Here is a 144,179-nt window from a genome sequence, read left to right as displayed (position 1 = left end):
GGGACACGGGTTCGTGCCCTGGTCCGGGAAGATCCCACATGCCGTGGAGCGGCTGGGCCCGTGAGCCATGGCCACTGAGCCTGGGAGTCCGGAGCCTGTGCTCCACAATGGGAGAGGCCACAGCAGTGAGAGGCCCGCGTACCTCAAAAAAAATAAAAATAAAAAATAAAAAAGGAAAGAAACAAATGTTCTAACAGAGGTCAAAGATAACTGAAAACACACAAGGTGGATAGATAAAGACCAAGAAAAAAAAATTATGCTAGAATCAAAATATTCTGACAGGCATTTATCTCAGAGTAATGGAAATTTATATGCACACAAAAACCTGTACACAAATGTTCATGGTAGCTTTATTTGTAATAGCCAAAAACTGGAATCAGTCCAGACGTCCTCCAACCGGTGAATGGTTACACAGACTGTGGTACGTCCATGACATAGGACACTACTCAGCCATAAAAGGGATGAACTATAGATACAGGAAACAATTTGGATAAATCTCCAGGTAAATTATGCTGAGTGAAAAAAGCTAATCTCAAAAGGTTACACACCTTAGGATTCCATTTATGTAACATTACTATTATTAATTTTTTTTGGTAACGTTCTTGAAGTGACAAGAAATACAGAAATAGAGAACAGATTAGTAGTTGTCAGGAAGTGGTAGGAAGGGAGGGGGAAAGCAGGCAGGAAGTGAGTACAATTACAAAAGAACAACACATGGGACCCTTGTGGTGATGGGACAGTCTTGTCTCTTGACTGTGGTGGTGAATACATGAATCTACACATGTGATAAAATTGCTTAGGACTAAATACATGCACTTGAGCGTACACACACACACACGCACAAGTGCATGTAAAGCTGGTGGAATCTGAATAAGGTCTATGGATCGTATCCATGTCAGTTTCCTGGCTGTGATAGTTTTATAGTTAGCAAAGATGTTGTCACTGGGGGAAATGAGGCAACAGGTATATGAGCTCTCTCTGTATTAGTTCTTATAACTGCAGGTGAAACTCAATTCTCCCACAATGAAAAGTTTTCCAAGAGTCTTCCAAAATGACCCATTTGTAGACCCCAATGAAGATTCCTTAAGTCAGCTAGGTTTAATCATTAAAAGCAGTAATATGACTGGCCCACAGGTTACTTGAGAAACAAAATTGGTAATAATCTTAGATACAATGTGCAGGCCTCCTTTCATTTCAAAATCAAGTAGTAATCTCTGGCCTGTATTCATATTAGACCATGATATTTAAAAAATCAAAATCTCACTAGATAATATTGTTTATATTATCTCAGCTTAAAAAACTGTTGGTAGATATTTCTCTCTTAGTGGCAGGTAGGATGACAGATGTTAAAAATTTGCATATTTATATGTAGTATTTTCTAAATTTTTAATCATCATAAACCATTAACCTCATTAAAAGTTATCCTATGCAAATTACAAACCATTTTATAGTATGTTAAAATTAGACTGTGAAAATGGAAAACTCCATAAGCTCAGGGGTGGAAATGTTGCAAAAGTGGCCCTTGAACAAACCCCCAGGGTTTGGTGAATTCTGACTTGAATCATCTGGCTTTGAAACACACAGAGCAAACAGGATCAGCAGGAATGACAGTCAACATTTTTGTATAAAAGCAGGGAATATTTTCCTAGTGGGGTGGGAGCTCCTGACTTGTACACTGAGTCAGCACCCTCAGTTCTCAGTACAGTAAAGCTGAACCTGTGCCCAAGTTCATGTCCCTGAAATGGCCATCCCAGCAGCAACATCCCTAGGACATTAGTCTTATTATTCAAGGGGCTAAAACACAATTTAGCTGCTAAAGCAGAATCAAAGAGATATAAGAATAATTCACAACTCATGTGTAACCCAGAGGATCTAGCTTTTTCAAATCGAACATAATCAAGCACAGAGTAGAAGGAAGGTCTATTAGAAGAGAGAGTCTCAAAATTAGACTTTGAAGTTATTTCCAAATGATATTTTGTATTTATTAAATGTAAGCATCTAAAATCTACCACAACTTTTAGAAACCAGTCTGGCATTTTGTTCTTCCAAGATACCCAGACCCTCAAAAAATGGAAGTGACCTGGGCCTTTCTCAGATTTTCAGAGGCTCTGGTAGTAGATTTTACTTGGAAATGAAAAAGTGCTCTTGCCTAGGGAGCAACTGTGGATTCAATTCAGATAAACCTAATATAGAATTTATTTTAGTGCAGGACAAGGAAGGGAAGGGGAGGACTAGAATATGGGTTTTTGAGTGCCTCAGTTTCTGCATTTCCTCCTGAAAGTAGCCTAAGATTCTTGGGAATGAAGACATTCCAGATTAAAACTACATAATCTTAGAGGTGGAAAGGGACTTAGAGATCATCACCTTGTCCAATTTCCACTCCCACTGTGAGAGAACAAGGCCAGAAAGAGCTCTCAGGCGTAGCCAGTTTCTAATCAGCCTGTTAAGATTGCTTTTGCAAAGGAAGATTTAGCGGACTGCAGAGGTTCATGTCTGGCACTGGTAAACATGATTAGAGGTGTAGTGATGTCCAGATGAAATTCAGTCTTCCAGCTTCCCACATAATCACATGGCCTAGTTTAATCTGTTTTCCAGTGGCCTATATCCAACTATAGTAGCCCTGGGCAGTGAATTCAATATTAAGCAGTAGAAAGATGGTAAAAGCAAAGGAATCTGGGTATGAGTGAAAGCGGGTAGATTAGTGGAAGACAATAATATAAGTGACATGTTTGAACTTTCCTGGCTTCTTGAGGCTTTCACATTTTTGAAGAGTAGAATATGTATTTTGGTTTCATTACCTACATAGTCCTATAAACTGCTCCTAGTTAGGACTAAAAATCTCTTTATGCATATTTCTGTAAGGTCAAACCAAAATGTAGTGATCGTGTAGTCTTATGGTTCCTGAAGAATATATACTTATTCTTTTATTCATAATAAAGATTAGATTTCAGTTTAGAAAGTTTATGACAAAATGAGGAATGATTCAAATCAATAGGATTATTTATTTATTTATTTATTTATTTATTTTTTGGCCACACAGTGCAGCTTACGGGATATTAGTTCCCCAACCAGGGATTGCACTGGGCCCACAGCAGTGAAAGCACTGAGTCCTAACCCCTGGACCTCCAGGGAATTCCTAGAATTATCTTATTAACTCACAAATTTTTTTTTTTTTTTTTTTTAGCTCCCAAATCATACTATTAAAAGCTTTGTTTTACAGTGATTACTTGTGGGGACTGGATAAGGAAGACCAGGGAGGAAAACATTCTTTTGGTTTTATATATGTCTATTTTGAATTTTTAAAAAAATATATAGATAAACATTACTTTTAAAAAATAAAAGTAAAGATAAAAAGCTAAGGGGCTTCCCTGGTGGCACAGTGGTTGGGAGTCCGCCTGCCGATGCAGGGGACACGGGTTTGTTCCCCGGTCTGGGAGGATCCCACATGCCGCGGAGCGGCTGGGCCCGTGAGCCATGGCCGCTGAGCCTGCGCATCCGGAGCCTGTGCTCCGCAGCGGGAGAGGCCACAATGGTGAGAGGCCCGCGTAATGCAAAACAAACAAACAAACCAACAAAAGCTAATAAAAAACTATGGAGACTAGGGGGAGAGAGGGAAGAATGAATGGTTGGAGCACAGGGTATTTTTAGGGCAATGAAACTATTGTGTGTGCTACTGTAATGGTGGATACATGTCAGTATATATTTGTTAAAACCCATATAATGTACAACACGGAGTGAACCCTCATGTAAACTACAGCCTTTAGTTAATAATAATGTATCAGTGTTGACCCATCAGTTGTAACAAATGTATCTCACTAAAGCAAGGTTGTTGATTTGGGAAAGGGGGGGCAGAGGGGTGAGAGGAAGTATATGGGAATTCTCTGTACTTTCTGCTTATTTTTCTGTAAACCTAAAACTGCGCCAAAAAATAAAGTCTATTAATTTTTTTTTGGCCGTGTTGTGCAGCATGGGGAATCTCTGTTCCTTGACCAGGGATGGAACTCGCACCCACTGCAGTAGAAGCGTGGAGTCTTAACCACTGGACCACCAGGGAAGTCCCATAAAGTCTATTAATTTTTAAAAAGCTTCTCTCTCAAAACAGTTCTTGTCAAATGTTAATAATAGTACCTACCTTAAAGAATTGTTGCAATAATTAAATGAGCCATGAGTCTGTCACGTCGTAAACACTCGAATGTCAGTCATTAGTACTGTTAGTATTTATAATAACATTGTTTTTAATGAAAGTCATCCATAGTTAGTGGCATTAAGTATTTTATACTTAACATTTTTTTTCATAATCTTGTATATTTAATTAATCCCATGTCTTGATCTTGACATTGCTTTGAGTTTTACCACAGGTTGTAAAATATATGAATTCCTGAGCACCAAGGTTATTAAAACACTTACATAATATCCACCAGCACTGACTGTGACACCTACAACCAGATAATAGATCATATTTGATCCAGATGATCCAGGGAATTTGTTAGATGACATCCAGCGAAGAGATGCTAGGAAAACAAGTTTAAACACAGTTAGCTCCACCACGGGCAAAACTATTTTAAATGATTACATCCAAAAAAATTTTTTACCCCTCAGTGAACCTAGAATCTATTAACATCAACTGATTTTAGCTTAAAGGAATACAGTATTACAAGGTAGGGTAATAATTCCACTTGACATTTTCTTAATCTAATTTGATAATTACTTATGAAACCTGTCATCCTGATGCTTCACATTATGCTTTTCTTGGAAGGAATGCAGACGTGGGTAAGGAGAAATGACAAAGCTTTAAACAATTTTAATGTCAAACGAGATGCATGTGAGCAAAAGAAATCCATTTATTGTATATTCTACACCACAGGATTCAATGGAAAAGATTATTTTTACAAAAAATGAATTAAATACATTTGTGCTTAAAATTTATGTTAAATAAAACATTTATGTTGAAACCCAACACATTTCTATAAATCTGTAATGCAAATGTAGACATAGAAAGAAACTTTAATTCTTCTAATATAAAACCTTTAAAGATGGGCAGATAGAAGCTTTTTAAAAATTTTTTTAAATTTATTTTTTAACATCTTTATTGGAGTATAATTGCTTTACAATGGTGTGTTGGTTTCTGCTTTATAACAAAGTGATTCAGCTATACATATACATATATCCCCATATCTCTTCCCTCTTGTGTCTCCCTCCCATCCTCCCTATCCCACCCATCTAGGTGGTCACAAAGCACTGAGCTGATCTCCCTGTGCTATGCGGCTGCTTCCTACTAGCTATCTATTTTACATTTAGTAGTATATATAAGTCCATGCCACTCTCTACTTTGTCCCAGCTTACCCTTCCCCCTCCCCGTGTCCTCAAGTCCATTCTCTATGTCTGCATCTTTATTCCTGTCTTGCCCCTAGGTTCTTCAGAATCCTTTTTTTTTTTTTTTTAGATTCCATATATATGTGTTAGCATATGGTATTTGTTTTTCTCTTTCTGACTTACTTCACTCTGTATGACAGTCTCCAGGTCCATCCACCTCACTACAAATAACTCAATTTTGCTTCTTTTTATGGCTGAGTAATATTCCATTGTATATATGTGCCACATCTTCTTTATCCATTCATGTGTCTACGGACACTTAGGTTGCTTCCATGTCCTGGCTATTGTAAATAGAGCTGCAGTGAACATTGTGGTACATGACTCTTTTTGAATTATGGCTTTCTCAGGGTATATGCTCAGTAGTGGGATTGCTGGGTCGTATGGTAGTTCTATTTTTAGTGTTTTAAGGAACCTCCATACTGTTCTCCATAGTGGCTGTATCAATTTACATTCCCACCAGATATAAGCTCTTTTAAGACAAATGTTGCCATAAGGTCATATCTAAAATAGAAGGGCAATTTTGTACAAACTAATAGAAACAGAGTAAGGTACTGTATTATTCTATTTAAATATATTAACTCTATAGTGCTAGAATTTGTATATACCATATGTTATGGAATTGAAATTTTTATAATAGACTCAAAGCTAGAAGAAGCTTAAAGTTCATATAGCTCAAATTCTCTATTTTAAAGATAAAGAGGGACTTCCCTGGTGGCGCAGTGGTTAAGAGTCCACCTGCCAATGCAGGGGACACAGGTTTGATCTCTGCTCTGGGAAGATCCCACATGCCTAGGAGCAACTAAGCCCGTGTGCCACAACTACTGAGCCTGCGCTCTAGAGCCCGTGAGCCACAACTACTGGACCTTCATGCCACAACTACTGAAGGCTGCGCACCTAGAGCCTGTGTCCGCAACAAGAGAAGCCACTGCAACGAGAAGCCCACGCACCGCAACACAGAGTAGCCCCCTGCTCACTGCAACTAGAGAAAGCCCGCACGCAGCAACGAAGACCCAACGCAGCCAAACATAAATAATAAATAAATAAATAAATTTATATTTTAAAAAAAGATTTTAACTGTAGGGACTTCCCTCGTGGTCCAGTGGTTAAGGCTCCGAGCTTCCAATGCAGGGGGTGCAGGTTTGGTCCCTGGCTGGGGAACTAGGATCCCACATGCCAGAGGTGCAGCCAAAAAATAAAAATAAATAAATAAAACAAAATAATCTTTAAAAAAAAGAGTATAACTGTAAACACAATACACAAGGTCCCTAGCCTCAAAAAAGAGGGAAAAGATGTACAGGCGAATAATTGTAGACAAATAACTGCAATGCAGTATGACAAATGCTGTAATAGATTAAAGCAGAAGCAACAATAGCATGAAAACGCAGTGAAAGAACTCAGCTAGCTGGCTCAAGGTAACTGCCACAATTGAAAAGACGTGACCTGAGCTTTGAAGGAAAGTAGGAGTTTGTCAGATAAACAAGGGGAGGGAAAATTGCATTGGAGGAAGAAGGCAGAGCATGTGCAAAAGCATGAGACTTGTATGACTAGGAAAACTCAATGTATTTTGATGTGGCCTGACACAGAGAATAAGGGTGTAGGGACCTGGAAGAAGTTATGATTTGCAGAAAGCAAATCTCAAGACATTTGCACAAACTACAAATCTCTGTAGTAGCAAAATTGGGAAGATTTTGTATATATGTTCTTAGTTTGGATATAAATGATCATCTCTTAGAAAAAACCAATTTTTCCCTACAAATGTGCCCTGAGAGGCTATGGTAAGAGGTTATGTCTTTGACTTCTAGTGGAGCTTTTGTTGGTTTAAAAATACAGCTGTTATTAAATAGGGAATATATAGCTTTCATAGTTGGCAACCAGGCATAAATATCAAAAAGTTGTTTTAGGGCTTCCCTGGTGGCGCAGTGGTTGAGAGTCCGCCTGCCGATGCAGGGGACACGGGTTCGTGCCCCGGTCCGGGAATATCCCACATGCCGTAGAGCGGCTGGGCCTGTGAGCCATGGCCACTGAACCTGCGCGTCCAGAGCCTGTGCTCCGCAACGGGAGAGGCCACAACAGTGAGAGGCCCGCGTACCGCAAAAAAAAAAAAAAAAAAAAAAAAAAAAAAAAAAGTTTTTTTAAATAGGAAGAAATAAGAAAATTACAGAGGTTTAAGTAAAGACAAATACAATTATGGCAGAGTTATTTAAAAGAGCAATGAAATGGGAAATAAATATTTGGTAAAGATTAGACAAATTTTAGCATATTCATAAATGTGAAACAGATATTTTAATTTTTGCAGAAGACTGTCTACACGAGAAAATATTTACACTATATTAAGTGAAAAGTTATAGCAAAATAATCTTTACAGGACTATCCCAGATTATGTACATTGTGGAAGCAATGTACATAAGAAAAAAAAAATGCAGGAAGTGGGGAAAAAAGGTCTGGAACACCACGTACACTAAAAAGTAGATAAATAGTGGAATTCACTAAGTGGTAGGATTACAGGCGACTTCTATTTTGTCTTTCTGAGTTTTTTCGGTGATCTACTGTAAACCTAATTTATTTATTCATTAAAATTTTACATTTTTAAAAGCAAAAACCGGAGAACAAAATTTGATGAAGCATGGTTAAAATTTTATCCTTCAATAAACTGAAACAATTTCATTTTTCATCCAAGTTGGAAGTACCAATACAAGGTTAATGTCCATGACCGAAGCCAAATTTCCAGTCAATAACAGTTCTGAAAATACATAAATGAATCAATACTACAAAAAAGTAATTAGATGAAAATGAGGAAAAGACCAGTACTGCTACAACCAGTATTGCTAACTACCTGTTTAGAATTTTCAAACTTCTTTTCTTTTGCCCTAAGTTGGGGAGGAAATTATTTGAAATATGTGCAGCTACCAAAAAAGGATGTGTATGCTTGTTCGTGAGGACGGCAAGGGTTGCGTTCAGAGAGCTCGAAAGGCCACGGTCAGGGCCTTTTCCATCTCCCCACCCCCAATCACAACAGCCCTGTTATCTTCTGAACTCTCAAAGGAATGGCTTCCCCCTATTTCACCAGCGAAAAGTCTGCTCTTACTCGGCATAAAGATCAAGGAAAACGAAGACTCCTTATTTCTGTTACTGGAGGCAACTTCTTCTCAGTAGCATTTTAAGAGAAAAATAAAGCTAGTTACACATACCTTCCTTCCCTCCCACCATCACCATCACCACCGCAGGCCTAATCAAAGTGGAAACAAATTGGCCATGGAATTTTCCGCGGGAGTCGTTCTCTTTCTCCCCGACTCCAATGCAAGCCTTAGCAAGTGGGGCAAAGTTATGAGAGCTAAGAACTTTCAACGAGGTTGTCTAAGAGCTGGCGCCCCAGTCAGGGACGGAAAAGAGAAGGAAGATGCGCGACGACTAGGAAAGAGCCGGCTGGGGCAGAACTGCCCGCGAGCGCAAACCTGGGCGCAGGGCCGCCGGCGGCTGGCAGGGAAAATGCTCTCCTGCTCACACTTCAGCACCTACGATGGCCCAGGTCCTAGGCTAGGCGCTTTCGTGTGTATCAATTTTTATTTAATAAGCTTCCAGCTCGCACTGCCACTTCCCCTTCAGGAAATTCGCTCCCTTTCCCCGTGCTTTAGAAAATCTACAGGTGATGGATACAGGGGGGACGCAGCCCAACAGCTGGAGGGCTCCAGATCTCTCTGTAGCCCCTAAGGAAAGCATTTCGAAGCCCCTTCCTCACCGGGGATGCCACGGCCCAGGCTCGTGGCTGCCGAGTCCTGGACAGGTCTTGAGTCTATTTACTCAAGAGCATTTACCCAACTTCTACGGGGCCGGCACTGCCTTCCGCGCACCCTGCCGGGCCCGAGGACAGGGTCCATCTTCCCACCCATTCCTCTGCTTCCTCGTGAAGTTGGAGAGCGCTTTGGGTCCTGTATTAAGACAAGGAGTAAGCTTTGCCGACTTTCACCAGGCACTTTTCTAAGCGCTGTTAACTACATATTAACTCATTAAAACTCATTAGTGTCCCCATTTTGCAGATGAGGAAACTGAAGTGAAATCACTTGCCCAAGATCAAGATTCGAACCCAGGAAATCTAGTCCGGATCCAGAAGCCGCGCTGGAAAGGCACCCTACTTCCAAAGTCTCCAAGAATTTCGAGGTGATTTCCCGGCCACCCTCCCCCCTCTTCCCCGCCCCCCACCATCCCCATCCCTATCCCCAATCTCAGGCTTCTGCTGCCGGGGTTGGCTTTGGCCCACGAAGGGCAGGCGGGAAGCGGGGCGCCCGCGCGATCTGTGCGCGAGGCACCTGTCCTCCTCAGGCTTGGACGCCGGGAGAGGCCCCCCGGGCCAGCGCCTGCGACTCACCGTCCTTCCGGAGCGGCGCGGGGCCTGGGGGCGCCCGCAGAGGCAGCGCCAGGGTCTTGGAGACCGCCCTGCGGAGGTACATCGCGCCCGGCTCCCTGCACTCCGCTGCCGCTGTAGCCCCGCGGTGCTGCGGGGCGCGGGGAGCCCTGGCGAGCCCCGCCCCGGGGAGGGGCGCTGACCCCTGCCCGCCCCGCCCCGGCCCCGCGGCCCCGTGGGGGACGTGCACAGGGGTTGGTCGTGCGCACCGTCCTCCCGCAACCCAATCTGCAGGCTCTGTCGCCTTCGCCTGGGCCCGAGAAGCTGATGGTGGCATCTCGGGAAAGGGATGGAGAACCGAGAAGTCGCCGTCATCTGCCTGCCCTGTACTGTTCCAGTCAGTGGGACTCCTCAGAGCAGGCTGGAAACGGCTCGGGACTCGCGTCCGGAATACGCCACAGACAGGATTTATCATGCCGTGTGCAAGCTGAACCCGCTTTCTCTCACGCGCTCCGCTAGCTTTCCTAGGAGTGGAAAGGGTAGCTGGAAGTTCCCTGGAGATGGAGAAGAAGGGGCAGCCTCAGCCTCCCATGAGTGCTCTGGGTGATGTTCAGAATCCCAAGAAAACTCCTGGCTAATGGCTGAATTTCTAGGCAATTCACGATTACAATGACTTTTAAATATAAACTCCAAAAATGCTGCATATTCCTCTATGGGATGTGAAGCTAGTATTTCCAAATCAACTAAAAACACTGAATTATTAGTTTCTCCCTCCAGATTTCAATCACTTGCCTCATTGTGGTGACAAGAATCTGTCATGGTTTGAATATGGACACCAATAATTTACGCTTATAACATTTTCTAAGTGATTCATCTTTGGAAGGCACCATTTCCTACTATTATAACCCCTTAAGTATGTTTGGCACTTGACAGTTTATAAAGCACTTTCACATAATTTTCTCCTTTAATTTTTATTTCATCCCTCTGAGGAAGGCGGCAATTACTCGGTTTAGCAAACGACCAGGTGGTGGGGAGGAATTTTCAGGGACCGATGGTTATGATTTTTTTTTTTAAAGGACATGAACATAGTCCTTCAAGTTCCAAGTTCTCCTGGCATGTTACAGGCAAACTGTTTGCTCATTTGCTAGGTGAATAACTAAACACTCCTCAGAGGTTCTCGTTCTGAACCCAATTCTAATAATATTTAATATATTCTCATTTAAGGAGTACAAGCCAATGATCAGAACTAGGTTTTTGATGCTCAGTCACTAGCTATTCCTAATGATTAAACCTTAAGAGGAAATAGGTAATCTGTGTTAATGAGAGGTCAGATTTAGACTTCCAAGCCCCAAAGAAGGGGCTAGACCCAGACCCTCCACCAAGAAGTTAGGTAGTCCTGAAAGTAACAAAATGCAGATTAGTACACTTGCTACCTTTGCCCAGCATCAAGTACACGTCCTAGAATGAACTGCTAGCAGCTAGTACAGACTGACAAAACAAATCAAATCTGTGGGGAGAGCTCCTAACCACTTCCAATTTGGTGCAGCCCAATTTAAAATTAAAAGAGAAAACAAATCTATTTACCACTACAGCTCATTCTTTTTTGGTCTACTTAGGGCTGAATTTTGACTTAGTTGCCAGGGAGAGGAAATAGTCAAAGGCAGTAAATGCATTTTAATGAGTATCCACAGGAGTAAAATGTGGATAACTCCTTTATTCATTGTGTTGTTGTCAGTTGTAAAGCACATTAGGTATAAAACACACTCAGCTAGTTGGAGAAGGCAGTGCTAGACTCTGACTTCCAGCCTAAGCCGAAGCTTCAGGCTCCCTTACAATGTTCTGATGCCTCTCAGTGTGCACATGATAGGATCCATTATAGTCCACCATCTCATCATATGGTAAGGTCCAGCGGGGAGTTTATCATGTCCTCTAGGTTGGATGTGGCCATCCCAGCTGGCAAAGGCAAGAACTGTGAGATAAATAGTGCCACTTCTCCAGATCCCTTTTCATCTTAGCTAAAAGCTCGTGCCTCTTGGATCAAAGGGAATTTGCCACCTACTCTACTGCTCCTGTAGGATATGTGGCTTTCCATTTTGATGTCAAACTCTTCCCACATTTTGATGAAACACTTCCCAAGAAAGGACATGCCTGTGGGGTGTCAAATTCACTCTGTAGCAAGCTGTTTCTCCAGAACCCTGAGAGAATTTTAACAGTAGGTCTTCGCTATACAAGACTCTGTTAAGGCTGAGATAGTAGTTTCCCAGCTTTAGTCACATTGTTTATAATGCTGCCCTTGAGCACATCCTTGACATTTTTCTTGGTCTTGTTGGGAAAACAAGAACTTAGGGTTAGAGTTAATTTGGTTTATCTAAGATGATCTCCACCTAACTGTGATTGTTGACAAAGACAATATTAGTTTTGAAAACATATTGTAAGAGAGGGAGCTCACAAAGCTCCCTAACCACTGGCAATATTAGTCATACTTACTCAAGGCTTAAGTTCCATATAATTAAAGGCAATTTTCCAAGACTGAGTGATTTCCTAGGCTCCACAGAAAGCTAGAAACAGCTTTGTTTTTTTTAAAATACTAAATCCCTAAGCTATAACCTGTACTTTCAACAGATCAATACGGATATAAAGTGAAACAATTTAGAAGAGTATCTAGGAAGACAAATTGGAAAGCAATTTGAGAAAGTGCTGACAAGCACGCTTTTTTTTTTTAACATCTTTATTGGAGTATAATTGCTTTACAATGGTGTGTTAGTTTCTGCTGTATAACAAAGTGAATCAGCTATACGTATACATATGTTCCCATATCTCTTCCCTCTTGCGTCTCCCTCCCACCCTCCCTATCCCACCCCTCTAGGTGGTCACAAAGCACTGAGCTGATCTCCCTGTGCTACGTGGCTGCTTCCCACTAGCTATCTATTTTACATTTCGTATGCATGCTTTTGATGGCCTAAAATATTTCGATAAAATGAAGGAGAAAGGTCAATCAAGATGGTAGATTCTTAAACTATTCTTGGAGGTTCCTCAGTACTCTTCCCATCTATTCACTTTCTCTTCTGTAGTAAAATAAACATAACGTTCCCTACCCCTTCCATATTATTTTCCTAAGGCTACCATAACAAATTAATACAGACTTGGATGGCTTACAACAACAAACTTTATATTCTCTCACAGCTCTGGAGGTTAGAAGTCTGAAGTCAAGGTGTGAAACATGTAGGTGAGAACCCTTCCAACTTCTGACGTTTACTGGTAATCCTTGCTTTCCACATGCATCACTCCAGTCCCTGCCTCCATCATTCCTGTCTTCTCCCTGTGTGTCTGTGTCTTTTCTCCTTAGAAACATACCAGTCACATTGGTCTAAGGGCCCACTCTACTCCAGTATACTCACTTTAACTAATTATATCTGCAAATACCCTATTTCCAAATAAGGTTACATTCTGAGATAATGGGGGCTGGGACTTCAACATATCTTTTGGGGGACCAAAATTTAACCCATAACAACTTCTTATACTTAAAACTGAGCTCCTATAGCTTGTTTTTTTTTCCTACGGCAACTTAAGAAAATAATTTAATGACTATCTCACAGATACTGAATCTGAAAAGGTCTGATTTTGATCTAATAAAAAACTTGACAGCATTTGACATATGGTTTTGTCTGTATCTTCTTTTTTATGGAAATTCTTTTACATTATTGCTAAAGGAACCATCATTTGACCAAGATCTTCTTAGGAGTTGTGTACCAGAACAATTCTTGTTCAGTCCAGCTAAAACATCTCAGTTTAAGACACTACTGACTGTAGCCTTCTCTTTACAACGTGGGCTGGGGAAGAGACGGTCTGTGTGCAAAGGAAATAAAGCACATAACGCAGGAAGCAGAGCCAAGAGCAAAAGTCTGGGTAACATTTGAATTCCAGGCCCCAATTATTCCTGGGCTCAGGTGCATGCCTGTTATAGCAGTCTGTGAGTCACTCTGTATCCTCATAACCTTTTTTTTTAGTTTAATATAATTTGAGTTAGGTTTCAATATTCAGCTTAGAAAGCACCTTTCACCAGTGCCCCCATGTGGCACAACCCTAGGAGGTGTCACTCAGCGTAACCTGCATCTGTTCTGTCCGATACGGCAGCCCCCAGCCCCATGTGGCTATTTAATGAAAAGGAAATAAAACTAAAAAAAATGCAGTCACATTAATCACATTCCAAATGCTCAACAGCCACATGGGAGTAGTGGCTACTACACTGGCTAGCACAGGCAGAACATTTCCATCATTGCAGAAAGTTCTTTTGGACAGCCCTAGTCTTCATGAATGGCTCCCCCTGGAGTTACAGAGGCACAATCAAGATGCAAGTCCACACAGGGCAGCTTTATTTTCAAGGCCTGACATACAGTAAATCTTGCTTGTTAAAGCTGTATTTTATTTCCAACTAAGGTTATCAGTTTCCAGAATTTCAAATGTCTTAAGAGTTTTCTGTTCCCTTTAGGGATGTGAATTTTAAGTGTCTCTTTTAGGGTAAAGTTCCTTGAACTGGGAGTTGATACCTGACTTCTTGGTCCATTACCATGTGACAGTATTAGTTTCCTACTGCTGCTATAACAAACTTAGTGGTTTAAAACAACACAAATTTATTATCTTACATTTTTGTAGGTGAGAAATCCAACATGGGTCTCACTGGGCTAAAGTTAAGGTGTCAGCAAGGCTGTGTTCCTTTCTGGAGGCTCCAGCATAGAATTTCTTTGACTTCTCTGTCCCTTGGCTCTTGGCCCTCTTTCATCTTCAAAGCTAGCAATGGCCGGCTGAATCTTTCTCATATCACACCACTCTGACACATACTGGTGCCTCCCTCTTCCACTTCTAAGGACCCTTGTGATTACATCAGGCCCAACCAGATAATCTAGGATAATCTCTCCATCTCAATGTCAGCTGATTAGTACATTTAATTCCATCTGCAACCTTAATTCCTCTTTGCCTAACCTAACCTAACATATATACAAATTCTGGGGAATAGAACATGGTCATCTTTAAGAGTCCGTCAGTCTACTTTCCAGTGATATTGGGCAAATGACTCTTTACCTCTGGTTTCTGCATTTATAAAATTATGGAATTGGTCTATATGACCCCCTAAGGTCCTTTCCAGTTCTACCACCTAGGACTCTGAATTGACAAAAGTTAATAGTTACTGTTTTATCTGGTCTTTCACTGAATTTGGATTAAATACTTATTCTGAGATAATGTAACTCTGAGTTTATGTTCAGAAGTGACTTCCAAAGGTATTGGGCCATGAATCTCCCAGAGTAAGTGTTGGCCAGAGCCCAAAACACTAACAAAGCCATTTATAAGGCAATGAAACTTTCTATTTAACATCAAAATGGAGATACAAATAATACACTTTTAAATGTATAGTATTAATACATTAAGTGTTTAAACTATATGTTAATGAAGTGGCATATAAATAGGTGTTAACTGATTCACAAGAAAGGGTTTTAATGAGGGATAAATGAAGTGTTTTTTGTCTCTGTTAGCTCTCACCAACTCCTTTTTTTGAATAGTCTGTTATTCACTGGATGAAAGTCATATTAGCAAAAAGAGCCAACTGTTGCCATACCAGTGTTAAAAACAGTCACCCAAATGAAAATCATTCAAACTCAAGGAAATGGAGTCAGAAGAAACTCTGGTAAGAAGAAAATAGTATTTGGGTTCTTCTGTATTTTAAATAATAGAGTAGTAGTAGTTCTATCATCCTGATCACTAAATAAATCTTCTGATTAGAAATCAGAAGTTGACAGAAGGACTAAATCCTCAGAAGTGATTTTTTTTTTAATCTATATCCTTAAAAAGTTTTCTTACCAATGTGTTCTTAATTACCACTGACCCTATTATCAGATGGTACTTTCCACATTAAAATACTTCTAGTAATTTACGTTAGAATTGACATTTTATACATTGTCACAATGTACATAATCTGAAGAATACAGAAGTATTTTTTTAATTTAATTATGTGAAACACAAATGCTGACTTGACATATGTTCACATGTAACTCTCTCAGTTTACAGCTCAACAGATTGGTGAATCCAGAGGAACTGCTATAAACACTATATACCTATAATGAAAAAAAAAGAAAACTGTAGCATTAACCAGCAGAAGTAATATTAAAATTAGACCATTCTGAACAATGCACCTTAAAGCATCAGGGGAAGTCTAAAAAAACTAATCCACAAAGAATATCAACTCCTCATTTTATCTAAATTTTAGCAAAAAAAAAAATTTTTTTTTTTAAATCTTAACTACAGGAGTAGCAAAAGCATCTGGTTTTGATTTAAAAACCTATTTCATTTTTATCTCTTGATTGACTGAAGTAGTGAAATGGGCAAGGTGATAATAATAGAACAAAATGTACATTTGTGATTACTATTTTATTCTCCAGAACATATAAGTTATCTACTTTAATCAACCTAATCCAAGAAAGCTGAGATTTATAAGGATGATTTTCCATTTTACAAAAGGCTTAATATAGGATTCTTTAAAAATATTTTCAGAAATATGGCACACATATACATATAAAATAAACTCACTCTCTTAAATCACAGACCATGCAGTGTATTCTATCTTATTCACAGCTAGGTTTTATCAGGAATTGTCCAACTGGGTGTTAGTTGTAATGACAATCATAATAAAATTGTCATGCAGTAAGAAATTTAACAACTGAATGCCCTGTTCTCATGGAATTTTACACTCAAGTGTGGTATATGACAAACAGGTATTAAGAAATACATACACAAACAATGATAACTTGTCCTAAGTGCTATGAAGGCACTGTGTACAGCACTATTAGATTTAAGAAAATATGATTTTGGTTTCATTCTTAAGCACAACTTCCTTTGAACACAGTCAAAGTGTAATGATTAAAAATTATTATGCTAAGAGATCCTTGAGCCAAGGTATTGAAAATTCATAAATTTGTCACAGACAGGAATATAGGTGCTAAAAAGTATAAATCTAATGAAAAAAGTCAAAACACATTATTTAAAAAGAGGTCAAATTAACTTGCATAGTCTATTCAATCCTAGAAAATCACATACTTACTGTATTGGTATTTCAAAAGTTTATTCCAACCCATTTCTTCTTTTATACTCTAAAACATCTTCATTATGTTGTTTGATGAGCTAGAAGTAGGTAACAGTTAAAATTAGAAATGTAATCTTCCTGGCAACTTAAAGAGGAGAAGGAGCAGATCAACTAATGATATTTATATTTTGCAAGAGAAATAAGGATAGATTAAAAGAATTACAACTATTCTAGTTAGAAATAAAAGGCTAAGGGATACAAAAGTCCAAAAGCTATGAATGATATGTACTTGTTCACCACAATCTGACATACTATAAATTTGAGAAGGCAACCCTTAAAAGTTTAAATCCAACTTCTGCAAATAAATTACTTCACTCAGTGGGTAATTAATGGAATGGAGAGCCTTACCACAGAGGGGCTAAAGCAATAGGACAGAGCAGAACCTGGTTATTAGATGGGGTGGATGTGTACTATACTTCTCACCTCAGAAGTATGATATTGTGAGTGAACGACCAACCCACATCCCCCAACTATAATATGTTTCAATTAGATGTCATGGAGGACAGCCACTTTCTCAGAACCACTGTCTGACAGAATATGCAACTAGAACGATGGCTGATATAGGGTGACATGTTTTGCAAAGATCCAATATCAATCAGAGCGCTCAGCAACAAGTTTCTTTTTAGGAAAACTTTAAGAACGTATGAAGTTACATTATAACAAACGTTATTTTGAAAGGATTAGTTACTAAGTTGTAAGTAACTTTCAACATCTCTTCCTCCTTTCCATGTCAAAGAGCTGAACCACTTTAATGAAAAAAAATCCCAAATAAGAGATCTAAGAGTTGGAGGTGGGCGGCAGTGGAGGAAATTCCAAAACAAAACATTTAAATACTAATGTAGCACAGATACTTTTAAAAAATGTATCTATGGAGAGGCAGTATTTCACAGTGGTCTACAGTGTAGCTCTGAAGTCAGGGAGAACTTGGTTTGGCAAATTAATTTCTCCAAGTGTTTCCTACATCCGTAAAAGGTCAACAATAATAGTACTACCACATAGTGTTGTTGAAAAAATTAAACAAGTTTTTACAGGTAAAGCATTTGGCATACTGTAAACAAAGACAAAAAAAAGAAAGAAAGAAAAAGGCTGCTACACACTAGGTACAATTTCCAACAATGTATTTATACAAACATTGTTAAAATCTTATATCTTGTAAGTTCAATGGGATTTAATTTGTATAGCTTGTTCATTTACGATCTGTCCCTATGGCATCTGAAAAAAGTGCCTTCATAAAATCCCAACCTGCCTCCATCTTTATTAAGAAATAAACTAAAGAATAATTAATATGTAGTAAAACTGCCATTCGCGACAAAACCAGGTGAAGGATCAATGACAGAAATTTCAGCCTCATTATACTTTCTCGATGCCTCTGAAACCTTAATATTTTTTAGTCCTTGGGATTTCCCTCCTGGAGAAATAGATTATTAGCACTTACATAAATAACCTATGGAATGGAAGATTTGCTGCGCACCATTCAACCTCACACCGATACTTGTCCTCTCCAGCGTGCTGGAGTAGCACGATTTAAGGGAGTATATACTTACATAGATCCACAAGAAAACGGAGGTGCCCAAGGTCAGTCCAACCTTCAGCCAGTCAGGTCTGCCTTGTGGCGGTTCCCGAATGTAGAACTTTGACCGCGCTGAAGCTGAAAGGGGACAGAAAGGTCTCTAAATCTATAACTTACCGCCCTGTAGGAATAAACCTGACATTTACATGCGTATTGTCGCTTTTAATTCCCCCTTCTACTTTCTCATTTAAACAGCCACAGAAAGAGAGGTTCAGAGAGGCCTAGTAACTCGCCCTGGGCCACCAGCAGGGGCAGACGAGTGGCGCCTTCAAAGCCTCGTACACGGGCTTTGGCGACCCCTCCGACGTCTCGGGGATGGGCGGATAGAAGCGCCCCCGGGAGGGTCTCCTTCTCCCGCGTCTGCAGGAGGAGGGACTCAAAGTCCATTCGCCGAGACCCCGAGGGGTCGGACGGCACTGGGAGGAGGGTGGGCGGCGGCTGATGGGGATCCGAGAGTCGCGGGTGGAGGCAGGCGTGGGCTCCGGGAGGCGGGCCGGCGAAGGTCACGGCCGGACAAGCCCGGGGCGCAGCCGCCTCCTGCCCCCGCGGGGCTGGGTTCGCCCTGGGAGCCGCAGGCTGGAAGGTCGGGGCGGCCTGCTCGAGGAGGGACACTTACAGCCGCTCGGGAGCCTGGCCGGGGCCAGCAGTTTGTAGAAAGGACGCAGCAAGGCGGACGGCGCCATCTTGCCGGTTGGGCTCCGCCTCCTCCAGCCCCGCCACTCCCGGGGGTCGGCATCCGGCCGAGCGCCCCCTGGCGGGCGGAGGCGCGGAACAGCGGGCTCTGCGGCCGTGCCGCGTGGGGGCGCTAACCCCAAGAATTGGAGTTACCGCCTGGTACTCTAGCTCTTCTGGTCTCAGCCCTCAGTCTGCACAGTGGGATTACGAAGGAGATGATTACAAGGGGGAAAATAAAAGGTAGTTTAGCCGCGTCTCTGTCCTCAGAGAGTTTATTTCAGACCCCCACCCCAGGGACACTTACAGAGAGAGTTACCAAAATCTTCCTGCGTAAGTCGGGAAACTGCAAGTGAAGGGGGTTGAATAGTAGCATTTTGATCGAATTCGGTGTTTCAGGCACTGTGCCTTAATGCATCATTTGATTTACATGCACTATCATTTCACTTTCACAACGGCCGCAGGACACGCCGTGATTATCATTCTCAATTTATAGATGAAGCTCAAAAGACAAACTCTTCCTCCAAGGTGACGTATTATATATACCTCATATTTGAAACGACCTCTTAACAGTTCCCAAAGTCTGTTTATACGCACTAGCACAGTAAAGCCCCACAACCCTGTGAGGAAAAGAGAATCCTAGTATTTCAGAAGTACCCCGACCAGTTCAAGACCACACAGCTGGGGAAGTTGGGACTCGGACTTAGCCCACCCAACAGGTTTAGACAGTCCCCTGAGGCCATAAGCTGCAGAGCAGGCTCAAAGTGCCAAGTTGAAAGCGCCATTCTTGCTCACCTCTTTTTAGCTATATGATTTTTAGGCAAATTACTTAACCTCTCCATGCCTCAGTTTTATATCTGGAACAAAACACCTACGCTATAGGGTCGTTGGGAAGCTTAGAGCGTGTCTGGTAGTTGTAAACAACTTGCTTTTGGCTATCTCTTTGATACCTATTGTACTGACCAATAGGTTTTATCTTTCACATTTGAACCAGATTTTTTGTGCATTTAATTCTCGATTCAAACTGATGTCTAAAGGCCATGTTAAAATATGTGTATTTTTACATATTTTAATTAGGTTTAATCTTTTAAGCCTAATGTCATTTGGGTTCATTTTAAGGGCAAAATAACTGTTAGCAAATCTCTTTTTCTTTCTATACTTTCCTTAGCAATGATATTGAAAAAAATTGTTAACCAAAAATTATTGACCAAAAAAGTAAAATAATCGTTCTATGTTTTGTGGCTCATTTTTACATACAACTGATGGCTACATAGATTGCTAAACTGTTAGTTACTTTATAGTTTGTAACCTAGTTTGAGCCTCCTGGACTCATGCTCAAGTAAACAAACCATGCAACTAACATGCTGAGTCAGTTGTTGGTTCTCAACTTCTTGGCTTCTTGTCCACTCAGCAACCTGTCAGTAGTATATCCTTTCTACCCCATCCCTTGGAAGCTTGTCCTGACACAGGTTTTGCTAGAATCCAACAAGTTGGAACAGAAGCCACATTTAGTGAGAACATACAAAACCATTAGGCAAATTACTAAATCTCACTACTGTCATTGGAAAAGGCTGTTTTGTTCTTTTGCCCCCTGTATCCTTTTACCAGTGTATATTTTGGGAAAGTGATGAAGTATAAGCACATTTCTCTCATCATGTTAGAGCTGATGGAACCCTACACTTGGAGTAGGCAGCTGTACATGAAACTCCATCTTGAAAAGAATCCTGATGAAGCAATTTCAGCCAGGAGCTAATAGCTGTGATATTTTGGTAGAAGTTGCTACGTGACATTCATTTAAGCATCCCCAGAAACTGAATGCTAACACCTTATTTATGACCCAGGCAAAGAGTTCCCCTTTCTAGTTAGCAGCTAGAAAATCAAATTTTTATTTTTTAATTTTTATTTTATTTTTACATATACATGTATCTATTCTTTTTCAAATTATTTTCCCATTTAGGTTGTAACAGAATATTTAGATGAGTTCCCTGTGCTATACAGTAGGTCCTTGTTGGTTATCTATTTTATTTTATTTATTTATTTTTTAAAAAATAAATTTTATTTTATTTATTTATTTTTGGCTGCGCTGGATCTTCCTTGCTGCGCGCGGGCTTTCTCTAGCTGCGGCGAGCGGGGGCTACTCTTCATTGTGGTGCGCGGGCTTCTCATTGCGGTGGCTTCTCTTGTTGCAGAGCACGGACTCCAGGCATGCAGGCTTCAGTAGTTGTGGTTCACGGGCTTAGTTGCTCCGCGGCATGTGAGATCTTCCCCGATCAGGGCTCAAACCCGTATTCCCTGCATAGGCAGGCAGATTCTTAACCACTGTGCCACCAGGGAAGCCCTGGTTATCTATTTTAAATATAGCAGTGTGTACATGTCAATCCCAAATTTCCAGTCTATCCCTCCCCCTCCCCCTTCCTCCCTGGTAACCGTAGTTAAGTTCGTTCTCTAAATCTGTGAGTCTGTTTCTGTTTTGTAAATAAGTTCATTTGTATAATTTTTTTAATATTCCACATATAAGGCATATCATATGATATTTGTCTTTCTCTGTCTGACTTATTTCAGTTAGTATGATAATCTCCATGTCCATCCATGTTGCTGGAAAATCAAATTTTTAGTCCCAGATTTTTCCACTGGGAAACCTCTTACTCAACTCACATCTCCCGGGGAAGGGTTAAAGTAAAGCCAGAGTTGAAAACAGTATAAAAGGTAAAAGTGCTTCCTACATGTTTACTGATTTATGAAGCATGAGAACACTATACATCAAATTCAAATCTGCAGAGGGATAGCTGTATCTGCAAGTTTTTATTTAAAAAAAAAGCAATCACAAAACGTTAACATTTTGTAAATCTGGGTGGCAAATACATAGATTTCTTTTATGTTTGTTTCTAGAAAATGTAAATATGTAAAGATATAGAAGTGTCAATAGAGAACCTCTTACATATATGAAGATGGAGGAATTTCACTCTATGTACCCCTTTTGTAGAATTAAAGTTTGCAACGTTATTTCTTTATTTATGGTGAATTTATCACAAAAGTGATATGCAAACACATGTTGTAAGATGAATGAAATAACTACCACCACCACCATCATCATCATCACACCTAGCCTTGGATATGTTAACTCCCTGCATAGCTGTCATTCAAAGCATAAGCCACTAAATGGGATCGCTATTTGTCAAATAGTGGTGATCTATCAGAGTAGACATTTTATTGAGTTCAGGCTATCAAATCACTGACTGTGTGGTCCAGCTATTTGTAGGTGCATTTTAACTAGGATGTTTGTAACTCACATAAATGTTGAATCAGACTAGTATTCACTGAGTCTTAAAGATTGTTATTTATTTGTCATTAGCCAAAAGGAACATATTTGCCAAACTATATTGCTAGCTCATCTATTCAGTTACTCAGCTTCTGGTAGAAACTACAGTTTGTTTCAAAGACCAGAAATTTTCTTCCCCCAAGGTGAAAACAGAATATTATTTACAGGAGAAATTTAGAAAAACATAGCAAATAATATTGCCAGAAGGACTTTTGGATATGAAGCTAGAGATTTGGAAACCCAAGTTAGTAGCTAAGCCAAAATTATCACCTTAAGTTAGACAATTTTTCTACTTTTTAATAGTTCAGATAGTTGAAAGACCTGTTGGGGGTGGTGAAGTTTGAAGGTTACCACTAAATAACAGCCGTTTTTATGAATTCTAAATTTGTTCTTAGTTTTTTTTTTTAAAGCTAAAGTTAAAAAACTGGCCGTATTTCGAAACTCAAAAATGGTTTCTTGTACATACAATTTTTTTAAATTAATTTATTTTTGCCGTGTTGGGTCTTCGTTTCTGTGCGAGGGCCCTCTCCAGCTGTGGCACCAGGGAAGCCCCATACAATTTTCTTAATGAAACTCAAAGAGACATCACAGAATTTGAAGAAATTCCAGGATCTGACTTCTAAAATCTTACTTATGCCCCAGGCAAAATGAGAGGGCATGCAAGATAGCAGCTAGAAAATCCAAGTATTAGTCGCAGATTTTTCCACTGGGAAACATCTTACTCAACTCACACCTTCCATGGAGGATTAAAGAGCAAGCTGACCCATGGACCCATGGACCCATGGACGCTGAACCTGCGCGTCCATGTGGTTGAGAGTCCGCCTGCCGATGCAGGGGACACGGGTTCGTCCCCCGGTCCGGGAAGATCGCACATGCCGCGGAGCGGCTGGGCCCGTGAGCCATGGCCGCTGAGCCTGCGCGTCCGGAGCCTGTGCTCCGCAACGGGAGAGGCCACAACAGTGAGAGGTCTGCGTACCGGAAAAAAAAAAAAAAGAGCAAGCCGAAAACAGTAAAACATCTGTGTAACTATGATTAAAAAATCAAAGCTACTGCATATATTGTATAATGATTCATGATGCACAGAATGCTACTACTGATGGAATTCAGGATCTGGAGAGAGATAATCAAAAACAATCAAGGATAAAAATGGCTCATACGATGTGAAAATTTGTAGTCATCAACAGAATGCCACGTTTAAAATAGTTTTACTGTCGAGTTTTAGTGAATGGCTTGAAACGACTCTATTAGGTATCAGTCTGACCTTGCTTACTGCAGTAGTTCTCTAGTATCCTTGCCAGATACTCTTCGGCTTCCTAAGATTTAAGGATTTCTAGTGACGGGGAGTCACAATATTAAACACTAGCTTGAAGCCAGTTCCAGGGGAGTCAGTGACCTTGAATTCTTCACAACCCAAGGTGATTCATACAGTCCTCAACACTGCATTGGATGAACTCGGCGCTGAAATAAAAACACACACTTTAACCTTCAGATGTTTCTTTGGCAGTTCAAACATGGTACTTCGGATCTGGCTGACTACCTTTCCAGGGTCCTCTTAAAGTAATAAAAGTAAATCACTGATGCCCCAGCCAGGCCCATTTACTTGGTTAACTCTTTCACGCTTTTCAGACTCCGGTAAGCCCCATCCTCTCTGGATCTATTTACAAGACCCCACTGGGGTGAAACTTTCATTTCCCCTCCGCCTCTGCTGCTTAATTAGGCACTTGGTCCACGATCAAACACACCGCTTTTTGGACACCGGGATTTTAGCACTTTAGGCTCAAACTATGATTATACAGACTGGAAGAGTCTACCCAATGAATGAAAAGCCAATCTAGCAAGAAGTAGTGGAATCGCTACTTTTGATGCGGAGGGGGTCGGAACCGCAGTTAGCCACTCTTCCCTCGCTTCCCCGGCGCCTCGGAGACAAGAAACCGAAAGGATGGGCGGGGCTTGCCGCGACCCTCACGGCCTGCGCGGACCTGGGCGGGCCTCCAGGTTTCCCAGCAAGCTCCAGGACAGAGGAGGTGGGGAAAGGAGGTCATCGCGCCTGCGTGTTAGGAGGTGTGACCCGGGTGGGAAAGCTCTCCACGTCCGCCATTTTGGCTGCCTCTGTCGGTCTGTTCAGTTACCACGTGAACCGCCGACGGAGACCCGTTGGGGGCGGGGGGAGGCGGCGGCAGTGTTAAGTGAGAAGGGAAAAAAGACTACGAGGGGAAGGGGGTGTCTGGGTTGGGCGACGCGGTGACACCCGAGGCCCGGTGGCGGCGGTGGATCGGGGCAATCAAGGCTGAAGCAGCCAGGGAACGACGGCGGCGGCGGCGGCGGCGGCGGTCGGACAAACAGACTGACCGAGCCCGGCGGTGGCGGGAGCAGCGGGAGGAGCCGGAACGATGCCGGCCGTGAGCCTCCCGCCCAAGGAGAACGCGCTCTTCAAGCGGATCTTGGTAAGTGGGAGGCTCCGGACCAGCAGTGAGGAGGATTTAGCCGGTACACGGGCCTGTCACCCCTAACCTCGGTCCAGGGGCACCCGGCCACCGCCGCCCGGGACCCCGCCTTCGTGCTCCTAGTCAGGCCGAATGCACTGCCTTGTCCCCTCTCGGGGTTCCCACTTGGGCCCGCGCGCCAGGGGCCACGGGCTTCCTCCTCCCGTCCCCACGCTCCGGAGGCCGTGGTTCCGGAGTAGGCCCCGTTCTCCTGGCTTCGAAGCGGCCGGTTTTCATTCGCCCTGAGCGAAGGGGGAAGAGGCCTGGCCTTCAGCGGGGAAGCGGGCGACACGGGCAGGAGCGGTGGCCCGGGTGGTTTGGGAAGCCTGCCGGCAGGCCGGGGTGACACCCTTGGAAGGAACAGGTGGTGCGGATGCGGCACAGCTCATTCATTGCCCAAGCGCGGCTCTTCCTCCATCGTCCGTCCCTCCCTCTTCCTCTCCTCTTGGGAGTCACCTGTCCCCGCCCGGCTCGGGGTCACTGAATGACCTGGGAAGAGGGAAGGAAGAAAGGAGTTCAGAAGAGGAGAGGAAGGCTTCTAAACGGCAGCTTCGATGGAGTCAGTAGGAATGCTGGCATCTGCAGCTTCTCGGCCTCTTTACCTCCTTTCAGGAGTAGGGGAGAGACATTTATTTCTTAGCTTCCGAGCGGGAAACATCACCCTCCTTGGGAGGTGGGGCCCATTGCGAGGGGGCGGTCCAGTAGGAAGTGGAAAGTTAAGAGCTTTCAGCGGAGAAGTTCTGGACACAGATTTTCTTGTAGACCGAAGTGTATTAACACTGACGCAAGAAACGAGCAGCAGAGAAAAGAGAATATAAGGACTTGTGAAATGGATCTTTTTGACGCTAGCTCAGGCTCGATAATTCCCTGCATTTCACGTTTGCCGTTTGCATTTTTTTTAAAATAACCGTAAATGCGATGATGTTTGGAGGGACTGTTTACCCTGTAACATCTGCCTTGTAGCTTTGGTGCTATAATTAATACTTTGTAGTTTGTAGCACGTTTTTTGTTTGGCATCTAGTGTGTGGGTTGCCGCTTTCGTGCACTTTATGAAAGGATTAACTGCATTTGCCAGACTTAAGACTTCAAATTTGGAGTGTGTGTACGCAAGTGTTAGTTCTTTCCTCTTGTAATTTAAATGTATTTTATTTGTTTGAAAAGTATAACAGCTCTGAGGATCCGTGTTTTCTAGAGAGAGGAAAGTAACCCATGTTGAACTAACTTTGATTTTACAAAAATATCCATATGCCTACAGATTTAGTCAGTTCTTGTGGAAACATACATAGGAAAGTCGCATCCAATACGGTGTTAACTCTTAGTTACCTTGAAGTCCTTATTGCCATTTTTTTTGGTTTCAAGACTAACTGGAGTGTAGGTAGGACTATAGCACCTTTTTACCACAGCAATTTATTTACTTTTACAACTTTTAAAGGAGTAGTTGTTCTCTGCATTATGATAGCCATTAGCCACATGTGGCTCGTGTACACTTGAAATATGGCTAGTGTGATTGAGGAATTGAATTCTTAATTTTAATTAATTTAATTTAGTCTCAAGCTGTCTCAAGATTAAGGAACACCTTGAGATTAAGGCTAACAGCTAGTGTAAGGGTCAGGAATGCAACTTTTTTTCGGTTGCGTTCGGTCTTCATTGCTGCGCGCAGGCTTTCTCTAGTTGCGGCGCGTGGGCTTCCCATTGCGGTGGCTTCTCTTGTTGCGGAGCACAGGCTTTGGGCGTGCGGGGTTCAGTAGTTGTGGCACGAGGGCTCAGTAGTTGTGGCTCGCGGGCTCTATAGCGCAGACTCAGTAGTTGTGGCGCATGGGCTTAGTTGCTCCGCGGCATGTGGGATCTTCCCGGACCAGGGCTTGAACCTGTGTCCCCTGCATTGGCAGACGGGTTCTTAACCACTGCACCAGCAGGGAAGTCCTGAAACTTTTTTTTTTTTATGGCACTTACACCACACCTGCCTAGTTCTTTGTTAGGTAAAAGGAGTTGTAGTAATTGTTAGGTGGCTACACATATTGTAGGTACCTACAAATATTGTAGGTAAATTATTTCATGTTATTTATTGCTTTTGGAAAAAGTGCTGTTTCTACAGTTAATGATACTTAGGTTGGACTTAGTTGCAGATGAAATTAAAATTAGGAATTGTTAACAAGTAGATTTCCACATGTGCATAGGAAGGTCAGCTGACTTTAGTTTCTATGTGACAGTAATAGTTTTGCAACCGAGTGAGGACAGCGACCTTGAAATTGGTCTTAATGTACTTTTACCTGTACTGCATGTGTTTAGAATATAACAAAGAAAAAATAAAAAATGGAAACAAAGTTTTACCTGCTCTGAAATCCCCTTTCTTCTGTATACAGTAGGTAATCAAATGTTTGAACTAGAATAAATTTGTTTAAAAGTGAATTAGAGGGACTTTCCTAGAAGTCCAGTGGTTGAGACTTCCAGTGCAGGGGGTGTGGGTTTGATCCCTGGTCAGGGGTGCTAGGATCCCACAGGCCTCACGGCCAGGAAGCAAAGGCATAAAGCAGAGGCAGTGTTGTAGCACATTCAATAAAGACTTAAAAAAAAAAGGTCCACATCAAAAAAATCTTAATAAAAAAAGAAGTGAATTAGAAAATGAAATGCAATTTTGCTATAATGTAAATACACTACATTCTTATGAAACTCACAAAATACTTTTTAAAAAGGTCTGTAAAGAATCTTATGAGAAGAAAAATCTGATAATGTGGCAAATTCACTGTTTGTTTTCTTTTAGATTTCTATCCTAAATCCTTTCTGGAGTGGATATAGTATGAATGAACACAGAAGTATATGTTTTTATATAAATTGACAAAGGATATATATTTTTAAATGCTTTATTGTGTTAGAAACCTGAAATGTTTAAGACATGATTCTTTTGGGTTAAAAGTAGATTAAAAGACTTGTTTGTGCTGATTATTTCTAGAATAGAGTATTCTGGTAAAAAAAAAAAGAACGACTACAGTTTAGTTTTCACTTGTAATAGACAACATGATATGTGCAGAGAAGCAGACAAAAGCTAATAGGGAACTGAATTTAACGTTTGATTATGCGAGTATTTCAAAGCCTTGCAGTCTTGGCCATTATTGGGGATTACACAGACTAAGTTATTTGATGGTATAGAGTTGCCATCCCAAGTATTACTTTGAAGACTGGTTAAAGCAGTTTCCACAGAGGCAGACATGGTGCCCTGTATGATTGGTGGACAGGAGAGCTACTGGCCAACCAGCTTTAACAGAAGGGATCTCTTTGTTTAGTGTGCATTCTAATTTCCTTTAGTATTTCTGCTTCTGATAATGCATTTCTTAGAGAGCATTGATTCAAATATATTTTCTTTGTTCAAAAAAGTGCTTTTGGACATAAAAAGCTAGGTTATAGAAGGGATCATATGCAAAGGACTGTTTGTTCAGAATTTTCTCCCCCAGATAACTGCATGGTTCATTTCTTCTCTTATTTCTTTCAGAATTCTGCTCAGATGTCCTCTAAATGTTATATTGAGGTCTTCCTTGATCAGAAGTCCTCTTCAGCGCAACCTTCTTATTTTCTTCCTTGCTTTATTTTTCTCATCACTTATCATCATCTGACATATGTATACAAGTAATTTAGCACATGTCTACCATAATTAAAACGTAGGTTTTATGAGGATAGGGATTTTGTTCTGTTAATTGCTATACCCCCATTAGTTAGAATAACGTACCATAATACGTATTCAAGAAATATTTTTGCATAAAATCAGTGTTAAGACAGTGAGTATAGGGCAGGAGAGAGAAATTGTAATCTTTGGATTTTGTGCTTGCATAAAGACTTTTGGAGAAGGGAGTTAGTTAAGCTGGGCCTTGGCATTGTAGAATACATTGTTATGAGGTAATTGTAGGGTATCAGGCAGAACCTGTATTACCCGGTGAGACCTTGGAAGTTTCATTTATTAATGAATCATGGTATTAGGTTTGTTTACATGGCCTTTTTCCCATGACAAAAGCATAAAAGGAAATATTTACTGTTTCTTTTTTGGTTGTGTTAGCATTGGAGGAGATATGGTATCTGGATTAAATGAGGCTGTTTGTCATGAGGAGCCTGTTGTATCAGGTAGTAAAGCTCAGTCATCTGTAGTTTCATACAGCTCTAAAACTGATTCTGACACAAAGTCAGGGGTGAGGACCAGCGTATATGATATTACGAGACAGGAATATATCATGTTAGAAGGGAGAACATTTGTAATTTAGAGTTGCTTTGTGAGTGTTTTTTAGAAAATTTAAAAATCAAATTGAATTCTTGGAATTTGGGAAAGGTATGCTGGGAAGCTGGTGTGGCAGAGCAAGCCACTTAACTAATCAGTGACCGTAGCCAACCCTCAGCATCCACATCTAAATACAACTTTGCTCTCTATTTGTAGGCAGTAGCCCTATTGAAGAGAGAAACACTTAAGATTCTTAGTGAAAAATGGTTTTAGAAATAATGTCAGTTGCCAGTGCTGATGGTAAAGAAGAACAAGTGAAGAGATTTAAAAGAGTGATGGTTGTTAGTATATATATTAGGATGTGGAGGGGAGGCAATTTTTGCTGTGACTGTATTTTTTTTCCTTAATTAATTTATTTTATTTATTTATTTTTGGCTGCGTTGGGTCTTCATTGCTGCGCGGGGGCTTTCTCTAGTTGCGACGAGCAGGAGCTACTCTTCATTGTGGTGCGTGGGCTTCTCTTGTTGCAGAGCACGGGCTCTAGGTGCGCAGGCTTCAGTAGTAGTGGCACGCAGGCTCAGTAGTTGTGGCTTGCAGCCTCTAGAGCGCAGGCTCGGTAGTTGTGGCCCACAGGCTTAGTTGCTCCATGGCATGTGGGATCTTCCCAGACCAGGGATCGAAACCGTGTCCCCTGCATGGGCAGGTGGATTCTTAACCACTGCATCACCAGGGAAGTCCTGTGACTATATTCCTGACTTATGGGAATTTCCCTGGAATGTCAGCTGTACATTTACATTTAAGCTGTTTTATGATGCACACTGTACAAACTTGTATTGAAGTTGTAACTTTAAAAAAAACTAGTTTAACTTGTTGCATGTGGTTTTTCCCCTTTAGGTAAGATATGAATTGTATTTTCACTACTTAATTTGGAACTAAAATAATTCCATAACATTTTAATTTAATAAAAGCAATCTTTTTGTCTATTTAAAAGTGAAATATAAATTGCAATATAGAAATAAATGATGGAGAGTTTAATGTTTTTGTTACCTGATATTCTCTATTCCACTGAGATTTTCTTTGGTAAGTATAATAGGAACACATTTTCAGTTGAGATCATTTGAAATTTCTACTAAAACCTACTGGAGAAATTATAATCTTATCTGAAACCAGTGATTTTTTTTTTTTTGCGGTATGCGGGCCTCTCACTGTTGTGGCCTCTCCCGTTGCGGAGCACAGGCTCCGGATGCGCAGGCTGGCCTAGCCGCTCCGTGGCATGTGGGATCTTCCCGGACCGGGGCACGAACCCGTGTCCCCTGCATCGGCAGGCGGACTCTCAACCACTGCGCCACCAGGGAAGCCCTCAGTGATAATTTTAATCTTAAAGATTGTTTGTTTTTATTATAGAGTAGATTATATGAGCATTCCTCTGTGTAATCTGTAAGAGTTGTTTTATCTGATTGTGTATAAAAGGAGAGATGAAAGTTTGCTTTTAAGAATATAGTCCTAAGGGACTTCCCTGGTGGCGCAGCGGTTAAGAGTCCGCCTGCCCATGCAGGGGACACGGTTTCGATCCCTGGTCTGGGAAGATCCCACATGCCGCGGAGCACATGCCTGTGAGCCACACTACTGAGCCTGCGCTCTAGAGCCCGCGAGTCACAACTACTGAGCCCACGTGCCACAACTACTGAAGCCCACGCTCCTAGAGCCCGTGCTCTGCAACAAGAGAAGCCACCACAATGAGAAGCCCGCGCACCACAAAGAAGAGTGGCCCCTGCTCACCACAACTAGAGAAAGCCTGAGCGCAGCCAAAAAAAAAAAGTATTCCCATGTGTTTAAAAAAAAAAGAATAAAGACCTAGGGGGAAAAAAAACCCCTCCAGGCTGGTTGTGTACTTCCACACATGGTGGTGGTTCTAATTTAAAAAAAGAAAAATTTCCCCTTATGTTAATGGCTTTCATTTAATTTGGTACCCTTTTTTTCCGAGAGATCTCATTGAAGATTACAAGATCACCTTTGGTTATCGGTGCTTGGGAACTGAGTCAGAAACTTTAAGAAGAGGGAAATGAAGTAAATTGGCATTTATTGATCATCTATTTTGAGCCATATTCTATGCCAGGCTTTTTTTCCACATTAGCTGATATAAACCTTGCATTACTCCTTTGAGGAAATTGTAATAAGTATAGGCAATACTTATGATTACATTGTCTAAAGTATATTTCTAATTGCTTTGTATACAGTCAGTTGTGCTATATCAGAACATACGGGTTCCTAAAAGTCAGTGCACTATGCAAAATCAGGTAATAAAACCCACAGGGCTTGTGGGAAAAATGGAGTCGGCACAACACTTAAAAACTTCATTGATGCCAAATTAGGAACCAAGGTAAGAACCTAATAGAAATGATAGCACAGTTTTACATATGTAAAATGGCTAACCAATATGGAAATACTATAATGTAAATACTGCCTTTTACCTTTGAAAAGACCTGAAGTTTTGCTTGTAGAGGTAGGTGTCAGAAGGATTGCAGCTGGTGAGTTACTATGAAGTGATGGAAGGAAAGTTATCTTAAATCTGAGAGAAAGTTGTAACACGTCATAACCCACAAGGTGAACTGAGGGAGTTTAGATGTTTGAGGCGTGTGTCTGTGTTGTGCGTGCCTATGCAGCTCGTTTCAGCTGGGTGCAGTTTTCTGTGTTCATCTAGTATTCCTGGTGGACAAATCCCACGGAAGCAAACTTGAAATTTGAAATTTAGTATGCTCAAAATGTCAAATTATCGGGCTTCCCTGGTGGCGCAGTGGTTGAGAGTCCGCCTGCCGATGCAGGGGACGCGGGTTCGTACCCCGGTCCGGGAAGATCGCACATGCCGCGGAGCGGCTAGGCCCGTGACCCATGGACGCTGAACCTGCGCGTCCGGAGCCTGTGCTCCGCAACGGGAGAGGCCACAACAGTGAGAGGCCCGCGTACCGCAAAAAAAAAAAAAAAAAAGTCAAATTATCAATCGTGTGGGAGCAAATATGTGTTTTCAAAACTAGCATTGTAGGGAACTGGCCATACCTGAACTTACTTAGAGGTCACACAGCCTGGGTCTGGGTAGCCCTTCCCTCGCTCTGAAGTGTGTCTGTTATTATTATTTTCTTAAATTTTGGTTGCACCAGGTCTTAGTTACAGCAGGTGGGCTCCTTAGTTGCAGCTCCAGGGCTCCTTAGTTGTGGCATGTGGACTCCTTAGTTGTGGCATGCATGTGGGATCTAGTTCCCTGACCAGGGATCCAGCCTGGGCCCCCTGCATTGGGAGTGCGGAGTCTTATCCACTGCGCCACCAGGGAAGTCCCCTGAAGTGTGTCTATTCTTGCATCTAGTATCTGAGATAGTGTCACATTCTTTGGCAACTTAGTTGCCGCTGCCATTAAGGAGACTTAAACTTCTTCCAACATTTTCTTTGTTAGAAGAAGCTTTGTACCCAGAGTATCAAAAGTTTCAGCCTAATTCGTTCTAAAGATTTTTGTGGGATGGCTAAGTTACACTTTTAAAGCAGGAAATAAAATATACGTTTCTTCAATTTGTATTTTGAAACAAGTTTGATGCTCAATGGGGGAAGCCTGGTGTGGAAAGAAAAATAGATGATGGTTTTTAATCCTGACTTTGCTTTACTTTATCTTTCATGTTTTTTAAACCTTAGTTTGTAAATTTGAATAAAGAGAGAAACAGTACTTTTCTGATCTACCTCACTGGTCAGGTAGTGAGATATGTATAAAAGTCCTTGGTAAATGGTAAAGCATATATATTAGTAAACATCTATTATAGGTGTAGTCTGTTAAGGATGTTAGCTTTTTCATTGAATTGATCTCATCTTGGCTTTATGTTATGCTTTGTATTCTGTTTAATATTATTATTTTGCTTTTGTATAGTTTTTGGTATTTAAGAAGGTTTATATTTTTGTTTTAATCAGTTTTATGTTTTATAAACTTTTATGTTTATACCTTTAAAAATTCCTGGGAATTCCCCAGAGGTCCAGTGGTTAGGATTCAGTGCTTTTACTGCCGTGGGCCTGGGTTTGATCCCTGGTCAGGGAACTAAGATGCTTCAAGCCACGGGGCGCGGCCAAAAAAAATTCCTTTAGTCCTCTTTTTTTCTTACTTAGGGTGTGGAGGGGAGGGAATTTTATGCTGTGATTGTGAATTTTATGCTATTTTATTTGTCACCTATAAAATAAATCCATTTTCTTTTTCTCCCCCCATTTAAAAAAATTATGGTGAAATATGCATAATATAAAATTTACCGGGCCTCCCTGGTGGCGCAGTGGTTGAGAGTCCGCCTGCCGATGCAGGGGATACGGGTTCGTGCCCCGGTCTGGGAGGATCCCATATGCCGCGGAGCGGCTGGGCCCGTGAGCCGTGGCTGCTGAGCCTGTGCGTCCGGAGCCTGTGCTCCGCAACGGGAGAGGCCACAACAGTGAGAGGCCCGCGTACCACAAAAAAAAAAAAAAAAAAAAAAAAAAAAAAAAAAAAAAAATTTACCATCTTAGTCATTTTTTAAGTGTACAGTTCAGTGGCATTAATAAGCACATTCACATCATTGTGCAACCATCAACCCCATCCATCTCCAGAACTTTTTCATCTTCCCAAACTGAAACTCTGCACCCATTAAACAACTCCCCCATCACCACCCCTCCCCCAGCCCCTGGCACCCACCATCTGCTTTCTGTCTCTGTGGGTTTGGCTCCTCTAGGAACTGCATGGGAGTGGGATCATACAGCATGTGTCTTTATGTGATGGGCTTATTTCACTCAGCACAGTATCCTCAAGGTTCATCCATGTTGTAGCAGGTGTCAGAATTTCCTTCTTTTTTAAGGCTGAATAAAGTTCTGTTGTATTTATATACCACTTTTTGTTTATCTATTCATCTGTCAATGGACACTTGGGTTACCTCCACATTTTAGCCATTGGGAATAATGCTGCTATGAACGTGGGTGTACGAATCTCTCTTCAAGACCCTGCTTTCAGTGCCTTTGGGTATATACCAAGAAGCAGATTGCTGGGTCATATGGTAATTCTTGAGGCATACCATACCGTTTTCCATAGTGGTTCCCAAAAATGCACAAGGGTTCCAGTTTCTCTACATTCTTGCCAACACTACTGTTTTCTGTTTTTGTTTTTGTTTCATAATAGCCATACTAGTGACCATGAAGTAGTATCTCATCGCAATTTTGATTTTCGTTTTCCTAATGATTAGTGATGTTGAGTGTCTTTTCATGTGCTTATTGGCCATCTGTATGCTGTTTTTGGAGAAATGTCTAATTAAGTCCTAGCCCATTTTTTAATTGGGTTGTTTGTTGTTGAGTTGTAAGATTTCTCTCTATTTACGGGCTATCGATGCCTTATCAGATATATGACTTGCAGCTATTTTCTTCCACCTGTGTGTAGTCTCCCCCCCACCCCGCCAGGCCTGTTTGTTCGTTTGTTTATTTATTTATTTACTGCACCGCACTGCATGCAGTATCCTGGTTCCCCAGCCAGGGATCGAACCCATGCTCTGTGCATTGGGAGCGTGGAGTCTTAACCACTGGACCACCAGGGAAGTCCCTGTGTGTCATCTTTTGATGCACAAAATTTTTAAATTTTCATGAAGTCTACTTTTTCTTTTTTTTCTTTTGTTTTCTGTGCCTTTGGAGTCACATCTAAGAAATCACTGCCAAATTCAATGTCATGAAGCTTTTTTTTTTGGCTTTGTTGGGTCTTCGTTGCTGTGCGCAGGCTTCTCACGGCGGTGGCTTCTCTTGTTGCAGAGCACGGGCTCAAGGCACGCAGGCTTCAGTAGTTATGGGTTACGGGCTCTAGAGCGCAGGCTCAGTAGTTGTGACTCACAGGCTTAGTTGGTCTGTAGCATGTGGGATCTTCCTGGATCAGGGATCAAACCCGTGTCCCCTGCATTGGCAGGTGGTAAATCCATTTTCTTATGTGTGAGGCAGTGAATGAGCTTATTCTACTTAGGTTTTTTTCTAGTCTCTTTTCCTCTGACTTTTTAAAGTTATTTTTACTTTGTGAGAGCATGCCATTTTATGTACTATTCTACCCTCATCAATACCTTTGTTTTAGATTTAATTCTACAATTAAATATAGTTAATATTAAACAGCAGACCTTTTTCTGAAGTTTTCCCAGTCATCTCTTGGTTGGATGAAGCTTATTGTCTAGTATAGATTCCTCAACAGTGCTTGTGGAAATCTCTTAAGGTCTTAGATGTTAAAAGTGTTTTCCTAGTGTCTTGATGTTTGAAGGGCAGCTTGGCTGGGTTTAAAATCCTTGATTCACATCTTCTTACATTTCTTGAAAATAATTGCCCCCCTGTTTTGCTTATATGTTGCTGATGCCAACCTGATTTTCTTTGTTGATGACTTGGTCTTTCTTTTCGAAGACTTGAATTTTTCTTATCTGTAAAAATTGAATTGTTTTACTGAGGTATGTCTCTGTGTTGACTATTCTGGATAAATTTTCCCTTGTGGTTTCAGATTGTAGATTGATGTTTTCTTTTGAGTCAAGAATTATAGTTTTGAATATTAGTTCTGGTCAGTTGTTTCATTCTTCAGTGATCTTTGCTTATTGGATCTTTGCATCTCTTTTATATTACGTTTCCTTTGATTCTTTTCTCTGTTACTCATTTGCTTGAGAAGTCTTATTTTCTGTCTTTTTAGATCATACATCTTGTAATTTAGTCTTCATTTCTGTGATGGATTTTGTTTTTTTCTGTTTCTTAAGTTCAGTTTGTTCCTATTTTAAAACTTGTTTGCTCTTTAAAATTTTGAATATTTGATTTGAGGTGTTCTTTTATATCTTCATTTGTTACTTATTTCTAATTTGTGATGGAGTGTTAAATCTTTCCTCTGTGTTATCGCTTTGGTTTTGGTGTGTTTTCATCTGCCTCAATTTTTCACTTTAAAAATTCTATGTAAGTAACTTGGTATGAACGCTGGGTTCTTTTTTCTGTTCAGGTTATTTGTGATGGGTTTTACTGCACCAGCAATATAAACAATTTTATTTTGGGGTGAGGCTGGATGGTTTCTTCAGTCTCTTAGTTCAAGAGTACTCTCTTTGCTGCTACAGTCAAATACAGTTTTAAAAATAAGTCCCCCTCCCACATTGTTCTGTATTGGTTTAATAAGGCCTTGATCTTCAGTGCTACCCTCTCCATCAAACCTTCAAGTGATACTTTCTCCTTCTAAGGTGTCTCCTTCTCCTCCAAAGCTATGCCTTACTAAAACTGCCACCTTTGGTCTTACAGACTTTCTGAGCCTCTACATTTTGACTCCCCAGTAGCCATTGCTCTCATCCATCATGTCTCTCAGTACTTCCTTTTGACCTCTGGCTTGCGTGAACTTGGGTGAATCCTGAATGTTACCCATTCACTCACCACGAGGACCCTGCTGTATTCTTTTGGACAGTTCCCATTGGAACATGGGACTTCTGGTCTTCAGTGTTTATGCAATTACATGTAAATTGGAGTTTTTAGTTGTCTTATCTCTTTGTAATGCTCTGGGTGGTTTTATTTGCTTCCTTTCTTGGCCTGTATGGTTTTTTTTTTTTTAATTAACTTATTTATTTATTTAGGCTAAGTTGGATCTTTCTTGCTGCACGTGGGCTTTCTCTAGTTGAGGAGAGCGGGGACTACTCTTCGTTGCGGTGCGCGGGCTTCTCATTGCAGTGGCTTCTTGTTGCAGAACATGGGCTCTAGGCGCGCGGGCTCAGTAGTTGTGGCACACGGGCTTAGTCGCTCCACGGCATGTGGGATCTTCCCGGACCAGGGCTTAAACCCGTGTCCCCTGCATTGGCAGGTGGATCCTTAACCACTGCACCACCAGGGAAGCCCCAACCTGTTTTTATGAGGATTTGTGTAATGTTTAGAAATTAGGGGGCAGCCATTATCCTGTAAATAATTCATTTCTGGTTTTATGTGTTATGCTTGAAAATAATAGTGCTTGCTTTAAGATAATTTGCAGTTCAGGTTTTATATAATTGAGTAATTGGTTATACTTTTGTTGCTGTGTCCCCATGACCACTCCATTGTTTTCTTTAAACTCTTTGGGATTATTTATCATTGAAATAATTATGAGGTTCTATTAAATAGCTGACTCTCAATCATATGTACATACCTTGAGTTTTATTGAATTTTGTCCTATCCCTAAGCAATCAGAGTTCATAGCAGAGTTCTACTCATATTAAGCAGGAATCCTGAATTTTCCTTCAATTTTCTTCTCTCAAGTGACATAATTTAATGCTGGGGGGAAAAAAAAGAAAGGTAAGAGAAGTCTGGCACGTTTTATAATGCATTAACAGGATTTTAGTATCCAGAAAGCAGATGGTGATTGTCACATTCAATTCTGTGGCTAGTAAGACCTCATCTGTAATTTTAACTTCTGGACCCAAAACTAGGAGAGATAAAGACCAACAACTCTGTAATGCTGACACACCACAAAAATATTGGTGTAAAATTATCACAGACCTTTCTTGTCTTTTGTTATGAGACTATGTACTTGTTACTTTAAATTTTTGAAGTGCCTTTGTTTTGTGAAATACTGACAGATTTTTAAAAGAGTGTTTATTTAGAAAAATTAAAATTAAGCAACCCCCTTTTTTTTCTTTCTTTCTTTTTTTTTTTGCAGTACGTGGGCCTCTCACTGCTGTGGCCCCTCCCGTTGCGGAGCACAGGCTCCCGATGCGCAGGCTCAGCGGCCATGGCTCACGGGCCCAGCTGCTCCGCGGCATGTGGGATCTTCCCGGACCGGGGCATGAACCCGTGTCCCCCTCATCGGCAGGCGGACTCTCAACCACTGCGCCACCAGGGAGGCCCAAGCAACCCCATTTTTAAAATAAATTTACTTATTTATTTTTTGGCTGCGTTGGGTCTTTGTTGCTGCACGCTGGCTTTCTCTAGTTGCAGCAAGCTGGAGCTACTCTTTGTTGTGGTGTGAGGGCTTCTCATTGCGGTGGCTTCTATTGTTGTGGAGCATGGGCTCTAGGCGTGCGGGCTCAGTAGTTGTGGCGCACAGGCTTAGTTGCTCCGCGGCATGTGGGATCTTCCTGGACCAGGGATTGAACTCCTGTCCCCTGCATTGGCAGGTGGCTTCTTAACCACTGCGCCACCAGGGAAGTCCCCAACCCCATTTAAATTGTCTAATTTTTTTGAAATTTTACTAGTTTTATAAAATATACAAGTATGGGAACAACACTGTATCGACTTCAGAGGGTGGCACAAAAGGTCAAAGGACTTAAAACTTTCATATAAGGAACAGCTAAAATTACAAAGATGTTTAGCTTGAATAAGAGAAAACTGAAGTCTTAAGAGCTAGAATCACTAAACAGAAATTAGAAGGTGATAGAGTTTGGCTCAGTATAGCTAAAAACATTTCAGTAGAGCGAGCTGGCACCAACAAGAGCTGTGTGGCCACTTGCACCAGATGACGTTTACTATAGAATTAAGACAGACTTATTTTTTAAAATAGTATGAAACTAGGAGGGGGAAAAATCATTCTTAAGATTTGTTTTCATGGTTGTAATAGTTTGCCAGAAATTGTATGATATAAAAGGCTAACATATTGTCTGCAAATGGAAGCTCCAACTAAAAGAATTAAAGGAAAGGGAGGATAAAGGTAGTTTTTCAGCGTTCCTATGTTTTCTTTTCAAAAAACATTAAAAAAATTTAAAGTATAATTACCTACAGTGAAATGCACAGTTTTTGGTTTTGTTTTTTTTTTTTTGCGGTACGCAGGCCTCTCACTGTTGTGGCCTCTCCCGTTGCGGAGCACAGGCTCCAGACGCGCAGCCTCAGCGGCCATGGCTCACAGGCCCAGCCGCTCCGTGGCATGTGGGATCTTCCCAGACCGGGGCACGAACCCGTGTCCCCTGCGTCGGCAGGCGGACTCAACCACTGTGCCACCAGAGAAGCCCAATGCACAGGTTTTGAGTGTACTGTTCTATTAGTTGTCTTGAGCATACTGTTCTTTTAATTTTGACAAGTCATAAACCAGTACAGCCTATGCCCCTTTCAAGAACATTTAAGCCATCTCAGAATAGACACCTTGTTCCTCTTGATTGTATATTTTAATTCAGTTTATGCTTTCAGATTTCTCTATAATCAGTCAAACTGTGTTGGGTCTAAATATTTTAAGCCGTAACTGATACCGTAGTGCTTTATTTAAACATTTTATTGAGTGCTTACTCAGGTTCTTTATATACATTTGTATTTAAATCTCACCTTAACCCTGCAAGGTTGTTAATGTCCACATTTTGCAGGTGACACAGTTGAGGCTCTAATAAGTTTAATTAAGCCAGTGATGCAAACCTGTCTAAGTGTTTTCTAAGATTTGAACTGTAGGCTCTAGAGCAGCGTTGTCCAATAGAATTTCTTGTGATGATGGGAATGTTCTGCATCTGAATTTCCATATGTTAGCCATTAGTCACATGTGGCTGTTGAACACCTGAGATGTGGGTAGTGTGACTGAGGAGCTTTACTGAAGAATTTTAAATTTTATTTAATATTAGCTATTTAAAACGTTAAATAGCTATAGCTCTGAGTCTAAAGACTGAAGTTGCTCTTTCTCCATACCTGTCTGCTCTACAGAAGTAGGACTACTAAAAGTAGTTCCAGTACACTGGCACTACTAAGTGCTAGCCAGGCTCCTAGTAAGTTAATAAATGTTTCCTGAGTTGACTTTAGCATAGCTAAGGCTCATTTTCTTTTTAACTTTTTAATTGTGAAAATTTCAAACATATGAAAACAAAGATAATAATATAATGAACCTATCTCCTTGGTTTGACAATTACCAACTTTCAGTGCATTCTTTTTCATCTATGACTCCTACCCCCTGGATTATTTTGTCAAATCCCAGGCATCGTTTCAAAATGGCTGACTTTTAAAGCTAAGTTTGGCTTTTATCATTTAGCTTGATTGGAGGCTGCATTCCTTTTAATCAGTTTTGATGGATAAAATGTTTTTTGCATTAGCTGAAGGAAAACAATAGAAAGGTATATTTAATACTAAAGAAAATTATGTAACGTTAATGCCAAATCTAAATTGTATGTATTGGGACTTCCCTGGTGGTCCAGTGGTTAAGTCTCCATTTCCACTGCAGGGGACACGTGTCCAATCCCTGGTCAGGGAATTGATATCCTGCATGTCACCCGGTGTGGCCAAAACAAAACAACCCCACCCCCCATAAATTGTATGTATTATATTTGAATTTTATATGTCACTATCTTCTATTGATGTAAATAGCCTAGTTTCTTTATTTGCCATGTCACAGTTCTACTATCAGTTCTGTTTTTAAAATCTTTGTAGTACTGTTGAATCTGTCCTGCTTATGTGCCATCCAATAGCTGACCTGGGGCCTGGACAATGTATCTGTTAGTTCAGTTCTCAAAGTCTGGTGTGCTGTGAATAAGACTGCATGTTTATGAACCCTGGAATTCATAAACAACTTATGGGGTTGCTTTCTCCAGTTCTGCCTCCTCTGTGATCTTCCTGATATTTTGTTTCCCTGGGCCTCTTCTCATCCTCTGTCTAGAAAGCTGGGGTTCTAGTTATTTCGCTGTGCTGTGTACTTTTGTGGTCATGCCCATATTTGGTTAGAGGTTTATCAGTTTTATTGATCTTCTCAAAGAACCAGATTTTGGTTTTACTGATTTCCTTTATTTTTCTCTTTTCTATTTCATTGTTTCTGTTCTTTTTTCTTTTGTTTCTTCTGCTTATGTTGAGTTTAATTTGCTCTTATTTTTCTACTTTCTTAAGGTGGAAGCTGATATGATAATTGGAGACCTTTTAGAATACAGGCTTTTTTCTGACTACTTTTATAATTTTCTCTTTTGTCCTTATTTTTTAGCATTTGGATTGTGATGTGCCTCGTTTTTTGTTTGCTTTTTGTTTTGTTGTTTTCTTTTTTTTAGTTGATCCTGCTTGGAGTTTGTTGAGATTCTTGGTTCTTTGGGTTTAATAGTTTCCATTTCTCTATTGATATTTCCTATTTGTTTTCTGATTATTTCATGTTTTCCTTTCAATCTTTTAAAATTATTTAATAGTTACTTTTTTTTTTTTTTTAATTTATTTTATTTATTTATTTGGCTGCGTTGGGTCTTTCTTCGTTTCTGTGTGAGGGCTTTCTCTAGTTGTGGAGAGCGGGGGCCACTCTTCATTGCGCTGCGCGGGCCTCTCACTGTCACGGCCTCTCCTGTTGCGGAGCACAGGCTCCAGACGCGCAGGCTCAGTAGTTGTGGCTCACGGGCCCAGTCGCTCTGCGAGCATGTGGGATCTTCCCAGACCAGGGCTCGAACCTGTGTCCTCTGCATTGGCAGGCAGATTCTCAACCACTGCGCCACCAGGGAAGCCCCTAATAGTTACTGTTTTAAAGTCTGTCTGCTACTTCTATCATTTTCTGAATCTGTTTTTGTGAATTAATTTTTTTCTGTAGGTCATGGGTCACAATTTCCTGTTTCTTCACATTTCTAATAATTTTTGTTTTTCTGTCATGTGTATTATAGACACTAGGATATTGAGTATCTGGATCTTGTTGTCCTTTGTAATAGAGTTTTGTTTTGGCAGATGGTTAATTTGCTTGTGCATCAGCTTGTTCTTGTTTTTAAGCTTTAATAAAAGTGGCTCTAGATTATTCTTATTCCCAAGGTGTGGCATTTCTGTGTCTCTGATGAATCCTGGAGTGTTTAATGAAGTCTCTAACTGGATGTTTGGAACTCAGATGTCTCCCAGCCATGTATAAGCATCCATAGTTGTTCAGCTAATGCTACTTGGTAGTTGTTCTTGGCCAACTTGAGTAGAATTCTGCAGTGTACCTGATCAATTTAATACTTGACCAAAACTCTTGTACAAATTTCTGAAATTTCATCTCTGAACAGTTCTTTCTAATACCCTGCTCCATAAATTTCAGCTCTTCAGGCATTTTCTATCTCAGATATCTGCTTAGGTCAGTAAGACTGACATGTTCTACTCGTGTTCCTCCTCTCTATTATGCAGTCTGGAAAATGCCTATAGGCAAAAAAAAAAAAAAAAAAAAAAGATTTTCTCGGGATTTACCTTGTTTCCCTTCTGAGAGCACAGTCCTGTGTTGGCTCTTGTCCAATGGCTGAAAATAATTATTTCATATTTACTTAACCAGTTTTATGCTTGGCAGGAGCATGAGCTGGTGTCAGTTATTCCTAGACATTTTAGAAGCAGGAGTCTCAGTGTATGGTGCCAGCATTTAGCACACAGGATTTGAACAGTTCATTCTGTTTGAATTATATCCTGTTTTGCTTTACTGTTTCTGTAGCACACTGTTAATATTTTAAAATTTAGCTGCTAATGAAAGCTAACAGTCTACAATATTCTAATATTTTTGAAACTATTATGTTTAATCTTGAATTAACATATGTTCATGTTACAGGCAAGGTGACAAACAGAATACTATGGCATTCATTCCATACCAAGGGAACCCCTTATTTATAATTCTGAAATTTCAAGAACTCCCGAAATACAAGAATTTCAGAGATGGGATTGTAGACATGTATTTTTATTTAATTTTATGATTCTCCTGTGGAGAACTTAACATGTCTGCCCACAACGTTGTTTTATAAAGCCTGTTTTAAATGAATTGATGTGAAACCTTTGCTCAAAGTATACTGTATGTAGTATTTGCATCTCTCAACCTAAATAAAAGTAAATTCTCTAAAAATTTACTTTAAGTCTACAGGTTTGATTAAAGCAGCATTAAGTATCTTATGGTTTTAAAAAAAAGAATCTTATCATGGTAGCTTTAGTCCCATGATTCTGTAGAATGAACTTTAGTGATAGTGTTACATGGGATTTTTAAAAACGAGCACATTATTTTTTTCATTTTGTACATTTACGCCTTTTGAATGGTTCAAAAAAGGACTCCTTATGATTTTATCTTCTGTTATACTTTAAGACTGCTTTGATAAGATTCCATTTTGATTAGACAAACCTGTGTTAAAGCCGAATTATACATAGATCTGGCCTTATATGTTTGGAGGAAAGAAATTGTTGAATATGATACACTACTTCCTATTTTTCTTGTAAACCCTGTATGCTACTAGAGTTTATCTTTGGGCAACAGCAAAAGTTTCAAGGAAATTTTTGGGGGGTAAAGTAAATTGAATGTTTGCTGTTACTCTTTCCATTAAACTGTGAGAATACTACTCTCATTTGTTATGAGTGACCTGTTGTAGGAGTAGTGCTTTTAGGAAAAAAAGACATTGAGGTCTGTTTCCTTAAATGCACACTGAATGGTATGCCATTCTCAATTATTTTTATGGGTCACCTTCACAGAAGATAATTGGGTTAGTGGCATTGAGTATAATTTCAGTATGGGCAGCCGCCAAATTTCATTAATTGGGAGCATAATCATTAGGAACTGAAACTTAATTACTTTTCTGAAGTTTGATAAAATAAAAAACTAAGTGCTATAGTATTATTATCTCATTCAAAGAAAGTGGAGTTCGGTTTTTCATTTTCCTTTGGTAAAGTTAGTTATTTGGGGGAATTAACAAATTGGTTAATCTGTGTGTGTTCATTTTTGTCACCTTATTTTTGGCATTTTTATTGCCTATTTGATTATAGTACTGAGTAAGCAAAGGAACAAAAGGTGAGATAAAAGTTGAATTTGTTGGTTAGAAGATCTGTTAAAAGATGAAAACTCTTGGCTTTAATAATATTTATGTTAATAAAATGTAATAAAATTTCTGTATGTGATGGAAAGAGCTCTTAACTGGGACTCAGAAGACTTAGACTGTTAGGCCCGCCAACACTAACTAGGAATTTTGCTACTAACTAGGTTTGTAATCTCTGGCAACAGATGCACGAGGACCCCATGCAGATATTTGGATGTCTTTCTCTGAATAGTTCCATCACTTTCAGTACCTCAGCCTCCTTGAACTTCAATCTTTGTTTCTTCAACTCTGTGGACTGTTGTGCTCTGCTTCGGATCCTTCTCCCTGTGCTATAATCTGTAAAACAGTGATATTACCAAGTGTATCATGTCCCCCCAACCCATGGTTCACAATCCTGCACTGCCTGTTGTCCAGTGTCTAGCAACAGTTATTTTATACATTTTGTCTACTTTTGTTGTTTATGTTAGAAGGACAAGTTCAGCCTCACTCCATCATGGCTAAAACTGGAAGTTCCCTTACTACGTTTTTACAGAAATAAATTTTTAGAAAGCAAATTGAGGGTTTTAAGAACAGTGTACTTAGGGGGCTTCCCTGGTGGCACAGTTGTTAAGAATCCACCTGCCAAAGCAGGGGACACGGGTTCAAGTCCTGATCTGGGAAGATCCCACATGCTGCAGAGCAACTAAGCCTGTGCCCCACAACTACTGAGCCTGCACTCTAGAGCCCGCGAGCCACAACTACTGAAGCCTGCATGCCACAACTACTGAAGCCTGCGTGCCTAGAGCCTGTGCTCTGCAACAAGAGAAGCGACTGCAATGAGAAGCCTGCGCACCACAAGCTCACTGTAACTAGAGAGAGCCCACGTGCAGCAACGGAGACCCAATGCAGCCAAAAATAATAAATAAATAAATTTATTTAAAAAAAAAAAGAATAGGGTACTTAAACTGTTCTTTGTATGTATGTAGTTCCTGGAAAACAGTGACAAGTTAGGAGTGTCACTTTTAATTAGCCTAGTCTTTACATCATATTAACAAATTAAGGAATAAAAACCATATCATCATCTCAGTAGATGCAGAAAAAGCTTTTGACAGAACTCAACACCCATTTATGATAAAAACTCTCCAGAAACTGGGCATAGAGGGAACCTACCTCAACATAATGAAGGCCATATAGGACAAACGGCAAACATCATACTCGGTGGTGAAAAACTGAAAGCATTTCCACTAATATCAGGAACAAGACAAGGGTGTCCACTCTCACCACTCTTATTCAACATAGTTTTGGAAATCCTAGCCACAGCAATCAGAGAAGAAAAAGAAATAAAAGAAATACAAATTGGAAGAAAAGAAGTAAAACTGTCACTGTTTGCAGATGCCATGATGCTATATATAGAAAATCCTAAAGATGCCAGCAGAAAATTCCTAAAACCAACCAATGAATTTGGTAAGGTTGCAGGATACAAAATTAATGCACAGAAATCTCTTGCATTCCTGTACACTAACAATGAAAAATCAGAAAGAGAAATTAAGGAAACAATCCCATTTACCATAGCAACAGAAATAATAAAATACCTAGGAATAAACCTACCTAAGGAGGTGAAAGATTTATACTTACAAAACTATACAACACTGATGAAAGAAATCAAAGATGACATAAACAGAGAAATATACCATGTTCTTGGATTGGAAGAATCAATATTATGAAAATGACTATACCAACCAAAGCACTCTACAGATTCAATGCAATCCCTACCAAACTACCAATGGCATCCTTCACAGAATTAGAACAAAAAATTTTACAATTCATATGGAAACACAAAAGATCCCGAATAGCCAAAGCAATCTTGAGAAAGAAAAATGGAACTGGAGGAATCGGGCTCCCCGACTTCAAACTATACTACAAAACTACAGTAATCAAGACAGTGTGGTACTGGCACAAAAACAAATATAGATCAGTGGTACAGGATAGAAAGCCCAGAGATAAACCCACACACATATGGTCACATAATTTATGACAGAGGAGGCAAGAACATACAGTGGAGAAAAGACAGCCTCTTCAATAAGTGGTGCTGGGAAAACTGGACAGCTACATGTAAAAGAATGAAATTAGAACACTCCCTAACACCATACACAAAAATAAACTCCAAATGAATTAAAGAGCTAAATGTAAGACCAGACATTATAAAACTCTTAGAGGAAAACATAGGAAAAACACTCTTTGACATAAACCACAGCAAGATCTTTTGTGACCCACCTCCTAGAGTAATGGAAATAAAAACAAAAATAAACAGATGGGACCTAATTAAACTTAAAAGCTTTTGCACAGCAAAGGAAACCATAAACAAGACGAAAAGCAACCCTCAGAATGGGAGAAAGTGTTTGCAAATGAAACAACAGACAAAGGATTAATCTCCAAAATATAAAAACAGCTCATGGAGCTCAATATCAAAACAACAATTCAATTAAAAAATGGGCAGAAGACCTAAGTAGACATTTCACCAAAGAAGACATACAGATGGCGAAGACATACAGATGGCCAAGAGGCACATGACAAGATGCTCAAAATCACTAATTATTAGAGAAGTGCAAATCAAAACTACAATAAGGTATCACCTCACACCAGTCAGAAGGGCCATTATCAAAAAATCTAGAAACAATAAATGCTGGAAAGGGTGTGGTGAAAAGGGAACCCTCCTGCATTGTTGGTGGGAATGTAAATTGATAGAACCACTATGGAGAACAGTATGGAGGCTCCCTAAAAAATTAAAAATAGAACTACCATATGACCCAGCAATCCCACTACTGGGCATATACCCTGAGAAAACCGTAATTCAAAAAGAGACATGGAGCTTCCCTGGTGGCGCAGTGGTTGAGAGTCCGCCTGCCGATGCAGGGGACACGGGTTCGTCCCCTGGTCTGGGAAGATCCCACATGCCGTGGAGCGGCTAGGCCCAAGAGCCATGGCCGCTGAGTCTGCGCGTCCGGAGCCTGTGCTTCGCAACGGGAGAGGCCACAACAGTGAGAGGCCCGCGTACCACAAAAAAAAAAAGAGAGAGAGAGACATGTACCAAAATGTTCGTTGCAGCTCTATTTACAATAGCCAGGAGATGGAAGCAGCATAAGTGTCCATCATCGGATGAATGGATAAAGAAGATGTGGCCCGTATATACAATGGAATATTACTCAGCCATAAAAAGAAATGAAATTGAGTTATTTGTAGTGAGGTGGATGGACCTGGAGTCTGTCGTACAGAATGAAGTAAGTCAGAAAGAGAAAAATACCGTATGCTAACACATATATATGGAATCTAAGAAAAAGAATGTCATGAAGAACCTAGGGGTAAGACGGGAATAAAGACACAGACCTACTAGAGAATGGACTTGAGGATATGGGGAGGGGAAGGGTAAGCTGGGACAAAGTGAGAGAGTGGCATGGACATATATGCACTACCAAACATTAAAATAGATAGCTCGTGGGAAGCAGCCACATAGCACAGGGAGATCAGCTGGGTGCTTTGTGACCACCTTAGAGGCGTGGGATAGGGAGGGTGGGAGGGAGGGAGACGCAAGAGGGAAGAGATATGGGAACATATGTATATGTATAACTGATTCACTTTGTTATACAGCAGAAACTAACACACCATTGTAAAGCAATTATACTCCAATAAAGATGTTAAAAAAAAATAGACATGTACCACAGTGTTCATTGCAGCACTATTTACAATAGCCAGGACATGGAACCAACCTAAATGTCCATTGACAGATGAATGGATAAAGATGTGGCACGTGTATACAATGGAATATTACTCAGCCATAAAAAGAATGAAATTGAGTTATTTGTAGTGAGGTGGATGGACCTAGAGTCTGTCGTACAGAGTGAAGTAAGCCAGAAAGAGAAAAACAAATACCGTATGCTAACACATATATATGGAATCTTAAAAAAAAAAAAAAAAATGGTACTGATGAACCTAGCTGCAGGACAGGAATAAAGAGGTAGGCATAGAGAATGGACTTGATGACATGGGGTGGGAGGGGGAAGCTGGGGTGAAGTGAGAGTAGCATGGACAAATATACACTACCGAATGTAAAATAGTTAGCTAGTGGGAAGCAGCAGCATGGCACAGGGAGATGAGCTCAGTGCTTTGCAATGACCTGGAGAGGTGAGATAGGGAGGGTGGGAGGAAGGGAGGCTCAAAAGGGAGGGGATATGGGGATATATGTATGCATATGGCTGATTCCCTTTGTTGTACAATAGAAACTAACAGTATTGTGAAGCAATTATACTCCAGTAAAGATCTATTAAAAAATAAAAAAGAATAGTGTGCTTAAACTATTCTTTGTATGTATGTAGTTCCTGGAAAACAGTGACAAGTTAGGAGTGTCACTTTTAATTAGCCTAGTCTTTATGTCATAGCTTCCTTTAATGCTTTTTACTATTATTTTAATTATTATAAGAAAAATTATTTTTAGGCTTTCTGCTAAGTAAGTAGGAACACTAAATTTAGTTGCTTAGTCGTATGTTTCTTTGGCTGCATATGGTTACGTTACTGCTTCTGCTTTCCCCTCCCTCCTATCCCCCAGATCACTTTGCCTGTTGATTGTGGGAAGGGCTGAGAGGAAACGATTGCAGAGAAAGTAGAACTGATGGATCTACTAGAGAATGGAAGTGTCAGGGAAGGAAAGCACAGAGGATAATTAGGTTTTTTGCTTCATCATCTGAGTGAGGGTGAGTTGAGGGAAGGACATCTCTTGAGTTGGTGAAGACTTGGTGAATAGATTCTGGGGGAAAAATCAGTTGTGTTTTGGATAGTGTATTAGGTTTGAGATGTGAACAACAAAATAGAGATGGTGAGTACATAGTTGATTATAGGACAGCTCTGTAGTTGGCTGTAGCATTGAGTTTTAAGCAGTTGATTTCATGGTGCTGAATGTAAAATTTTACATTTTTGTTTCTCCACATTTTTCTATGATTTTATTATCATTTGCATTAACTACCCCTCCTAGATTTTGAATGTATTGTTTTAAAAATTGTGAGTAAAATTTGTTTAAACTTATGACAGTGAAATCTGGCATAGAGTACCATATCTTTAAGATGTTTTCTGTAATGAATACAGTGCTTTAAAAATAATTATTTTTATAAAAGCACATGGTGATACTTAAAAGTCAGATAGCACTAAAAGGTTTATGATGAAAAAGAATTTGTCAGCTCACCCCCCCGTCCCCATCCCCTCCATACCTTCCCACACCAGAATCAAGCACCCTCAGTCCTTCTAGCCATTTTCTCTGGTATTTGCTTTTCTGTTGCTTAGTAATATAACATTATTTCTTTCTTCTTTTTAAAAATATTTATTTATTTATTTGGCTGCTCCAGGTCTTAGGTTGTGGCACGCAGGATCTTCGTTGCGGCACGCGGGATCTTTAGTTGGGGCATGCGAATTCTTAGTTGTGGCATGTGGGATCTAGTTCCTTGGCCAGGGATCAAACTTGGGCCCCCTGCATTGGGAGCATGGAGTCTTAGCCACTGGACCACCAGGGAAGTCCCTATAACAGTATTTCTTGATACATGACTTTTAGACATTTGTTGACTTCTGTTTATGGAAAATGAGGACTTGGAACTTCATCATTCACACATTTGCTCACTTGTCTTTCTCTCTTTATACTTATATCACAATATTTTGATAAACCAGTATTAAATGTTTACATTTTTACATGTATTTTTTATTGTTGAGCCAAATATTACACTAAGACCACCACACTCTCTATATAAGCCTTTATTTCTCTTGGAGTTAATACCTGTCTTACTTACTCAGTTGCCTGGTTTTCTATAGACCCATTGCTCCTTTTCCCCAAATGTGCCTGTATTTCTGTCAGGTGTTTATAAATAAAATTTTCTGTTTTTGTCCTTGATAGAAACCTATTCCATGGTGGCCTTTGGCATACTGTTTTATTTTGGAGTGGTTGTTCTCTAGTTCTTTTTTCTGCATTAGATTACTTATTTACTAAGTCCCATGTTATCTTTTTTGTTTGTTTTGTTTCCTTTTAATACCTTCCTAAGGAAGAGTGCAGAGAGATAAAATTTTAACTTTCTGAGAAGCTTTAAACTGTCATTTTACATATATATATATATATGTATATATACTTGATTGACAGTTTAGCTAGGTAAGGAATTCTGAATTTTGAAGGCTGTGTGTAGTTTTATAGCTTTTAGCAATATTCCATTGTCACTTTGGAGTAAAAGTTCAGTGCTATTCTGATTACAGATCTTTTTTATGTGACTTGTTTTTTTCTCTCTGGAAGTTTTTTCTTTTTATTTTTTTGGCTGTGTTGGGTCTTCGTTGCTGCGCATGGGCTTCGTCTAGTTGCGGTGAGTGAGGGCTATTCTTCTTTGTGTTGTGCGGGCTTCTCATTGTGGTGGCTTCTCTTGTTGCGGAGCACGGGCTCTAGGTGCGCAGGCTTCAGTAGTTGTGGCACGTGGGCTCAGTAGTTGTGGCTTGCGGGCTCTAGAGCTCAGGCTCAGTAATTGTGACACACGGGCTTAGTTGCTCCGTGGCATGTGGGATCTTCCTGGGCCAGGGCTCGAACCCTTGTCCCCTGCATTGGCAGGCAGATTCTTAACCACTGCGCCACCAGGGAAGCCCCTCTCTCTGGAAGTTTTTAAGGACCATTATTTCCAGGCTTTGCATTTTCATTATGGTGTGCCATAGTGTGGGCCTTTTTTCCCCTTTGTTAATTTGCATGCACTTGTTTGTCCCTTGTGGCTTCAGATACTTGTTTCCTTCAGCAAAAAGAAAATGTTATTTTAAAATATAATTTCTACACCTTTTTTTTTTCAGTTTTCATATTATTAACATTTGTTGGACCTTTTGGAGTAAGCTAATGATTTTCTTATTTTTTCCAATGTATATTTTGTCCCTTTGTCTTGCTTTTACTTTCTGTATTTGAACCTTCCTTTTTCTTTTTCTTTCTTTTTTTTTTAATTTTGGCTGCACAGTGTGGCTTGCGGTATCCAGTTCCCTGAGCAGGGATTGAACCCAGGTCACTGCAGTGAAAGTGCCAAATCCTGACCACTAAGCAACCAGAAAACTCCCTGTATTTATTTTTTTAAACTGCGTTTTAGTGGGATTTAGGAGAATATGGAAATAACGTGATCATTTTGTTCTATTTAACAGAATCAAAAATTTAGCACCGAATTTAAAATTGTTTGCATTTCCTGCTAAACTTAAAATTTTCTCTTTTGTTTTGACAGAGATGTTATGAACATAAACAGTACAGAAATGGATTGAAATTCTGTAAACAAATCCTCTCTAACCCCAAATTTGCTGAGCATGGAGGTAAGTGTAAATACTGTACACTTGCTTGTAAGCATAAGTAGGTAAGGCTTTGCTTACTTACCTGGTTTCACTTATTTGGGTTCTGTTAATCCCAGGTGCCTAGACTGTTTTCCAGAGAGAATGGACCTTCTTATCCTTGGCTCCTGTGAGATGTTTAATACTAATACTTTGAATTTATTGTCAAGAAAGTGATAACACAATCTACTTGAGTTCTGATTTATTCCTATTTCTAATATTAGCACCACAGGAAAGGCAAAAGAACCTAGTAAGACAAATATGCTAATTTAAGTTTAATAAATAAGTTTATTTAAAATGTTACAAGAAAATTTTGCTTGAGAACTTTGGTTGAGCTAGAGAAATTTTATTCCTTACAATAAGCTTATTCAGAAAGTATCCATTTGGGGTCTTTGCTCATGAACCAGCACCTTCTTATTTAGCATTGTATCTTAATTAGTTTTTCAAGACAGTCATGTTCAAGACATGATTTTGAAAGTTACATAGCTTTTGCCTGTGTGAGGGTAGAAAATTGGACAGTGAGATGTTTGTAGGATAAACTTGTAAAGAAGCAAAGGAAAAATAAGCTTTCACAGGTCTGATTTGTAGTTAGGAAACATGGCTCTTTGTTAATTAATTTGATAATGTTCTCTTAGTATTGAAGAGGGAGAGAGCAATAGTTCCCTGTTAGCTATCTTTACTCTCACGTACTTTCACTATAGTAATAAAATTGTTTAAAGATAGAAAGCAGTGAGAATAAAGTATCTAAAATTTTCTCTCTCCATTTCCTTGTTAAAAAATAGTTTTGGGGCTTCCCTGGTTGTGCAGTGGTTGGGAGTCCGCCTACCGATGCAGGGGACACAGGTTCGTGCCCCGGTCCGGGAGGATCCCACATGCCGCGGAGCGGCTAGGCCCATGAGCCATGGCCACTGAGCCTGCACATCGGGAGCCTGTTCTCCCCAACAGGAGAGGCCACAGCAGTGAGAGGCCCGCGTACCACAAAAAAAAAAAAAAAAAAGTTTTGCTAGCCAGTTGGATATGAGGTTGTTTTATATTCATTCCAAAAGTATGCATAATGGTAATGTAACTTTTAGTCGTATAGTCACCATAGAGTTTCAGTACAGCAGAGTACCAACTTTCATTGAGTCTAAAATGCAATTTCCCTTCATATTTTAACATATCTGAAATCAGGTTGCATATGCAGTGTCATAATTTAATTGAAAATACTTTTTAACAGTACGTAAGTTATGATTTGTTCTAAACTTACTGACAACCTGGGTTTTCATTAATTAAGACACTTGAAGTTGTTTCTTGCAAGAATAGATTTTACCTGTTTAACAACAAAGTGTTACTTTCTACAGTACCTTGCTAATTTGGCTACTTGCCAAATATATTTTGTTTGTTTGCTTCCTTTTCCTTTAAATTTATGCATGATTTATGATGATTTTATACACATTTTTTTCCTTTTTTTTTTTTTTTTTTGCTTCCATTTCTTTTTTTTTTTTTTTTTGCGGTACGCGGGCCTCTCACTGTTGTGGCCTCTCCCATTGCGGAGCACAGGCTCCGGACGCGCAGGCTCAGCGGCCATGGCTCACAGGCCCAGCTGCTCCGTGGCATGCGGGATCTTCCCGGACCGGGGCACGAACCCATGTCCCCTGCATCCGCAGGCAGACTCTCAACCACTGCGCCACCAGGGAAGCCCGCTTACATTTCTTTATCTATGTTTTACTATAAATGTCGACTTTTCCTCAGGATAATATGTTTAATCCTTATCTTTTATTCGTAGTTAATTTTTCTATAAATTTTAAATTGTAGTCCTAAAAGACATTAATCATAATGAATATTTTATATTCATTTGTGTTTCATAGAATATACATTGTGAAATTAGAAATATTGTTTTTCCCTTTCTGAAAATAAATATTTTCCTCAACTCTTTTTTAATCTGTGGATTGTGAATGACAGGTGTCTGACATCTTCTTTTACTTGTATATTTAATAGTAATCCCAAAGAATCGTTTTAAAATAAACTTATGAAAACCAGAAATGTAATTTATTTGTATATTTAAATAGTTGAACAGTGAATTCAACCTTTATGTAACTTGGGTTCACAGAGATAGTCTGTTTCAAGATAAAGTTTTTCATACTTTAAAGGAGTAATTTAATAAGGTCATGGAATTCCCCTGAACAGTAGGAAAATGATTTTATCTTGTTAGCATATGGATTACCAGATATTCATGCATTTTTGTATCTTTTTATCAAAAAAAAATCTAGGGAGGCCTACAGTATAGAAATGTGTAGTTACTTCATTTATCAATTTAACAAGTATTTTAATTTTGTAAAAACCTGGACATTTTCCCAGGGATCTCCTTGAAGTTTTAAATATTCAGGATAATGTAACATTTGTTTTTGAGATTACAGTTACCATTTTTGTTGTTATTAGTTATCTTTAAATTCTTTTTCTTTTTTTCTTCCTTTTCTTCTTTTTCTTTTTTTTAAAAATAGAAACCCTGGCTATGAAAGGATTAACATTGAACTGTTTGGGAAAAAAGGAAGAAGCTTATGAATTGGTTCGTAGAGGTTTGAGAAATGACTTGAAGAGTCATGTGTGTATCCTTTTTGTATATTTAAAGGTTGGATTGTGGTGTCTTGAGCTAAGGCAGCAGTTTGGGAGTCAGAAGTTTTAGATCTCTCTTACTGTGTAACTCCAGAGGAGATGGTTCTTTCTTCAATTGAATAATAGCAACTGCCTTCATTCAGGAAACATTTTTGTATACCTACCATGTTCTACCATTGTATCTAGTCACAGATAAATGGGACTTGCCTTTTAAAATATCTATGAAAGCTCTTCCCACACTTAAAAAAAAAGGTACCTTGCAAATTTCATCATAGCATGAATTTAGAGAAGGATATAGAATAAGGAGTATTAGAAGGCAGTATAGTATACTGATTGGGAGCCCAGGGTTTGGAGTATGCTTCACTTTGGTTTGATTCTCAGCTCAGCTTCTTTCTAACTGTGATCTTAGGGCTTAGTTTCCTTATGTGTTAAATGAGAACACTCATACCCACTTCACTGTGGTGGTGTAAAGATTTAACGATGCTTAACATAGTCCCTGATAATGCTGGACTGTGTGAGGTGAATTTTATTTTATTAAGGGAAGTGTGAGAGTAGGATCAAGTACAAATGTCTGAGGGAAGATAGAGAAAAAATTGTGGGTTACTGTTTTTTAAATAGTTTTAAACAAATATTTCTTTACCTATTTTGTTGGCTAACACGATGAAGTGCTGAAACACTTAGCAAATTTTCAAGTGTTAGTCTGGAATAATACAGACTAAAAAAGATATGGATTTTGCTGTCACGGATCTTATAGTCTAGTGAAGGAAGATACTTGGTAGAAGCTTAACACTTCTGAGTATTACATAAAACGTTATAATTTGTTCAACAATTATCACTAATCCAGTAAAGCAGAAGTGAGTGAGTTGAGAGTAACCAGAAACTGAAAAGGTAAGCAAAGGATTAATTAATAAGATCTTGTAGATACCTTTTCATCATTTTAATGTTGGTGCGGTGTTCTGTTTGTACTTGCCATGCTTTATTTAACTGGGTTCCTCTTGATGAACATGAATTTCTTTAAATTTTTAGCAATGTTAAACTCCTTGAGGATAGATTTTTAGAAGAAGAAGATTCAAGGCAGTTAAAAGGTGTTGCAGTGCTCAAGAGAGTTGATCAAGTCCTGAAATGGGGGTGCAGGGAATAGGAAGGTAGGTATTGGGTGCCAGATTATGAAGGGTATCTAGTCTTTTTAAAACTTTTTTAAAACCATGTTCCAGGCTTTTTAAAACCATGTTCCAACCAACTGAGAAGATTTGTTAACCTTTACTTTGTCATTTGCATTATGAAAATGAAGATTATTTTTCAAATAAAATTTATAGCATTATATATGTATTTTCAGTTATACATGTCACCCTAGAAATTCTGTATTTACTGACTCTGTTAAGGAGTGTAGAAGTTGTTAGATTGAAAAGTTGGAATCTGATCTGAGAGAGAAACATTACTCATTTCTGGAAAGGGAAGTAGACTTTTTTTTTTTGATTGTGTGTGTTTTAGAAAGGTTACTCTGGCAGGTGAGAGTAAAAGCAGAGAGACTGAAGGCAGGAGGATGGGTGACTTGCAGTAATCAAGATCTAAAGTGAAAAAGACCTGTATTAGGGGAGTGGGATTATTTACATATTTTCCCCCTTTGTAACACAGTTTTACAACCTACTGTAATTTTGCTTACTTATCTGTATCCCTTACTAGACTTTAAGTTCTTTGAATAGGAGACTGTCCATTTTGGCCACCTGCACCCAAAATTTAAGTGGTTGATTTTTAGAAACTTTATACTGCACTAAGGGTCTGTCCCAAGGACCTTGTTAGCTAAGGAAAAGAAAGTACACTTGATTTAAAACAATTACATGTCATGGATATCCATTCCCTCTTTTTCCTTTTAAAAGTAAAGATAATTCTTAATATTTATTGAGCATTTATTTTTCTGCAAGCCAGTGAATACTTTATATGTTATTCCATTTTGTCACCAAACTGCTGCGCTTTGCTGTATAGACTTTCTGTTTATTTATATTTTATAATTGAGGAAACATAAGATTAAATTAATTTGTTTAAGGTCACAGAGCTAATAAGGCAGGCTAGACCTGTTTTCTCTGGCTTGAAGAGCTGTGCTTTTTTCCCCCACTGTATCAAACTACCTTCTGTCTTTATATTCTCTCTGTTTTTTAAGCTTGTAATTTTATAAATAGATGTAGTTTTCTGAGTTTCATAGAGAATATTATTGGAACTTTATTTCTTGACCTGGAGGTTGTATCCTTAACTAAATCCTTTAGGTTGGCATGTTTATGGCCTTCTGCAGAGGTCAGACAAGAAATATGATGAAGCCATTAAGTGTTACAGAAATGCGCTAAAATGGGATAAAGACAATCTTCAAATCTTAAGGGACCTTTCTTTACTACAGATTCAAATGCGAGATCTTGAGGGTTACAGGGTAAGTAGAGAATTTTTTTATTCTAAGGAGGAAATATTGTTTAAATATTTAAAACTTTTTTTGAGTACTTTCTGATAACAAGTTTTCCATTAAAAAAAATTTAATTGAATCTTGCTCTCTTCTCCCAGTAGTGATTGTGTTTATGACTAGACTAATCAGATTTAAAAATTATTTTACTGTGAGACAGAGTTGGATTACTGTATAAGATTGAGTTAATCAATTCAGTGAAAAATTAACATTTATATATATATATTTTTTGTTTGTTTGTTTGTTTATTCTTTTTACCTCCATAGAGACTAATATTCTGTCTTAGTAGCTACATTGTGTGTGCAGGGGGGTGGAGGCTTCCTTCCAGTTTTATTCAAATATAATTGACATACAGCACTGTATAAGTTTAAGGTGTACAGCATAATGATTTTGTTTACATCATGAAATGTTACCACAGTGTTTAGTAAGCATTCATCATCTTATATAGATACAAAGTAATAGAAAAAGGAAAAATTATATTTGTTCCTGGTGCTGAGAACTATTAGGGTTTACTTTTGTAACAGTTTCCACATATAACATACAGAAGCGTTAATTATATTAATCATATTGTACATTACACCCCTAGTACTTAATTCATCTTACAATTGGATGTGTGTGCCTTTGACCACCTTCATTTAATACCCTGTACTCCCTACCGCACTCCCATTCCCACCTCTGGTAACCACAAATCTGATTTCTTTTTCTCTGAGTTTGGTTGGTTGGTTGGAGTTTTAGAAGTTTAATTGCCCTGTGATGCACAGCATAGTGTTCTATATTTTTCTGCATTACAAATGCTCACCACTGTAGCTATATTTTAACCCTTAAATCAGTCTATTAAATCAGATTTATTTAGTCCCTCTTTTTTTTTTTTTTTCCATATAGTACCTGTTGAGTTGTCTTCTATAGATCTTACCTCAGTAGTTGGGCACTGTATTTAAAAAAAGTGGTTTTTTCCTTTGTACTATCTTTTTTTTTTGAATTTTATTTAATTTATTTTTTTTATACAGCAGGTTCTTTTTTTTTTTTTTTTTTTGCGGTACGCGGGCCTCTCACTGTTGTGGCCTCTCCCATTGCGGAGCACAGGCTCCGGACGCACAGGCTCAGTGGCCATGGCTCACGGGCCCAGCCGCTCCACAGCATGTGGGATTTTCCCAGACCGGGGCATGAACCCGTGTCCCCTGCATCGGCAGGCGGACTCTCAACCACTGCGCCACCAGGGAAGTCCAACAGCAGGTTCTTATTAGTCATCAATTTTATACACATCAGTGTCTACATGTCAATCCCAATCGCCCAATTCAGCACACCACCATCCCCACCCCCCTGCGGCTTTCCCCCCTTGGTGTCCATACATTTGTTCTCTACATCTGTGTCTCAACCTCTGCCCTGCAAACCGGTTCATCTGTACCATTTTTCTAGGTTCCACATACATGCGTTAATATACGATATTTGTTTTTCTCTTTCTGGCTTACTTCACTCTGTATGACAGTCTCTAGATCCATCCACGTCTCAACAAATGACTCAGCTTCGTTCCTTTTTATGGCTGAGTAATATTCCATTGTATATACGTACCACAACTTCTTTACCCATTTGTCTGTCGATGGGCATTTAGGTTGCTTCCACGACCTGGCTATTGTAAATAGTGCTGCAGTGAACATTGGGGTGCATGTGTCTTTTTGAATTATGGTTTTCTCTGGGTATAGGCCCAGTAGTGGGATTGCTGGATCATATGGTAATTCTACTTTTAGTTTTTTAAGGAACCTCCATACTGTTCTCCATAGTGGCTGTATCAGTTTACATTCCCACCAACAGTGCAAGAGGGTTCCCTTTTCTCCACACCCTCTCCAGCATTTGTTGTCTGTAGATTTTCTGATGATGCCCATTCTAACTGGTGTGAGGCGATACCTCATTGTAGTTTTGATTTGCATTTCTCTAATAATTAGTGATGTTGAGCAGCTTTTCATGTGCTTCTTGGCCATCTGTATGTCTTTGGAGAATTGTCTATTTAGGTCTTCTGCCCATTTTTTGATTGGGTTGTTTGTTTCTTTAATATTGAGCTGCATGAGCTGTTTGTATATTTTGGAGATTAATCCTTTGTCTGTTGATTCGTTTGCAAATATTTTCTCCCATTCTGAGGGTTGTCTTTCGTCTTGTTTATGGTTTCCTTTGCTTTGCAAAAGCTTTTAAGTTTCATTAGGTCCCATTTGTTTATTTTTGTTTTTAATTCCATTACTCTAGGAGGTGGATCAAAAAAGATCTTGCTGTGATTTATGTCAAAGGGTGTTCTTCCTATGTTTTCCTCTAAGAGTTTTATAGTGTCTAGTCTTACATTTAGGTCTTGAATCCATTTTGAGTTTATTTTTGTGTATGGTGTTAGGGAGTGTTCTAATTTCATTCTTTTACATGTAGCTGTCCAGTTTTCCCAGCACCATTTATTGAAGAGACTGTCTTTTCTCCATTATATATCCTTGCCTCCTTTGTCATAGATTAGTTGACCATATGTGTGTGGGTTTATCTCTGGGGTTTCTATCTTGTTCCGTTGATCTATGTTTCTGGTTTTGTGCCAATACAATATTGTCTTGATTACTGTAGCTTTGTAGTATAGAATGAAGTCAGGGAGTCTGATTCCTCCAGCTCTGGTTTTTCCCTCAAGACTGCTTTGGCTATTCGGGGTCTTTTGTGTCTCCATATAAACTTTAAGATTTTTTGTTCTAGTTCCATAAAAAATGCCACTGGTAATTTGATAGGGATTGCATTGAATCTGTAGATTGCTTTGGGTAGTATAGTCATTTTCACAATATTGATTCTTCCAATCCAAGAACATGTTATATCTCTCCGTCTGTTGGTATCATCTTTAATTTCTTTCATCAGTGTCTTACAGTTTTCTGCATACAGGTCTTTTGTCTCCCTAGGTAGGTTTAATCCTAGGTATTTTATTCTTTTTGTTGCAATGGTAAATGTGAGTGTTTACTTAATTTCTCTTTCAGATTTATCATCATTAGTGTATAGGAATGCAAGAGATTTCTGTGCATTAATTTTGTATCCTGCAACTTTACCAAATTCATTGATTAGCTCTAGTAGTTTTCTGGTGGCATCTTTAGGATTCTCTATGTATAGTATCATGTCATCTCCGAACAGTGACAGTTTTACTTCTTCTTTTCCAATTTGTATTCCTTTTATTTCTTTTTCTTCTCTGGTTGCCGTGGCTAGGACTTCCAAAACTGTGTTGAATAAGAGTGGTGAGAGTGGACATCCTTATCTTGTTCCTGATCTTAGCGGAAATGCTTTCAGTTTTTCACCATTGAGAATGATGTTTGCTGTGGGTTTGTCATATATGGCCTTTATTATGTTTAGGTAGGTTCCCTCTATGCCCACTTTCTGCAGAGTTTTTATCATAAATGGGTGTTGAATCTTGTCAGAAGCTTTTTCTGCGTCTATTGAGATGATCATATGGTTTTTATTGTTCAACTTGTTAATATGGTGTATCGCATTGATTGATTCGCATATATTGAAGAATCCTTGCATCCCTGGGATAAATCCCACTTGATCGTGGTGTATGATCCTTTTAATGTGTTGTTGGATTCTGTTTGCTAGTATTTTGTTGAGGATTTTTGCATTCATCAGTGATATCGGTCTGTAATTCTCTTTTTTTTAAATATCTTTGTCTAGTTTTGGTATCAGGGTGACGGTTGCCTCATAGAATGAGATTGGGAGTGTTCCTTCCTCTGCAATTTTTTGGAAGAGTTTGAGCAGGATGGGTGTTAGCTCTTCTCTAAATGTTTGATAGAATTCACCTGTGAAGCCATCTGGTCCTGGACTTTTGTTTGTTGGAAGATTTTTTTTTTTTTTTTTGCTGTACGCGGGCCTCTCACTGTTGTGGTCTCTCCCGTTGCGGAGCACAGGCTCCGGACGCGCAGGCTCAGTGGCCATGGCTCACAGGGCCAGCCACTCCGCGGCATGTGGGATCTTCCCGGACCAGGGCATGAACCCATGTCCCTTTCATCGGCAGGCGGACTCTCAACCACTGCGCCACCAGGGAAGACCTGTCAGAAGATTTTTAATCACAGTTTCAATTTCATTACTTGTGATTGGTCTGTTCATATTTTCTATTTCTTCTGGGTTCAGTCTTGGAAGGATATACCTTTCTAAGAATTTGTCCATTTCTTCCAGGTTGTCCATTTTGTTGGCATAGAGTTGCTTGTAGTAGTCTCTTAGGATGCTTTGTATTTCTGCGGTGTCTGTTGTAACATCTCCTTTTCATTTCTAATTTTATTGATTTGAGTCCTGTCCCTCTTTTTCTTTTTTTTTCTTTTTTATTTTGCTTTATAACAAATTTAATCAGTTATACATATACATATGTTCCCATATCCCCTCCCTTTTGCGTCTCCCTCCCACCCTCCCTATCCCACCCCTCCAGGCGGTCACAGAGCACCGAGCTGATCTCCCTGTGCTATGCGGCTGCTTCCCACTAGCTATCTACCTTACGTTTGGTAGTGTATATATGTCCATGCCGCTCTTTCACTTTGTCACAGCTTACCCTTCCCCCTCCCCATCTCCTCAAGTCCATTCTCTAGTAGGTCTGTGTCTTTATTCCTGTCTTACCCCTATGTTCTTCATGACATTTTTTTTTCTTAAATTCCATATATATGTGTCAGCATACAGTATTTGTCTTTCTCTTTCTGACTTACTTCACTCTGTATGACAGACTCTAGGTCCATCCACCTCATTACAAATAGCTCAATTTCATTTCTTTTTATGGCTGAGTAATATTCCATTGTATATATGTGCCACATCTTCTTTACCCATTCATCCGATGATGGACACTTAGGTTGTTTCCATCTCCGGGCTATTGTAAATAGGGCTGCTATAATCATTTTGGTACATGTCTCTTTTTGAATTATGGTTTTCTCAGGGTATATGCCCAGTAGTGGGATTGCTGGGTCATATGGTAGTTCTATTTGTAGTTTTTTAAGGAACCTCCATACCGTTCTCCATAGTGGCTGTACCAATTCACATTCCCACCAGCAGTGCAAGAGTGTTCCCTTTTTTCCACACCCTCTCCAGCATTTATTGTTTCTAGATTTTTTGATGATGGCCATTCTGACTGGTGTGAGATGATATCTCATTGTAGTTTTGATTTGCATTTCTCTAATGAGTAAAGATGTTGAGCATCCTTTCATGTGTTTGTTGGCAGTCTGTATATCTTCTGTGGAGAAATGTCTATTTAGGTCTTCTGCCCATTTTTGGATTGGGTTGTTTGTTTTTTTGTTATTGAGCTGCATGAGCTGCTTATAAATTTTGGAGATTAATCCTTTGTCAGTTGCTTCATTTGCAAATATTTTCTCCCATTCTGAGGGTTGTCTTTTGGTCTTGTTTATGGTTTCCTTTGCTGTGCAAAAGCTTTTAAGTTTCATTAGGTCCCATGTGTTTATTTTTGTCTTTATTTCCATTTCTCTAGGAGGTGGGTCCAAAAGGATCTTGCTGTGATTTATGTCATAGAGTGTTCTGCCTATGTTTTCCTCTAAGAGTTTGATAGTGTCTGGCCTTACATTTAGGTCTTTAATCCATTTTGAGCTTATTTTTGTGTATGGTGTTAGGGAGTGATCTAATCTCATACTTTTACATGTCCCTGTCCAGTTTTCCCAGCACCACTTATTGAAGAGACTGTCCTTTCTCCACTGTACATTCCTGCCTCCTTTATCAAAGATAAGATGACCATATGTCCGTGGGTTTATCTCTGGGCTTTCTATCCTGTTCCATTGATCTATCTTTCTGTTTTTGTGCCAGTACCATACTGTCTTGATTACTGTAGCTTTGTAGTATAGTCTGAAGTCAGGGAGCCTGATTCCTCCAGCTCCATTTTTCGTTCTCAAGATTGCTTTGGCTATTCGGGGTCTTTTGTGTTTCCATACAAATTGTGAAATTTTTTGTTCTAGTTCTGTGAAAAATGCCAGTGGTAGTTTGATAGGGATTGCATTGAATCTGTAGATTGCTTTGGGTAGTAGAGTCATTTTCACAATGTTGATTCTTCCAATCCAAGAACATGGTACATCTCTCCATCTATTTGTATCATGTTTAATTTCTTTCATCAGTGTCTTATAATTTTCTGCATACAGGTCTTTTGTCTCCTTAGGTAGGTTTATTCCTAGATATTTTATTCTTTTTGTTGCAATGGTAAATGGGAGTGTTTCCTTGATTCCACTTTCAGATTTTTCATCATTAGTATATAGGAATGCCAGAGATTTCTGTGCATTAATTTTGTATCCTGCAACTTTACCAAATTCATTGATTAGCTCTAGTAGTTTTCTGGTAGCATCTTTAGGATTCTCTATGTATAGTATCATGTCATCTGCAAACAGTGACAGCTTTACTTCTTCTTTTCCGATTTGGATTCCTTTTATTTCCTTTTCTTCTCTGATTGCTGTGGCTAAAACTTCCAAAACTATGTTGAATAAGAGTGGTGAGAGTGGGCAACCTTGTCTTGTTCCTGATCTTAGTGGAAATGGTTTCAGTTTTTCACCATTGAGGACGATGCTGGCTGTGGGTTTGTCATATATGGCCTTTATTATGTTGAGGAAAGTTCCTTCTATGGCTACTTTCTGCAGGGTTTTTATCATAAATGGGTGTTGAATTTTGTCGAAAGCTTTTTCTGCATCTATTGAAATGATCATATGGTTTTTCTCCTTCAATTTGTTAATATGGTGTATCACGTTGATTGATTTGCATATATTGAAGAATCCTTGCATTCCTGGAATAAACCCCACTTGATCATGGTGTATGATCCTTTTAATGTGCTGTTGGATTCTGTTTGCTAGTATTTTGTTGAGGATTTTTGCATCTATGTTCACCAGTGATGTTGGCCTGTAGTTTTCTTTCTTTGTGACATCCTTGTCTGGTTTTGGTATCAAGGTGATGGTGGCCTCGTAGAATGAGTTTGGGAGTGTTCCTCCCTCTGCTATATTCTGGAAGAGTTTGAGAAGGATAGGTGTTAGCTCTTCTCTAAATGCTTGATAGAATTCGCCTGTGAAGCCATCTGGTCCTGGGCTTTTGTTTGTTGGAAGATTTTTTATCACAGTTTCAATTTCAGTGCTTGTGATTGGTCTATTCATATTTTCTATTTCTTCCTGATTCAGTCTTGGCAGGTTGTGCATTTCTAAGAATTTGTCCATTTCTTCCAGGTTGTCCATTTTATTGGCATAGAGTTGCTTATAGTAATCTCTCATGATCTTTTGTATTTTTGCAGTGTCAGTTGTTACTTGTCCCTCTTTTTCTTGATGAGTCTGGCTAATGGTTTATCAATTTTGTTTATCTTCTCAAAGAACCAGCTTTTAGTTTTATTGATCTTTGCTGTTGTTTTCTTTGTTTCTATTTCATTTATTTCTGCTCTGATCTTTATCATTTCTTTCCTTCTGTTAACTTTGGGTTTTGTTTGTTCTTCTTTCTCTAGTTCCTTTAGGTGTAAGGTTAGATTGTTTATTTGAGATTTTTCTTGTTTCTTGAGGTAGGCTTGTATTGCTATAAACTTCCCTCTTAGAACTGCTTTTGCTGCATCCCATAGGTTTTGGGGGTTTTTTTTAACATCTTTATTGAAGTGTAATTGCTTTACAGTGGTGTGTTAACTTCTGCTGTATGACAAAGTGAATCAGCTATACATATACATATATCCCCATATCTCCTCCGTCTTGAGTCTCCCTCCCACCCTCCCTATCCCACCCCTCTAGGTGGTCACAAAGCACCTAGCTGATCTCCCTGTGCTATGCAGCTGCTTCCCACTAGCTATCTATTTTACATTTGGTAGTGTATGTATGTCCATGCCACTCTCTCACTTCATCCCAGCTTACCCTTCCCCCTCCCCATGTCCTCTTTTCTTAGAGTAAGTAGATCAGTAAGTAATAAAGGGTACCAGGTCTTAACCTTTTAAAAAATTACAAGATTATCTTGGAAGCTTCATTGTGCTTCTTAAGAAATACATTTTTGCTTCTGTAAAGCTACACAATATGGATGTTTGAAACTATTTTGTGTTATGATTTCTATCCTTGTGTTACAGGTTGCTCTGTGTTATGGGGTAAATGAACATGATCTTTTTAAGAAGCGTTTACTTTCATTGTAAAACTAAGAAGAAGTGTTTTTTTCCCCTCTTAAAGGAAACGAGATATCAATTACTTCAGCTTCGACCTGCACAGAGAGCATCGTGGATTGGTTATGCTATTGCTTACCATTTATTAGAAGATTATGAAATGGCAGCAAAGATTTTAGAGGAATTTAGGAAAACACAACAGGTAACAACCAGAAGTCATACCTAGTAAACTAGGTCTTATTCTTAATATAACTAAAAGAAAGAAGCGTATATAGCCTTACTAACTTTTCTTTTGAAATAGTTTCAAACTTACAGAAAAGTTGCAAGAAGAGTACAAAGAACTCCATATAGAAGTTCACTCACATTAACTAATTGTTAATATTTGATACATTTACTTACAGTCTCTATATTTACTTAGCTATTTAATTTTTTTCCTGAAACATTTGAGAGTAATTGTAGATACCATGCTCTTTTACTCCTAAGTGCTTCAGTGTGGTATTTCCTAAGAATAAATTTATAGTTGTCAAATGTATAGATACTGCTGTATAGATTATTAAAAAATTAGGAAATTTAACATTGATAGACTGTTATTATCTAATCCACAATGCATATTCAAAATTTACTAATCGATCTGTTTATATCCTTTCTAGGACTTTTTTTTTCCATTTCAGGATCCAGTTTAGAATCATAACTTACATTTAGTTGTCATTTCTCTTCAACCTCTTTTAATCTGGAAGTTTCAAAGGCTTTCTTTGTATTTCATGACATTGGTAGTTTTGAAGAGTCATGGCAGTGCTTTTGTAGAGCGTTCATCAATTTAGATTTATTTGATGTTTCCTCATTATTAGATATTATGCATTTTTGGCAGGAAACTACAGAAGTGATTTCAAGCCCTTCTTAGTTCACCACATTGAGTCACGTGGTGTCTGTTCCATTTGATTACTTGGTTAAGGTGGTGTCTGCCAGGTTTCTTCACTATAAACTTGTTATTTTTTTTCTCTTTGTATTTAATAAACAATTTGAGACTTTATGAATAGTCTGTTCCTCATAAAACTTTCACCACTAGTTTTAGCATTCATTGATTATGATTCTTGCCTGAATCAACTGTTCCTATGATAGTTTCAAAATGGTGATTTTTCTGTCTTATTCCTTCTAGATTTATTTGACATTCTATTCTTAAGTAAGAGCTTTCCTTTCTCTCCTATTTATTTATTATATGTAAGGACTTAATGGATTATTTTATTCAGTGGGTTATAAGTTAATATTGACATTATTTACTTAGTTGCTCCCTAGAAAGATATTTAGAAATTTTAAAAAATGAATTTTGTTCATCATATATTATCCTTTGACTTCTTATATGTATTTGAGTGTGTGAACAATTTTCTAATATGAAAACAAAATTCTTACTGTTAATATTCCTTATATCCATATATAGACATCCCCTGATAAAGTGGATTATGAATATAGTGAACTCCTTTTATATCAGAATCAAGTTCTTCGGGAAGCAGGTCTCTATAGAGAAGCTCTGGAACATCTTTGTACCTATGAAAAGCAGATTTGTGATAAACTTGCTGTAGAAGAAACCAAAGGTAATTTTTTTAAAGAGTGTAATTTATTCTGGTATTTAATTATGACAAAGAGCAAAACTGAAAAATCTAGTTGCTACTGATAGTTGCATATAACACAACTTCTTGATTTGATGTCAAAATCTATTTCTTACTCATGCACTTTGAATAATTTGTAATGTGGGAAAATACACATTCAAACAATGGATATTGTTATAGGAAAAAAAATTGTGAACAATAAATCATTGAATGAAGTGACTCAGTACAATATTTTCTCTTTAAGTATCTTTGATCTGAAAATACTGTAGAGTTTGATTAAGACACTGGAGGCAATTGCTCAATTTTATAAGACAGAGGATTTTCTTAGAAACTGCTTATTGGCAAAACTGAATGTGTACAACACATTTCTTTATTGTCAGTGATATATATTGATAAATCAGTCTTTACTAAAGTGCTTATGGGACATTCCTAGGGTTCTTTATGGTTTATCTGAATATCTCTCTGAACATAGAACGTGAATTGAAACCAGAGATTTGGGTTTATATGTGTGGATTAGGGTAGGAGGATGGGTAGATCCTTAAATAAAGATCTCCAGTTCTGCCGTTTATTAGAGGGTTGAGAAGAAGGAGTCTTTGTAGTTTTAAAAGTTGAGGAACTGATTATGGAAAGTGAAAGAAAAATAACAAGTAATTGAGAATATGAGTACTTCCTAAGAATTGCCATCTGAAATTGAAATATTCCTTTATCTTTGTGAGACCAGGCGACTGAAGTTTGTTGGTTTCAGATTTCTTTGGCTTCCCTTGAAGTTGAACACTAGAAAGTGTGGTATCTGTGTGCAGAGTGGGTGTAGCCACCATTTGTTTGATGAACTTCTCAGCAGAGGATAATGCTGCTGGCAAGAAAAGAATGGAAATCTAAGGCGCCTGGAGCTCATTTGTGAGCTGTAGACCCAAGACAGCCCTCTCGCACTTGAGTTGATCATCCCTTAGCAGTCTGTTAGTTATAAAGGAGGAGGCTTCTGCCTTATTGGAAAGATCACGAGGTTGAAAAAACTAGTTTGAGTTCCTTCATTGGCTACTAACTAGCTAAATGATGAGGGGCAAGACTTGAGCCTCAGTTTCTTTACGGAAATATGTGACATTGTTCAAAATACTCTTAAGTACATTGTTTTGTTTTATTATTTTTATAACTTTATTAGGGAGGAAGAATGACAGCTCAAGCTGAGGACTCAGAATTGACCCATGGATTTAGCAATTTGGAAGTTACTGATGACCTTAACAAAAAAACGTTCTGAACATTTGGAAGGAGGGTAGTAAAAGCCCAAACAGATCAAGTAGATTTAAATGAGATTTAAGTAGAGGAATTGAAGATAGCATGCATAAATGATGCATACAAGTAGTTTTGCTGTATAGGAAACACCTATAGGGTAGTGGTGGATGGAATGTGTTATAGGATCAAAAGAAGATTTTTACAGCATTTGCTTATGCTCACTGGATAATGAGACAGAATATGCAGTACAGTAGAGGGTATGTGATCTAGTGGATAAGTTGAAAGGTTGGGCTTAGATAGCAAAATGAATAGTTCATCCACAGTAATGAGAGATGGTAGAGTGTATGGACAAGTAGGTGTGTCAATGTAGTGGGTATTTGGGGGTTCTCTTCTAGTTGCTTCCATTTTCTCAGTGAAATAGGAAACAGAGCCATCAGTTCGTTCCACAAAATATGTTTTGATATCTCCAGTGAATCAGGTATTGGGGACAGGGTATATAAAGAGAATAGAAGGGAACTAAGAGTAGAATCATCAGTCGTTGGATATTCCAGTAATAAAAGGCATTGATGTTAGTGGTGGGTAGTCAGGATAATTTAGGAATTTCCTGGCGTGGGTGAGTGGGCATAGTTAGGCAGAAAGTTTCATTGTTAATTCTTATACCATCAGTTCCTTCTACAAGGGAAAGGTGGGTAAAGATTAAGGGAAGGAAATGTGGATGGATGTAGCGTAGGGGAGAAAAGTTGCAGAATATTATTTATGTTTTTAGTGAAGTAGGCTTTTGGTTAGTGTAGAGCTGACCGTTAACTTTGGTGCTGTTGACATTTTGGGACCAAGGTGTTGGAGGTGGAAGTCTCCTGTATGTTGCATAATGTTTAGCAGCGTTGGTAGCTTCTACCTGTCAGATACCGTAGCACCCGCTTCCCTTACCGTGACGCCAAAAATGTCTCCAGATATTGCTAGATGTCTCATGGATGGCAAAAATGCACCTGGCTGAGAACCACTGAGGGTGTAAACATTAAAAATATGGGCTCATTTAGCCAAATTGCTTGGGTTCAAATCCTGACTCTTAACAGTTAACTATCTGAAAGACCCTTGACAAGTTTACTTATGTTCTCTGCTTTAAAATGACACCAATAATAGTAACCTATCTCATAGAGCTTTGAGAATTGAATTAAGTAATGGAAGTGAAACATTTAAAAGTCACTTTCACTCTCAGTAAGTGTTCATTTTTATTATCTGATAATAGAAAGGGTGCAAGGGTGAAGTCCTGGTTTGAAAATAATACCTTTAGTGAATGGGAGCCCATTAAGGTAGGGAAAAGGATTCCTGAGCAGTGCTTGAGGCTTGTGTGAGTTTGGAGCTCATATATTTCTAGCAAAACCAGTGCCTCAGTCCATTCATCTGCTGACTTCTTTTATGCGAAGGTGTACAGCAAGCAAGCAGTTGGGATGACCCAGGCCTTAAAATTGGTAAATGAGGGAGCCTAGGTTTTGAGATTAGTTTTCATATTTGGGGCTGCTAATGTCATTCAGGGATGAGATTGGTCATGCAACCCAGAGAAGACAGCAGTGAGCCTACAGGTTGCTGAAAGGCGTGAAGAAAAGGGAACGGTTTTCCTCTAGGGTTGGAGGGTTGGATTAGTGAGACAAGAAGAAGAAAGTCAAGATAGTTAAGCTTAAAGCAAGATGCATATTTGGTAGTTGGAAGAGAGAAAAAACAGTAGTAGGAAGAGAGACAATGTGGCCATGCTTATGGGCTGCTAGAGCACAGTCGTTCCTAGTTGATTAGGGCATCATAAGGTTAGGGTATTGGATTGGGGCATTAATCTGGATTTTGAAATTGTCCATACGTTGTCAGGAATACTTGAGTAGTAGATGATGGCTTGGTGACTGTGTTCAGTGACCTTGAGAGAGTAGCCTGGAGTTAGAAAAATACCTGAATAAATTGAGGATGTGAAGAGGATGACATTTCTACACATGAACTTTCAGAAAGGAGGGACAATAAAGTAACATGGTAAATAGTCTTGTTGAAAGGAATTGAGAACTCAGGAGGATACCAAATCTACCCACTTCCCAATATTGAAGAGGTTTTAAGAGAAAGTTTGAGGAAAACTTAAAGTTACAATCAGAAGATACTTAATTTAATTTGTTTTTTATCAGGGGAACTTCTCTTGCAATTATGTCGTTTGGAAGATGCAGCTGATGTTTACAGAGGATTACAAGAGAGAAATCCTGAAAACTGGGCCTATTACAAAGGCTTGGAAAAGGCACTCAAGCCAGGTAGCATTGGTTAAAACTTACTAAGTTTTAATTGCTTCTTTTGTTAATATATATTGTGTTAACTCAGTGAAAATCGTAACTAGAAGAACTGGTTAAGAATTGGTTCAGGGACTTCCTTGCTGGTCCAGTGGGTAAGACTCTGCGTTCCCAATGCAGGGGGCCCAGGTTCAATCCCTTTTCGGGGAACTAGATCCTACATGCATGCCACAGCTAAGAAGTCTGCATGCCACAACTAAACATGCCTCAACGAAGATCCCGTGTGCCTCAACTAAGACCTGGCACAGCCTAAATAAAGTAATAAATATTTTAAAAAGAGAAAGGTTAACAGGAGAAAAACTAGTTAAAAAAAAGAATTGGTTCAAAATCTGAATATAGAAGTACATTTGTGAACCAAGATATCCCATGCCACGCAGTGCGGCCAAAGAAAAAAAGATTAAAACACCCTTTTGGTAGACTAAGCGTTTTCTGAAACCTCTCTCCTACTACAAGTTCAAAGAAAGTTGTGAAAAGAATTTTAGAAACAAGTTTGAAAAATTTATAAATGCACAACAGCATCAGAAACATGAAAGGGAAATGTAGAAATGGATATGTCTCCCCAAAGGAAAGACTTCTGTGATAACCTGTGGCTATAGCAGAGTGGCCTGGCAGGGGCAAGTGAATGTTGCCAAGCTGAAAGGGAAGCACTGTTTCCTATGTGGGAGGAAGGACTCAAATAAACTTGGTCCAGAGACTCTCTTCTCCCCAACCATTCTCTCCCATGAATAGGACCTACTTGTGAGGACAAACCTAGAAACGTGTCATCTACAAAAAGGCAGAGTCTTTAGCCAGGATGATCTAATTTGAAGCGAAGTTTCCCACAAGACTGATAGTGAACTATTCCTGGTACATTGATAAATGTGAGAGAAACCTTGTACAAAGAATGTCATCCTCTGTAGTAACACCAGCATTGGAAAGGTAATCATCAGTGCCAGCCATAGGGAGAGTAGAGATCATAGAGAAGCCTAAGATGAAGAGAGGCAATGAAATATGCATAGTTAAGTGAAAGTGCCCGTTAGGAATCTGGGAAATGAAAAACCTACTTCTTGATGTGACATGAAAATCTTAATAGATTAAATATAAGGGGCCACAGCTGAGGAAAATTAGTGAAGTGAAAGATTGAACAAGGAAAGTTCTTACCTGAGAGTAAAAGAAAATATAAAAGAAATATGGAGAAATGGAAGATAGAGGATAAATCCAGAAGCTCCAAGATAAATCAAAGGAGAGGAGTTAGAGGAGAGGCTGAAGAGAATACTGGAGAAGCCGTAGGTGGAAACATAATAACTGAGCCTTTCTTGGAACTACAGTAGAGCAGGCAGATTTTGAAAGGCCACCTAAAGCAGAGCAGGATAAGGAAAACTGTATTTTATATGATTATAGGTTAAAATATGAAAATATTAGAAGTATTCTAAAATGATTGTTGATCTATTTAGGTGGTTAGATTATGAATAATTTTTCCCATGTTCAAATTTTCTGTTTAATATGGTAATTTTTATATATTTTCAGAAATTTGTAATTTTCTAGAAAAATATGTTCTAATTACATATGAAAAAATATTTTTTTGGGGTTTGCAGCTAATATGTTAGAACGACTAAAAATGTATGAGGAGGCCTGGACTAAGTATCCCAGGGGATTGGTGCCAAGAAGACTGCCATTAAACTTTTTATCTGGTAAGTGAGAATAATTGTGAAGGAATGAAAATGGTGTGGTGATATACAGTATCTTTCCTTGGTTTTAAATATATGAGTATGCATGTTAAGATTTTAATGTATGCATTTTTAGAGTTGTCTGGGTACATGTAAGTCAACAGGATTTTTTTCTTCCAAGGTGAGAAGTTTAAAGAATGTTTGGATAAGTTCCTAAGGATGAACTTCAGCAAGGGTTGTCCACCAGTCTTCAATACTTTGAGGTCGCTATACAAAGATAAAGAAAAGGTAAAGCAAAATACAATGGTTCGGTTTGGTTTTGTGTTTTGACTATCATTTCTTTGCTCAGTATTTGGAATAATTGGTTCTTGGCTACCTGTGCACATAATATACACAGTGTGAATCTGCTAAGAGTCTTCCTAGCTTGCAGTTTAAATGCTTCTGTGCCTCTTATTTCCTTTTCATCCTCTGCTCTCTTTAGTTGAATAAATTACTGCTTATTTGTTCTGTCTTTTGTTTCTGATGTGTACTTTTTAGTGAGTCGGTACAGGGATGAAAAGTTGGTAAGGTATTGATTTCTTCAATATTTTCTCTAATTCCTGCTCATGCGGAAAGCCAGAAGTGATTTTTTTTTTTTTTTTGAACTAAGTTGAAGCTTAGTAATCTTTCTCCTTTTTATTTGGTAGAAAAAAATTCTGTCAGAAGAGTTTTTTTGCTGTCCCAGTAAGTCAGCTTACTCTTTCAGCTACGTATTACAATATTCAAAATGCTGGTTAAAGGGTGTTTTAACCTTTTTTTCTTTGGCCGCACTGCATGGCATGGGATATCTTGGTTCCCCAACCAGGGATCGAACCCGTGCCCCCTGCAGTGGAAACGTGGATTCTTAACCACTGGACCACCAGGGAAGTCCCAAGGGTGTTTTAATCTTAATTTAGATTATTTTGTTTATAAGTACAGTGGCATCAGACATGTTGGTTGGGTTTTAAAAAAAACACCTTAAAGGTGGGACAGATTAAACGTGCCAAACATTTAAACCTAAAGCATATAAAGGGCACTTACTCTGCCAGTCTTTTGTTGAAAGGTCCAAGATATGGGCTTTATTGATGACTGTTTCACCTTTTTTCCCCCTTGATTAAATCACATTGATAGAATATGGTATTTTACTTCTAGTTTTGGTACAGTGAGAACGTGATGCTTGTGAAGCAATCTTGATTGTAGAATCAAGATTGTTATGAGTTTTCCCTTTTTGGTTGTCTTTTTAAACCTAAATTGTTAAAAAATGTCTAATTTATCTGTGAGTCTTTCCATGGTATTTGACTTAATAGAAGCAGTTCTTTCTTTTTGTTCTCATTTCTTAAGTTTACATAATATTGAATTAAATTCTGCAATGATGATAATGAATGCAACTAATTCAAACAGGTTTGGGAAAACAAACCCCTTAGTAAGCATGTAGCTCACCTTGTGGAAGAAGAACATGGGTGCACCAGAATAACCTAGCTGTGGCCATTCAGTCCTCACAGTTTTCTGAGGTGATGGAGAGAGCTGGTGTTAACCTGTCGAATCAGTTAAGTTGAGGTCATTTAAGAGAGCTTCTGTAGTAACAAATTCATTATAGATGGATTAAGCAAAGAAGGGAATTAATAAACTAAAAGTATTCACAGATCTCTTACAAAGCCAGGAGTAAGTAGTACAGTCATGACTCAGGAGAGACCAGAACTGGGACAGCCACTCACTCTCCTGGATCTCAGAAACCCACCCACGGTGCCATGCTTCTCTTTTACTGAAGCTTTCCCCATGGTGATGAAATTGAGAGTGGATGCTCTCATATGCTTGTGGAATTTCTCTTTTTACACAGTATTTAATTCTTGATTCCTGAAGTGCAGATGTTAACTGTGAGTGTTATTTATGTGAATTGAGGTAAAAATGAACCAAGATAAAAATATCCCTAACATTACCTCTTTCTGTCCAGCCTTTTCCTGATTTCTAATTCAGCTTGATGCTTTATTTTATAGCAGGGAAAGGAGTTGCCAGTAAGTTTTTTGGAAAGTTTTGCCTTAAAACACACCTTCATAAATGTATGGTTTTAAATTTTTATCCATAGGTTAAGAGATTTATAAAAAGGTGTGTGTGTGTGTGTGTATGAGAAGGGAGAGAGAGAGAGATAGGTGGAGGGGGGAATCGGAATGTTTATTTAGCCCTCTAGTAGTAAATAACACATTTTGCACAAGCATAGTAACTATATATTTATTTATTTTTATTAAAGTGTGCTTGTGTGTTTGTACTCTAGGTGGCAATCATAGAAGAATTAGTAGTAGGTTATGAAACATCTTTAAAAAGCTGCCGGTTATTTAACCCCAGTGGTAAGTGCTCAAGTTTTATGTTTTAAAAAAATCTTGAAAATCTTAATATGTTGCGAAATTCTTGATCAGAAGGTCAGTATTGTTCATTATTTAGTCAGTAAGCCTAGTATATTTAAACTTTTTTTCCCTTTAAGATGAAGGTGCATTAATGTACACATTGTGTGAAATGTACATTGGTAAGAAGATAATAACAGTAGCTTATTGAAGAAAATTTTATGTAAAATTTAAAACACCTGCAAAACTAGATGTAATAGTATGATGACACTCCATTTACCCGCCACTCAACTTCAGTAGTTTTTACCTCATGGCCAAACTTATTTCATCTGTATTCTTACCTACTTCCCTTACTCCCGTGTTATTCTAAAACAGATCCCAAACATCACATCATTTCATCCATGAATATTTCAGTATTCTAAAGATTATAACCATAATAGCATCACCATACTTGAACATTAATACTTTCTTAATATCAAAGAAAAAAGTCCATGCTTACATTTCCAGGTATCTTGGAAGTAGCATTTTTTCTCTTTGTTTTTGAAGTTTGTTTGAATGAAGATCCAGGTGAAATCTGTACTTTGAGTTTGTTTGATATGTCTCTTAACCCTTTTTTATAAATCTGTAGGTTTTCCCTCTATCTTCTCTTCTTCCTGCAATTTATTTATTAAAGAAGTTAGTTTTTTTTCCTTGAGTTTTTCTGTAGTATAGATTTTGCTGAATATACCCATATGGTGTTGCTTAACATGTTATTTCTCTGTCCTTTGGATTTGTTATAAATTGGTAGTTGGATGCAGAGCTGTGCTGTCTAGTATGGTAGCCATTAGCCAAATGGGGCTATTAAAATTTTTTTAATTAAATAAAAAATTTAATTAGTTGCACTAGCCACATTTCAAGTGCTGCTCAATAGCTAGTGCAAATCTAATGCCTACCCTATTAGACAGGGCAGATCCAGAACATTTCCATCATTACAGAAACTTCTAATGGAAAGGTCTGACTGCAGGTTTGATGAGATTTGATTTGATTTTTTTTTTTTCCTTTTTGTTTTAAAGACAAAGGGATGAGCAAGATTATTTCAAGATGGTGGTGTGTTCTTTGATCAGGAGGCATGAAGTATTTGTTTCATATGTTAAGAACTGTTAAGAATTACAAGCTAGTGATATTCTGCTATTCATTTTTTATTATCTTAAAAAGAGATACTATCTGTCATCTGCTTATGCAGTATTTCAGTTTGTATAGAAAAAGCAAGATAAATGCTGCTTTTTCTCCCCTGCCTAGCCTACTTTTTTGTTCTTTACCAGTTTTCAAAATAATGAATTGGTTTAGTAGCATTCTTCAAAGATGGCCAATACATGTTTTAAAGGTATTATTATGAATTCATGACTTTAAACATATTTGCAGTTTCAAATGGTTCAAACCTTCACATACTAGGATAGTAGTTGATAGCTTCCTTGCAGTTGGGTATGACAAAATATTCTAGCTCATCTTGTATACTGCCCACAACAGACATGTAATCAGTTGTTTTTCCCAAGGAGCCCTGTTTCCTACAGTGGGAAAGCCCAGTATGGGACCTGGGGTGCTTATTGCTATTGAGTTGATCACTGTTTCTAGGTCTCAGATGAGTTTAAATAGTACTTTTTAGAAGGCGTTACCATGGTTTCATTGGTTAATCATCATGATGTTCCTTTGATTATCAGCATTTTTCTACATATTTTACAAATGTGGAAGAGGTTCAATGACATGCCCAAGAATATGCAGCACTTTAGTTGCAGATCTATCAGAACGGGAGTTGGTGAGTTCCACTCCTATTGTTTGTCCACTGAGCCATCCTACTTCTACTAGGATAAAAATAAGCACTCTGTTGCTTTCTTTGAAAGCAAATAACAGTTCTTAGATTTTAGAAATTTGTCTTAAAAAATCATTTTTTAATGTGTGGGTTGTATATTTAACTTACACACTTTCTTGTGAGTATATAAAAAATAAAATTATGAACTAAAATACAGAATAAGTATTTTTACTCATCTCATTTTTTGGGTATAATTTTTATTTAACCTAAATTATGCATTGTTGCATATTCAGAATAATATTAAAATATATTAAGAATCTTATAATCACCAAAATTCAAAATAACCACATCACAAGTATATTTATGTATAGTTTGGTACATTAGCTAGAAACCCAATTAAGCAGTCATGCCTTTCTTTTTTCTTTTTCTGTTTTTACCGTCACATTAATGGAAATTTTCTCTTTATTTTTTTTTTTTACCCTCATACATAACATCCTGATCAGTATACTCATAGTTCTAGTACAACTTGTCGTGTCCTCTCCCCCCTTCCCCTCCCCTTCCCCTCCCTCCCCTCAGTTTTCTTTTTAGGTAATTTCTTATAGCTTTGATCTCATTCATCTGCCATGTTAACTATATGAAGTTATTACTATGCGAGGCATTGTGCTAGGAGCTATAATGATAGAGAGCAGAAACCGTGGTCCCTTCCAAAGATTTTATAGGGTTAGAGCTAGTTGCATAACTAGATGCATAAATCACATGGTTTGAGCTGCTTCCCTTGTTAATAAAGATAGAGGCACTTTGCGGTGGCTAGTCTGTTACTAATATCTCTAATGACTAAGCTTGCTTTCTTTCCTCCCCCGCCCCCCCACTTTTCAAAGACGATGGGAAGGAAGAACCGCCGACCACGTTACTTTGGGTCCAGTACTACTTGGCACAGCACTATGACAGGACTGGGCAGCCGTCTGTTGCTCTGGGGTACATAAATACCGCTATTGAAAGTACACCTACGTTGATAGAACTCTTTCTTGTGAAAGCTAAAATCTATAAGGTAAAAATCTTTTCTCCTCTTTTCTTACGAGGCAGTGAGACACAAATTAAGAAAACACATGCTATAGAGTCTGAATGCGGTAAGAGAAATGGCGTATTTGATAGCTCGCAAAACATGGAGCAACAAGTATAGTACACTTCTCAGTCTGATTACTTTGAGACTTTGTCATAGTCATGCTCATTTGCTCACCCATCTATATCTGTTTATGTACAAACACAAGTATACATATATACATATGGTCATTCATATATATGGTTGTTCATACACATATCTGGTTATTTTCTTGGTTTTAAGTAGCAAGGCTATAGATCGTAAAAAATAATTACATTTGCTGTGAAATGTTTGTTTCTATTAACATTTCAGTAAGATCATATATATCAGTATCTGGTAATCTTAAAATGAAACTGAAGATGTCTACTATGAATTCTACGTATTACCTCTTTGCCGCTTCAACTCCTGGGTCTTGCTTGAGAAAAATCATCTTAAAATAAAGTTGCCGGGCTTCCCTGGTGGCGCAGTGGTTGAGAGTCCGCCTGCCGATGCAGGGGACACGGGTTCATGCCCTGGTCCGGGAAGATCCCACATGCCGCAGAGCGGCTGGGCCCGTGAACCATGGCCGCTGAGCCTGCGTGTCCGGAGCCTGTGCTACGCAACGGGAGAGGCCACAACAGTGAGAGGCCCGCATACCACACACAAAAAAAAACAAAAGTTGCCGCTTTACTATCTTAATACAAATACAATTTAGTAATAAAAGCTCTTGGGGAAGAGATTGTAAACCAATAATTCATTTACCAAAAAATTATGAAATTAAGTAATTTTTAAAAAATTAATTAATTAATTAATTAATTTTTGGCTGCGTTGGGTCTTCGTTGCTGTGCGTGGGCTTTCTGTATTTGCGGCAAGTGGGGGCTACTCTTCGTTGCAGTGCACAAGCTTCTCATTGTGGTGGCTTAGGCGCGCGGGCTCAGTAGTTGTGGCTCGCGGGCTCTAGAGCGCAGGCTTGGTAGTTGTGGTGCACGGGCTTAGTTGCTCCGCAGCATGTGGGATCTTCCCAGACCAGGGCTTGAACCCGTGTCCCCTGCATTGGCAGGTGGATTCTTAACCACTGCACCACCAGGAAGTCCCCCAAGTAATGTTTTAAAAGCACTTTTTTAGAGCCAAGTAAGGCTCATTAGTTTTGTGATCTTGCCAAATGGACTAGTTAGACGAAGTAGAATGAGGATCATTGTGGAATGTCCACCAGTGGTCCTAATTGTAATGTTTCCATGGTTCTTTTGGAGTAGAAATTTGACCATCCTTTTGCCTTTTATGACCTTTACATTAAATTATGTTGTTCTGACTTAAAGATTTTGATTATTATTTATTCTCTGATTCAGTGATTATTTTTGAGTATTCACTATGTGCCAGGCACTGTTGTAGTGTGTGCTCAATGAGGTTATAACAGTAGACAAAATTTTTAAAACAAATCTTTACTATCAGAGAGCTTATATTCTACATTGCCAGAAAGGTATTAGAACTTATATTTCTGTAGAATGTATGCATCTACATTGATTAGGGTTGTAAGAGACAGAGATTACTGTTTCTTTCATTTGTGTTTTAGTTATTTATGAACAGGAAACTAATTACTTGCATAGTAAAATTAGCATACTCTGACTGGTTTATTTTGCTTTTGTACCCTGTTTTTATTAGCATGCTGGGAATATTAAAGAAGCTGCGAGGTGGATGGATGAGGCCCAGGCCTTGGACACAGCAGACAGATTTATCAACTCCAAGTGTGCAAAATACATGCTAAAAGCCAATCTGATAAAAGAGGCTGAAGAAATGTGCTCAAAGTTTACAAGGGTTTGTACAGCTAGTTTTCTTGCTTGTAAATAAATAGTTCATACTTGTATACCTTGTTTGTTTTTCAAAGTTTATGTCTGATATTTTTAATATCAAGACAGGATTTTAATTAAATTGCCTTAGAAAAAACTGAAATCAATATTAGTATAAAACATCATTTTTTAAATATGGTTGTACAGTGGGTTTTTAAACTGATTTATATTGATGTATGTTCAGTTGAAATTTTTAAGGGCGAAGAGAACTAATACTTATTGAACATATGCGGTGTGTTACTGTTCTGTTTCTTATGTTACTTTCCATCCCCAATTATGTAGACCTTTTGATTAATCATTTACAAGGGTATATGTGTATATTTTTTTAGTGATTAGAAATACAATTCTAATTTCTTTCACGTATTAACTATTCCCTCTTACCCTGAGAATGGTTTAAAAAATTAGAAAATTATTTTGAAAGAATTCAAATCAATTGACCATCTTTCCTTCTTAAATCCTATGGTGGAATAATGTATTTGATAAGAAATTGTCTTTGAGTATGTGTGCTTTTCATATAGGAAGGAACATCAGCGGTTGAGAATTTAAATGAAATGCAATGCATGTGGTTCCAGACAGAATGTGCCCAGGCTTATAAGGCAATGAATAAATTTGGTGAAGCACTTAAGAAATGTCATGAGATTGAGAGAGTAAGTACCACATACATAAAAGCTTCTCATTTCATTTTGTTAGTTTTGAGGAAATCCTATAGTTTTTTCTTTTCTCTCACCTTATAATGTATAGTAAGTGATTTCTAAAAACCAGTATTCATATTTTTCAAGTTTTATAATGGAAATAATACAGACTATATTAAGCAGACTTCCCCATTGTCTACTCTTCCTACCAGAATTCATGTAAGAAACTTAAAGGAAAGTTTGTATCTTGGCTGCATTTTCATTGATTTCTGAATGTTTCTGCTTCATTAATACATACGAAGCTCATTAAGCTATCCCAGAAACCTGTTTGTTGTGGGGTTGATTGGTGGTGCCTTATGCCCTGATAAATATTATTTATAAGCTTTGAAGCCTTTTCACAATACTTCTGTAACCTATGTAATTCCTCATGTTCTGATAAATTTATCCTTTTCTAAGTCCTTTTCACTTCTGAGTCATTTCTATCACTAGTAGTTGGCTTTCATTTTTTATGATTTTCATATATAAAAATATATAATTTCATGCTTGTTCTGTTATTAAGTCGAGAACCCCAGAGCTTAGTTGAAATGTGTTAGCTTCTGGTTGCTTGACTTACTCACTGATTGATTTCTCTCCCACATACCAGCATTTCATTGCATAGGATTCAGATTTGTATTCTCAGAAAAATTACCAAATACTGCAGTATTAAAATCCTTTGCAAATTGTTCTAAATATAAAGACTGAATGTTTAACATGTAAATCTACTGTACTATTATGTATGCTAATAAATTCTGTTGGATTTGTCCTGATAGCTTTATTTAAGTATGATTAAGGAAGGAATAAATATATATATTTTAAAGCATTGTGTTTCCTTTTATTCAACAGGTATTCAGTGCCTAATGTATGCCATTATACTATGCTAGGTGATGGCCAATTATATTTGCTTATTTGATATGCAAAGTATTTAAATTGAATTATTGTCATTTTTAATATTTTTAAATTTTACTGATTTTTTTCATGCCTAGGAAACAAGTAATTCCAAGGCTTTCATTTTTGTAGTTTCTTTGCTATTGCTATACTTCACTGTAATAAAAAAGATAATTTTGTTAGCATTTTATAGAAATCACTGATGACCAGTTTGACTTTCATACATACTGTATGAGGAAGATTACCCTTAGATCATATGTGGACTTATTAAAACTAGAAGATGTACTTCGACAGCATCCATTTTACTTCAAGGCAGCAAGAATTGCTATAGAGATCTATTTGAAGCTTCACGACAACCCCCTTACAGATGAGAATAAAGAACATGAAGCTGATACAGGTATAATAATCAAAGAGTTCTTATTGTTTCTGTGGTGTGTATGTGTGTACTTATGTTTTTGTGTAACGTAGATTTTTCCTGAGATTTTTTTGCTGTGTTGGGTCTTTGTTGCTGCACGCAGGCTTTCTCTAGTTGCGGCGAGTAGGGGATACTCTTCGTTGAGGTGTGCAGGCTTCTCATTGCAGTGGCTTCTCTTATTGCAGAGCACGGGCTCTAGGCTCATGGGCTTCATAGTTGTGGCTTGCGGGCTCTAGAGCGCAGGCTCAGTAGTTGTGGTGCACATGTGGGATTTTAGTTGCTCCGTGGCATGTGGGATCTTCCCGGACCAGGGCTCGAACCCGTGTCCCCTGCATTGGCAGGCGGATTCTTAACCACTTAGCCACCAGGGAAGTTCCTTTCCTGAGCTTTTTATTAAGCACCTTGTGGGACGATGTTATACATGCTTTAGAAAATGGTAATGACCATTTTGTGAATTTTTCTAAGCAACGAAAGAAAAATACCGTTTACTTTAGTCTTTCAAAAGTTAAGCAAGAATTTAATTTGTAACTGATCATTAGCTTTTAAGGAGTTGAATTTCATAAACTTTACATTTAATATCTGGTTTACCCTTTACCCAATACTATAAATTGTTAAGTACAATACTATACTAATTTTATAGTAGTGTTGGAACTCCACATTAGTGTTGGCCGTTAGTATATCGAGTTATTTCTCCTTTTAGTAATAATTTATAATGAACCTACTAAAAGGTAAATATTGCTTGAACATTAAAACCCAGCTTAGAATTAAGCCAGTAAAATTGCTCAATGATTTACCATTTGACCAGTTTTAACATGCCATTTTTATAGCAAAATGTCAGGATGTGTAGGGAGAAATCTTCCTTAGTTAATTATTTGGGAAAGGATCTCAGCATAAAAGTGACCTAGGAATGTAGAAAGATAAAAATTAATTGTTCATCGAAATATTTTGTGACATTTTCGTGGCAAAAATTTTACAGGAGTTGGGACATAAAAACTGTCAGATTTTTTTTCTTCAGTCCTGAGTTTATGCCTCTCCTTAGGTTATGGTTGGTTACTTTCTATACTTCCCCCTTCTAAAGACCTTTGGATCTTTCTGTTAATTTGTTATTAAATTATATTTCCTGTTGCCTAAGAACAATTTAGAACTTTCTAAGGTCACATATAGAAACCCTTGTACAGATTTCACTTGAATCTCTATCTGTCGTTGCTTCTTCAACTGGCAAAAAGATGCCAATGAGAATCTACAGGACAATTTATAATTGAAGCTGAGAGCAGTGATCCTCTGGCTTCTTTTGTTTACCTTCCTTTTTTAAAATAAATAAATAAACTTATTTATTTATTTATGGCTGCGTTGGGTCTTGGTTGCTGCGTGCTGGCTTTCTCTAGTTGCGGTGAGTGGGGGCTACTCTTCCTTGCAGTGCGCGGGCATCTCATTGTGGCGGCTTCTCTTGTTGTGGAGCATGGGCGCTAGGCACATGAGCTTCAGTAGTTGTGGCATGCGGGCTCAATAGTTGTGGCTTGCAGGCTCCAGAGCGCAGGCTTAGTAGTTGTGGTGCTTGGGCTTAGTTGCTCCGTGGCACGTGGGATCTTATCGGACCAGTGCTCGAACCCGCGGATTCTTAACCACTGCGCCACCAGGGAAGTCCCTGTTTACCTTCCTGTTCACTCTTGCTGCCTTCCACCTCTTCTTCAAATTATGCAAATAATGCACAATTAACTCTTAACATACAAAGTTGAAACAACTTAGAAAAATAACTAGCAAATGTGAAAATCCCCTTTCCCTTTTCTCCTACCCACAGGCTGTCTTCTTTCAAAGGGCTATCCCTATGAAATGTTCAATTTCCTTTGTGCACAATTACCATTTTCAGAGCTTTATGTGCAAACATGCTCTACACACACCTTTCAGGGTAGTTCTTGTGGTTGTTTTGTTCGTTTTATTTTTGTAGCCCATAAATGGGATGATATGATTCATAGTGTTCTGAAATGTACACTTTTTCCCCTTCATTTTATAGTATTGTTCCATGTCTGGGCACAGCTAATATCATCATCAGTCATTTTAATGGTTATGTGGGAATCCATGTGGGTCCCCCCCAACCCCTTAGAGTGTTACAGTATATGTCCTGTAGGTCATCATTATGCACATATTTTATTATGGGTTGTTAGAAGTGGAAATTGCTAGGTCAAAGAGTATGAGAAATGTATAAAATTGCTTTCCATAAAAGGTTTTTATTGCCACCAACAGTGTACTGATATTTTACTTTATTGCTAACACTGAAAATTGTCCATCCTTTTACATTTTTGTTACTTTGGGAAGAACATCTAATTTATAATTCCTAGATTTTTTTTTTGTTTTTTTGCGGTACGCGGGCCTCTCACTGCTGTGGCCTCTCCCCGTTGTAGAGCACAGTCTCCGGACGCTCAGGCCCAGCGGCCATGGCTCACGGGCCCAGCCGCTCCGCGGCATGTGGGATCCTCCCAGACCGGGGCACGAACCCGTGTCCCCTGCATCGGCAGGCGGACTCTCAACCACTGTGCCACCAGGGAAGCCCCCATTTTTCTCTTCTTAATCAACACTATATCTTTCGATTTTTCTTCGTTTTACATGTTAATTTTTGCTTATGTAAGAACTGTAGAGTTAATTGATCTTCCAGAAAGTTTCTTTTGGAGTTTTAATTTGAATTGCATTTAACATATAGATTACTGTTTAGGGATCAGGAGATCTTAAACAACATTGAGTCTTCGCATACTAGAATGCATGTATCTCCCATTTATTTTTTAATGTAATTGTTGTGTTATAACTTTAGCAAATTTACTCTTAGCATTATCCTTACATGTCCCCCTTTCCCATTACAGTATTCCAAATGAATATTGTTATAGTTTTTGTATGTTGGTATCCTTATTGAACGTTGATATTAGGTTTAGTAGATTTTTCAGTTGATTTCAAAAATTTTTCTATGTAGGCCGTTATATTAATCTGTAAGCAGTTTAAGTATTTTTTTAATTAGTCTCTGCTTTACAACAAAGTGAATCAGTCAAGCAGTTTAAGTATTTATACCTCTTCTTTTCCCCCATGCCTTATTGCATTGGTTAGTGTTGCTGAAATAGTGCTGATTAATAGGAACAATAGTTTGCTTGCTGCCATTTTTTTCTTTAGACACAGTGCTTCTAATGGTTCACCAAAAAGCTTGATATTTATAGCAAAGATCTGGTAGGTACCCTTTATTTGCTTGAGAAGTTATCTTTTGCTTCTCATGTTTTTACCCTTTCAGTAACTTAAGAGTCTTCATATGGCCAGATTTCTTTTTTTTTTTTTGCATTCTTATGTGTATGTTAGTTTGGCTGGGTAGAGTAGTCTAGATTCAGATGGTATTTTCTGTGTATACACATACACATGCATATGTGCACATATACACAAACGCAGATTTTTTTAAAAAAGATAATGCAATATTCTAGCGTAGTAGAATTTTCCTTTGGCTCCTCCTAAGCTAAAATTTTGAGTCTCTAGTAAGTTCACACAAGTACTAGCTAATTTATATAAACTTGAGACAATGCCTATCCAGATAATTAGCGCTAAATTAAGTGAAACAGGATTTGGACTCTTAATGTCTATATTAATTTCCTATGTGGATTCCTTTCTCTGTCTTGGTATGGCAATTATTGTGAACTGACTTGAGTCCTCATAAGGCAGTGAGAGGTATTACAGAATAGGGTCACAAAGTAGCCTGTGGGCCAAATCCATACTGCAGTTTGTTTTGGTACATGAAGTTTTATTGGGACCTAGCCAAGCCCATTCATTTACATACTATCTGTTGCTCTTTTTGTGCTATGACAGCTGAGTTTAGTTGCAACAGAGACCTGTGGCTTGCAAAGCGAAAAATATTTAGTATCTCGCCTGTTGAAGAAAAAGTTTGCTGACCCCTGGTGTAGCATAGTGGAAAGAGAGAGCTTAGACTGGAGGCAAAGTGAAGTGGATTTACATACATCCTTGCTCTGCCTTTTACTATCACTCTGAGCCATTATTTTTCTTCTGAAAGCTCAGTTTTCTGATACATAAAATAATATTATGAGGTTGTCGAGATTGTTAAATAAAATAATGTGTGTATTGTGTCTAGTCTTGCAGTAAGGATGCAAGTGGTAGCAATTATTTCACAAATCATTAAAAGGCCAGAATTTATGTGGCCACTCACACAGTCTTGTGTTTCTAGGATGTAATTTTTAGTTCTTGTTTGAAATTTTCTTTTCTAGTAGTAAGGAATTCTTTACCGGGAAAAAGAGAAACAGGTATATATTTGTTTTTATCTATTGCTGCATAATAAATTACCCCCAAATTTACCATCTTGAACCAACCATTTCCATAGGTCAGGAATTCAGAAGCATCTAGGTGGTTCGGGCTCAGGGTCTCTTAGGAAGTTGTAGTTAAGATATTGGCTAGAGCTGTAGTCATCTGAAGGCTTGGCTGGGGCTGGAGGATCCATTTCCCAGATGGCTTACTCACATGGCTCTTGGCAGGAGGCCTTAATTCCTTAGTCTCTCCAGAGGGTGTCTTGAGTTCCTCAAGACATGGTAGCTGGCCATGCTAGAGAGCAAGGAGGAAGCCATAACACCTTTAATGTTCTCTTCTCTTGACATAACACACTGCCACTTCCTTTACATTTTAATTGGTCAAGTGGGTCACCAGGTACAACCTATACTTGAGTGGGAAGGAGAAATCAAAGAATTTGTGGACATATTTTTAACTGCCATGTTCTGCATTCTGGACACAAATTATTTACATTCTTAATGCAAAATATACTTGCCCCTCTCAAGGCCTCCATAAGTCTCATCCCATTACAGCATTAGCTCAAAGTCCAGATTGTTATCTTGTGAATGAGGTGCAGATGTTGATGAGGTTTTCTGAATGTGGTTCTTTAGTGTAGCTCTTCAAGTAGAGTTCTTGATAGGAAATCCTGTGAACCAGTATAAAGTGGTGAGAGAGAGGCTAGGCGCCCACTGTAGACACAAAGGGGTGGTGAGGCGGGAACAGGAGGCACATTGGAGTTACTGGTTCATGTCAATTCTCAAGTCCAGTTGGGTCCAGGTTAGCAGTTCTTTGATGAGGACTCGAGACCTAGGAATAATTCTTTATGGATCTTGGCTCTGCCCTCTGGGTTCTTGGTTCTACCTTCTGAATCCTTCTTTTTTCTTGAAAGTTAGCATTTGTCTGCAGCTAAGTAGTTTCTTAATCCGCTTCCAAAATTTGGTGGTGGGGTGTCTGAAGACCTCTTTTCATTTTATACTGTGTTCCTTTCAGTCCAAGTTTCCATGTTTCTACTGTTATAATTCTCTTTTAAACTTCATGGATCTTTTGTGAATCTCATTGAAGTCCACATGCACAAGTATCTTTGTCTACTTTGAGATTTTGCTGAGAGGACAAAACTTCTAAGTTTCTTAGAAGGTCTGTTGTGTGATTCAGAGGATCTGTGGATCACACCCTTAAAATTTTTAAGAGAACCTTTGTTTGACTAGTAACTGAGGCACCATTTTTCTGAATTCTGAGTCTTAACAAAAGATTTTAAAGCCAAATTCTCTGCTCTCCCTTTTGACATGTTTTCCTGGCAGTGCCCTGCGTTTGATCTTTGCTCAGCAGCCATTTCTGGAGAGGTTGAGAATTTTCAAAACGCTCAAGTCCCTGCTCCTTCCTTTACTTTTTTTCTCTTGCATTTTTGCTAGAAGCAGCAAGAAGAATCAGGTGCCATCTTCAAACCTCTTCTCTCCCCCACCCCCATGTTTTGGGGCCTAGAAATCCACCTAACAGGATCATCCAGTTCACTTGATGCATTTTATAAGTGTTGCTAAGCTGTCTGCCTCTATGTGATTATAAGTGTTCCTCACTTCACTTTAGCCCTCACTTGCAGCCTCTTCAAAATCTAGATATCTATTAATAGTCTAAGGCTCTTAAGCTTACATTAATTCTCTTTTCCAAGTCTTCTCACCTTTGGCCACTCTCTGGTCCCAGAGCCACTCCCCACATTTTAGGGTTTTATTGCAGCAGCATCGCACTTCCAGGGACCAAAATATGTTGGTTGTCTATCGCTACATAACAAATTGCTTAGCAGATTTAAACAACAAACATTTATTTCCCAGAGCTACTGGGGGCCAGGAATTCAAAAGTCACTTAGCTGTATGATTGGAAAGACTTAGGGTCTCTCAGGAGGTTGAAGTCAAGATGTCAGCCAAGGCACCTGAAGGATTGGAGAATCTGCTTCCAAGATGGCATGGCTAGAGGACTGTTCTTGGCCACACGGGTCTTTACATAAGGTGGTTTGGGTTTCTTCACAACATGACAGCTGGCTTCCTCTGAGTGATCCAAGGGAAAGCAAGGAGGAATCCACAGTGCTTTTATGTCCTAATCTTGGATGTCATACACTTTCATTTCTAGTACATTCTATTAGTGAGAAGTGAGTCACTAAGTATAGCCCACATTTAAGGGAAAGGGAAATAGACTCCACTTTTTGAAGGGAAGAATTTGTGGGCATATTTAAAAATCACCACAGTGGTGGTATATTTTAGATTGAATTTTTTCATTTCTCATTAACAAGTATTTTCCAATTAAATACTGATTGTACATGTAGCTTTCAGATTTATTGCTTTAAGTCTAAACAGTACAGATTTTCTACTTTTATGGCGTGTTTATCAGTGATTTCCAGTCTTTCTTTGAAACGTTCTATAGTTGTACCTCAAGGGATATTGTTAATTTTTAATGTCAAATTTTAAATTTACTGTGTAGTTATTCATTATTCCTTCAACAAATATTTGAGTGTTTTCTCTGTGTTTTGGTATGCTGCTAGGCCCTGGCAATACAAAGATTACGAGTAAAACAAGGTCTCTTCCACCAAGGAACTCACGGTCTAAAAGAGAAATAGATGTATAAACAAAGTATTATGACAAGCAGAATATGTGAGGCACAGTGGCAGCACTGTTTGACAGGATTAGAGAAGGCATAACTAAGAAGGCATGGGACAGTGCCATAGAGTTATGAACCAGCTTGTCACATTCCTAGAATTGCAAGTGGTTTACTGTTGCTGGAGGAGCTCATGTGCTTTTGAGGTTTGCTATGGTTGCCACAATAGGGTTCCACCGGGTTTCATAAGTTTTTTGAGGAGGTTAGTGTTCTTTAGCAAATGTGGCACTATTAAAAGGTACACATAGGCATATGAACATGTGTAACATGAAAGATTTTTGGTAGGAGTTTATATGGGAATATTACATAGTAATTGATCATTTCTAATCTGATTAACACATTGATAATTTTATTAACACTTGCTGCTTACAGCAAACATGTCTGACAAAGAGCTAAAGAAGCTACGTAATAAACAAAGAAGAGCTCAAAAGAAAGCCCAGATAGAGGAAGAGAAAAAAAATGCAGAAAAAGAAAAGCAGCAGAGAAATCAGAAAAAGAAGAAGGACGATGATGATGAGGAAATTGGAGGTCCAAAAGAAGAACTTATTCCTGAGAAGCTGGCCAAGGTACTTAAGAATAGTGTTTGGCACAATTGAGTGAAATTTCATGACCACCTATTGTCATTTTATACGGTCTTATTCAGCCGATTTGGTTATAGATTTTAGAGTAAAAAAATCACTTTAATTTTTAGCTTGCTTTCCCTTCCTTCCTTCCTTCCTTCCTTTCTTCCTTCCTCCCTTCCTTTCTTTTCTTCTCTCTCTCTTTTTTTCTGATTGTATCTCACATTTAAAACTTGAAATAATGATTCTGATCCAGAGTAATCTAGTATGGTATATTGGAAAGTTTTGGCTTTTGAGTCATTCTGATCTGGGACCACATATTAGCTCTTACACTTCATTGTGTATCTTGGACATTTTGTCTAACCTCTCTGATGGTTTTCTCAAATATAAAATGGGACTCGGAAAAATCCCTACTAGGCAGAAATGTTAGGACTAGAGAAAATATGTGTGTAAAGAATGTAGTGTCTGTTGTAAGTGGTAACATTGAACTTTTTATATCTAGCCTAAATTGAGCTTGTTAAAAAGTGAATTCTGTATGTCTCTTTCTCACTCATGTTGTCAGTTTACAGTATTTCTTTATTGTATTTACTATTTGTACCTAATATCTTAAAAGTCCTCAAATATTTTCCCCAAGACAAAATCTTATCTGCCATTTTTAACTATTAAGCTGAAATCAAGGCATTCGTTGTCCTATGAATCATTTTCATCAGTAACATACATATGCACTTTTCTTCTGGCCCTTGACACCCTCCTAGTCCACGTGCAGATAATTGCATGATTTACTACGTTAAAGCAATAACGTAAGCATATTGCCCTAGAGTTCAGTTTAGCCTTACTAGTAACTAAAAATTCAAAATCATTGATTGCTTTATAACTAAGGAAAATTATAATACCTAATGAATAGAGTTGGAAAATATTTTTAGAATTATATCAGAGCAGATGGACAGTAATATCTCATGGCAATATTAACTATTTAAGAACCATAGATAAAGGTAGCTTGGATTTCACAAAGCTATATTTACAAATAATTGTGTGCTTTTAAGAACAAAGATACTGCCTTTTTATTGTTGTTGGGAGCTTACTGGAAGAATATACAGGGATGTGAAGAGCACCGAAAATTGACCTTTTAGGCCCCATGGAAAACTACAGAGTTACTCGGGGATAATACCAACTTTAGGGGCTTTTCGTCTTTATACCTCAGCATTTTTTCTTGCTACCACTTTTACCACCATCACTGACTGCCGGCCACTGTCATTCTTTCCACTTGCTTTCTCTGTGTCCCACAACTTTACTTAATGACTTTTTTTCTTGTAGCTCTTTATGTCTCGCATTATAGTTCTTAAAGAGGGGATCTGTTTGGATTTAGTCAGTGTCTAATAAGGAGTACCCCACAGAGCAGAATTCTTGTACCAGGTCTCCTTATACACTATTCCATTTTCTTTGTGTTTCACCTATAATGGCTGCTTTGGGGCCAGATGTTAAGTTGTAGTCTAAACATTTGTAGCTAGAGGGTTGTAGTCTCACAACAAAATAATGCCTACAGAAAGTGCTCTGACTGCTTTATTTGAAAGGAGCCTAGTGGAAGGCACCCAGCTTCATGGACTGCTCTTCAGTGTATGCTGTTCTTACGTGTCAGGCACATAACACCTTTCTCTTCCAAGGATAACTGCCTCCAAGATGCCCCCACCTGATAGCATCCACACTCACCCATATTGCAGTGCGGTGGCAAGGCCAGATTACACCAAGCCCTCATAATCAGGAGGGACGCTGTAGGCTATTTAAAAAACTGCCTGCCAATTCTGGGTCTATAATCTGCAGTTGCCTTTTGTGGGGAGGGGGGTTATATCTCATCATTCTTCCAGGTAGTAAATGATAAATTCAGTTCACCAGTTCAGGATAATTTAAATAAAATAAAAACATTGTTAAATTAACAGTTATTCCAGTGAAGAAGGAGAGAAGGAAAATAGGAAGAGGTTTAGTTAGTGAGTTTAATATTGAATTAACTGAGTATAAATCTGAAAGCTTGGTGGAATCTGTATTGCTTGTTTATCCAGGTTATCATGAGGCAGTAGTTGGTAGTTGGTATTTATGAGTTTTCTCCTGTACCATCCATCCTATGTTCCTCCATGCCTTTGGCTGGCATTCATCTCAACTGGATTTTTTTCCTTCTATGCACACACACGTTCCTTATAAGGGTAATAAGTCTTTAGCACTCTATAGTGTTTATTTTTAAACTTCAGTTTTAAGCTAGTGTACGGTGTTAGACTTTGTGTCGCTGTGCTGCGAGTATAGGGAGATACACTCCTATACAACATATTTTGACACTCTGATTAGAGTTCAGGCCAGTTTATAAATTTTAAAATTGCACATTAAAAAATGCCCTTGCAAATGTCTTAAATGGCCCATCAACACAGGGCAGTCCCTTTCTATATCTATTTAACTTAGGTAAATTCAAATCTTGACTGGATGTAATCTTTTTTCGAGACAGAGACAGAAAAGAGTATGCATGATGCTGGCAATTCCATCCAGTACTTCTCTCAGTGGACATAGGACCCCACCTGAGTTTGAGGTGGGGGAGGTATGACTGCCGTCTCAGTTCTTGTGCTTCTCAGAGTGTGACTATCTTGCTACAATGATTGCGATTTTGGTACTTAAATGTGTGGTTTTCATACATATAATGCAAACTAGTGATATTATATATTCATATCTATATCTATGTGTCTGTCTCAACAACTTCAGGGATTTTCAAGGGTAGTTTTGACCTTTTTTTTAAATCTTGAAGCACTGATTGTAGAGCATCATCCCGATTTATATGCTTTTGTTTATATCACCCTCTACTGCACTGTATATATGTAAATGTAGAAATGCAGTTAGCTCTATTTTGGTTATGTACCTATATTTTATTGTTTAGATTTAGCTTGACAAAATCTTCCCTGTGCGAGGCACACAGGAGCATGCGGGGGCAAGAGACCCACATCTCCTTTGGGGGCGTATGTTTTCCTTTATGAGAACTGCACACAATTCATTCCTCTCTTTTTCCTTTCCAAATCAGATACTTAATTTCAGTCAGTGTAATGCTTGTCAAATGCTTGATTCCACTTCCCAATATCCTTTTTTGCTTCTATTTTATAATAATAACAGCCATATCTCCCTGGAGTAAATTATCCTGGTCAATGCAGTGATCCTCCTTTCAGTCTGTACCTCTTGAGGAATGAAAAGCTTGATGTACCTGGGGGGCAGTTTCAGTTTCCAGTTCTCTGCCTTTCCCTGGTAACTATTTTCTCCCCTGTATACCACAGATTCTAACTGAGTAGAGCATAGAGTCATGGGAATAAGAAGCAGAATATTTACAAATGTGAGAAAGGCATACTTATGTTTTCTCCTCTGTCTCTTGATATCTACAGCTATTAGAGTGATGCTGTCATGTATTGGTTTCTGGCATATATCCTTAAGAATAATGGCTAGTGCTTTGCATACTAGTACAAGGTAAATCCTATAGACACCGTTTATGGCTTGACTTGGTTTTGTTTGTTTGTTTTATTTTGTTTTTAATGCTATTAAATAATTTCCTTGGCCAGAAAATGTGTTGGTGAAACCACAATTTACTGTACTGGCAGAAGCATGTTGGACAGATAACGGCATATCCGAATTCCACTGAGGGTAAATTGTTATTGCCTCTGTGGTGAGAGAAGTGAATATAGGACCCAGATGTTCAGTGCCCTTCTGATAAATATAGTGTTGTTACCTACCTCCACCCCAGTCTACAGAGAATAGTCTTGTCTCAGTACTCAGTCTAGGAGTAGAGTAGCACAATTAGCTAGTGAGTATTATACTTGCCCGGTAATATCACAGATATGTAGTTAGTGCATTTATATAATTAATGAAGAGTGGTAGAGACAGACTTCTATAAATATAAATCTTTTCCAATGACATCTCACCAATAGTACAGCATTTGAATAAATGTAGATTTCTGTAGAATTTGTAGTGGAACAAAGCAACACAGTGGATATTGTACTATTTTTTGATAGCTTGATTATACTCAGCATTCACTCATTCTTCATTGTTCTCTACAGTTTTTAGCCCTTTTCATCCTATTTCACATCCCTTCTCTGTCTTTTTTTTTTTTCCCTTGGCTATCTTACCTGTTTCTTATACTGTCTTTCTTTTCCTGGTTTTGGTTCTATTTAGTCTTCTTCTTTACTTGTTGGATAGTTTCTATCCAGAGATAATGTATAATCTCAACAGTTAAAAACCAGTGAGGAGTTCAAAATCCTCTTCCTTTAGATTATGGGTGGGTGAAATATGACAGTGTATTTCTGGGTGACTGGTAAGTGATTTTTAGCAAAAAAGTATTTTTGATAGAAAGAGTAAATTCACATCCCCCCAAAATCTTGCTTCCATTTGTATAATATCTTTTATTTTTGTTAGGTTGAAACTCCATTGGAAGAAGCTATTAAATTTTTAACTCCGTTGAAGAACTTGGTGAAGAACAAGATAGAAACTCATCTTTTTGCCTTTGAGATTTACTTTAGGAAAGGTAGGCAATTAGGGTACAGTAGCCCTGATAAGATGGATCACAGAATTTCTTAGCTACAGTCACCCAGTTCTGATAGCCTAACCACTGTAGGGTGTTTTGGCAAATGCCAGTGTGGCTTCCTGACAGAAATGCCTCCTGTTTACAACATGCTGTGGGGAAGTATGATGATGTGATTATCTCTTCTAGGACATTAGCATCAAAAATAGATGTACAATAGATAACCAGGATTAAGGTGAAATATAGGCATTATCATGTTCATATGTGGAAAAATTTAGTAAATACGTAATACACATAGATCTTAGAATAGTGTCTGATACACAGTAAGCATTAAATAAATGTCAGCTATTAGCCATTGTTATAAATAGAAGATGTGATGTTTGAGGTATATCTTGAAGAATGTACCATACTTCTAAAAGAAAAGATGCACAGAAGGGAAGAGTATCCATGAAGAAAACACAAGTGTGTGTAAGTAATGTTGAGGTTGTCTATATTGCCTGAGCCACATAAAGGATAAATGGAGGATCTTGGTTACGAGATTTAGAATTCTTATAGGCTATACGTAGTAGATACTAAGAAGATTTTACGGTATTGAATTGATGTAATCCAAGTGGTTCATTGAAAAAAAGTTTATCACTGAGGTGATGCATATTGAAGGAAAGAGAAACTGGTTAGTAACATCTGACAGAAAGTCAGTGTAACTGTCCAAACAGTGTAACTGTCCTACTAAACAAGATAGACTAAAATGGTACCTCTATAGAGTACCCGTGCTGGGACTTCCCTGGTGGTCTAGTGGGTAAGGCTCCGTGCTCCCAGTGCAGGGGGCCTGGGTTCCATCCCTGGTCAGGGAACTAGATCCCACATGCATGCCACAACTAAGAAGTCCGCATGCTGCAATGAAGGTCCGGTGTGCTGTAACTAAGACCCAGTGCAGCCAAAATAAATAAATATTAAAAAATAAAATAAAATTTAAAAATCATGTTTATCAAATGCCAGGAAAAGGTTGCTATATAATGTTTCAAAATAAGATTCAGAACTAGCTATAGTTTGATTTTAATCTTTATTAAGATATTTATGAGTATGTAAAATAGAAAAGTAGCCGGGAAGAAAATAGATCAAAAGATGAGATTATCTCTTGATGGAATTTGAGTGATTAAAATATTTTTTTATATTTTCTATTTTCCACAATGATTTTGTTATAATCTGGAAAATTAGTTTAATAAATAGTCAAGTAATTTTAAAACTTTTAACAGTTAACGCAACTCTCTTTTAAACAAATATTCTTGCATGGAACCCCAGAGTATAAAATACAAAAGCTGTTCTGCTTTAAGTGGTGAAAGGCAATCTAAATTCCATTCAGTTGGCTTCTTTGCTGTGTACTAACCTCTGAATCACTCTCCAGCGTTGCAACAGTGTGAAATGGGCAGTGACAAAGGACATAGCAGTATTTTTAGCTTTCTGAGTGTAGGGGGTAAGGGAAAAGGAATTGTCAGAAGTCAGGGTTTTGAATTTTGATATTTGGAGAATGATACCAAACTAGGGAAGTCTTAACAAAGAGGTGGTTATGGATGAGACTTGGAAGTGTGGTGAGTATTCGGGTGCAATTTTCCATTCATCAGGTGGAAACACTACTGAAGCTTGGAAAGCATGGGGGATGGGGTAGGAGGAGATAGCATTGAGAAAGATTAGAAAATGACTAAGGACATAACCTTGTTGAATACTATACCTTTTGAGGGGGAAGAGAAGCCAGGGATTGACAGGGGAGGAACAGTCAGGTAGAAGGGAAACCATTTCATGTGTCACAAAACACAAGAAAGGCATAAACAATATTAGTTTCAAGCATAAACAATGAAGTTTTCTAAGTAATGGGGAAAATTCGTTTATTTGACTACAAAAAAGAGGTTAGGGAATGAAATGGCTTCAAAATTTTCTTGTTTATATGGCATTAGTTCAAGTAATGTTGAATGCTATCTAAATTTTTTATACTTAATAAAACCTTTTTTTCTTAAAGAATGTTGTGTGGAAAATAATAGCTAATGTTGCTAATCTGAGGAAGTCATTTGCTTTAGTCATATGTTTCAGTTCAGATGTGATTGACTCTAAATGAGTTTTTCTATTTGTAAGAAATTAGTCCTCCAAAGGAGGGTATCTCTTTTTATCAAATGATCAAAATATATCTTTTTCTTTTTATAGAAAAGTTTCTTTTGATGCTACAATCAGTAAAGAGGGCATTTGCTATTGATTCTAGTCATCCCTGGCTTCATGAATGTATGATTCGACTCTTTAGTACTGGTATGTTTTTGTTTTCCATTACTTAAGTATTTGACTGCAGTAGTTGATAGTGACTGTATAAGTGATTTGTACAAGTTTATCATAAACTCAATCATTTTAAGGCTGCTGTGTATTAAATTAGCTGAGGGGGGGGAAAGCGTTCTTTTCTTTGTGATAAAGGTCTTTATTTTCAGGCTAGAAATGTTACCTGATTTTGACATAGAATCATTCAGTCCAGATATTTGAGAATCACCTTTATTTCTGTTTCTAAAAAGTTAATAAGTTGAATTTTTGCATCATATTTCATTATGTAAAACTTCTTAGTAAATTGTTCTAAAATTAAAGTAGCTCTTTGAAATTGACCAGTTATCTCGTTTATCTCTGTCTTTAGCACAGTTATTTGAGTCATAAAATCTTTGTCACTAAATACAGGTTAAAAAGAACTTTGAAACAGTTGTTGCACTTTTCAAATGTTTAGACAGTAGGATCCGTACATTAGTTTTAATGCGAAGTAAAGCTACAGAATTTTAGAGGACAAAAGGTGGAATTTTATGCTAATTATCTCTCCTTTTATAGTTGAGAAATCTGGGACCCTAAAAGACTAAATTACTTATTCAAGATAACATCAATAATTAGTAATGAAGCAGGGATGAGAGCCCAGGTCTTCATATTGTTCTTTCTACTACAAGAGCTTTAAGCTTAGAATAAAGGACTCCTGTAGTCAAGTAGTGTTGTTTTTGGTTTTCTTTTTAAGTGACTGGATAAGGAGAAATTGAATCTTTAATATAACAGTCTGCAGAATTTGGAAATACTATTAAATTAGCTATCTCATTGCTGAATACTTAGCCCCATGTGAACCCATACATCATATAAAAATAATGAGATTAAACCAAGCATCCCAGTCATTCTTTTGAAAAATGCTAAATTGTCCCAATTAAGAACATTGTTTTGACTTCTAAGAAAAAGTAAAGCCTTATTTAAATCATATTTATGCTTGTCAAAAAAATGATTCCTGTTACAGAAACTGAATCGTAGAAAAATTTTCCTCAATTTTTAAAAATTCTGAACTAATAAATAATGTAACCACATTATAGAAAATAGAAGAAATAATTGCTGTATTTAGAGAAAATAAGGGAGTTTCTTTTCAGTCTTTTTTTTTTGTATTAAAAATAACTTTTAAGGCTAGAAACAAGTCTTAATTCATTCTGTTAGAATGGAATGCATTTAAACTATTTTCAATATATACATACTTTGTTTTTATATAGTCCTTTCCTGAAAGGTAATAAAATAATACATATAGGGCTTCCCTGGTGGCGCAGTGGTTGAGAGTCCGCCTGCCGATGCAGGGGACATGGGTTCGTGCCCCGGTCTGGGAAGATCCCACATGCCGCGGAGCGGCTAGGCCCGTGAGCCTTGGCTGCTGAGCCTGCGCGTCCGGAGCCTGTGCTCCGCAATGGGAGAGGCCACAACAGTGAGAGGCCCGTGTACCGCAAAAAGAAAAAAAAAAAAAAATAATAATAATAATACATACAAATTTTATGGAGTTAGAGACTTTCCTTTGAAACACAAATTAAAAGTGGCATATTTAGATGTATTTGCTTGTAATGAGTGTGTGGATTGATGAACGTAATGACCATTTTCTTGCAACAGTTGTTTCAGAAAATTAAAATGCTTATGGACTTCAGAGGAATGAAGGCAGAATGGTCCTGGCATTCAAAGTTAGAATGACTGAGCGGAGTTGATGTTAGCTGTGCCCATTGCTCCAGGCGTTCAGCTGACATCACTGTCAGGAAGAGATTTACAAAGTCATCCTTATTTTCACTAGATTTAGTCATCTTCGTTACTATAACCCACAGTGTTCCTTTGACTAATATATTTGGTTCTTGAGAAAAAGATTTAATTTTGAAGTAACTTTTCAGGAACACGTTTGTCATGTTAAGTTATATTGTAGTAACTTCTTTACAAAGAAATCTTCACAAGTAACACCTTTCCAGAGAGTATGGAGGTAAAAGCAATGCCTCCACACTTGTTTTATCAGTTGTAGAGACTTCTCTAAGTGAATGTTCATCTTAGCATGGTTATGGGCACCTTCCAAATCTCCAGAATGCTATTATACTACCAACGTAAATAATAACTGCTACACGGAGTCACTTATTATATAGGGTGTTCCCTCCCCCGTTTTTAATTAGGAGGATGATATTACCACTTTGAAATTTTTCACTTTTTTTTTTTTTAAGTTGTAGAATTTAAAGCAATTTAATTATATTTCTGGTCAGTTCTAAGTAAAAGATAGGAACTTAGGTATTCAGTTGTTTTAGTATTGCCTTATATGTTTATATTCCCTTAAATGCTTTTAAAATTAGTATTATTTGATCACTTTGATCTACCGTGAATCTTACATCATTTTCCTCTCTCATTTGTACAAACTCATTTCTTCCTTTTCCCTGCAGATTATTTTTCTACCATACTTACGTATTCCCCCCACCCCCCCAAAAAAACACCTTGCTTAATTAATGCTCTCATTTATTTAATTTGTCATTTTGAGTAGTAAACCACTTAGTAGGTTGTGCTATAACCTAGTAGTGAGTAGTCATTATCTCACACAAAATATGAACATATTCTACGCAATTAGCAAAAAATGCTGGCTAGCCTGGGAACCCAGGGAAACTCCTTTTGCTAAGAATCAGCCCCTTTCTCAGTGTGACTTTTAACTATTAATGATTACTAGGTTTATTTAATCTGCTAATAAGCTAATAGCATGAACCAAACATGATTTTAATTTTAGGATATCTGAGGACTCAAATCATAAGCCTCTTAGAAAAGGTTTTATTCCCCTACCCGCAGTTACTACTTTTTTTGATTCATTCACAGGACTTATTATTGTATCATGGAAGATAATTAGCTAGTCTGAGATTTTTTTTTTTTTTTTTTTTTTTTTCTGTACGCGGGCCTCTCACTGTTGTGGCCTCTCCCGTTGCGGAGCACAGGCTCCGGACGCGCAGGCTCAGCAGCCATGGCTCACGGGCCCAGCCGCTCCGCGGCATGTGGGATCTTCCCAGACCGGGGCACGAACCCGTGTCCCCTGCATCGGCAGGCGGACTCTCAACCACTGCGCCACCAGGAAAGCCCCTGAGATTTTTTACTTTCTTGAGACCTCAGTATTTTTTGGTTAGTTTTTATCAATTTCAAAGGATTTTTAGATTGACTCCCCGCCCTTCATTAGTCTTCAGCCATAAAAGCTTATCTAATAAATCTTCGGCATTTGAGGCTGCCCCTTTTCTTAAAGGTACAGATGGAACTTCCTTATATAGAATTCCATAGGACATTCTAAATTTTACTACAGAGACTTCTCTGGTGGTCCAGTGGTTAAGATGCTGAGCTCCCAGTGCAGGGGGCCTGGGTTCGGTCCCTGGTCAGGGAACTAGATCCTGCATGCTGCGACTAAAAGATCCCACACGCGGCAACAAAAAGATTCCACATGCCACAACTAAGACCCAGCACAGCCAGCCAGCCAAATAAATAAATAAATAAATAAATAAATAAATATCTCACCTCATTGGTGTATAATGTTAAAAAAATTTTTTTTTTTGCTACAGTAGAATTGATTGATTGGTTGGTTGATTGATTGTAATTGATATCTTTCTGGAAATTACAGTTCCGATCTACATGATTTAGGAGAGAAAATTGAGCTGGCCAGAAACAATTTGTGAACTAATAAGGAAATGTTTTTGGAAACATTCCTTTTGTCTGTTAAACAAAGAATTGCTTTATTAATACAAACTATTAATGCCCCCCCAAAAGGAAACAGCTATTAGTCGGTGTTGGGAGTTATTAAATATTTCCTCTTTGATACATCCCAAGAGATACATATTTATGTATTTTTTAAAATTGTATGAGGGTTTTTTTGTTTTTTTTTTTAAAGCAGTTTTGATTTTTCTGGGGAGATGTTTAATCTGAGGAAAACAAGTTAATGAAAGTAATGAAAAACATGAAAAGTGTAGTTTCCAACTATAATGTAAACTATACAATTACTTCCCTATCTGCATATAAAGTATCCTGAAAGCATTTCAAGCAAACCAATAAGGCCCATGGAAATAACATATTTTATAGATGACCCCTGTTTGTTGACATAATGTTCATTGTAATTGGCTATAACCTATTTTAACAATTTTTCTGCTGGTTCTTTCTGTACTCCTGTGCCAGTTCCTCTCCGAAAGACGGATATTGATAAATTGCCAAATCCAAGTTGCAAATACAGCCATAATGGAGGTTAAGCTAAATTATTTAATTAGTAGCTCATGTATTTGAACTACGCAGTTCTGTAGAATGATAGAAGAAATGCTGTTCAACCAACAAAGGACATATATCAATCAATTATTCAGTTACTAATTATGTGTAGAATATTTCACTTGGATGTTTGCTATTCAAGAGTTCAGTGTTCTTTAAACTTAGGGTAATGATCCATTAGTGAGACAATGAAAGAAGTTTAGTGGGTCATTTTCAGCATTTGAAAACCTAAAATAGAAATAGAGTGGAAGATCCAACCATGTCTTGCACAAATTAAGGGTCAGTGTTCTGTGAAACTTTCATTTCCCATAATAAGGTATGTATACAGGATACATGTTCATCAGAGTACAGATACTTAGTTGTAGTCAGAGCTTGAAAGCCACCAACAGTAGTTCCTAATCGTAAGGGAAAATCTGCTTATCTTTTCTTCAATCTGTGACAAAAATAGTACCTACAGTATATGGAATACCTATTACATCATTAGCTATTTTGTTCGTATCTTTTCCTTACTGTGATCCTTCTGGGTTAGATATCACCTCAGTTTCACAGATCAAGAAAGAGGTTCAGAGAGGTTATGATTTGTCCAAGCCTAGATTCATACCCAGGTCTGTCTGGCTCAAAGCTCCAGACTGTCTCTCTATACCAAAATAATAATGAAACAAAACTAAACTAGGATTCAACCCAGAGAGGTTGGGGGCCAGTTTTTCCATCTCTGAATGCCAAAGCCTGGGAATATGATGAATACAGTGTATTCATTACAGGAAAATACTTCGGTGGTCCTTCGGAGTTTATTGTACAGTGATAGCTCAATTCACATAACCACTGAAAATAAAGGTCAATGACCACTTTTTAAAATAAATTTGTAATGGCTTACTTGGGTATAGAAGAAGATGGAGAGGGTGAGGAAAATTCTGTTGTCTTCTGCACTACATATTTGCTGTGACACTACTTGCCAGGTAGGTGCCATCAAGCCCCTATTATATAAACTCCCTTTAAAGTTGAGGGGGGCAGCTGCGAGGGGCTTAGAAGGCTGTGGTACTTCGTCTTTCAGCATCTATATTGTTTTCAATATAGAATTCTTTTCTGGAAACGAATCATCTGTCAATGAAATGTCTTTGATAGCCTTTAGAAAATTATTAGACTATTCTGCTGATACACATTCTTTGAATTTATATAGATTAGCTCTTTAAATGTTGACTTATCAGTAGGTTTATCTAGTCTTTGTATATAATTGCTTTGTTTCATTGGCCTCATCAGGTAGATAATTCTTTAATTCCTACAAGCTTTATCAGTATCTAACTGCTAATAGAGTTTGTTTTAAATTTGTTCAGCAGTGTGTGAAAGTAAAGATTTACCTGATACGGTTAGAACAGTATTAAAACAAGAAATGAATCGTCTTTTTGGAGCAACGAATCCAAAGAATTTTAACGAAACTTTTCTGAAAAGGAATTCTGATTCATTGCCACACAGATTATCAGGTAATCACTTTATTTTGTCCTTATCTTAGACTCTAAAACAACTTCAGTTTTTATTATGATGGATCAATGACAAGGTTACACATTTTTTGCAGGGAAGAGGCAAATGCGTACATGTCACATTTTATTCCCATGAAAACAGGCAGCTTAAATATGCCTCATAAATTTTTTAATTTCTTAGATAAAATTTTTACTATGAATCAAGGCCAGTAGTTTCTCCTGGTTCTGCATCGGCATTACAAAGAAGCAAGTATAAACTGAATTTAGCTATCTGTTACATACAGTGAGGGAGGATCTTTCTGTTTATTTTCTTTCTGTCATCAACATGCTCTTAATCACTTGGATACAACCCATCGCCTTTCATTTCTCATGCTTTATAAGGTATCAGACTTGACAGTGCTACACACCTGAAACCATCTCATGGGCAAGGGTCATTTGGCAAGGGTCTGTGCTAATGTGCCAAAGTCTGGACTTGATGGGACTGCATGGGTAGTGCTTTAGTAGTGTGCTTTTAAATACCTGGCTAAGAAGCCCAGCAGCTTTGTATATGCCTTTGTGGAATTCTGAATTCAGTTTTTTTGGCTCGTGCTATCAAGGTTGGGTATCTCCCACACCCCTACCCCTCAACACACACACACACACACACACACACACACACACACACACACACACACACACACACACACACACACACACACACTCTCTCTCTCTCTCTCTCTCTCTCTCTCTCTCTCTCTCTCTCTGAAGTATTCTCCTCAACGCCAAATTATGCTCATTTTAGAAAGAAGAAAACTACCCATGGTCCCACCACACAAAGACAACTATTATTAGAATATTTGTATTTCTTCATAGTCTCTCTTACCTTAATCATTCTCCTAGTTTGGGCACTTAGACTGTTTCTGGTCTACTCTCTCAGGATTTTTTTTTTTAATAACAATATTTCAAATGGTTATTCCCATTTTTCTAATTAAGTGCCACACTCTGTGTGCACATGTACCTTCCTTTTTTTTTCTTTTTTTTTTTTTTGTTTGGCCACACCGCACGTCATGTGGGATCTTAGTTCCCCAACCAGGGATTAAACCCGCGCCCCCTGCAGTGGAAGCGCAGAATCTTAACTACAGGACCCCTACCTTTCATTTTATAGTTGAATGGATAGAAGATAAAATGCTGGTTTTATCTTGAAATAAAACAAGTTTCCTTTTTCCTTCTCATTTAGCTGCCAAAATGGTATATTATTTAGATCCATCTAGTCAGAAGCGAGCTATAGAGTTGGCAACAACACTTGATGAATCCCTCACTAACAGAAACCTCCAGGTAAAGACTTTTTCATAATCTCTCTGTAAGAGTACCGGACTACTTTTTGTTTCTCTTTTCACCAAGAGAATAATTTTCACCAAATAGTTTTTTTGTTATTTATGCATACTGTTCTCCAAACTATTATGAATCCATCTCAGAAACTGAGCTTCTCTTAAATTTATTTAAGATTGTGTATGTGTGCACACACATACAGCAGGCTACTTGGCATACAGTAACTAGTTTCACATCTACTTGAATAATAAGAATAATCATTTTGAATAATATTTTTAAGAAATTTGTTTTGGTAAAGTTTTACACACTAATTTAGTTAATTAATTTTGGATCTCAGTTCGTATCTGTACATTTCTGAGCAAGCAGTGGTTTTAGTGACGATTCTGATGTATTTAAGATGTATTTACCAGGGATTAAATTAAAATGCTCATTTTACAGCTTGCAGTGTACATGTGATTGAGTAGAGTAAAAGATAATATGGGTGTGTTGCAAAATACAGATTCTACTTTTGGCTGAAAACAAAGAACAGCTACTTTGTGTGATAATTGGCCAGATAAAAAAGCACTTGCTGAAAGACAGTTTAATATACTCCTTTAATAGCAAATGAAGTAAATATGTTTAAGAAAGAAAGTTTTTACTTCTCGGATGCTAAGTAACACGTCATTTAGATTCGAACCTTTCTAGGCTGTCAAAGTTTGTGGGGTACTATATATATCCAGAAACTGTGTGGTATTTTCCAAGTGAAAAGGTAAAGGAAGAAAACATGAGAATGCAAGTCAACATGAATCATTTAAAAATATAAGCAGACCTACGTAAGGGTTTGGTTGAAAGAATTATCAGTTTTCATGAACAAATTTTTCTTGCATGTATACCCTTTGTGTTTCTGAGACTCTCTTCCCTGCTTCGTCATTGGACATACCTTACGGTTCTCTTTAATTTGAATACAGGGTTGAAAAACAATGTTTGATTTTGCCAACTGGCTCTAAGCTTCTGAGAAGTTTAAAGTAATTGACAGTGGCATGTAAATGTCAACATTTATACACAGAGCCAGATAGGCTGAGGCAAGGTTGCCAGCGGTTACTTGCTGAGAGTGAGTGTCTTTAGATGTAGCACCCCACACACCTTGCTTGTCCCACCTTAGTCCTGGCCCTGTTTAAACATCCATCCTTTTGTATAAACCCTGCAGTTCTGAAGAAACTAATTCTAATGGAAGGCAGAGCGGGAGTAAATGCTTTTGTGTATCTTAAATATGTACGTTCACCTCTTATTTTGGAAATCTTTTGATAATGAAATGTCTCATAAGTTCACAGTAAAATCTCTCTCTTTTTTTTTGACAAGTTATAACATGACCTTTTTTCTTTCTTTAGACATGTATGGAGGTATTAGAAGCCTTGTGTGATGGTAGCCTAGGAGACTGTAAAGAAGCTGCTGAAGTTTACAGAGCAAATTGTCATAAGCTTTTCCCTTACGCTTTGGCTTTCATGCCTCCTGGATATGAAGAGGATATGAAGATCACAGTTAACGGAGATAGTTCTGCAGAAACTGAAGAACTGGCCAATGAAATTTGAACATCATTAAACAAGCAAATGGAATGACTTTGGACCATATCTAGTGTATAATATTTTTGTCACGCACCTGCTGCATTGCTCTAACTTACACACAATGAGAAGAGTAAATGTTCTTGCCTTCAAATAGTGTTTTACGTTTTTTATCCTGCTGAAAAGTATATATAAAATATCTAACATATTACAGGATATAGGTTCAGTTTCTTAAAAAATTAAAAGCTGCTAAAATTGAGGGGTTAAAAAAAGATACCTTATCCTATTCCTACCTACCCACCCATGTTTTTAAACTAATTTATATAAAATCTGGAGGCTGTTACAGCTAACAAAGCAGGTGTGTGGCAGAAATATTACTTTAAATCTGTCTTGTGAGATTTTATTATATCTCAGACAGCAGAAATGCTGTTGTAGCACTGGATTCTTTCACTGAGCACAAAGAGGTGTTGGGGCTTTAGCATCTGACTGATTTTGTTACAAGGTTGATTCTGACCATAGGAAGTATGCAGTGTGAATCGCCATTTACAGAGAAGCCTGCAACAGATGCTTGATGTTGTAGAAGCTGGGACATAGAGATACCAAGCAGAATTATAAGAAACCTAGAGGGTGTTCAATACACTTGTTGTGTTTCCAAAATTCACTGTACATGATCAGTTTGGTGTTCTTGTACCACAGTTTTTAACTGGAGGAACCAGTTGGAACAATCTCAATTCTAACTAAAACTTGAAGAACTAAAATAACAATGCAAACCTTTCAGCATTGTTTTGGCCAAACTTGTTAAAACTGTAATGCAAGAACCAAATGCACTGTGATGTGGCACCAACTAATTAGCAAGCATGAACTTTTTCACCCAAGAGTGAAAAAAGAAAATCTACCATGGCTTGGAGTTAAAGAGCAGAACTCCTGACTACCATTCTATGACCGATCAAGAGACTAACAGTTAAAAACCTCCGCAGGCCTTGTTCACGATATGCAGAAAAAAAAGTGCTGCAGTTTAGATACCTCTGGAATTTTTCCACAGTGTCACAGGTTTGTAATACTTGAAGCCCTACATTTCTAAGAATATATTTCTTGCTCAGTTGTTTCAGGCAAGCCCAAGACTTTGTAATTTTTAAAGGGCCCAAGATTTTTTTTTTTCAATAACAGACCAGCTTCTTTTTCCTGCAGTTACAGATGTAATTTCCTTTTTGTTGTCAAACATAAGGTACCAAATATGATGCAATAAATTGTTTTGAAAAACAGTTGTGTGAATATTTCAACTAATATGTGTTGGGCTTCTGTGAAAATACACAGGTGGAAACAGAGGTGCAAGCCTGAGGCAGTGTAATGTGCTGTAAGGCTAGTGCAGAGGGGAGCTTTTTAGATTGGGCTTAGTGTTGGTGTCAAAAAAATTACATAATGCAAGTGTAGTGCTGTTCCTGCATTAAGATTTCATTGAGGGCTAGGATGGCAGCAGGTACTATGAATATAATTAGTAATTTGAAAGGAAAACTGAGAACTGCTATTTTGATTGAGAAAATGAGCCTTAAAATGTTAAACCTGTACACTGAGAACTATGGCCAGAGGCTTAACACTCTTCGTTGCATTTGCAAGATCTCAGCAAATAAGGAGATTAAGTAAAATGAATCGATTGTATATATAACTGACCTTTTGTGGTACTTTTTAGTTTATAGAAAGTATATTCTAAAGGGAATTTTCAGGAGACCTGATCCTTTTACTGATCGAACAGGTGTGCTAAACTCAACATTTCATAGTACATGACCTGCATTCCACATCCCAGTCTAACGATTTAGTGATGTAAAGACAAGTACAGACTGAACTCCAGTGCTTTGTTATGTTTTATTAACTGGCCCTGTCTCAGGAACATCTTAACAGATGGCAAAACAAAACAAAACCTTTTTCAGCTTCTCCTGTGAGTGGCAACTGAAGTTCTTGTTGTTGGTGGAGGGAGAACACTAGTGCTCCCTCTACCACCAACGAGGTCTTGGGAGGAGGCACCAGCCATGTGATAGGGGATGTATGTGTGACTTATGTTTAAACGCTACTGTATATGGAAATGAAATTCATATATTTGTCCTGACAATGTTCAAATGATGTAGATTGTCTTAGAATGAATATTCATAAGTACTAAGAACTCTTGATGCAGATGCCACCCACGAGGAGCTAAATTCCTAACCTGTATATTGTATTCCAACCCAATTTTACTGGAACTATTAAATAAATATTTTATTTTCTTTCAGGTTTACTTGATAGTGGATACATTGTCTGGTGTCAGAGGACATTGACAAGGGTTCATTTTATGTCCAGACATCACCCCTAAAACATTGTACTGTATGTACTCTCTTGCTCTGGGTAGTATCAACTGGATCATCTCACATTTGCCTCATTCACTCTATTCCAAATGATACTGTGGGGAAAACAGGGTTAGAAAAAAAAAGTGGGAAGAAAATGCAGTGATGTTGTTATCTAAACAAGTGCCTTATGTCTATTGCTAAGAACTGGTGTTACCAACCCTTTTGAGAAGAAAGGGTCCCTTGACCTGTATTAACATAGGAGAAGTAAAGTTCTTTTTGTTTTTCTTTATATTTACTACTCTTGTCATTTCTCATTTAAAAACTAAAATCTGACTAGGTTAGTTTTTCTCAGCTTTAATTAGATAGTTGAGTCATAACATTTTCAACACTTTTCTGTATCTATTTATTATGCACAAGAATAAAGTGACCTAATAGCATGACTAAAAGTAGTCCCGATATTAGTGAATAGCTTTTCTGTGGGTTTCATCAAGCCCTTGTTTTTCACAGTGTTGTTTGTACTCCGTGGTATATTGCTGTTAGAGGTGTGAAACGAAAGCTGCGATTGAAAGAAGAGGCCAGAAAAGTGTGGTCTAGATTCAGGTAGGTTGTGATAAATTCAGGGAAGTCTGTCTTCTACACCATTTCTAGGAATATTTCAGTTGCCGTGTGTAGCATCTGTTTGGAAAAAGTTTAAAAGTGAAGTGTTGGATTTTCTTACCAGATACGTATATACTTGTCTTAGTAACTACCAGCCTTAAATTTTGACGTTACTCTTAACTAAGAATTCAAAGGAAGACATCTTTCAGATGGAAGGTAGTCTTCCTCTTCTAACTCGTGCTCCACCTCTTGCGGTTACAGGCAAGGTTTCTTTATACCATTCTGCTGTCATCTGAACTTTGCTGGGTCCACTGCCAAACGTACATTAAAAACAGTCCCATGAAGTGGCTCTGCTGCCCTGTGGGGGGCTGAAACCTTAAGTTTTGTTCCAATTTTGATGGTTGGAAACCTCACAACTTGTAGCAATAAAGCATTTTTGGAAAATGTTATTAATATATATTAATAATATAAAGGTTATTAAAAGTGTTGAGCTGCACTTGCAGCTTTCAGTGTGCATTCTGCAAGGCGTATGTTGGTAGCGTGCAGGACGCTCTGCAGAAGAGTGCCATCACTCCGATAACCAGAGGATTACCTGTTGTGTACACTCTAGGTTAACCACTTTGCTGCCTCCATCAGGACGCGCCCCTCTTAGGGTGACGTAAAAATGGACAGAAGGGAAGGGAGGCTGTGTGTTGTAGGAGGAAGGGTCTAAGGGTTCCAGCCTCTTGGTTTATCCAGTTGGCCTCTGAAGCGATGCCATCCTGGGATTATAGCCAGAAGAAAGAAAAATTGGTACTATTTAAATTAGAATTTACTGAACTGTCAACTATAGATAAACTTGGAATTTTAATCCTCAGTGCTCTTTGTAGGGTTCTGTGTGCCAAAAGCAGAATACAGATTTTGTTTCAAGGCTTCTTGTAGCAAAAGTAAAGTTGATACTTGGCAATCTACCAAGACTGTAATATAGTTCTTACATTTTTTATATGCATTTTTTGGTGTCTAAGGGTCTGTATTATTTCATACAAGTGGTACAGTTCTTCCTAACTGAAAAAAAAATTGATGGTGATGAAAAAATGATGGGAAATTTCCTGTGATATAAAGATTTCTGCTGTCACTAAATCCTCAACTGGACCTCAATAAGTATAAATTTTTAGAAACAACAGGAGGGAAGAGATTTTTGGAATATATTCTGGATCCCATGGCTTGCTTTCAGCTAATAATTAAATTTGCCTTCTATATTTAGTTGCCTGTGCATTGTCTAACAACCAAGAAGCCTGTCTCCATATCATTCTACCTGTCTCCATACCATTCTATGGCTATCTTTCCAATCTACCATAGTTTCCTAGTACTGAGCTTTGATAAACCTGCCACTTGTTTGCTTTGATCCGCAAGTTTATCAAATCCCTTGTCTAATGCCTGATGCCTTATCACAACTGGTCTAGATACTGGGTTTTCTAAAGTGTTCTAAAACTCTGCTGTTTCTTAATTAATAGTGAATAACTAAGCTAACCACCTCTCATCTTTTGAACTATTTGACTTCGAGTAGTCTTACTGTTGGCTGATACATTCCATATCTCATAGCATTGTTCATTGACCTGCTAGGATGCTTTAATTTTAGAGAAATATCTAATTGCAATGTGAAGTTAAATGATTAATGCTTTGGTTCAGACTCATGAAAATCCATTTCTATGTGATGTATGAAATCTTAAGGATTTACACTGGGTACATTTTAGTATAAAGGTACAGTGATTAGGACAGTACATAGTAGATATTCAAATCCTTGTTAAATTTGCTGTGAATATTAATATTTCCCTATAGATTGTAGAAAATAGCAATAAAGTACTGTTAACTTTCAGGTCACCTGCAAAGGCTCATAGATTTTTTATCTATTGGTTTAGAGTATTCCCATTTATCTTCCCCTTGTCCCTCTCTGTTGGTCTTCAGGAATTTTCCCAAAATACCACAGATCCGTTATTTATCTTGAATGAATGTCTCGCATCTAATTTTTGTTTTTTTCCTATAGTTTGTCAGAGGAACAGTTGTGACTGGCCTTGTAGGAAGCAGGTGACCGGAGCGCCATCCTCTGCTTTCTCAGCTGCCTGTTCATTGTGGCCTGAGTGGGCAGTGAATCTACTCATCCTTCATGTCTTTAGCAACCAGCCACCCAGGTAACAGTCATGTCCAGTGGAATTAAGTTACTGCGAAGATTGCCACTCAGTAGTTTTTCTTTCATCTTTCAAACAGTATAAGGGAACTGGTAACACACAAACCACTTACCTGTAAGGCTTTATTTTCTGCAGCCTAGCATCTTGCCTTTTAATCGTTACAAGTAAGGAGACACTAGGTGGGGATCTGCACTGGTTATTTCTAGACACTTGACCTATATAGCCAGTGTTCATCACAACCAAAGCTGTGGTCCACAATTGATCTTCTCTACTTAGGATTGGCAGTTGAATCTTTTTAAGTCATAAACTTAATCCTGGTTGTATATTAGAATCCCAGGAGGACTATTTAAAAGCCACAAACCTCGGGCTTCCGTGGTGGCGCAGGGGTTGAGAGTCCGCCTGCCGATGCAGGGGACACGGGTTCGTGCCCCGGTCCGGGAAGATCCCACATGCCGCGGAGCTGCTGGGCCCGTGAGCCATGGCCGCTGAGCCTGCGCGTCCAGAGCCTGTGCTCTGCAGCGGGAGAGGCCACAACAGTGAGAGGCCCGCGTACCACAAAAAAAAAAAACCACAAACCTCAGTGCCGAGGCCCACCTGCAAAGTTCTGATTTAAATTATCTGGAGCCAGGCCTGGATATTGGTCTTATCTTGTCTTTTCCTTCCCTTCCTGTCTCCCTTCCTCCCATCCTCCTTCTCGCCCTCTCTCCCTTTCTTCGTTCCTTACCTCTTTCTTTCAAGACTACCCCAGTGATTCTAAGGTATACTGTCTTTTTTGAGGAAGAAGTTTAAAATATTTTATAGCATTTGGTTTTTTCCTCAAGTCAAAGGGCAAGCAACTATGTAAGTGCAAAAAGATTAACTTTCCCGTCTTAGATTAAAGGGAAGAATTTGTATTTGAACTTTCTGTCAAAAGGTCTGTCAGGTTATTTTCAAAGTCCATGCTTTTTCCCTGCTTAAATCATGCTGCTGGGACTTCCCTGGCAGTGCAGTGGTTAAGACTCCACGCTCCCAATGCAGGGGACACAGGTTCGATCCCTGGTTGGGGAACAAAGATCCCTCATGCTGCTGCTCTACTACATGAGATGCTTGTGTTCAAAGAAAAAAATCACCTCTACATAGTTTTGTTAGATGTCATGGTAACTTGGCTCCATTGAAGCAATAATTGCCATCGATGCTTGAGTTTTTGAATGGATGAGCACCAAAGCAAAGCACGGAGCCTGCAGGCTTTTTTTTTTAATCTTATTTATTATCATTTATTTTTGGCTGCATTGGGTCTTCATTGCTGCGCGCGGGCTTTCTCTAGTTGCGGTGAACGGGTTACTCTTCATTCGGGTGTGCGTGCTTCTCATTGCAGTGGCTTCTCGTTGCAGAGCACGGGCTCTAGGCACGTGGGTTTCAGTAGTTGTGGCACGTAGGCTCAGTAGTTGTGGCTTGCGGACTCTAGAGTGCAGGCTCAGTAGTTGTGGCGCTTGGGCTTAGTTGCTCCGTGGCATGTGGGATCTTCCCAGAGCAGGGCTCGAACCTGTGTCCCCTTAATTGGCAGGCGAATTCTTAACCACTGAGCCACCAGGGAAGCCCCCACAGGCTTTTAAATAAGGATAGGTGGTAGGTATTAATCCCTGAAAATTCATATACTCCTAATATACATACCTAATCTCAAATCAAATACATATGGGTTTTTTTCTCCCTAAAGGACTGCATTTTCTATAAATGAGTGAATTGCTATTACAAATCTCAGATGTGAAAGGAACCCTGATTCCAGGACAGATGGAATTCAGACCAAAATTTGGCTTGTTGGTATAGAACCTGGAAAGGAGATTTACATGCTACAGAATTATGTATCAAATTACAACCTAGTTTATGAGATGACATTCTGGATAGATCTCCCAAATTTATCCTTTAACAAAATAGGAATTGTTTTATAGACCAACCCTCAAGTCTATCTAGTTTGTTCTTGACTAGTTAAAGATTTTGATAAATGAAACTGGTTGATACTGTTCGTTGCCATTTTTGAGTTTATAGACATGGATGATTTTCCTTCACCTTTGCAAACTGGGAGGTCAAATTGTTTTAATCTCTTCACATGGAAGGCTTACTTTATACTTTAGTTACTTTTCTCTGATCCTTGTGACTAAATGTCAAATTTCTAGCATAAACACTTTGTGGCTTGGTCCAACAATACTGTGATGTAGTTAAAACAAGCTTTTAGATCAGACAGAGCTAAGTGTTGTGTTTTTTTTAATTAATTAATTTATTTATTTATATTTGGCTGTGTTGGGTCTTCGTTGCTGTGCGCAGGCTTTCTCTAGTTGCAGCGAGCGGGGGCTACTCTTCGTTGCGGTGCACGGGCTTCTCATTGCGGTGGCTTCTCGTTGCGGAACACGGGCTCTAGGCAGGTGGGCTCAATAGTTGTGGCTCGCGGGCTCTAGAGCACAGGCTCAGTAGTTGTGGCGCACAGGTTTAGTTGCTCTGTGGCATGTGGGATCTTCCCGGACCAGGGCTGGAACCCGTGTCTCCTGCATTGGTGGGCGGATTCTTAACCACTGTGCCACCAGGGAAGTCCCAGACAGAACTAAGTTTAAATCCTGGCTCAGGTACCTTAGGCAAGATACTAAGAATTTCTACTTCATATAGTTGTTGGAAGGATTAAGTAACATACTGTATATAAAGCGATTACCACAAAGCCTGACAAATAGTAAGCGTTCATTATAAATATTAGTATTTGCAAAAAATGTTGTTTACTTGTCAGTGTTCTACTTGATTATCTTTGTTTCTCTCTTGTAGTACATTGGGCCAGCATACTCAGGAAATAGTTTATAATCTTTTCCTAGATACTAACAGCTCAAGTTTTGCTTTTTTTTTCCCACTGGTGTTTTACTTTACATATACTAGCACTTTACATATTTTGCCTTTTCACACAGTAGAGAAAATGACCTCCATAATTTTGACATTCATGAAAACTTTAGTGAACTTGGCAGATTTCTTGATGCTGCTGTTTAAAATTATTTAGAAGATATGAAATAAGGCCAGTCCCAGTGTCCTTCCTTCCATCCATTCAGTAGTTAGTGAATGCCTACCAGCTCCAGGAACTATGTTTCATACTGGGGATATATGACATAGTCCTTGCTCTCACAGTTTTCTTAGGCTAGTGAAGGAGACAAGCAAATCAAGAAATGATTGCAGCAGCAATATATAAACCCCACAGAGTCAGTACTGATTTCTGTTTGTATGGACTAGGAAAAGCTTAACAGAGAATGTTCCTTGAGTTTGGAAAGATAAAGATGAATTTCCTATACAGACAAAAGATAGAATGTGCCTAAAGGTACAGATACATGAAATAATGTATTCAGGAACTGTATGTAAAATATCCTGACAGGATCTGGGAAATGAGGCTGGTGCTCAGATTAAAGAGAGACTTAGATGACTTACTAAACTGGATTTGGCTTTGTGAAAGCAAAGGTCAGTTATTGAAGAATTAGGGAAAGATGATAAGTATTTGAGAGAATTCTGCTAGCACTGTGATGGTGGGAATGGGGAACAATATTGGAGGCACAACAGCTAATCAGAAGACTCAAGCTGAGCTAGTGGATAGTAGCTGTAAGAACTCACTGAGTTCTTACTATGTGCCAGGCAATGCAGTAAGCATTTTGTACCCATGTAGCTATTACTCACTGAGTTCTTACTATGTGCTAGGCAGTGTAGTAAGCATTTTGTACCCATTAGCTCATTTAATCCTTGAAAAAACCATGATGAGGTGGGTATCATTCCCACTTAACCGAAAACCTGAGGATCATAATTTTCCTATGGTCACATAGCTTGTAAGTGATTAAAAATCCTTGTTCAAGCCCAGGTATGTCTAACAAAGTGCTTGCTTCTGATCAATATAACATCTGGTAAGAAGCAGTAAGGACAACAACAGTTCATTATGAAGAGAGCCAAGGATACAAGAGATGTGAAGAAGGTAGGACCGCAATCACCTGGCTATGTTGGAGGGAAGAGAGCGGTGCATGGAGAAGTAAAAGCTAGCAGTGATGCCCAGGGTTTTGGCATGCAACACTGTCCTTAACAGTATCATTAAACACAGTCAAGTATTCGGAAGAAGAAATTGAGGGGAAAGGAGGTCTTTTCAGACATGAATTTTAGGCATGTTTCCCATAAGATGTGTAGTAGGCAGCTAGGTATATAGGTCTGAAACTCAGAAGGGAGATGACTTAAAAGAGTGAGCTGTGACAGAGTGAGGTAAGTCAGAAAGAGAAAAACAAATACTGTATGCTAACACATATATATGGAATCTAAAAATAAAAAATGGTTCTGAAGAACCTAGGGGCAGAACAGGAATAAAGATGCAGACATAGAGAATGGACTTGAGGACATGGGGAGGGGGAAGGGTAAGCTGGGACGAAGTGAGAGAGTGTCATGGACTTATATATACACTACCAAATGTAAAATAGCTAGTGGGAAGCAGTCACATAGCACAGGGAGATCAGCTTGGTGCTTTGTGACCACCTAGAGGGGTGGGATAGGGAGGGTGGGAGGGAGATGCAAGAGGGAGGAGACATGGGAATATATGTGTATCTATAGCTGATTCACTTTGTTACAAAGCAGAAACTAACACACCATTGTAAAGCAATTATTCTTCAATAAACATGTTAAAGAAAAACGTAGGAATAAACCTACCTAAGGAGACAAAAGACCTGTATGCAGAAAACTATGACACTGATGAAAGAAATTAATGATGATACAGACAGATGGAGAGATATACCATGTTCTTGGATTGGAAGAACCAACATTGTGAAAATGACTATACTACGCAAAGCAATCTACAGATTCAGTGCTATCCCTATCAAACTACCAATGGCATTTTTCACAGAACTAGAACAAAAAATTTCACAATTTGTATGGAGACACAAAAGATCCCAAATAGCCAAAGCAATCTTGAGAAAGAAAAATGGAGGAATCAGGCTCCTGGACTTCAGACTATACTACAAAGCTACAGTAATCAAGACAATATGGTACTGGCATAAAAACAGAAATGTAGATCAGTGGAACAGGATAGAAAGCCCAGAGATAAACCCACGCACATATGGTCACCTTATTATTGATAAAGGAGGCAAGAATATACAATGGGGAAAAAGCCTCTTCAGTAAGTGGTGCTGGGAAAACTGGACAGCTACATGTAGAAGAATAAAATTAGAACACTCCCTAACACTGTACACAAAAATAAACTCCAAATGGATTAAAGACCTAAATGTAAGACCAGACACTATAAAACTCTTAGAGGAAAACATAGGCAGAACACTCTTATGACATAAATCGCAGCAAGATTCTTTTTGACCCACCTCCTAGAAAAATGGAAATAAACAAATGGGACCTAATGAAACTTAAAAGCTTTTGCACATTAAAGGAAACCATAAACAAGACGAAAAGACAACCCTCAGAATGGGAGAACATAGTTGCAAATGAAGCAACTGGCAAAGGATTAACTTCCAAAGTTTACAAGCAGCTCATGCAACTCAATATCACAAAAACAGCCAAATCCAAAAATGGGCAGAAGACCTAAATAGACATTTCTCCAAAGGAGATACACAGATTGCCAACAAACACATGAAAGAATGCTCAACATCAGTAATCATTAGAGAAATGCAAATCAAAACTACAGTGAGGTATCACCTCACACCAGTCAGAATGGCCATCATCAAAAAAATCTACAAACAATAAATGCTGGAGAGGGTGTGGAGAAAAGGGAACCCTCTTGCACTGTTGGTGGGAATGTAAATTGATACAGCCACCATGGAGAACAGTATGGAGGTTCCTTAAAAAACTAACAATAGAACAACCATATGACCCAGCAATCCCACTACTGGGCATATACCCTGAGAAAACCATAATTCAAAGAGAGTCATGTACCACAATGTTCATTGCAACTCTATTTACAATAACCAGGACATGGAAGCAACCTAAGTGTCCATTGACAGATGAATGGATAAAGAAGATGTTTCAAATATATACAATGGAATATTACTCAGCCATAAAAAGAAAGGAAATTGAGTTATTTATAGTGAGGTGGATGGACCTAGAGACTGTCATACAGAGTGAAGTAAATCAGAAAGAGAAAAACAAATACCATATGCTAACACAAATATATGGAATCTAAAAAAAGAAAAAAAATGGTCAGAAGAACCTAGGGGCAAGACGGGAATAAAGACACAGACCTACTAGAGAATGGACTTGAGGATGCGGGGAGGGGGAGGGGTAAGCTGGGACAAAGCGAAAGAGAGGCATGGACATATATACACTACCAAACGTAAAATAGATAGCTAGTGGGAAGCAGCCGCATAGCACAGGGAGATCAGCTCGGTGCTTAGTGACCACCTAGAGGGGTGGGATACGGAGAGTGGGAGGGAGGGAGATGCAAGAGGGAAGAGATACGGGGATATATGTATATATAACTGATTCACTTTGTTATAAAGCAGAAGCTAACACACCATTGTAAAGCAATTATACTCTAATAAAGATGTTAAAAAAAAAAAGATGACTTACAAATACTGAGAGAAAAGGGGGTAGAGAAAGAGAAGCTAGCCAAAGAGACCAAGAAATAGTAGTCAGAAAGCTAGGAGAAGTAGAAGATAATAGTGCTGAAGAGTCAAAATGTTTTAAGGATTGGGGTCAAAAGGTTCAAAATCAAGATGTGATCATTCACATCCATCTAGTCGGTAACATTTTAGAAGTCTGAATGTCAGTGCTGGCAGAGATGTTGAAAAACAGCACAGGAATTCTCAGGTGTACTGTCTTTGGGAGTATAAATTGGTATAATCATTATGAGGGCAATTAGCAATATTTATTTACTAAAATCAAACGTGTGGGGCTTCCCTGGTGGCGCAGTAGTTGAGAGTCCACCTGCCGATGCAGGGGACACGGGTTCATGCCCCGGTCCGGGAGGATCCCACATGCTGTGGAGTGGCTGGGCCCGTGAGCCATGGCCGCTGAGCCTGCGCGTCCGGAGCCTGTGCTCCGCAATGGGAGAGGCCGCAGCAGTGAGAGGCCCGCGTACCGCAAAAAAAAAAAAAAAAAAAAAAAAAGTGTGTAAACCAGCAATTCCTCTTGGGTATCTATATATATCTATATATACCTGTGTATATATTCATATATGTGTGTGTGTGTGTGTGTATATATATATATATACACACACATACACAGACACACATATATATATGCCCTGTAAACATTCCCACACATTTGCCAGAGAGACGTGCAAGAATGTTCATCACAGTATTGTTTATAATAATGAAATTTGGAAATAAAATGTAACATAAATAAATTTTACTATATTCATTTAATGAAATGCCGTACAGTTAATACAAATAAGCTAGCATTAAGTGAATCAAGGATTGCTCTCTAAAACAGTAGTAATCAAAAAAGTTAAATGGCATTGTATTATATTTCTTATATGTAAATTTTTTAAGTGAGATAAGACTAAGTATGGTTTATGAATATATTCACATAAAGTAAAAGTTTAAACATAGGTTTGGGAATTATAAACTGTCCAGAACCGCTGTCCAGAATTCAGGACAGTGGTTCTCTTGAAAGGAGGGAGAGCCACATAGAGGGGATCTAGTTTTTATTTCTTAAAAAACATGTTTGAGATAAATATGGCAAAATGTTAACATTAGGTGTTTTTATTGATTTTGGGTCTATGTGGGATACTTTGTACAAAGTTAAAAAAATTTTTTTTATTCCCCATTGAAAAAGTGTGTGGACAAAAATAGACTAATACTAAGATAATTCTATAACTCACTCAGAAAGTAGGGAAAAGTTCAACAATTGAAAAAATGCTTCTTTGGTTTCTATACTCTCCCAGAAGGTTAAGGGTACTTTTACTGATTTATCAAGAGTGATGAGAAAAGTAGGTGGGAGGGTTACCAGGATGTGTGACATAATTTTTCAGGAAGAAAGGAGGCTCAAATAATATCTAAAACGTTATTGCCCTTTGTAATTTCCAAAGTGTTTATATGTAGGTACTATTATCCTTCCTTTACAGATGGAGGTATGTTACATGACTTGCTAAAAGGTGCCCAGCTAGTAGTAGAGGGCTGGGTCAAATGACCTGTGTACATCTTTCCCTGTGTTCCTTCTTGCATTATCAGCTGGGTGTTCAAGTTCACAAAACTAGATGTTAGAGCAGGAACTTGAACCCAGGTTTTCGTTTCAAGGCAAACTAAACTACGCTATGTTCCTGGACCACATACATTTGCTTAAAGAGCTATTACTGAAGTTAAATGCCTTGTGCTGTTTAGAACTGCCTTAGAAGAAAGAATTGTTGAAATTTTAAAAACATGGGTATTTTCTAAACTATGCATTTTTACACAGTATTTGTTTACCCTTTTTGATATATATGACATTGCTTTATGTTTCAAACTTATCTTTTTTTCCCCATAACCTCCTGTTATGCTGGTGTTTGGATTTCCTTTTACAATGGGGAAGTGGATTTTTAAGATGGTGAAGATAGGTGTCATAAGGTCACTTACCAGTTCTGTGAATTGGAAACTACCGTGCTTTATCCCTTAAGTGAAATGCAGTGTTTTGCAAAAGAGACCACTCCAGTGGCTAAGATGCCCATGGTAATGTGGCCAAGAGCTGTATGTTATAGACGTATTGATTATTAGAGATTGCCAGGCTGTCTTGCTAAAGTATTATAATTAAAAACCAAGATAACAGGGTCTATTCTGTACCTTACCTTTCACCCCAACTACAATATTATACTTCAGGCCAAAGAGTGACTCTTCCTGAGTGCAGTGGGGGGAAACATTACCATTAGTGAAAACTATCATAAACTCACAAATACTAGTGTTTATTAGATCTTGCAGTTAGGAAGTCCTTCATAAACTTAGCAGAATTGGTTTCCACAGAGTAGTGGGAATTGAAGCCAGGGAAATGAGGTGAGCAGTGCGTGGAGGTGAGGACATAGAGGCTTCAGGAGAATGCCGCTTTTTCAAAAACCTTTGAATGAGATGGAAAGGGAAGATGGAGGGCAGAAACAAAAAGAAGATAAAGGGGTAAAAAGAAGGGTCATGATAGTTGAGAGATTTGAGCATGATTATAATTAGAAGGAAAGGAACTTGTAGAGGAGGGAGAAAATTGATGGAGTTAGGTCCCAAAGGAGGTAGACCTTGAAAAAGACACCCTTTCTTGGAAACAAAAAGGAAGTAAGAGAATGGTATAAGCAAATTTATAGCTGTGAGAGAAGAGGTTTATACTAGATGGTCTCAGTATTTTTTGTGAAGTGGAAAGTATGCTATTTGTGAAGTAAGAGTGGGTAAAAGGTTAGTTTTGGGAGGGATTTGAAGAGAGAATGGAGGTAGTTTGGAGAATATTCAGCTGACTGAAGAAAAAAGCATTAATGAACAGTGTTAACCACTGAATTGAGTTTGGAAATCATGAAAGTATAGTGGTTTTTATGATTGCTTCTAGTACCTTGGCTGAATGACTTATAGAACCAGGCATATTACAGGACTGACCCAGAATTGTGAGCTGGATGACGGATGGAGGAGAAAGACGAGGATGAGGGAAGGAGGTTGAGCCGTTGGTGCCTGGCAGAATATGGCACTGTTCTAGACATGTGTTGGAAGAGAGACACCAGGGAAGGAAAGACGTGGAGGGGGATTGAAAGCACTGGTGAGAGAAGAGGCCAAATGACCAATTAAGAGATCCAGGCCAGATATGGAAAGACATGGGACCAAGGATAAACTGGAAGAAAAGGCAGCATCACAGGAATGAAGGTCTTGATGCGATTGTGGGTCAGGCATACTGAGGATGCTATCTGTGGCTGGAAGGATGAGGGTATTGAAATCACTCAGAACTACTCCATAACAAAGCAGGGAGTGTGGCAGTGGCCCTGGAACTGTGATGCTTGGGTGTTTAACAGACCGTCCACATGAATATTGAAATCGCCTAGGAAATGATGAAATGAATTGGGGTTTAAAGGAATAAAATGATCCATGTATAATGTTACTGTGGAGAATGATCTGGAGATAAATGGCTGTTAGGGACAAAGCAAGGTAAAGGGTGACAAAATCAGATGGAATAAACCTCAAAGGAATGAAAGTTTTTACAGGAGAGTGAAGTGCTTTAGACGAGGCTACAGGACAAAAAAGGGTAATACCAATTCTGAGCCTCGTGGTACATGCAGTTTGAGGAAACTGCAAAGCAAGTAGTATCTTTGAGAAAGGAGTCGAGGACATTCATCAGAAAAGCTGTAAATGTATCAGTGAGTTTGTTTATAGTGGAATAGGTGGCCAAGGCCCACACTGGAAAGGGCTAACGGAGGATTTCTGTAGGAAAAGTAGAGATGAGGGGTCAAGAGGGCATGCTGTCAGGTACACAGCAGTTTGGAGCTGGAGACAAGAAGTGAGGGAAGCTGATCGGTGGGTGAGGAGTCTGCCGTCTGAGTAGGGACCAGGAATGAAAAACTTGGATGGAGCTATAGTTTCTCAGCTTTCTGTCTAGTTGCTTTTTTTTTTTTTTTTTTGCGGTATGCGGGCCTCTCACTGTTGTGGCCTCTCCCATTGCGGAGCACAGGCTCCGGACGCGCAGGCTCAGCGGCCATGGCTCATGGGCCCAGCCGTTCCGCGGCATGTGGGATCTTCCCGGACCGGGGCACGAACCCGTGTCCCCTGCATCGGCAGGTGGACTCTCAACCACTGCCCCACCAGGGAAGCCCTGTCCAGTTGCTTTGACCCTGGTTAACCTAGGGTCCCAGCAGTGTTGAGCCTTTTCTCTGTAGGAGTGTTTCTAGATCCATGGTGAGGTGGTTATTGCTGGATCCTTGTGGGGGCTACTGTGCAGAAGGCTGCACGTGGTAGTATTTGGCCTGGTCTCTGCTTGACTTCCTTATGGTTTAAAACAAGTAGCTGTGGATTTGCCACACTCTGGCAGGCATGCAGCAGACATCCCAGAGGACAGAACCCAAGGACTTTCTCTATGGACTGCACCCTCTTTAGTATAAGGGTCATTATCTGTGCTTTACATCAGATGTAATCCCTTTTTTCCTGCTTTTGAGAAAGATTTCACTCACCAGTCTTTTGGAGGGAGTAGGATATAGTGGAAAAAGCATGGACTCATATAATGTCTTACTGAAGACTATCTGCCAGGCACTGTGCTAGGTTCTGGGAATTCAGTGATGAATATGACATGATTCTTGCCTGTAAGATCCTTACAGCTTAGTAGAAGGAGAAACAAAGATAAATATATTCAATGACAAATGAGGGGTGCCTTGATAGATGCACAGGTGAAAAAGAGTGGGGACCCAAGGGAGCAACAGTGAGTCCTGCCAGCCTGAGGTGGAGTGAGAAGGCAGGGAGTACCCTTCTCAGTTTTCTCTGCTCATCTTCCTTCCATTCTGTGTGCACGTCTGTTTTCATCATTAGTTTTCTTCATTCATTAGTATCATCGTATCTTGCTTAAACTAATCTATTCTCCATACTGCAGCCAGAATATTATTTCTAAATTACAAATCTAATTCCTTGGCTTAGAATCCTTCAACAGCTTCCTGTTGCTTCTAGAATAAAATAGTTTACAGGCCACTGCAGTCTCATCTTCCTGACCTCTCTAAACCTCAGTATTTCATCACTTTTCTTCTCTTACTCATTGCTTTCATTTTAGATAATCTTCTTCCCACCTGTGGTCCCTAAACCCCCAACTGCCCCCTGGTGCTCTTTTGAGCTAACACAGTTTCTGTTTGGGCACACCTCAGAGCTACTGCAGGTCCACTTCCAGACCACCGCAATAAAGTATCACAATAGGGCCTCCCTGGTGGCACAGTGGTTGAGAGTCCGCCTGCCGATGCAGGGGATACGGGTTCGTGCCCCAGTCCGGGAGGATCCCATATGCTGCGGAGCGGCTGGGCCCGTGAGCCATGGCCGCTGGGCCTGCGTGTCCGGAGCCTGTGCTCCGCGACGGGAGAGGCCACAACGGTGAGAGGCCCGCATACCGCAAAAAAAAAAAAAAAAAAAAAAAAAAAGTATCACAATAAAGCAAGTCACACACATTTTTTGGCTTCCCAGTGCATATAATAGTTATGTTTACATTATACTGAAGTCTATTAAGTGTACAATAAATAGCATTATGTCTAAAAAAACAATATATATCTTAATTTTAAAATACTTTATTGCGGGCTTCCCTGGTGGCGCAGTGGTTGAGAGTCCGCCTGCCGAGGTAGGGGATATGGGTTCGTGTCCCGGTCTGGGAGGATCCCACATGCCACGGAGCGGCTGGGCCTGTGAGCCATGGCCGCTGAGCCTGCGCGTCCGGAGCCTGTGCTCCGCAACGGGAGAGGCCACAACAGTGAGAGGCCCGCGTACCGCAAAAAAACAACAACAACAACAAAAAAACAAATAAAATACTTTATTGCTAAAATATGCTAACCATTATCTGAGCCTTCAGCAAGTCATAATCTTTTTGCAATAGTAACGTCAAAGATGACGCATCACAGATCAGCATAACAAATATAATAATAATGAAAAAGTTTGAAATATTGGGAGAATTGCCAAAATGTGACACAGACATGAAGTGAGCAAATGCTGTCGAAAAAATGGTGCCGACAGACTAGCTCGCTAGATGCAGGGTTGCCACAAGCCTTCAATTTGTAAACATAATTTCTGCAGACAGCAATAAAGCAAAGCGAGGTGAAACAGGGTATGCCTGTACTTCTGCTCTCATCGCACCCACTGCATTGTATTGAAATGCCTAGTTGTTTGTTTCCCTGACTAGACTAATCTCCTCAGGGCAGGAATCAAGTTGTTTGTTTTGCTTGGGGTGTGTGTGTGTCACACAGAAGAGCCTTGAGCATGAAGGAGTCAGAGAATACGGGGTCACCTGCCTTGTACTTACACGGTGGCAGTATAACCACACTATGGCAGTCACAGTCACACCCTTAGGAAGGTAATTTAATTGGTTGGGGCCTTCTGTATGTTCCTTGAGTAGCTACATAAAAGAGAAATTGAACACTGTCAAGAATATTTCAACAATATACTCAGTATTCAACAACTAGATGGCAATGTTGTTTCTACCTCTAAGTGGAGAAGTTGATTAAAGTTAAATTTTCTCTGTCAATGAATGGTCTGTTTTTACATTATTGCATGAGGTAGTAACAGGACTGTTTATTCCATTATCTGCTTATATTCTGAATTTAAATATTCATTAGGATTTATTCCCTAATAAAGTTGAGCAATTTCAGGCTACAGAAATAAAATATCATGGACCATTTTACTTCATCATTTAACTGTAATAGTTTATACCTAATCATATAAGTGCTTTTGTCTTTTTCATCATGATTATCTTATCTGGTTCAGAAATTAAAACACACACACACAGATCTCATTAAAATGTTACACTAATCTTTTACTCAGATTTGACATAAAATGGTATAAAGGGGCTTCCCTGGTGGCGCAATCGTTGAGAGTCCGCCTGCCGATGCAGGGGACGCGGGTTCGTGCCCCGGTCCAGGAAGATCCCACATGCTGCAGAGCGGTTGGGCCCGTGAGCCATGGTCGCTGAGCCTGTGCGTCCGGAGCCTGTGCTCCGCAACTGGAGCGGCCACAACAGTGAGAGGCCCACGTACCGCAAAAAAAAAAAAAAAAAAAAAAAAAGTATAAAGATGAAGTTGGTGGTCCTCAAATGGAAGTGTGTCTTTTAAAAACAGTTTTATTGAGGTATAGTTTACATACAGTAAACAGTAAATTCCTCATATTTAAAATGTACAGCTGACACATGTACACAACAAATCATCACCACAAAGTAATAAACATATATCCATTACCCCAGAAGGTTTTCTCAGGGCCTTCTGTCATCCTTCCCTGCTACCCTTCTCAGCCCCCAGCCTCAGCTTTCTTTATCTATAAATTAGTTTGCATTTTCTAGACTTTTATATAAAAGAGATCATCATACAGTATTTACTTTTTTAATCTGGTTTCTTTCACTCAGCATAATTATTTTGTGAATCATCTGTGTTGTTGCATGTATCAGTGGTTAATTCCTTTTTAGTGTTGAGTAATATCCCCCTAGAGATGCTTTGGAAAAAACAACTTTGAGCTTTCTCCTGTTAGAAGAAAAAATTATCATGAAGCCTTGGGACTTCTATTTTTTTAAACATTTAAATGAACCTTTCTGACTAAAAGAGTCTGACATGAATCTACATTAATATTGTGTCTTTTGTGCTCTTTCATTGTTGCTCATGAAAATCTCAGGGTTAGCTTTACTAATTGTGTGGTCAAGAGGACCACACGGGCAGCTTACTGAAAATACTACCTTTGAAAGAAAAAAGAAAGGGCCACTTGCATTGTTGTACAGTGTCTTTCCCAGGTGTCATCACATCATAATTAAAAAACTGGAACTCTGCTGTCCATTAATCTGTGAACAAACAAGTTAACAACTAGGTTATTCACAGTTCTGCAAACATTCCTAATGCTTTCCCATGCCAAGTCTTTTTTCATACTTCTCACTCTTGCTGAAATGTTCTTTCCTCAATTACCAACTGAGCAAATTCTGCCCATTCTTTAAGGTTTTTCTCAGCTGAGTTGAATTTCTTCCTTCTCTGATCTTTCATAGCACATTCCATCTTTCTTTTATTCATCTTTATATGTAGTATTAAACTTTTTTGAGTATCTATCTTATTTTTATACTATTACAAACTCTTTAAGGGCAGAAATCATGTTTATTCATCTTTAAATCCCTCAAAATGTAGACTAAATGCCTGGTACCTAGTTGGTACTCAGTAAATTGTTGCATGAGTGAATATATCTACCAATAAGCTGGAAAGTCATAAGTAGTTCCATTATTAGCCTGCTTGAGAATACTGCTAATATTCCAAAGGGAGCATCCATTGAACACTTAAAATACATTTGGAGCCATGTGAGCTTTATACAACGTTCCTCACCAACATTAAAAATAGTGAATTGTTGCCATGATACTATATTCCACCATGTTCCAGGCTTGTGGTCTAAGCATTAGAATGGGCACTTTTGATACGGCAGGGACATCTAAGATGAAAAAAATTCATCCAACATAAGATGATTCTTCGTAGTTGCACACAACACCTGTTATTGACAGCAAGCATAGTCTAGCTTCCTCTTACCTTTGCAATCTGATTTTCCACAACTGCCCTGGTCAAAACTCCTAGCCAAACTGACTCACACACCAAGCTTTAAAACTGAAGCTTTTCCTTGTTCCATTCTTCCAGCATGGAATTCGCCATGCAATTCCTATGCCTTTCCAAGTACAGCATATTTCCCACTTTCTCTGTGATGCATCCCTGACCATTTTAACCCACAGTGATGCTCCCCTCCTGGAAATTCAGCTTTACTGTCCTTTCTGCTCATATCAGAACATCTGATATTTGTGTCAGCTCAAACTTATTTAGTTCTTGATTATTTGACATTTTTATTTATAGAGATCTTTTCCCCCAAACTGGATTGGGACCTGGGACCATGGATTTTACTTTGTTATGTCCCTCACTACCCCAGCCGTAAAGCCGTGCACAAAGGAAATGCTCACTGGGTATTTACTAAGTGGATGGATTTTATCTCACCTGGAAATGCAATAATTGTGAAGACATTATATATGCCCCTAACTTGATTAGCAAAAGTTGGACGATTTTCATCATCAAAATCAACCTGCAAAAGACAGACCAAAAAAAAAAATTATTTCCATATGACCTGTAGTGGTTATGAGTTTGCATATGACCAGCTAGTGGATTGCTTAAGTAGTGGCATATAATGGTAGACAGCAGGGTTGGGCCTGATTGGCAGCTAAACACACGTTTAGGAACTCTGTTTTAAAAGTTTATCCACTGGTAATAAAGCTCTGAGAGATCAGTTTATGTAAACCGCTGAATAAATTAGACTGCGAGCTTAAATGTATTAACTTACCATGAGAAAGGTCATCATACAGGATGACCAATCCACTTTAAACCAGTCATAGGTTAAAAGATGGCCCAGTGAGCCAGAAGAAGAAACCAGAAGGTGCTCAAAAGAGATTACTTGTCATTTCAACTTGCACTTGGGGCTATAGGAACCTTACTGCTAGAGCTTAGCACCTGCGAAGTCTAACAGTTCATGTGAGGTTAGGAATTAGGTAAATTATAAAAGAAAACTAATGCTTTTTAGCATTTGCCAAAAAACCAAGCATACCATGGACCGAGATTAAATCAATAGTGTAGGTACTGCTCTAAACCAGGCATTTAATTGATAAGACCCCATTACTACTTGCAGTTACTGTATGCCATGAGCTGTGGATTATATAACCTAGAGGAAACCCAGCACTTGCTAAGTAGTAGTATCAGCAGCATACATGGTGTTTCTGTATATTCTGCAAGGTAGAGGTGTCACTTATTTTTCTCGTTTTGAATGTCGTAGTTGTGAGAGAAATTCAGAGGCCATGGGTTAGGTCCAGTGAAAATTTTCAAGCAATACATGGTCATAGGATCTTTTCAAAATAAGCACTTTTACTATTGTTTTCAAATCCTTTTAGACAAGCCTAATTCTTCTGTTATGCAATAGCCATTGCTTAGAAATGGTCAAATTTGATAACTGAGTTAAAACTTCAAGGGCCAGATGTACTATATGCCAGGGCTCTGAAAGATTAATCCAGTATGATTACGGAAGAACTCAAAATTCTATTTTGAAGAACCGTAGGAACAGAGGGAGATTCAACAAAGTCCTTAAGGACAAGTAGACTCTCTGGACAGTTCTGAGAGTCCTTCTAAAGTTGCTATTATAAGTTTACAGTGGCATCAGTTAATCGATCTCTAGGAGTTCTGAGGCAGCCATCTATTGTTCTGTGTGTCTGCTACTCTCTCCTCGTGGGAAAACTGTTCCTTCCTTGATTCTGTCATCTAGTTGCAATGGAGGCTACTGACTCAAGTACCTTGTCTAGTTATAAGTGATTGGTCCATGAGTGAACACCTGATCTAAGCTAGGTCAGAGCCCTCCCTTGGGATTTTCTGAACTATATAATAAGAGGAAAAAGTAACTTTCTAGGAACCATAGGATATGATGCTTGAGACTATTTCTTGTCATGTGGAGAAAACCAGTATATTGAGAGAAGCAGAAAAGACAGAGTGAATCCCAGCAGCAGGAGTCTCTAGTTCCAGCTGTCTTGGAGCCCCAGTTGTACTCTTGACCTTCCTGTGGTTTGCTTACATGAGCTACTCTGGTAGCTCCATTAAACTCTCCTTTTCTCTAAACTATTTTGAATTGATTTTCATCACAACCAACCAAAAGAGTTCTAGCCCAGACAAGTACTCAGAAGCCTGGGTATAGGGATGAAAAGTAAATGCTTATATTGTTCCCAGGCTGCATCTGAGCCAGGTAAACAAAGGTACAAGGTAGTGAGGATGTTTGTGAAAAACTGGATCATGAAAAGCTGAGCCATGCATCCAGGCTGATTAAGAAATGAAGTGGCAGGACAGGACTTTGTAAGAAAATGTGCTAAAGGAATGGAGATACTGAAATTTAGGATTTAAGAGGTAGAGCCGTTCCTGGCAACAAACCTAAGTACAGTCACGGAATAGATCAAGTGTAGTGTGTTAAAGGTCATCAGATTGAGAGCGTTCAAGGAAATACAAGATAGGGCTGTCCAAATGGACAAGCAAATGATCCCAGATGACAGTGGGACTCACATGGAGATAAAGACCATAAACTAGAGAAAAGAATAACTAGGAAGTTAGTAGATGGCAGTAAACAGCAGGAGTAGAGAGGTAGATGGTTGAAAAATATAATTCTGAAAGAAGAGGCTTCTGCATGAGGGTGAGACAGATTAACAATCTCCGCCCCAGATGGTAGTAGAGTCATTTCCTAAAGGGAAACCAGGTTTCTGCTTAAGGCCAGGAGGTGGAAGGAGTATTTTGTTATAAGGATGAGACTATAGGTGAGTTTGTTTTGAATAGGCAGGCGTTCCAGAGGACACAGGGTAGAGGACAGAGCCAGAAGAGGAAGGGTTTGGGAGGATTGCAGAGCGGAATGGGAGAGGATAGCTTCCTGGAGAGCCTTGTATTTGACGAAGTGCTGAGTGTGATGGGAAAGTGAGAAGTAACTGGCCTTGTGTGTCTCAGGAAATTCTTATGAAAAGATGTTTCAGAATGGGCCCGAGCAAAGGCTTACGAGGCATCAGAATTCTGAGGGAGGGGACTGACATCTAGGTCTAGGGGTGCATTTTTTCCTACTCTATGTCAGTAGAGACATATGGTACTAACAGCCTTTATGCAAGGTTCTTTTTTTTTTTTTTTTTTTTTGCGGTACGCGGACCTCTCTTGTGGCCTCTCCTGATGCGGAGCACAGGCTCCGGACGCGCAGGCTCAGCGGCCATGGCTCATGGGCCCAGCCGCTCCGCAGCATGTGGGATCTTCCCGGACCGGGGCACGAGCCCGTGTCCCCTGCATCGGCAGGCGGACTCTCAACCACTGCGCCACCAGGGACGCCCCAAGTTTCTTTGATTTACTCAAATATGTTGAGTATCTCTTATGTGCCAGGCACTGTGCTAGATCCTGGGGTTGGGGTTACAATGGCAAGAGAAAGGAACAGCCTCTTTCCGCAGGAAACATAAAATACAGTGTGAGCTGTAGGCCTATTGGATGGTCTGAATGTTTGTGTTCCCCCAAAATGCTTATGTTGAAATCCTAGCCCCCCAGGTGATGGTGCGAGGAAGTGAGACATTTGGGAGGTGACTGGGTCATGAGTGAGGGGAGAGCACTTGTGAATGGGATTGGTGCCCTTATAAAAGAGGCCCCAGAGAGAGCTTGCTTACCCCTTCCACCATGTGAGGACACAGTGGGAAGTCTGCAGCCCGAAAGAGGGTCCTCACCTGACCATGCTGGCACCCTGATATTAGACTTTCAGCCTCCAGAATTGTTAGACATAAATTTCTGTTGTTTTTGAGTTACCCAGTCTGTGATGTTTTGTTATAGCAGCCTGAACCGACTAAGACACCAGTAAATAGACAGTTATAATGTTTTATATCATGATGGGGAAGTACAGGGTGTGATAGGAATATGGATGGTATTCCTGAATAAGCTGAGACCTAAATTGTGGGTGTAAATTATGAGGAGGGGACAAAGAGCAAGGGAAGACAAAGTGAGGGCACTTTAGGCAAGAACAGCACGAGCAATGTCCCAGAGGCAGAGACATTGAAAGAAGCCTGTTTCCTATCTTATAGGGTCGTTGTGAGATCTAGCTCTTAGAATAGTGTCTGGCACAAAGTAGGTATCCCATAAATATCAGAAATTATTACTACGGGACTTCCCTGGCTGTCCAGTGGGTAAGACTCCGCGCTTCCACTGCAGGGGACATAGGTTCCATCCCTGGTCGGGGAACTAAGGTCCCACATGCCGTGCGGCATAGCCAAAAAATAAAAAGAAATTATTACTAAGTCTGGAGCATAGAATTAAGGGTGAGGGTGAAGAGAGATGAGAAATAAGGCTACCCAAGTACGCAGAAGCCAAACTCTTAAGTCCTGGACCAGGCATTTAGACTTAATCCAGGAGTCACTGGCAAACCACTCACAGATTGTCAGTAGTGAAGTAAATTCCATGCATTTTAGAAAAATGGCCTGAGACTAGCAGCAGAGAGACAAGGCAGAAGACTGTTGTAATCACGGTCTGAACTAGATGGGGACAATGATGATGGAAAAATGTGGATGGATTTCAAGATATTTAGAAGGTAGATGTATTAGTTTCCTAGGACTACCATAACAAATTACTACAAACTTCGGGAATAAAAAACAGAAATTCATTCTTTCACACTTTTGGAGGCCAGAAGTCTGAAATCACGGCGCCCACAGGGTTGGCAATCCTTGTTGTTCCTGTAGCAGCATAGCTCCAGAACCTCCCTCCATCTTCACAGGGGTCTTCCCATGGCCCCCTCCCCCGTGCCTGCGTCTCAGATCTGCCTCTCCCTCTTCCTCTCCTTTCTCTCATAAGAACACCAGACATTGGATTTGGGGCCCATCCAAAATCCAGGAGGCTCTCATCTCGAGATCCTTAACCTGCAAAGATCCTGTTTCCAAATAAGGGTCACATTCAAAGGCGCCAGGAGTTAGGACCTGGGTATATCTTTCGGGGGGTAGGGGTGGGGCAACAGTTTGACCCAATATAGTAGAATTAATGGGACCCTACTGATTGGCTGGGTGGGGGTGAGGGGCTTTGAAGGAGAAGAGAAACCAAGGGTAGCTTCCACAAACAACTGGTGGATGATGGTGCCATTCACTAAAATAAGTAACACCGGAGGAGAGACAAGTTAGGAGAGGGAAGATGACATCTCTATTTTGAGGTGCTTGTGGAAATCCAAGTGGGGATCAAGTAGGCAGTAGGTCATATAAATTGTGAGCCTAGTAGATGGAGATGAGGGCTGGGCATACAGATTTGGGTGGTAACAGAAACTATGGGCATGGGTAAGATTGCCAAGGGAGAATCTGTAAAATAAGGAGAACCCTGATCAGAACTCAGATACACAAAATTTTAGGGAGGGACAGGAAGAGTAGCAGTCAGGGAAGTAGGAGAACACATTAAGAGAATAATGTCTTGGAAAAGCTCAGGGAAGAGAACTATTAAAGCAGGAGTGAGCTGTTTCTAAGGAGTTTTAGAGAAACCAGAATGAATGGAGAGGTGAGGAATGCAAAGAGGGTAAAGAAATATTTCAAGAAGTTTGGCTGTGAAGAGCAGGAGAAATTGGCAGGTGATATAAGATGCAGACAGGATTTTCTTTTGATTTTTATTTAAGATGGGAGAGACTTGTGCCTGCTAGAAAGAGAATTCTGCAGGCGGGAGAGGTGAATGTAAAGGCTAAGTCAAGGTCATTGAGGAGGCAGCATAGGTGAGACATTAACCTCAGACAAGAAGAAAAACATCTCTTGTACTTAAAGGAGGAAGAGGGGAAAGGATGGCTATAGAAGGAGGCAAGTTTGCTGACTTGATGGCAGGAAGCTAAAAGTTTTTTTATTCATTCCACAAATATATTTTTTTAACAAATATTTTTGAATGCCTGGCACATACCAGGCACTGTTCTAGATGCTAGTGATACAAAGAGAATAAAACAAAGTCTCCATCTCCACGGAACTTACATTTCAAGTGAGAAGATGGAGAAATATATATGTATGTATGTATTTTTCAATGCCAAGGTAGTTGGTAGACGTTACGAGAAAAAATAAAGAAGCTTAAGGAGAGAGTTTTGGAAGGGTATCTGTTTAAATGGGGTGCCTAGGTTCAGCCTCTCTGAGGTAGGCAATGAAAAGGCAAGGCATTAAAGATCTAGGAGGGGCACTCCAGGCAGAGAGAACAACAGATATACACGTCCTGAGGCAGGAATATGGTTGGCAGCAGCAAAGAATAATAGCAAGGAGGCCCCCTGAAACTAATATAATATTGTAAGTCAATTCTACTTCAATTGTTTTTTAAAAAGTAAGGAGGCCAGTGCAGCTGCAGCAGAGCAAGATAGGAGAGAGGTATGAGAATGGTAGGCAGGGTTCCGGTCACAGAGGTTTAGTAGTCTTTGGTGAAGACTTTAGATTTTTAGTCTAAGAGTGATGGGGACCTCTTGGAAGGTTTTGAATAGAGAAATGACATAATTTGTGAACAAATAATTTGGCTGCATGTGCAGAATAGATGGTAGGGAGCAAGAAAGGAAGTAGGGAATCCAGTTAGGAAGTTACTGCACCAGTCAGATGAGAGATAATGGTGGCTTGGACAGGCATGGTAGCTGTGGAGGGGTTAAAAAAAAAAAAAAAAAGTCGAATTGAGCATCTATCCTGAAAGTGATGCCCACAGGACTTACTGACAGACTGAAGATGAGATGTGAAAGAAAAAAAGTAAAGAGTCTCAAACACCTCAGACTGGCTGAGGTAGAACTGATTCCTTCTAAGAAACCCTAGCCCAGGTGTATGAAGAACGTTTGGATGAGATAAGTATATAACACAGGGAGAAGGGAGGGAAGTGTGTTATCTGCTAGATGCCTGTATGTTATTTTCATGTGTCATCTCATTGAATCCTCTCCACCACCTTTGGCGATATTATTATCCTTAATTTTAGAGGTAAGAAAAAATTGTAGTTTAAGTTAAATTTAATAATTTACTCAAGCCAAAGCTTATACGTGAATTTTAACTCAAGACTATCTAACAACTAAGTTCTTTTTGCTAGCTTAGAAAAATAACACTTTTACAGCACTAGTACAAATGAAAAGATTTAATTTATTTTGAAGCAAACTTGTACTTAAGAAAAGTCAGCTTTAACTAGATGATAGTTCAAAGGTATGTATTCATTTTGGGAACAATTCTGAAAGACTTTTTAGGTTCTCAAGGGCTACAGAGGCTAATCGCACTAGTTATTTCCCATTTCTAATTTCACTTTCAAAAGATTTATCCCTAGTACAATTTTTGCATTTATTAGCACTTATGCCATTGGTTTTTGATGTATGAAGATAGATCCAGAGCTAGAGACTATTCTCCCTAAGAATTTGGGCAAGGGCTAGAAGAGAGAGGGGAAGAAGTACATGAACAACTGCATATAGTGATAGTAACTCTTCAGCTCTGGTAAATGAAAACTTAAGGGGAGAACATAGCATGCGGAAAACTGGAGCAGGGAACCCAGGGAAGCCTACCCATGGTCCCAAGTCTCTAAGATTCCTTAGGATCTGGACACTGGAACAATTCAAAGTAAGTCTGTTTCCATCTGGACAAAATTCTTAAAAGGAGCTGGGGGTAAAACTACTTTGTTTCTTTATATTTCTCTCCATAAATGTTTATACTCTCTTTTCAACCTGGAGGAACATAACACTGGGCATATTTAAGAGTTTTCACCAAAAGCACTGAAGGAAGAGGCAGTGGGATATAATGGAAAGGGCAAGGGCAATTCAGAGACTAAGATGGCACCGTAGCCGAGGTTCAGGAAAGGGTTGTGGACCTCAGAATGCCTGCTCTACCCTGAGTGCACAACCTCGGGTAGGTCATTTTCTGTGAGCCTCAGGATCCTCATTTGTTAAATAGGGATAAATGAGAGTAAAAATAGGAACTACGTCATATGTTCCTATGAGAATAAAATGAGACAGTCTATATAAAGTACTTAGCGAAAGGGCTCAACAAGAGTTTGTTACTATTAATAAGTTTCACTAACAGTGTGACTCTAGACAAATGGATTAAACGTTTTTGCATTTTCTCAGCCATAAAATGATGGCTAGAGATACTGCAGATTTCTTTACAACTTTATAGTTATGATGTTATGTGTGTTTTTCTTAAGGTGATAGAAAAGAAATGATATCTTTCAGTGGTAGCCACCAGGTGGCAGTAGTGAAGAGTTTAACTGCCATCCCATTTTGGGGGAAACTTCCTAATTTTTTCAGTACACAAATTCAAGAAAACAATAAAAAACTTTAATCATTTGTAATCCTTATTCCCAAGGAACTACCATTAAAATTTTCATGTATAACCTTCCATCCAGGTTATTTCTTCACATATATATATATATATATATATATATATATATATATATATATATATATTATTTTTCAATTTTATAAGAAATTAGGATAACAGATGTATTGTTTTGTAATCAGTTTTTTTTAACACAAAAATATATGGTGAACACCTTCCATAGCAATTAATGTAGTTCTACACCGTCATTCTTAAAAGCTCCATGGTATTCCACAGGTATTTGTTTAATTGAATCATCCTCTACTTAGGAAACACTGACTGGAAAAATTTCCAGAAGTGGAATGCCTGGGCTATGCACCTTCTTTTTTTAAGGCTTTGATACATACCACAAATTTGTCTTTGCCTATATTTTTTGGTTTTGTGTCTGGTAGAGCAAGGTCCCTTATCAGTGCCTTCCTTCAGAATTTAATTGACTATCTAAAGCCTTTATTCTTCCTGATGAAATTTTAAATCTTTTAATCAAATTTTGCCCCTCTGTCTCCCCTAAAAAGTTTGCTGGGATTTTGATTGATACTGTGTTAAATTTATAGGTTAATTTGGGGGGAATTTTCATCACTACAATATTATGTCTTTCCATCCAGCAATATGGTACACTTCACTACTCATTCAATTCTGTCAGTAAAATTTCCATATTATTTAGTTTACTTCTGGATATTTTATATTTTTTTGTTGCTGTTAATAAATATTATCTTTTAAAATATTCTTCTGATGGCTTTTGCTGGTATATAGGAACACTATTAATTTTAGGATTATTGATTTTGTAATTGGCCATGATACTGAACTCACTTAATGGGTCTAATATTCTTATCTATCCATTCATTCATTCTGTAAATATTCAGGCACTATTCTGGGTCCTGGAAATAAGCAGTAAAAAAAAAATCTGTTCTCAAGATCTTTACATTCTACTGAGAAGAAATACTAAACAAATAAATATATGACAGGTGGTGATAAGTGCTAAGAAGGTGGGGGAAGCATAGTAAGAGGATGGAAAGGGACCACAAAAAAATACTGCTTCAGTTAACATGTTCAAATAAGTCCCCTCTGATAAGTTGAAGTTTGAGGAGAGACCTAAAATGATGTTGTTTTTCTTGGGTTTCCCCAGTAAGTATATATATATCATTATACACTTCCCACCCACAGCAGGATTTCCATGCTCCTGGAAGATTGCCTGTCCAGTGGCAGCAACACCAAAGATTTAGTCTATAAAGGACGCTTTGAGGGTTTTCAGTGTTCTGGATTTAAAGAATGGCTCCACAAGTCCTTCCAGCCACAACACAACCAAGTGAATCAGCTGTATGTATACATATATCCCCATATCCCCTCCCTCTTGCGTCTCCCTCCCACCCTCCCTCTCCCGCCCCTCTAGGTGGTCACAAAGCACCGAGCTGATCTCCCTGTGCTACGCGATGCTTCCCACTAGCTATCTATTTTACATTTGGTAGTGTATATATGTCCATGCCACTCTCTCACTTCGTCCCAGCTTACCCTTCCCCCTCCCCGTGTCCTCAAGTCCATTCTCTACGTCTGCGTCTTTATTCCTGTCCTGCCTCTGGGTTCATCGGAACCATTTTTTTAGATTCCATATATATGTGTTAGCATACGGTGTTTGTTTTTCTCTTTCTGACTTATTTCACTCTGTATGACAGACTCTAGGTCCATCCACCTCATTACAAAGAACTCAATTTCATTCTTTTATGGCTGAGTAATATTCCATTGTATATATGTGCCACATCTTCTTCATCCATTCCTCTGTCGATGGACGCTTAGGTTGCTTCCATGTCCTGGCTATTGTAAATAGAGCTGCAGTGAACATTGTGGTGCATGACTCTTTTTGAACTCATCATATAGATTCTTAACCCCATAATGCTTTGCTCTAATCTAGCCTACCTTCCCACTTCTCTTAATCTATCCTGACTCTTTCATTGTGCTGTTATGAGTCAAATCCCCTGTTGCCCTTAACAACTCTTCTAACCTTTCCCTTTATCTTCTTACTCCAACCAAAAACCTGGCCGTCTCCTTGTTTCCTTGCAATACTCTCAAGTTGTAGGTGTTTTGTCTTGTTCTGTTTTAAATCCTTCGAGTCCTGCTTGCTCTCCATTGCCAAATCCAAACCTTTCCCCTTCCTTCCAAAATCCTAGTTCCCTTGAGATGCATACCATTACACTACTGCCTGAACCTACCCAGGCTGATTGCCTGCTAAAACCAAAATATCAACATTCTCAATAGAATTTAAACAATACACAGAGTTTCAAAACAGAACAGTTGGAGCAGTGTGAAGAAGAGGTGAGAGCGACCCCTGGACCGGCCAAAGCCACGCCACTGCGTCCCCGTGTCCAGCGCCCATGTCCCGCCACCGTCGCCACCATGCCCAAGAGAAAGGCTGAAGGGGATGCGAAAGGAGATAAAACCAAGGTGAAGGACGAACCACAGAGAAGATCTGCAAGGTAATCTGCTAAACCTGCTCCTCCAAAGCCAGAGCCCAAGCCTAAAAAGGCCCCTGCAAAGAAGGTAGAGAAGGTACCCAAAGGGAAAAAGGGGAAAGCTGCTACAGGCGAGGATGGGAATAACCCTGCAGAAAATGGAGGTGCCAAAACAGACCAGGCACAGAAAGCTGAGGGTGCAGGAGATGCCAAGTGAAGTGTGTGCCTTCTTGATAACTGTGTGCTTCTGCTGACTGAACAGTTTGAAGTACTGTTTTCTATCAAGTCTTCTAAAAATGCAGAATTTTGTTTTACTTTTTTTTTTAAGCTATGTTGTTAGCATACAGAAAACTTCATTATTGTTTTTTTGGGGAAGAGCACATGTCACTAATAGATTGTCTCTGAAGCTGGATTGACATGGGATAAAGAACACCTTTCCCGTCTGGTTTTGAGAGACTTCCTCTTGGTTCCCAGGAAGGAGGGGTTCCTTGATGTTGACACACAGTAGCCACCTTGGCACAAACACCTCGTGGTGTGGAAAAACTAGATTTAGTTTTTATGTCCTCTTCTCCCTCACCACCTTCAGCCTAGACTTGAGTCCCTTAAACCCAGAGACCTGTTGGAACCTGACACCTCAAAATTGGTTACCAGTATGTCAGGCAATCTGGACTTTCCAGTGTGACCACTGAGATGGCATCCCTCAAAAGAGCAGCGGTTCCTTTTTTAGGTTGTGGACCTTCAGATTGATATTTCTGCCATTTTCATTTCCATTTCCTGAAAGTCAGGGTCAGCTTGTGAAAAGTTGTAAAACAACATGCTAAATGTGAAATGTCAACCCTCACTCTAAACTTTCCCTGTTCAGAGCATCACAGGAAGACTTCATTGGGTTTTATAGTGGCTTTCAGATTTTGGTAGTCCACTGAAAAAGGGAGTTTGAAAGTTGTTGTATACTGTTAACGATTGTCTGCCCATGTCCTGCCTGAAATACCATGATTGCTTATGAAAAGTATCTTTAATAAAGCTGGATACAGTTAAAAAAAACCAAACAAAACAGAACAGTCAAAATATCCAGGATACAATCAAAATTACTAAGCATACAAAGAACCAGGAAAAATCTCAATTCACATGGGAAAAAGAGATGTCAATGCTGAGAGAACACAGATAGTGGAGTTATCCGACAAAGGCTTTGAAGCAGCTATTGGTTGAGAGACAATTCTCCATGGATCTCTTGTATTTCTGTATGTCTTTTGGGCAAGGGCATTAACAGCTTTTTTCCTGGACTATCTTTTCAGGGATTTTTGTATAGCAAACATCCTTGGAAGACAGAGATAATGTCTTCCTCTGGGGCCAAGGGCAGATTTGTTTGCTGTCTAGAATAAAAAAGATAATGTCTCTCTCCAGGGCACAGTTGGATAGGTTTGCTAGTCCCTCATTACAAATTGGAGTTTCCCATAAAGTTCCTGTCCTATAATGAAACTCACTGCATGTGCAGGTATCACCTGGTCCTCCTGGCATTACTTGGTGGGACCTGGGGCTCAGGAAACTGGCATAAATACTGATATTCTACTTCCTGCTACTGCTCTAGGTAATAAATTGTCCTTTGTCTCTGACCCAGGAGACTCACAACTTCTGCCACTATCCATTAAACTGTGGCAGCCTAACTTGTTAACTTGCAAGTAAGGTAAAATCCCAGGCCCTTCAAAGTTCTCAACGCTATTATAAAAATTCTCTTAACAAGCAATCAAAAGCACTTTTTAAAATTAGTTTCTGCTTTATAACAAAGTGAATCAGTTATACATATACATCTGTTCCCATATCCCTTCCCTCTTGTGTCTCCCTCCCTCCCACCCTCCCTATCCCACCCCTCCAGGCGGTCACAAAGCACTGAGCTGATCTCCCTGTGCTATGCGGCTGCTTCCCACTAGCTATCTACCTGAGGTTTGGTAGTGTATATATGTCCATGCTTCTCTCTCGCTTTGTCACAGCTTACCCTTCCCCCTCCCCATATCCTCAAAAGCACTTTTGAGGGGGCTTCCCTGCTGGTGCAGTGGTTGAGAATCCGCCTGCCAATGCAGGGGACACGGGTTCGAGCCCTGGTCCGGGAAGATCCCACATGCCGCAGGGCCACTAAGCCCGTGCGCCACAACTACTGATCCTGTACTCTAGAGCTCACGTGCTACAACTACTGAAGCCCGTGTGCCTGGAACCCGTGCTCTGCAACAAAAGAAGCCACCGCAATGAGAAGCCTGCGCACGACAACGAAGAGTAGCCCCTGCTCACCGCAACTAAAGAAAACCCACGTGCAGCAACGAAGACCCAACGCAGCCAAAAATAAATAAATAAAATAAATAATTTAAAAAAAAAAAAAAAAAGCACTTTTGAAACCAATGGAAAAATATAAAGTATCAGCAAAGAAATAGAAAATATAAAGAAGAAACATATGTTTAGTTTGGAATTGAAAAATATAGTAGCCAAAATTATAAAAATTCATTGGATGGTCTCAGTAGCAGAGAAGATGACAGAGAAAAGTATCAGTGAAATTGAAAGATCAATACAAATTATCCAACCTGAACAACAGAGAAAAAAATTGGATAAACAATGAATAGAATCTCAGGGACTTGCGGGATAATAACAAAAGGTGTTGAAAATTTTTTGAATAAATAATGAATGAAAAGTCTCAAGTTTGGCAAAAGACACAAACCTACAGATTCAAGAAGCTCAACAAAGTCCAAAAATAATGAACATAAAGAAGTCTGTGCCCAGACACATCATCATCAAAATGCTGAAAAATAAAGACAAAAAATCTTGAAAGCAGCCAGAGAAATGCAATATATTACCTACAGAATAACAATAATTTGAGTTACCATGCAGTCTGGAAGGAAGGGACACAACATTTTTAAAGTGCTGAAGGAAAAAAATGGTCAACACGTAATAGTATATGCAGTAAAAATATCTTTCAGAAATTAAGGTGAAATAATGGCATTCTCAGATGAAGAAAAAATAAAAGAACTCACTGCCAGCAGGTCTGTTCTAAAAGAATTGCTAAAAGAAATTCTTTAGACAGAAGAGAAATGATACTAGAAGGAAACTGGAACATCAGGAATGAAGAAAGAGCGCCAGAAATGGTAAATACCTGTATAAATATGGTAGACTATTCTCCTCTTGAATTCATAAAATGTTTGACGTTAAAGGCAAAAATTACAACATTGTCTGAGGGGGGTTTTGACACATGTAGATGTAATTGATGACAACTAGAACATAAAGGGGAGAGGATAAATGGGCCTATGTTGTGGTAAGGGTTCTATATTTCACTCGAAATGGGGGAAAAATTGATTCTAAGCAGATTTAAAAAGTTTAAATATTTGCATTCCTTGGACCTTGTTTTTGCCTCTAGGACTTTGCAGTTGCTTTTCCCTATGCCTGAAAAGCCATTTCCCCATATATACTGTCAGCCCTCCCTATCTGAGGGTTCTGCAACCATGGAGTCAACCAATCTCAGATGGAAAATATTTGGGAAAAAATTTCCAGAAATTTCCAAAAAGCAGAACTTGAATTTGTCATGTGCTAGCAACTATTTACATAGGATTTACATTGTATTAGGTATTATACATAATCTGGAGATGATTTAAAGTATATGGGAGGATGTGTGTAGGTTATATGCAAATACTACCCCATTTTATATAAGGTCCCTGAGCATTTATGGATTTTGGTATCCTCAGGAGTCCTGGAACCAATTCCCAGAGGAACTGAGTGTTTTATACATGGCATCTAGCTAGGTTTTTCTTTTTATTTCAATTTCTATGTTTTAACTGGTAGTTTTAATACATATATATTTATTTTGATTTTTGATGTAATTGAACTTATTTCAACATCATTTTTGTTTATGTTTACCTTGCTTTTTCTGAGCCACTTTTTCACCCTTTTGGAGGTATTTTTTTAAAAATTAACTTTTGTTCAGAGTTTTAAAATTCCATTTTCTCCCTTTATTTGGAATTCGTACACTATATTTGTACTTTCTAGAAGTTTTCTTGTACCTCTAACTTAACAAAATGTAAACAGTATATTAACCCGTCTTCTAAACAAAATGACTCCTCCTCCTCTCAATGCCTACATGCTAGTGTTATTCAAGGTATTAGTTCTGTATATTTTTTTAAACCTCACAAATCAGACATTTTTTTAGACAATGTTTAGTTGACAAGTTTGTTTACCTTTTGATTCACTCACCATTCTATCTTGCACCTCAGACCATTCTTCTAAGATAATTTCTTTTAAAATTTTTTTAAAAAGCTCTCACTTACTTTATGCCAGGTTTTGTTATAAGTTCTATTTTCTTTTTTTAATTTGGATTATGATATTATTGCGTTTTTCTAAATTTATTTATTTATTTGGTTGCACTGGGTCTTAGTTGCGGCAGACGGGCTCCTTAATTGTGGCCTGGGAACTCTTAGTTGCAGCATGCATGTGGGATCTAGTTCCCTGACCAGGGATCAAACCCAGGCCCCCTGCATTGGGAGCGTGGTGTCTTATCCACTGGGCCACCAGGGAAGTCCCTGAGTTCTATTTTCTACTAATTCATCTAATCCTCATAACAATTCCATGAGGTATATACTATTATTGTCAACATTTATTTGATTGATTTATTTATTTTTAACATCTTTATTGGAGTATAATTGCTTTACAATGGTGTGTTAGTTTCTGCTTTACAGCAAAGTGAATCAGCTCTACATATTATTGTCAACATTTTACAAATGAGAAAACTGAAGCACTGAGATGTTAACTCACTTGTCTAATATTCCACAACTAGCAAATGGCAGAACAGGGATTCAAACCAAGCAGACTTTATTCTTAACCTGTTTGAAATACTGCTTCTCACATATCATTTAGGAGTTCCTTTAATGCAGGTCTCTGAGGTGAACTCCCAGTTCTCATTTAACTTAAATGTTTCTTTTTTACTCTTGTTCTTGAACAATACTTTGGGTGAGTACACAATTCTAGCTCACTTTCAGCTCTTGAAAGATATTATTCCATTAACTTTTGGCTTCTATTGATGCTGACGAGAAATCCATTATCACTTTAATTGTTCTTTTGCCAGTGATCTGTCCTTTCTCTTTGGCTGCTTTTATGATCTTTTCCTGTGAGTTCTTCAGTTTTTTTTACTATGTGTCATTATGCATTTCTTTTTATTTACCCTGCTTTGGTTATGTTGTGATTCTTTTTTTTTTTTAAGATACTTTTTCTAGTTCTTTTTCAAATTTTTTATTTATTTATTTTTGGCTGCATTGGGTCTTCGTTGCTGCACGGGGACTTTCTCTAGTTGCGGCACTTCGTTGTGGAGCACAGGCTCTAGGCGTGTGGCCTTCAGTAGTTGTGGCTCACGGGCTCAGTATTTGTGGTGCATGAGCTTAGTTGCTCAGCGGCATGTGGGATCTTCCCGGACCAGGGATCTAACCCGTGTCCTCTGCATTGGCAGGTGGATTCTTAACGACTGCACTGCCAGGGAAGTCCGGTTATGTTGTGATTCTTAAAACTCCAGGTACCTGTTTTTCATCCTTTCTGCAAAAGTCATAGTACTATTTCTTTAAATATTGCATCTCATTTAGAACATTTGTAACCAGTGGGAGGTAAAGGGCAGGGACTGACTGACTGACAAGAGGCATGAGGGAACTTTCTGGGGTGATGGATATATTCTATTTTTTGATAGGAGTTTTTGTTATACCCATATATGCACTTGTAAAAACTCACTGAATGATGCATTTAAGACTTGTGCATTTTACTGTATGTAAATTTTACCTAGGTGGGAAAAAAGAACTATAAAACAGTATTGAACACTAGTTAATGGAAACGCCTTGAAATCTTTAGAGGTGAGGTCTACAACTTACTCTAAAAAGCATCAAAAAGAAGAGAGTGCATTGATGGATGGGTAAAAGAATGGACAGATAAGTGATATAGCAAATATAACAAAATGTTAATTCTAGAATTTAGTTGGTGGATAAGAGTGTTCACTCCACAATTCTTTCAACTTTTCTGTATGTTTAAAATGTTTATAAAATGTTGGGGGAGAAGATTGCTTCTCCTTTATTCTATTCTGTCCTTCTGGGATTACAATTAGTTATATGACAGGCTCTCTCATCCTAGTGTCCATCTCTTAATTATCTTACATATTTTTAGTTCCTTGTCTCTCTGTAGTATACCCTAGATAATTTCTTCAGATAAATCTTCTCATTTATTAACTTTCTTTTCATTTGCATCTCATTTTTTCTTTAATCTTTGCACTGAGTTTTGTCATTGCAACAATTACATTTCTCATGTGTAGAAAGTCTACCCTCTCCCACCTGCCTCCCCCCCGCCTATTCATTGGGCCTTGCTCATCTTTTGTCATTACATCCTTTACTTTTTTTTTTAACATTTGGAGTATAGTTATTCTATACTCTATCAGCTCCACTACTATGGTCCTTGGAGTTATGTATCTGTTGAATATTATTTCTGCAGATACTCACTCACAGAAGTTTGGCTTCTTGGTGCTTGTAGTTCTTTGACTGTGAGCTCATTGCTTGACCTTAATCTTGGGAGTCCTCTTGACCAAAATTGGGGATGTTTTCTTCCAGAAAAGTTTTGCTTCTGTTTCTGCTTATAGCCAGAGAGCAACACAGACTTAAAATTAATTCAGCTCCCATAGAGAGTCTTGTTTCAGTGAGGGAGTCCCATGCATGGCTTTCCACTTGGCAACTGGTCCAGGGCTGTGTATCAAGATTGCGGCTGTTGATAGGACTTATCCTGATATGTCCTCCTATCTGCTTGCTGATCAGCCTGGGCTAAGGGTTTGTGCGTGGGTGGTGGTGGTAGGGATTCCTTAGGACTTTCTCAACTTCTTGAGGATCAGTGATGCCTTATAGAGCATATCTCACGTAGATTACACCCGTTCGGCCAGAGGAGGACCCCTCAAAGAGCTCTGGAAGAAAATATTTGATATTCTTTATTTGTAAAGGAAGTATCCTATTCCTAATTTACCAAAGATTTTTAAATTTAAAATGGATGTTAAATTTTATATCAAATGCCTTTTCAGTATCTGTAGAGATGATGACAGATAAGATTTTTCTCCTTTCAGCAAGTTATTAAGAATTGTTTTATCTCCTAGATTCATTGCTTGTTCTAAAACGGGAACTGTGCTCTTTAAATATTTTTCCTTTGCCAGCTGGCACAATGTTATGTTATGTTAGTAGAAGGTGCTGGAAAGAATTTTCCTTCTTAGTTCTTGCTTGCTTTCTTGCCTGACACTTGAAACACACATAGCTTCTCTCGCACCCCCCATCCTGCAGTGTTTTGCCTTTGCCTGGCTGCTGCACTACAGATAGCTTCTTAGTGCCTGGCTCCTACAGTGCAAGTGGCTTCCCCAGCACCAGGCTCCTGCATTCTGGGCAATTTCCCCAGCACCCAGCAGCTTCCCCAGATCCACCTTCAGACTTTTGGAGCAGAGTGGCTCCCACAAGACACCGACCCATGAACAGCTTTCTCTGGTACCCTAGAGGGTAAATTTTCAGTAAATTCCAGAAGGTGGATTTCTAGCATCCTTCACTGGCACACAACCAAAGCAAATTCCCTGCCAGTCAATAAGCCATGGTCTTGCCCTCTCTAACAAGGTCTAGATCTCAGCCTGCAGCTGGGGGCAGGGCCGGGGGTACCTTGGGGAATCTATCTCAGCCCTAGGGGTAGTAATTACTTTTTTTTTTTTTTTTGCGGCACGCGGGCCTCTCACTGTTGTGGCCTCTCCCGTTGCGGAGCACAGGCTCCGGATGCGCAGGCTCAGCGGCCATGGCTCACGGGCGCAGCCACTCCGTGGCATGTGGGATCTTCCCGGACCGGGGCACGAACCTGTGTCCCCTGCATCAGCAGGCTGACTCTCAACCACTGCGCCACCAGGGAAGCCCAGTAATTACTTCTTATATATGATAGTCCTATACTTAGAATTCTCTTCACTTTCTACTAGCTAAGCCCTTGTTACCCTAATCCCATCATAGTTAATAATTCTCTATATTAAACTTTGCATGGTCGGATTACTGTGGTTTCTATTTTCTGATTGACCTTGGCTGATACTTTCAGTCGTTTCTAAATTTACTGAGAATTTTTAAAACTATCTCCCAGTTTTTGGTCTATGTTGGTGAATGTTCCATATGCATTTTGAAATAAATGTGTACTCTGCCACTGTTTGATGTAGCGTTCTGTGAATATCAAGTAGGTCAAGTTGGTTGATAAAATTGTTTGAGTCCTCTACATCGTTGCTGATTTTTAAAATCTACTTGTCTATCAAAAATTGAGAGGGGAATGTCGAAATCTCAGTTATAATTGTGGATTTTTCTATTTCTCTTTTCTGTTGTCAGTTTTCAATTCATGTAGTCTGAAGCTTAGTAACTACATCTTGATGAACTGACCCTTTTATTATTATGAAACGTCCCTCTTTATCCCTTGTCTTGAAGATAGGCCAAATTCCTTTTCCTAAAGTCTACTTTGTCTGAAAATAATATAGGTATTCCAGGTTTATTCTGTTTGCACATCTTTTCTCATCATTTTACTTTGAACTTATCTGTGTCTTTGTGGTGATGATGCCTTTTTTTGTAAACAGTACATAATTAGGCCTTGCTTTTTTAGAGAGGTATGTCTTTTTAATTGCAGGGTTTAGACCTTTTACAATGTATTTAATTATTGATATAGTTGATATTTGTTCAATCTACATTTTTAATTTTTCACCTTTCCTTGGCTCCTTTTTGACTAATTTGTAGTATATTCCACTTTAATTCCTCTATTGGCTGCCTTCGCTATGCTTCTTTCATTATTTTCATTGTTGTTCTAAGTTTTACAATATGCAACTTTAATTTATCATAGTCTACTTTTATTTGTCATATTACCACACATATACTGTAATATATATACTTCTGTTTTTCCCTCTCATTCTTTGTGATATTGTGGGCATACATTTTCTTTCTGTATGTTTTAATCCCCACAGTACACTCCTATTATTTTTGCTTTAAACAGTCAACTATGAAAGAAATTTTAAACTGAGAAAGGAGTCTTTTTTTATTTATCCAGATATTTACCATTTCTGGTGTTTTTCATCCCTTTGTGTAGTTCTGTGTTTCCACCTGGTATCATCTTCCTTCAGCCTCAAGAACTTCCTTTAATATTTTACATAGCACGGGTCTGTTGTGACACATTCTCTTGGCTTTTGTTTGAAAATGGCCTTATTTTGCCTTCAGGTTTTTTGTTTTTGTTGTTTTTTTTGTGTGTGTGGTACGCGGGCCTCTCACTGTTGTGGCCTCTCCCGTTGCAGAGCACAGGCTCCGGACGTGCAGGCTCAGCAGCCATGGCTCACGGGCCCAGCCGCTCTGTGGCATGTGGGATCTTCCTGGTCCGGGGCACGAACCCTTCTCCCCTGCATCGGCAGGCGGACTCTCAACCACTGCACTACCAGGGAAGCCCTTGCCTTCAGTTTTGAAAGATAAGTTTGCTCCATAGAAAATTATAGGTTGGGGCTTCCCTGGTGGCACAGTGGTTAGGAGTCTGCCTGCCAGTGCAGGGGACACGGGTCTGAGTCCTGCTCCGGGAAGATCCCACATGCCGTGGGGCAGCTAAGCCCGTGCGCCACAACTACTGAGCCTGAGCTCTAGAGCCTGCGAGCCACAACTAATGAGCCCATGTGCCACAACTACTGAAGCCCACATGCCTAAGAGAAGCCACCGCAGTGAGAGGCCCACGCACCACAACTAAGAGTAGCCCCCACTCACTGCAACTAGAGAAAGCCCGCACACAGCAACAAAGACCAAACGCAGCCAAAAAATAAATAAATTTTTTTTTTTTTTTAAATTATAGGTTGACTTTAAAATTTTTTGTTTATTTATTTGGCTGCACCAGGGCTTAGTTGTGGCATGCAGGATCTTCGTTGCCATGTGCTGGATCTTTAGTTGTGGCATGCAGGATCTAGTTCCCTGACCAGGGATCGAACCTGGGCCCCCTGCATTGGGAGCATGGAGTCTTAATCACTGGACCACCAGGGAAGTCCCTAGGTTGACTTTTTTTCTTTCAGCACTTCAGAGATACTGTCTTCTGTTTTTCCTGTTTCTGATAGAAAATTAGTGATAATTCTTAACTTTCTTCTTATGTATTTATTGTTCTTTTCTCTGCTTTTAAGATTTTCTCTTCTCACTGGCTTCCAGCAATTGTCATAATGTGCTTTCATGTTTTCCTTCTGTTTATCCTACTTCGGGTTAATAGAG

The 144,179-nt window shown here is 38.9% G+C and overlaps 3 protein-coding genes and 2 pseudogenes across 6 annotated transcripts in view; 2 read left to right on the top strand and 3 right to left on the bottom strand.

Moving 5' to 3' along the window:
• The window catches only part of MGARP (mitochondria localized glutamic acid rich protein), a gene marked incomplete at both ends in the record, with an annotated part of 11,907 nt that extends 2,089 nt beyond the window's left edge, over nt 1–9,818 (bottom strand). The window contains 2 exons of the mRNA XM_079700689.1: nt 4,408–4,511; nt 9,737–9,818. Coding sequence (XP_079556815.1) covers nt 4,408–4,511; nt 9,737–9,818 — 186 coding nt within the window. The remainder of the gene's footprint in view (nt 1–4,407; nt 4,512–9,736) is intronic.
• Nucleotides 9,819–15,680: 5,862 nt separating this feature from the next.
• Nucleotides 15,681–19,112, bottom strand: NDUFC1 (NADH:ubiquinone oxidoreductase subunit C1). The gene is made up of 4 exons (XM_079708282.1): nt 19,031–19,112; nt 18,389–18,492; nt 16,803–16,882; nt 15,681–15,819 (listed from the first exon to the last, which is right to left on the bottom strand). Exons 1-3 carry the CDS (start codon nt 19,095–19,097, stop codon nt 16,823–16,825), a joined length of 231 nt encoding a protein of 76 aa, XP_079564408.1. The 5' UTR covers nt 19,098–19,112; the 3' UTR covers nt 15,681–15,819; nt 16,803–16,822.
• A 5,683-nt stretch (nt 19,113–24,795) lies between these two features.
• NAA15 (N-alpha-acetyltransferase 15, NatA auxiliary subunit) lies at nt 24,796–102,992 on the top strand (the record flags this gene model as incomplete). 2 transcript variants are annotated; one of them, XM_079702779.1, is made up of 20 exons in its annotated part: nt 24,796–24,849; nt 51,000–51,084; nt 53,580–53,684; nt 55,953–56,110; nt 64,279–64,413; nt 65,647–65,800; nt 69,205–69,324; nt 70,935–71,030; nt 71,188–71,294; nt 73,294–73,366; nt 76,025–76,194; nt 77,884–78,036; nt 78,587–78,715; nt 79,808–80,021; nt 87,351–87,544; nt 91,967–92,075; nt 94,266–94,364; nt 99,965–100,108; nt 101,322–101,419; nt 102,781–102,992. In XM_079702779.1, 20 exons carry the CDS (start codon nt 24,796–24,798, stop codon nt 102,979–102,981), a joined length of 2,598 nt encoding a protein of 865 aa, XP_079558905.1. In that variant the 3' UTR covers nt 102,982–102,992. The 2 variants fall into 2 exon arrangements, with proteins under 2 accessions (XP_079558905.1, XP_079558904.1); XM_079702778.1 differs by having other exon boundaries at nt 99,962–100,108.
• Nucleotides 102,993–105,767: 2,775 nt separating this feature from the next.
• On the bottom strand, nt 105,768–133,592 carry LOC307058011 (annotated as a pseudogene). Its single transcript has 6 exons — nt 133,467–133,592; nt 123,609–123,693; nt 122,330–122,385; nt 121,428–121,609; nt 120,630–120,681; nt 105,768–105,941 (listed from the first exon to the last, which is right to left on the bottom strand). The product of its transcript is annotated as an uncharacterized misc_RNA (transcript).
• Nucleotides 133,593–133,858: 266 nt separating this feature from the next.
• On the top strand, nt 133,859–134,131 carry LOC307056582 (non-histone chromosomal protein HMG-17-like; annotated as a pseudogene). The gene has a single exon. The product of its transcript is annotated as a non-histone chromosomal protein HMG-17-like (transcript).
• The last annotated feature ends 10,048 nt before the right edge of the window (nt 134,132–144,179 follow it).

Source organism: Hyperoodon ampullatus, assembly GCF_949752795.1.
Source record: "Hyperoodon ampullatus genome assembly, chromosome: 1".
Taxonomy (NCBI): Eukaryota; Metazoa; Chordata; class Mammalia; order Artiodactyla; family Ziphiidae; genus Hyperoodon; species Hyperoodon ampullatus.
Note: the sequence above shows the minus strand (reverse complement) of the source record. Positions and strands in the feature narration are given on the sequence as shown.

Bases quoted from the DNA above. Each gene is read 5' to 3' on its own strand.
- NDUFC1 (XM_079708282.1), bottom strand. From the start codon at position 19,097: ATGGCGCCGTCCGCCTTGCTGCGTCCTTTCTACAAACTGCTGGCCCCG. The intron at 18,493-19,030 runs GTAAGTGTCCCT...GTCCCCTTTCAG, and splicing joins GGCCAGGCTCCCGAGCGGCT to CTTCAGCGCGGTCAAAGTTC. The intron at 16,883-18,388 runs GTAAGTATATAC...ACCTACTTCTAG, and splicing joins CCGTTTTCTTGTGGATCTAT to CTCATCAAACAACATAATGA.